The 144,179-nt window shown below is 40.6% G+C and overlaps 4 protein-coding genes across 4 annotated transcripts in view; 3 read left to right on the forward strand and 1 right to left on the reverse strand.

Annotated features, from left to right (window-relative positions):
• The window catches only part of LOC128652321 (repetitive organellar protein-like), a 294,662-nt gene extending 290,538 nt beyond the window's left edge, over positions 1–4,124 (forward strand). The window contains exon 20 of the mRNA XM_053705258.1: positions 4,075–4,124. Within this exon, the coding sequence (XP_053561233.1) occupies positions 4,075–4,094 (20 nt within the window). The 3' untranslated portion in view covers positions 4,095–4,124. The remainder of the gene's footprint in view (positions 1–4,074) is intronic.
• Positions 4,125–25,593: 21,469 nt separating this feature from the next.
• Positions 25,594–56,840, reverse strand: JKAMP (JNK1/MAPK8 associated membrane protein). The gene is made up of 7 exons (XM_053697305.1): positions 56,698–56,840; positions 46,632–46,717; positions 42,581–42,735; positions 41,798–42,004; positions 35,158–35,339; positions 27,737–27,813; positions 25,594–25,992 (listed from the first exon to the last, which is right to left on the reverse strand). Exons 1-7 carry the CDS (start codon positions 56,762–56,764, stop codon positions 25,774–25,776), a joined length of 993 nt encoding a protein of 330 aa, XP_053553280.1. The 5' UTR covers positions 56,765–56,840; the 3' UTR covers positions 25,594–25,773.
• A 215-nt stretch (positions 56,841–57,055) lies between these two features.
• On the forward strand, positions 57,056–108,781 carry L3HYPDH (trans-L-3-hydroxyproline dehydratase). The gene is made up of 5 exons (XM_053697306.1): positions 57,056–57,564; positions 74,182–74,351; positions 74,560–74,682; positions 77,093–77,230; positions 100,813–108,781. The coding sequence occupies exons 1-5, from the start codon at positions 57,072–57,074 to the stop codon at positions 100,936–100,938; spliced, it is 1,050 nt and encodes a 349-aa protein (XP_053553281.1). The 5' UTR covers positions 57,056–57,071; the 3' UTR covers positions 100,939–108,781.
• An 18,609-nt stretch (positions 108,782–127,390) lies between these two features.
• GPR135 (G protein-coupled receptor 135) lies at positions 127,391–130,031 on the forward strand. The gene has a single exon (XM_053689144.1). The coding sequence runs from the start codon at positions 127,495–127,497 to the stop codon at positions 128,767–128,769; it is 1,275 nt and encodes a 424-aa protein (XP_053545119.1). The 5' UTR covers positions 127,391–127,494; the 3' UTR covers positions 128,770–130,031.
• Positions 130,032–144,179: the final 14,148 nt, after the last annotated feature.

A 144,179-nucleotide genomic window follows, 5' to 3' on the forward strand; every position in this document is an offset into this window, starting at 1 on the left:
CTGTCTTTGGTCCGGTTTACCAGTCGGACAACATCACCTTAGTGGCTTACATCAACCACCAGGGAGGGACATGGCGTTCCTTAGCTATGAAGGAGGTGATTCACATTCTGCAGTGGACGGAAGGCCACAATTGTCTTCTATCTCCCATCCACATTCCAGGAGTGGACAACTGGGAGGCGGATTTTCTAAACAGACAGACCTTTCATCCCAGGGAGTGGGCTCTCCATCCGGAAGTGTTCTTTCAGATAACCCTCAAGTGGGGGGTTCCAGAGTTGGATTTGATGGCATCCCGCCAAAACATCAAGGTTCCAAAGTACGGTTCAAGGTCAAGAGATCCTCAGGCCGTTCTGATAGATGCTCTAGTGGTTTTCTCTGGCATATCTGTTTCCTCCGCTTGATCTCCTTCCACAAGTCATTGCTCGTATGAAACAGGAGAGTGCATCGGTGATCCTAATAGCTCCTGCATGGCCTCGCAGGATCTGGTTTGTGGACCTAGTAAGCATGTCATCTCTTCTACTTCAGGGTTCTTTCCTCCATCCAAACCTAGATTCTCTGAAGCTGACTGCTTGGAGATTGAAAACCTAATTCTGTCTAGACATGGTTTTTCTGAAGCAGTCATTGAAACTATGATTCAGGCTCGAAAACCAGTTCCTTGCAAGATTTACCATAAGATATGGCGTAAATAACTTTATTAGTTCAAATCTAAGGGGTTTTCCTGGAGCCGGGTGAGGATTCCCCGGATTTTGTCTTTTCTTCAGAAAGGCCTGGAGAAGGGCTTATCCTTCAGTACCCCAAAGGGTCAGATTTCTGCATTATCTATCCTTTTGCACAAATGTCTGGCAGACTTACCAGATGGTCAGGCCTTTGTACAGGCCCTGGTTAGAATCAGGCCTGTATTTAAGCCTGTTGCTCACCTGTGAAGCCTTAATTTAGTTTTTAAAGTTTTGCAGCAGGCTCTGTATGAGCCGATGCATGTTGTTGATATAAAATTGTTAACCTGGAAGGTTTTGTTTCTTGTTGCTATTTCTTCCACTCACAGAGTGTCTGAGCTTTTTGCTCTGCAGTGCGATTCCCCGTACCTTATTTTTCATGCTGATAAGGCGGTCCTTCGTACTAAATTGGGATTTCTCCCTAAGGTGGTGTCGGATCGAAACATTAATCAGGAAATTGTTGTTCCTTCTTTTTGTCCTAATCCTTCTTCTCAAAAGGAACGTCTTTTGCATAACTTGGATGTTGTGCGGGCTCTAAAATTTTACTTACAAGCTATAAAGATTTTCGGCAATCTTCTGCCCTGTTTGTTGTTTTTTCTGGAAAGCGTAAGGGTCAGAAGGCCACTTGTACTTCTCTGTCTCTCTGGTTGAGAAGTTTGATTCATTTGGCTTATGAGACTGCTGGACAGCAGCCTCCTGAGAGAATTACGGCTCATTCCACTAGAGATGTCTCCTCCTCTTGGGCTTTCAAAACTGAAGCTTCTGTGGAACAGATTTACAAGGTGGCAACATGGTCCTCTCTGCATACTTTTTCCAAATGCTACAAATTTGATACTTTTGCCTCGGCCGAGGCTTCCTTTGGGAGAAAGGTTCTTCAAGCGGTGGTGCCTTCTGTTTAGGTCCTCCTGCCTTTTTCTCCCTCCCTGTTCATTCGGTGTCCTCTAGCTTGGGTATTGGTTCCCACTAGTAATTGGAATGACGTTGTGGACTCTCCATGTCTTAGGAAAGAAAACAAAATGTATGCTTACCTGATAAATTTCTTTCTTTCTGGACATGGAGAGTCCACGACCCTGCCCTCTTTTTTTAATTATCATTTGGCAGTTTTTTTGAGTAAACCTCAGGCACCATTTTCACCCTTGTGTTTCTTTCTTTTCCATTTCCTTCGGCTGAATGACTGGGGGTTATGGGTAAGGGAAGTTACACTTAACAGCTTTGCTGGGGTGCTCTTTGCCTCCTCCTGCTGGCCAGGAGTTGAATATCTCACTAGTAATTGGAATTACGTTGTGGACTCTCAGGTAAGCATAAATGTTATTATTGTTATACTGTGTGCAGGTAGACAGACATTTATTGTTATACTGTGTGCAGGTAGACAGACATTTATTGTTATACTGTGTGCAGGTAGACAGACATTTATTGTTAAAAACATAATTTATGCTTACCTGATAAATTTATTTCTCTTGTAGTGTATCCAGTCCACGGATCATCCATTACTTGTGGGATATTCTCCTTCCCAACAGGAAGTTGCAAGAGGATCACCCACAGCAAAGCTGCTATATAGCTCCTCCCCTCACTGCCATATCCAGTCATTCGACCGAAACAAGCCGAGAAAGGAGAAACCATAGGGTGCAGTGGTGACTGTAGTTTAATTAAAATTTAGACCTGCCTTAAAAGGACAGGGCGGGCAGTGGACTGGATACACTACAAGAGAAATAAATTTATCAGGTAAGCATAAATTATGTTTTCTCTTGTTAAGTGTATCCAGTCCACGGACCATCCATTACTTGTGGGATACCAATACCAAAGCTAAAGTACACGGATGATGGGAGGGACAAGGCAGGAACTTAAACGGAAGGAACCACTGCCTGTAGAACCTTTCTCCCAAAAACAGCCTCCGAAGAAGCGAAAGTATCAAATTTGTAAAATTTGGAAAAAGTATGAAGCGAAGACCAAGTTGCAGCCTTGCAAATCTGTTCAACAGAGGCCTCATTTTTAAAGGCCCAGGTGGAAGCCACAGCTCTAGTAGAATGAGCTGTAATCCTTTCAGGAGGCTGCTGTCCAGCAGTCTCATAGGCTAAACGGATTATACTCCGAAGCCAAAAAGAAAGAGAGGTTGCCGAGGCCTTCTGACCTCTCCTCTGTCCAGAGTAAACAACAAACAGGTTAGATGTTTGGCGAAAATCTTTAGTAGCCTGTAAGTAAAACTTCAAGGCACGGACTACGTCTAGATTATGCAAAAGACGTTCCTTCTTTGAAGAAGGATTAGGACATAATGATGGAACAACAATCTCTTGATTGATTGAAGTTAAAAAACTAACTATAATACACCACTCTCCTCTTACTACGTCCATCTTTGTTGAGAGTTGCAAGAGAATGACTGGATATGGCAGTGAGGGGAGGAGCTATATAGCAGCTCTGCTGTGGGTGATCCTCTTGCAACTTCCTGTTGGGAAGGAGAATATCCCACAAGTAATGGATGATCCGTGGACTGGATACACTTAACAAGAGAAATTTGCTGCCTTCACTATCTGATTTGTTTAACAAAAGAAAAAGAAAAAGGTTTTTCCGTTAGCTAATGATAAATATTTGTAGCTGCTAAAATAAGCTAACAGCAAAAAAACAACAACTTTCAAACCAAATCAACTGACAAAGACATGACACATTTAACTGCAGCTAAGCTTATGGAAGCTCATAATATATTATCAATAAATACTACAGACTATATTTATACAACATGGTGCTTCTGCATCTGTGTGAAGTAACAAAAACTTACTCCAAAAGCTTTTGTATGGAATGTTTAATAAACACCAACATGATGTATTAGACCAATAAAATATGCTTTTAAATTATTAAAATAACAAAACAAGTCTTTTGGGGGTATTGGGAATCAAAGAAAAAGTGTAAATCAAGAAAAACTACAATGCACTTGGTTTATTGCATTATAAAATGTTATTGCAACAATAAATAGATGACGCATTTGAAAACAGAATTCAGTATATCTGCAACAAAATAAAGGTTATGACATATTTAATGCTCAGCACTCTAGAAAAATAGGACATGCAGTCTCAAAGAATTACATACATTCTGGGAGATTTTGCAGCAAATATTTACATATATATAGATTTACATCATGTCAGGATTCCATATAATACTGAAGAAAAACTGTCTGTTAAAGAACGTCCGTTATATCCCCCCCCCCCAAACCAAAGGATAAATAAAACTATGTGCAGGGTCAGCACACCTAGATCATGCTGCCTGGAATGGTGCAGGCTATGAGCAGCTCAGAGTACAAATGTAGATCATTAACACTTTGTAGCCCTGTTAGTGTTTTTTTGTGCCGCTAATGACCGCTGCCTTCTTCCAACAGTATCCGTGATGGGTCTGTAAATTTGGCGGTTAGTAGGTAGAAGAGAGCAGGTCCTGGTACTAGAGCCAGAAGAGGCAAGTCCTGATCAAATTTATCTGCTCTTGAGATGGAGATGATGCCATATGCATGAAGCAACCAGTGGCTAAACAGAACGACCAGACGTTTTTTCCTTACACGTAGATCCTTGAAAGACTGAGAAAAAATGAAGAAATACCAGAACTGTAAGCAACTAAGAAAGTCTTAAATTAAGAAATACGTTTAGATAACTAAAAATGTAAAAATGTGAGACATCAAAACATAAATATTGATTACCAAATAGGATTCACTTATATTAAAACCACTAAGTGTTCTTTTCTAGCTGCTACTATTAGTTGTTTAAATGTAAATTTTCTATAGAACTGGACTGTAAAGGCAAGAATTCATATTGGTTTGGGTTCCAGTCTTTTTACCAAATACCCAAGTAAATCCTAGAAATAAGTGTGTGGTTTTTTTAAATGTATTTATTTTTGTTTCAAGACTATTCACATCTCTGATTTGAGGTTTTGATATATCAGGGATTTAATTTTTTTTTTTTTTTTTGCTCTCAACAAAATATTAAAACTTATAAGAAACAGAGGGATTGTATGATTTTCAAATAGGTTCTCACGAGGATTTTAAGTGATCTTCAGTAAAGTATAAGATTAATATAGAAAACAAACTGACAGATAATAGATTTGGTATTGATGAGGACTGCCCAATATATTTGAACAAGTTAAACAATATAATGAAATTATTAAATTATTATTTTTTTATTGAACATTTATATATTTAACATTTTGAAAACTATTAATTTGAATCAGAAATGATTAAAAAGATTGAATTTAATAAGTTTAATAGTGTGATTTGAGTTATATTTTTTACCTTATTATTTTTTTATTAAAGGGACACTAAAACCAATTTTTTTCTTTCACGATTCTAATAGAGCAGCAATTTTAAGCAACTTCCTAACTCCTTTTTTTTATTATTTTTTTTAAATATTTTATTGGTGAAGTACATACTTTCATACAAAAAAAACATAATGTTCATCCTTATACATGATTATAAATGTAACATTTGAAAGATCATCTCTTATGAAATTAAATATGACAGAAAAGAAATAGTCTTTTATCTACAGTCAGCTTTCATATTCTGCCTTCTCGTACTTCACAATTTTTTATACTTTTTGTGGGAAAAAAGAAAAACAAATAACCAAACAAAAACAAGACAAGACAAATAGACAAAAATAACAAATAAATAAACAAACAAACAAACAAAGGGAAGAGAAAGAGCAAAGAGAAAAAAAAAAAAGAATATTATTAGACGATACGACATACCGGACCCCTACTACACCCCTGGAACCCCCTCTCTACCCTACTGACAATAATCTACTTCCTTGATTTAATCCTCTATCCACTGTTGTGGGAGAATCTCTCCCGCAATCAGTGACAAGAACGCTGTGGAGTTTGTTAGAGGGGCAATGAATTGCTTTTGTAATGCCAAAGGCCATTTTTGAATTAATCTTAACCATTTCGCGAAATATCTTTTGAGATATTTCTCTGATGATAAATTTTTATCATATAATTCTATCCTCATTTGCAATCTAATTGCACTTACAAATTCGGCTATACCCGGAGCGCTTACTGTCTTCCAATTCTTAAACACTAACATACGCGCCGCTAGGATGGCTGCATTGATCAGCTGTTGATCCCCGAAACATGTCTGATCATGGCACAAAAAGAATATCTTTCTGGGCGTAAGTTCGCAGTTTTGCTACAAATGCCTATTCAACCAGAAGTTGATTTTCCCCCAGAATTGTTTAATTTTAGGGCATGACCATAAGCAGTGCAACATATCTGCCTTGTCAGCACAACATTTAAAGCACCCAAATCTCGGTTCATTGCGCACCCATTTATTCATTCTTTCTGGTGTTAGATAAAAATTATTTAATAATTTCATATGAGCTTCCCTCCAACCTATCTTGGTTGTAGTTGCCTCACATAGACTTATACTTTTCTTTATGTCTGATTCTTGTAAATTAGTAAAATATCTATGAAAGGTCTCTTTAATTCTGGATAAATGTTTATCCCCCAATTTGGAGTACAAGGCCTCATACCAAAAAGTGACTGATCTAACACCAGCTTTATATAGTTTGAGACCTGACTCTATCTCATGTAGGTTCCAGTCTTGTGTACCTGGACATGCTAATGATGTTATAAAACTTCTAGCCTGAAGGTAGGCAAAAAAATTATTTGAAGGAAGATTATGTTTATCTGATATCACACTATACATTTGTATTATATTACTATCTGTTCTGAGAAGCTGCGAAAAATATGTTATACCTTTAGTATGCCATTCTTTAAATACCGCATTATAGATACCTGGGGAAAATGCGGGGGTCCCGATAATGGGTAAAAATCGGGATTTCTGAAAATCTTCTCCCATCATCCCGCAGTATTTCTGCCAGGCTAATATGATATTTGAAAATGTGATTAATTGTTTAACATTAGAGGGTAGTTTGGCATATACATGATGCAAAACTGACTTTAAACTAAAAGGTGCAATTAAATCAGACTCAATGTCAAAATATGTGACATACTGTGCTTCAGTCAACCAGTCTACACCATATCTAGCCAGCGTGACCCAATTATAGTATCTTAGATTTGGTAACGCCATACCACCATACTTTTTAGGTATAGACAGTTTCTCAGTTGACAAGCGTGGTTTCTTTTTGCCCCAGATAAATGATGCACATGCTCGATTATATAAAACTATGTCTCTTTTGAGAATAACCAGGGGTAGATTTTGTAATAGAAATAAGATCCGAGGGAACAGGATTGTCTTAATCAACATACTTTTTCCTGAGAGTGAAAGATAAAGTATATTCCATTTTTGGAATTCAGCCTCTAGGTTCGCAAACATCTTGGTATAATTAAGGCCATACCAGTCCCCTGGATCTCTTCCTATAGATATCCCGAGATAATTTATCTTATCCACCTCCCTAAAAGGGTGAAGATTATAGCTATGCCTGTTTTTATTGATCCATAAGATCTCAGATTTCTGAGCATTGATCTTGTATCCAGTGAACTTACTGAAATGCATAATTATCTCCATACTTTTTGGAATATTTATGCTAGAGTTTTTAATAAAGAGCATAATGTCATCTGCGTATAATGATACAACTATATTCTGCTTGCCCAGCATAATACCCTCCATTTCTTCCCTAAGAAGTACAGCCAGTGGTTCAAGTGCGATGTTAAAAAGTAGGGGGGATAGCGGGCACCCCTGCCTAGTTCCTCTCTGCAATGTTATATATGGCGAGAGTTCCCCATTAACTAGGAGTTATGACCTGGGTTCCTTATATATTAGTTTAATTGTATCCACGAAGTTACCCTGGAATCCAAAATGTGCGAGAGAAGTAAGCATGTGATCCCATATAATGGAATCAAACGCCTTTTCTGCGTCTATCGTTATCAAGGCCAAATCTAATAAAGGGTGTACGCCAATTCTATGAATTTTGTTGTAATAATAGTCAAGTAATGTGAGGACTCTACGCATATTTTTTGCTGGATTCCTGGCAGGCATAAAACCTGTCTGGTCCGGACTGATTAGATCTCCGATAACCTTTTTGAGTCTATTAGCTATGATGGCCATGAGTATTTTATAATCTTGATTAAGAAGGGATATGGGTCTATATGAACCCATATCCTCTGGGGGTTTCCCTTTCTTATATATTAACGAAACTATTGAATCAGTAAAATATGATTGCTTATCATTCTGTATATAATAATTATTGAATAAACTGCCTAACGTTTCTGCCAATTCTGATTTCATTATTTTATAACATTCTGCAGAGAGTCCATCCGGACCTGGAGCTTTCCCTGCTTTAATCTTCTCTATGGCCGTAACTATATCTGCTGTGGTTATTTCTGAGTTTAGTTTGTCCAATGCGTCTTTAGTAATTTTTGGTAATTTAACTTTCTCACTCTCCTCTTACTACGTCCATCTTTGTTGAGAGTTGCAAGAGAATGACTGGATATGGCAGTGAGGGGAGGAGCTATATAGCAGCTCTGCTGTGGGTGATCCTCTTGCAACTTCCTGTTGGGAAGGAGAATATCCCACAAGTAATGGATGATCCGTGGACTGGATACACTTAACAAGAGAAATTTGCTGCCTTCACTATCTGATTTGTTTAACAAAAGAAAAAGGTTTTTCCGTTAGCTAATGATAAATATTTGTAGCTGCTAAAATAAGCTAACAGCAAAAAAACAACAACTTTCAAACCAAATCAACTGACAAAGACATGACACATTTAACTGCAGCTAAGCTTATGGAAGCTCATAATATATTATCAATAAATACTACAGACTATATTTATACAACATGGTGCTTCTGCATCTATGTGAAGTAACAAAAACTTACTCCAAAAGCTTTTGTATGGAATGTTTAATAAACACCAACATGATGTATTAGACCAATAAAATATGCTTTTAAATTATTAAAATAACAAAACAAGTCTTTTGGGGGTATTGGGAATCAAAGAAAAAGTGTAAATCAAGAAAAACTACAATGCACTTGGTTTATTGCATTATAAAATGTTATTGCAACAATAAATAGATGACGCATTTGAAAACAGAATTCAGTATATCTGCAACAAAATAAAGGTTATGACATATTTAATGCTCAGCACTCTAGAAAAATAGGACATGCAGTCTCAAAGAATTACATACATTCTGGGAGATTTTGCAGCAAATATTTACATATATATAGATTTACATCATGTCAGGATTCCATATAATACTGAAGAAAAACTGTCTGTTGAAGAACGTCCGTTATATCCCCCCCAAACCAAAGGATAAATAAAACTATGTGCAGGGTCAGCACACCTAGATCATGCTGCCTGGAATGGTGCAGGCTATGAGCAGCTCAGAGTACAAATGTAGATCATTAACACTTTGTAGCCGTTAGTGTTTTTTTGTGCCGCTAATGACCGCTGCCTTCTTCCAACCGTATCCGTGATGGGTCTGTAAATTTGGCGGTTAGTAGGTAGAAGAGAGCAGGTCCTGGTACTAGAGCCAGAAGAGGCAAGTCCTGATCAAATTTATCTGCTCTTGAGATGGAGATGATGCCATATGCATGAAGCAACCAGTGGCTAAACAGAACGACCAGACGTTTTTTCCTTACACGTAGATCCTTGAAAGACTGAGAAAAAATGAAGAAATACCAGAACTGTAAGCAACTAAGAAAGTCTTAAATTAAGAAATACGTTTAGATAACTAAAAATGTAAAAATGTGAGACATCAAAACATAAATTTCTCCAACATAGGTGTGTCCGGTCCACGGCGTCATCCTTACTTGTGGGATATTCTCTTCCCCAACAGGAAATGGCAAAGAGCCCAGCAAAGCTGGTCACATGATCCCTCCTAGGCTCCGCCTACCCCAGTCATTCTCTTTGCCGTTGTACAGGCAACATCTCCACGGAGATGGCTTAGAGTTTTTTAGTGTTTAACTGTAGTTTTTATTATTCAATCAAGAGTTTGTTATTTTGAAATAGTGCTGGTATGTACTATTTACTCAGAAACAGAAAAGAGATGAAGATTTCTGTTTGTATGAGGAAAATGATTTTAGCAACCGTCACTAAAATCCATGGCTGTTCCACACAGGACTGTTGAGAGCAATTAACTTCAGTTGGGGGAACAGTGTGCAGTCTCTTGCTGCTTGAGGTATGACACATTCTAACAAGACGATGTAATGCTGGAAGCTGTCATTTTCCCTATGGGATCCGGTAAGCCATGTTTATTACGATCGTAAATAAGGGCTTCACAAGGGCTTATTAAAACTGTAGACTTTTTTTGGGCTAAATCGATTCATTATTAACACATATTTAGCCTTGAGGAATCATTTTATCTGGGTATTTTGATATAATAATATCGGCAGGCACTGGTTTAGACACCTTATTCTTTAGGGGCTTTCCCAAAGCATAAGCAGAGCCTCATTTTCGCGCCGGTGTTGCGCACTTGTTTTTGAGAGGCATGGCATGCAGTCGCATGTGAGAGGAGCTCTGATACTTAGAAAAGACTTTCTGAAGGCGTCATTTGGTATCGTATTCCCCTTTGGGCTTGGTTGGGTCTCAGCAAAGCAGATACCAGGGACTGTAAAGGGGTTAAAGTTCAAAACGGCTCCGGTTCCGTTATTTTAAGGGTTAAAGCTTCCAAATTTGGTGTGCAATACTTTTAAGGCTTTAAGACACTGTGGTGAAAATTTGGTGAATTTTGAACAATTCCTTCATGTTTTTCGCAATTGCAGTAATAAAGTGTGTTCAGTTTAAAATTTAAAGTGACAGTAACGGTTTTATTTTAAAACGTTTTTTGTACTTTGTTATCAAGTTTATGCCTGTTTAACATGTCTGAACTACCAGATAGACTGTGTTCTGAATGTGGGGAAGCCAGGATTCCTATTCATTTAAATAAATGTGATTTATGTGATAATGACAATGATGCCCAAGATGATTCCTCAAGTGAGGGGAGTAAGCATGGTACTGCATCATTCCCTCCTTCGTCTACACGAGTCTTGCCCACTCAGGAGGCCCCTAGTACATCTAGCGCGCCAATACTCCTTACTATGCAACAATTAACGGCTGTAATGGATAATTCTGTCAAAAACATTTTAGCCAAAATGAACACTTATCAGCGTAAGCGCGGCTGCTCTGTTTTAGATACTGAAGAGCATGACGACGCTGATAATAATATTTCTGAAGGGCCCCTAACCCAGTCTGATGGGGCCAGGGAGGTTTTGTCTGAGGGAGAAATTACTGATTCAGGGAACATTTCTCAACAGGCTGAACCTGATGTGATTGCATTTAAATTTAAGTTGGAACATCTCCGCATTCTGCTTAAGGAGGTATTATCCACTCTGGATGATTGTGACAAGTTGGTCATCCCAGAGAAACTTTGTAAAATGGACAAGTTCCTAGAGGTGCCGGGGCTCCCAGAAGCTTTTCCTATACCCAAGCGGGTGGCGGACATTGTTAATAAAGAATGGGAAAGGCCCGGTATTCCTTTCGTCCCTCCCCCCATATTTAAAAAATTGTTTCCTATGGTCGACCCCAGAAAGGACTTATGGCAGACAGCCCCCAAGGTCGAGGGAGCGGTTTCCACTTTAAACAAACGCACCACTATACCCATAGAGGATAGTTGTGCTTTCAAAGATCCTATGGATAAAAAATTAGAAGGTTTGCTTAAAAAAAAAATGTTTGTTCAGCAAGGTTACCTTCTACAACCAATTTCATGCATTGTCCCTGTCGCTACAGCCGCATGTTTCTGGTTCGATGATCTGATAAGAGCGGTCGATAGTGATTCTCCTCCTTTGGAGGAGATTATGGACAGAATCAATGCTCTCAAATTGGCTAATTCTTTCACCCTAGACGCCACTTTGCAATTGGCTAGGTTAGCGGCTAAGAATTCTGGGTTTGCTATTGTGGCGCGCAGAGCGCTTTGGTTGAAATCTTGGTCGGCTGATGCGTCTTCCAAGAACAAGCTACTTAACATTCCTTTCAAGGGGAAAACGCTGTTTGGCCCTGACTTGAAAGAGATTATCTCTGATATCACTGGGGGTAAGGGCCACGCCCTTCCTCAGGATCGGCCTTTCAAGGCAAAAAATAAACCTAATTTTCGTCCCTTTCGTAGAAACGGACCAGCCCAAGGTGCTACGTCCTCTAAGCAAGAGGGTAATACTTCTCAAGCCAAGCCAGCTTGGAGACCAATGCGAGGCTGGAACAAGGGAAAGCAGGCCAAGAAACCTGCCACTGCTACCAAGACAGCATGAAATGTTGGCCCCCGATCCGGGACCGGATCTGGTGGGGGGCAGACTCTCTCTCTTCGCTCAGGCTTGGGCAAGAGATGTTCTGGATCCTTGGGCGCTAGAAATAGTCTCCCAAGGTTATCTTCTGGAATTCAAGGGACTTCCCCCAAGGGGGAGGTTCCACAGGTCTCAGTTGTCTTCAGACCACATAAAAAGACAGGCATTCTTACATTGTGTAGAAGACCTGTTAAAAATGGGAGTGATTCATCCTGTTCCATTAAGAGAACAAGGGATGGGGTTCTACTCCAATCTGTTCATAGTTCCCAAAAAAGAGGGAACGTTCAGACCAATCTTAGATCTCAAGATCTTAAACAAGTTTCTCAAGGTTCCATCGTTCAAGATGGAAACCATTCGAACTATTCTTCCTTCCATCCAGGAAGGTCAATTCATGACCACGGTGGATTTAAAGGATGCGTATCTACATATTCCTATCCACAAGGAACATCATCGGTTCCTAAGGTTCGCATTCCTGGACAAACATTACCAGTTCGTGGCGCTTCCTTTCGGATTAGCCACTGCTCCAAGGATTTTCACAAAGGTACTAGGGTCCCTTCTAGCTGTGCTAAGACCAAGGGGCATTGCTGTAGTACCTTACTTGGACGACATTCTGATTCAAGCGTCGTCCCTTCCTCAAGCAAAGGCTCACACGGACATTGTCCTGGCCTTTCTCAGATCTCACGGATGGAAAGTGAACGTGGAAAAGAGTTCTCTATCCCCGTTAACAAGGGTTCCCTTCTTGGGAACAATAATAGACTCCTTAGAAATGAGGATTTTTCTGACAGAGGCCAGAAAAACAAAGCTTCTAGACTCTTGTCGGATACTTCATTCCGTTCCTCTTCCTTCCATAGCTCAGTGCATGGAAGTGATCGGGTTGATGGTAGCGGCAATGGACATAGTTCCTTTTGCGCGCATTCATCTAAGACCATTACAACTGTGCATGCTCAGTCAGTGGAATGGGGACTATACAGACTTGTCTCCGAAGATACAAGTAAATCAGAGGACCAGAGACTCACTCCGTTGGTGGCTGTCCCTGGACAACCTGTCACAAGGGATGACATTCCGCAGACCAGAGTGGGTCATTGTCACGACCGACGCCAGTCTGATGGGCTGGGGCGCGGTCTGGGGATCCCTGAAAGCTCAGGGTCTTTGGTCTCGGGAAGAATCTCTTCTACCGATAAATATTCTGGAACTGAGAGCGATATTCAATGCTCTCAAGGCTTGGCCTCAGCTAGCGAGGGCCAAGTTCATACGGTTTCAATCAGACAACATGACAACTGTTGCGTACATCAACCATCAGGGGGGAACAAGGAGTTCCCTAGCGATGGAAGAAGTGACCAAAATCATTCTATGGGCGGAGTCTCACTCCTGCCACCTGTCTGCTATCCACATCCCAGGAGTGGAAAATTGGGAAGCGGATTTTCTGAGTCGTCAGACATTGCATCCGGGGGAGTGGGAACTCCATCCGGAAATCTTTGCCCAAGTCACTCAGCTGTGGGGCATTCCAGACATGGATCTGATGGCCTCTCGTCAGAACTTCAAAGTTCCTTGCTACGGGTCCAGATCCAGGGATCCCAAGGCGGCTCTAGTGGATGCACTAGTAGCACCTTGGACCTTCAAACTAGCTTATGTGTTCCCGCCGTTTCCTCTCATCCCCAGGCTGGTAGCCAGGATCAATCAGGAGAGGGCGTCGGTGATCTTGATAGCTCCTGCGTGGCCACGCAGGACTTGGTATGCAGATCTGGTGAATATGTCATCGGCTCCACCTTGGAAGCTACCTTTGAGACGAGACCTTCTTGTTCAGGGTCCGTTCGAACATCCGAATCTGGTTTCACTCCAGCTGACTGCTTGGAGATTGAACGCTTGATTTTATCGAAGCGAGGGTTCTCAGATTCTGTTATTGATACTCTTGTTCAGGCCAGAAAGCCTGTAACTAGAAAGATTTACCACAAAATTTGGAAAAAATATATCTGTTGGTGTGAATCTAAAGGATTCTCTTGGGACAAGGTTAAGATTCCTAGGATTCTATCCTTCCTTCAAGAAGGATTGGAAAAAGGATTATCTGCAAGTTCCCTGAAGGGACAGATTTCTGCCTTGTCGGTGTTACTTCACAAAAAACTGGCTGCTGTGCCAGATGTTCAAGCCTTTGTTCAGGCTCTGGTTAGAATTAAGCCTGTTTACAAACCTTTGACTCCTCCTTGGAGTCTCAATTTAGTTCTTTCAGTTCTTCAGGGGGTTCCGTTTGAACCCTTGCATTCCGTTGATATTAAGTTATTATCTTGGAAAGTTTTGTTTTTAGTTGCAATTTCTTCTGCTAGAAGAGTTTCAGAATTATCTGCTCTGCAGTGTTCTCCTCCTTATCTGGTGTTCCATGCAGATAAGGTGGTTTTACGTACTAAACCTGGTTTTCTTCCAAAAGTTGTTTCTAACAAAAACATTAACCAGGAGATTATCGTACCTTCTCTGTGTCCGAAACCAGTTTCAAAGAAGGAACGTTTGTTGCACAATTTGGATGTTGTTCGCGCTCTAAAATTCTATTTAGATGCTACAAAGGATTTTAGACAAACATCTTCCTTGTTTGTTGTTTATTCTGGTAAAAGGAGAGGTCAAAAAGCAACTTCTACCTCTCTCTCTTTTTGGATTAAAAGCATCATCAGATTGGCTTACGAGACTGCCGGACGGCAGCCTCCCGAAAGAATCACAGCTCATTCCACTAGGGCTGTGGCTTCCACATGGGCCTTCAAGAACGAGGCTTCTGTTGATCAGATATGTAGGGCAGCGACTTGGTCTTCACTGCACACTTTTACCAAATTTTACAAGTTTGATACTTTTGCTTCTTCTGAGGCTATTTTTGGGAGAAAGGTTTTGCAAGCCGTGGTGCCTTCCATTTAGGTGACCTGATTTGCTCCCTCCCTTCATCCGTGTCCTAAAGCTTTGGTATTGGTTCCCACAAGTAAGGATGACGCCGTGGACCGGACACACCTATGTTGGAGAAAACAGAATTTATGTTTACCTGATAAATTACTTTCTCCAACGGTGTGTCCGGTCCACGGCCCGCCCTGTTTTTTTAATCAGGTCTGATAATTTATTTTCTTTAACTACAGTCACCACGGTACCATATGGTTTCTCCTATGCAAATATTCCTCCTTAACGTCGGTCGAATGACTGGGGTAGGCGGAGCCTAGGAGGGATCATGTGACCAGCTTTGCTGGGCTCTTTGCCATTTCCTGTTGGGGAAGAGAATATCCCACAAGTAAGGATGACGCCGTGGACCGGACACACCGTTGGAGAAAGTAATTTATCAGGTAAACATAAATTCTGTTATTGATTACCAAATAGGATTCACTTATATTAAAACCACTAAGTGTTCTTTTCTAGCTGCTACTATTAGTTGTTTAAATGTAAATTTTCTATAGAACTGGACTGTAAAGGCAAGAATTCATATTGGTTTGGGTTCCAGTCTTTTTACCAAATACCCAAGTAAATCCTAGAAATAAGCGTGTGGTTTTTTTAAATGTATTTATTTTTGTTTCAAGACTATTCACATCTCTGATTTGAGGTTTTGATATATCAGGGATTTCATTTTTTATTTTTTTTTGCTCTCAACAAAATATTAAAACTTATAAGAAACAGAGGGATTGTATGATTTTCAAATAGGTTCTCACGAGGATTTTAAGTGATCTTCAGTAAAGTATAAGATTAATATAGAAAACAAACTGACAGATAATAGATTTGGTATTGATGAGGACTGCCCAATATATTTGAACAAGTTAAACAATATAATGAAATTATTAAATTATTATTTTTTTATTGAACATTTATATATTTAACATTTTGAAAACTATTAATTTGAATCAGAAATGATTAAAAAGATTGAATTTAATAAGTTTAATAGTGTGATTTGAGTTATATTTTTTACCTTATTATTTTTTTATTAAAGGGACACTAAAACCAATTTTTTTCTTTCACGATTCTAATAGAGCAGCAATTTTAAGCAACTTCCTAACTCCTTTTTTTTATTATTTTTTTTAAATATTTTATTGGTGAAGTACATACTTTCATACAAAAAAAACATAATGTTCATCCTTATACATGATTATAAATGTAACATTTGAAAGATCATCTCTTATGAAATTAAATATGACAGAAAAGAAATAGTCTTTTATCTACAGTCAGCTTTCATATTCTGCCTTCTCGTACTTCACAATTTTTTATACTTTTTGTGGGAAAAAAGAAAAACAAATAACCAAACAAAAACAAGACAAGACAAATAGACAAAAATAACAAATAAATAAACAAACAAACAAACAAAGGGAAGAGAAAGAGCAAAGAGAAAAAAAAAAAAGAATATTATTAGACGATACGACATACCGGACCCCTACTACACCCCTGGAACCCCCTCTCTACCCTACTGACAATAATCTACTTCCTTGATTTAATCCTCTATCCACTGTTGTGGGAGAATCTCTCCCGCAATCAGTGACAAGAACGCTGTGGAGTTTGTTAGAGGGGCAATGAATTGCTTTTGTAATGCCAAAGGCCATTTTTGAATTAATCTTAACCATTTCGCGAAATATCTTTTGAGATATTTCTCTGATGATAAATTTTTATCATATAATTCTATCCTCATTTGCAATCTAATTGCACTTACAAATTCGGCTATACCCGGAGCGCTTACTGTCTTCCAATTCTTAAACACTAACATACGCGCCGCTAGGATGGCTGCATTGATCAGCTGTTGATCCCCGAAACATGTCTGATCATGGCACAAAAAGAATATCTTTCTGGGCGTAAGTTCGCAGTTTTGCTACAAATGCCTATTCAACCAGAAGTTGATTTTCCCCCAGAATTGTTTAATTTTAGGGCATGACCATAAGCAGTGCAACATATCTGCCTTGTCAGCACAACATTTAAAGCACCCAAATCTCGGTTCATTGCGCACCCATTTATTCATTCTTTCTGGTGTTAGATAAAAATTATTTAATAATTTCATATGAGCTTCCCTCCAACCTATCTTGGTTGTAGTTGCCTCACATAGACTTATACTTTTCTTTATGTCTGATTCTTGTAAATTAGTAAAATATCTATGAAAGGTCTCTTTAATTCTGGATAAATGTTTATCCCCCAATTTGGAGTACAAGGCCTCATACCAAAAAGTGACTGATCTAACACCAGCTTTATATAGTTTGAGACCTGACTCTATCTCATGTAGGTTCCAGTCTTGTGTACCTGGACATGCTAATGATGTTATAAAACTTCTAGCCTGAAGGTAGGCAAAAAAATTATTTGAAGGAAGATTATGTTTATCTGATATCACACTATACATTTGTATTATATTACTATCTGTTCTGAGAAGCTGCGAAAAATATGTTATACCTTTAGTATGCCATTCTTTAAATACCGCATTATAGATACCTGGGGAAAATGCGGGGGTCCCGATAATGGGTAAAAATCGGGATTTCTGAAAATCTTCTCCCATCATCCCGCAGTATTTCTGCCAGGCTAATATGATATTTGAAAATGTGATTAATTGTTTAACATTAGAGGGTAGTTTGGCATATACATGATGCAAAACTGACTTTAAACTAAAAGGTGCAATTAAATCAGACTCAATGTCAAAATATGTGACATACTGTGCTTCAGTCAACCAGTCTACACCATATCTAGCCAGCGTGACCCAATTATAGTATCTTAGATTTGGTAACGCCATACCACCATACTTTTTAGGTATAGACAGTTTCTCAGTTGACAAGCGTGGTTTCTTTTTGCCCCAGATAAATGATGCACATGCTCGATTATATAAAACTATGTCTCTTTTGAGAATAACCAGGGGTAGATTTTGTAATAGAAATAAGATCCGAGGGAACAGGATTGTCTTAATCAACATACTTTTTCCTGAGAGTGAAAGATAAAGTATATTCCATTTTTGGAATTCAGCCTCTAGGTTCGCAAACATCTTGGTATAATTAAGGCCATACCAGTCCCCTGGATCTCTTCCTATAGATATCCCGAGATAATTTATCTTATCCACCTCCCTAAAAGGGTGAAGATTATAGCTATGCCTGTTTTTATTGATCCATAAGATCTCAGATTTCTGAGCATTGATCTTGTATCCAGTGAACTTACTGAAATGCATAATTATCTCCATACTTTTTGGAATATTTATGCTAGAGTTTTTAATAAAGAGCATAATGTCATCTGCGTATAATGATACAACTATATTCTGCTTGCCCAGCATAATACCCTCCATTTCTTCCCTAAGAAGTACAGCCAGTGGTTCAAGCGCGATGTTAAAAAGTAGGGGGGATAGCGGGCACCCCTGCCTAGTTCCTCTCTGCAATGTTATATATGGCGAGAGTTCCCCATTAACTAGGAGTTATGACCTGGGTTCCTTATATATTAGTTTAATTGTATCCACGAAGTTACCCTGGAATCCAAAATGTGCGAGAGAAGTAAGCATGTGATCCCATATAATGGAATCAAACGCCTTTTCTGCGTCTATCGTTATCAAGGCCAAATCTAATAAAGGGTGTACGCCAATTCTATGAATTTTGTTGTAATAATAGTCAAGTAATGTGAGGACTCTACGCATATTTTTTGCTGGATTCCTGGCAGGCATAAAACCTGTCTGGTCCGGACTGATTAGATCTCCGATAACCTTTTTGAGTCTATTAGCTATGATGGCCATGAGTATTTTATAATCTTGATTAAGAAGGGATATGGGTCTATATGAACCCATATCCTCTGGGGGTTTCCCTTTCTTATATATTAACGAAACTATTGAATCAGTAAAATATGATTGCTTATCATTCTGTATATAATAATTATTGAATAAACTGCCTAACGTTTCTGCCAATTCTGATTTCATTATTTTATAACATTCTGCAGAGAGTCCATCCGGACCTGGAGCTTTCCCTGCTTTAATCTTCTCTATGGCCGTAACTATATCTGCTGTGGTTATTTCTGAGTTTAGTTTGTCCAATGCGTCTTTAGTAATTTTTGGTAATTTAACTTTCTCACTCTCCTCTTACTACGTCCATCTTTGTTGAGAGTTGCAAGAGAATGACTGGATATGGCAGTGAGGGGAGGAGCTATATAGCAGCTCTGCTGTGGGTGATCCTCTTGCAACTTCCTGTTGGGAAGGAGAATATCCCACAAGTAATGGATGATCCGTGGACTGGATACACTTAACAAGAGAAATTTGCTGCCTTCACTATCTGATTTGTTTAACAAAAGAAAAAGGTTTTTCCGTTAGCTAATGATAAATATTTGTAGCTGCTAAAATAAGCTAACAGCAAAAAAACAACAACTTTCAAACCAAATCAACTGACAAAGACATGACACATTTAACTGCAGCTAAGCTTATGGAAGCTCATAATATATTATCAATAAATACTACAGACTATATTTATACAACATGGTGCTTCTACATCTGTGTGAAGTAACAAAAACTTACTCCAAAAGCTTTTGTATGGAATGTTTAATAAACACCAACATGATGTATTAGACCAATAAAATATGCTTTTAAATTATTAAAATAACAAAACAAGTCTTTTGGGGGTATTGGGAATCAAAGAAAAAGTGTAAATCAAGAAAAACTACAATGCACTTGGTTTATTGCATTATAAAATGTTATTGCAACAATAAATAGATGACGCATTTGAAAACAGAATTCAGTATATCTGCAACAAAATAAAGGTTATGACATATTTAATGCTCAGCACTCTAGAAAAATAGGACATGCAGTCTCAAAGAATTACATACATTCTGGGAGATTTTGCAGCAAATATTTACATATATATAGATTTACATCATGTCAGGATTCCATATAATACTAGAGCTGCGCATCTTCACCTGTCTCACGATTCGATTCGATTACGATTATCATCGTAACGATTCGATACGATTCGATTCTACGATGCATCGCGATGCATCACGATTACTGCACTATTTCTGCCCAATTTTTAAATTTTTCAGAAAAAAAAATTCAAGAAGTCAAAGTATTGAAATAAACTCTTTTTTTATTTTATTAGCTCAAAAAAGGACACTCTTCCTGTGGCAAAGTCTGAACACAGCAGACAACAACAGTTTATAGAACAGTAAATACTAAATGGCAATTGTTGTATTGGTTTGGAAACAATATTATGGCATCAAACTGTAGTTACAGAGTACGTAGTGTAAAAAGTGCAGTGCTCACAGTGTACTTCTTCAGTAAAAGAAAATATTTAAATGTATATATTATATATTAGTAAGTAGTACACTATACACTTGTAAAGAAACATGAACAACAAATAAATGTCTAACCTATCTATGTTGGTTTTAATTTAATTTCTTTACTTACTTAGTAATAATAATATAATAGACATTAAATTAAAACCCAAATAGATAGGTTAAGCTTAAGTTACCACCATAATACCTTATTTGTGTGAAAATTGTCCTCAGAAAACAAAACATAAATCCCTTATAGGTACAAAATTACAGGTGCAGTCCACTGTGCCTTCATGACTGTCAATTTGTGGCAAACAAACATCACGTGAAGAATCTGGAACACAACACAAAAGCACAGAGTGTGCACACAACACACATGTGATTGTGACATATACAATTAGTTTACACAGTTACAGACTTACAATAGTACTAGAGACTGAGAGAGAGACATTTAAAACAAGTAGCATTGAACTGAACTACTATAACTACAGTTTCTTCTTGATGATTATATTATCTTTATGGGATCACAAATATAATTAGTTAGTTATTAGTTACTGTTAAAGCAGTACTACACACAACTGAATAGTGACTGAGTCTGTCACTGAACAGTACACAGCAGTCACACACAAACAAACAATACATAAAAAAGGACACAGACATCAAGGAGTAAATCATGGTGAAGAAAGGGTGGCACGCCACTCACCTGAGGTGTGTGTGCTTTATTTTTGTATTGTGCTGTTGTGTGTGGCACTGTGTGTGTGCTGTACTGTCTGTAGTGTACAGTATATTTGTGATCCAATAAAGATTTACTCAAGGTTTACTCAAGGCTTTTCCTTCCCCTATAGTGGGGTTTGGCTTCAGTCTCACTCTCTGCATAGTGCACTCATAGACAGTTAGACAGTCACACTCACTAGACACTCAGACACTAGAGACACAGTGGGACACACACACAAACAAAAACATTCAATGGCACCACAGTCAGCCACAGTCACACTCACACTCATAGACACTTAGACAGTGACACTGGGACAGACACACAATCACATACAAACAAAAAAATTCAAAGGCAGTTAATACACTCATCTCACACACACTCATAGAGAATGAGATACATACAAACTTTTCAAACTGGCACTCACTCACAGACACACTCACACACTCATAAAGAGACAGTTAGACACTGCAGTACACACATTGTTATTGTTAACTGGTTGGTTATATTCGGTTAACCCCTACAGATCTGCCTGGGAGTGGGTGGGATGGCATTTGGGATTGGGAATTGGGATCATAAACAAAAACATATGATATCTTTCTTAAAGGGTCTATTTAAAATAGACAATTTTTTAGTGTGAATGAATAATATTAATAATCCCTTATGCAGTGTGCACTATGCACTCACTGCATTGCAAACAATACAGGGGTGTGCTGTAACAATAGCACAACATCTACAAAACAGAGCACTTCCTGATTGGCAAACATCACAGTAACACTAGAAGTAGTAATAGACATTAAACAAGAAGTAGCATTGAACTACTAGATTTACTAACTTTGATTATCAATATCTTTATGGGATCACAAATATATTGTTACACAACACACACACAGTCACAGTCACACACAGTCAAACAATACCAAAAAAAACACACATAATAAAAAGAGTGAATCATGGTGAAGGGTGACACTGACTGACACGCACACATGAGGTGTGTGCAGTTGTGTGTTGTTTCTTTTGTATTGTGTGTGTGTGTGTGTGACTGTGACAGAGTGACGTGGTCGGTCGTGTCGTGTAGTGTACTAGTATATTTTGTGATCCAACAAAGATTTACTCAAGGTTTTAAGCTTCATTTTTCAAAAAGCTATAAGCTATATAACAGTAACAAATATAAAATAACTTAACAGTAGTCTGCACTGGGCAGTGGGGCACACAGCACTTTCTTCTGGATGTGCCAAAAAACATTAAATATTAATATTATAAACCTGAATCACTACTCAGAATTATGGAATATGTAGGTTTTTCTGTAAGAACACTAGTTGATCCACATGCTCTGGTTTGAGGGTGCTTCTTTTAGCCGTTACCACATCTCCTGCAGTGGAGAAAACCCGCTCTGCAGACACGCTTGTACCTGGGATACACAAGTATCGCTTTGACAAATGAGAGAGGAGGGGAAATATGACCTCATGTACATGCCACCATTTCAAAGGGTCTTCAGTGAGAGGCAGAGATGGGGCTTTACAATATTTCTCTATTTCCTCTTCAGCCTTGGCATAGGGGGTCTTGGGTTCTATTGTACCTTCAGTGTCAGTGAAAGACTGTCCCAGCAAAGTCATGAGAAGCGATGTGGACTTTCTTTTGGGAGGAGAAGGGTTATCCTCCTCGATGGCTGATTCTTCTTCCAGAGTTTCTTTTCCCTCAGGCAGTGGCACTTCATCCACGTTTGTCCTCCTAGATGTAACTGTACTAGTACACTCAATCTGTGTTTGAACAAAAGAATAGAAAAAATAGCATTCATTATTACCTCGAGCAGCCAGCCAGCTAATGCTATGTGTGTGCTCAGAGAGACAGTAATGCATAAATAAATGCATACAACAGCTCACATCTATTCAAGAAACATGATGCAATTAAAATTACCTCCAAGGATGCAGCCTCCTCAGTCACTCCTCTGTATATCTCCAATCTCTCCTCCTCTGTGAGAATAAAAGGCAGTCCCTTAAAACGAGGATCCAGGGCAGAGGCTGTATAAAGTATCTTCTTCTCTGCCTCACTGCTGTACCTCTTCAGGAGATCTGTTTTGATGGCATTCTTGATCTCATGGATCATGGGTGTGTCTCCCATGGTGTCTGTCATGTTCTGGAGCAGTTGTGCATTTAGAGGGGCAATGAGAGAAACAGTTGGATTGCGCTCTTCTGACATCAGTGTGGTTGCATCTTTCATTGGCTTTAATGCACTCACAGCATCCTCTGCATTTGACACATCTGTTTCGTTGAGAGTGCAGAGATCTGACTCACTTTTTCTGACTTCTGGAGACAACAATGTGGCACAGATTGCAGGTTGCTGTTCTAGGAACCTCTCGACCATGTCATATGAGCTGTTCCACCTTGTTGTCACATCAGTTATTAGCTTATGATTCTTCAGGCCAAGACATTTCTGTTTTTCTTTCAGACAGTGGTTTGCTGTAGTGCTGCGGTGAAAAAATGTTGATATTCGTCGCACTCTGCCTAAAAGCCTGGAGAGCGTGGCCACTTTCAGCGCCCGCTGGGATGCGAGATTCAGTGTATGGGCGAAGCATTTTACATGAGGGAATTTTCCAACTTGAGCAGCAACAATCATGTTCGAAGCATTGTCGGTCACAAGCACTACAGATTTATCGGACAGCTGCCATTCTTCCACGACACGAGACAGTAGCTCCGCCAGATGAGAACCCGTGTGAGACTCATAAACTGCTCTCGTTTGCAGCACATGCGACAAGATCTTCCAGTCCTTGCTAATGTAATGTGCAGTTACTGTTACATAAGACTCCGTCGTGACTGAAGTCCATGAATCACACGTTAGTGCGACTCGACTGGCTTGGCTCATTGATGCAATTACCTGAGCTTTTGTTTCTTGGTAGAGTGCAGGTATAACGTTTTCTGTTAAGTGATTGCGTGACGGGATCTTATAACGTGGCTCTAGTGTCTTCAACAGGTTGCGAAACCCAAGGTTTTCCACAACAGAGTAAGGCCGTAGGTCCTTCGCTATGAAAGTTGCCACAGCTTTGGTTATTCTCTTCCCTTTTTCAGAGTTGGGTGGCAAAGTTGACAGCATTGCATCAATTCTTGGCTGATGAGCTTCAGCTAGTCTTGTTATTTCCTTGGCAGTGGCACTGGCGACAGCGGCAGGGGTTAGCATCTCAGAGTGAAAACGTCTAACGTGATTTCTCAAGTTAGTAGTATTCCCTAGGTATTTAATTTTTGTGTGACAGGCTTTACAAACCGCGTGTGTCTTGTCCAATTCGTGCTTTCCAGTATGTTCATAAAATCCAAAATGTGCCCAGATGCTTGCTTTTAAAATGCTAGGTGCATTTTTTATCTCTCTATCTTTTTTGTCTCCCTCTGTCATTTTAGCATGACATGTACATATGTGACGGATGATGTTGTTGTCAACGTCAAACTCTGTCAGTGTTAAAAAAAAAAGAAAATACACTAAGTTCCAGTTGTCAAAATGTCAAGCCGCAAATGTAAAATCAACAAGTACTAGTAACTTCAACTACTTTGCCAATGCCATACATTTTGCGAACATAAATTTTAAAACAAATTGCATTGTGATAATTGCAGGGGACATCACTCACTCACTGACACAGTTACTGTAATATATTACACACTTAAAGGTGCAAAAACCCAAACATTTACTTTCATGATTCAGATAGAGAATACAATTTTAAATAAACATCATAACTAACTCTTCTATTATTTAATTTGCTTCATACTTCTCAGATATCGTTTGTTGATGACATATTAGCAATGCATTGCACAGCACACACATTACTTACTATAAGTATATAATACTTTGTGCACAAGGAGGAGGCTATGCATTTCAACAAAGGATAAGCAAATTATATAATAGGGAAAGTTGTTTAAAATTGCATGCACTTTCTTGAATTAATATATTATTAAAATATTAGAACTTCAGACCAGGCCATCCATCCATGTGAAAAACATGTAGATAATAGATACAGATTAGACTAATAGAGACATTATTAGACAATAATAGTATACTATATTTATTTATAATACATTTTTTATATATGCAATATTATTCAATAATGCAGCAATTAATTATGCAGCAGCCTGAGCCTCAGTCAGCTCAGCATACTACGTTAAGTAAATAAGGCAAGTATTTAATTGTTACCCCTTATTGTGTAATAAATGTGATTGTGTACCCCTTATTGATTTGCTCTTACCTATTGGCAAGTAGTAGGCAGTTGAGGCAATAGGCAGGCATGGCAATGGCAATTATGGCATGGCATTGGCAAAATGTACAACGTTTTGGTAACTATTAACTAAACAAACAGTTAGTTAGTCTAATTCTCACCATAGGTCTCCTCCTCTGTCTCCCACAAAATAAAAATGAGCCCGCCGTGTAGCTGTAGTATACCGCCGTGTACCATCATCAATCTCAGGCAACAAACTCCTGCTTTGCTGCTTTGCTCCTACTGCGTAACTTCGGCACTTCAAGAGACCGCCCATGAGCGCCCATGTTGCTTTATTGGGTGACGTGACGTCAGTGACGTCAAAACGATGTACCGCGCACTTTCGCGCACTTTCTTTTACGTTTCCTGGAGGCTGGTCACGTGGGTAACGTTAATCGATTATCGCGTCTCAGCGCATCGATGCAGAATCGTTTCATGCCGCATCGCGATGCATCGTCAAAACGATTATTTTTGACAGGCCTATATAATACTGAAGAAAAACTGTCTGTTGAAGAACGTCCGTTATATCCCCCCCAAACCAAAGGATAAATAAAACTATGTGCAGGGTCAGCACACCTAGATCATGCTGCCTGGAATGGTGCAGGCTATGAGCAGCTCAGAGTACAAATGTAGATCATTAACACTTTGTAGCCGTTAGTGTTTTTTTGTGCCGCTAATGACCGCTGCCTTCTTCCAACCGTATCCGTGATGGGTCTGTAAATTTGGCGGTTAGTAGGTAGAAGAGAGCAGGTCCTGGTACTAGAGCCAGAAGAGGCAAGTCCTGATCAAATTTATCTGCTCTTGAGATGGAGATGATGCCATATGCATGAAGCAACCAGTGGCTGAACAGAACAACCAGACGTTTTTTCCTTACACGTAGATCCTTGAAAGACTGAGAAAAAATGAAGAAATACCAGAACTGTAAGCAACTAAGAAAGTCTTAAATTAAGAAATACGTTTAGATAACTAAAAATGTAAAAATGTGAGACATCAAAACATAAATATTGATTACCAAATAGGATTCACTTATATTAAAACCACTAAGTGTTCTTTTCTAGCTGCTACTATTAGTTGTTTAAATGTAAATTTTCTATAGAACTGGACTGTAAAGGCAAGAATTCATATTGGTTTGGGTTCCAGTCTTTTTACCAAATACCCAAGTAAATCCTAGAAATAAGTGTGTGGTTTTTTTAAATGTATTTATTTTTGTTTCAAGACTATTCACATCTCTGATTTGAGGTTTTGATATATCAGGGATTTAATTTTTTATTTTTTTTTGCTCTGAACAAAATATTAAAACTTCTAAGAAACAGAGGGATTGTATGATTTTCAAATAGGTTCTCACGAGGATTTTAAGTGATCTTCAGTAAAGTATAAGATTAATATAGAAAACAAACTGACAGATAATAGATTTGGTATTGATGAGGACTGCCCAATATATTTGAACAAGTTAAACAATATAATGAAATTATTAAATTATTATTTTTTTATTGAACATTTATATATTTAACATTTTGAAAACTATTAATTTGAATCAGAAATTATTAAAATGATTGAATTTAATAAGTTTAATAGTGTGATTTGAGTTATATTTTTTACCTTATTATTTTTTTATTAAAGGGACACTAAAACCAATTTTTTTCTTTCACGATTCTAATAGAGCAGCAATTTTAAGCAACTTCCTAACTCCTATTATCAATGTTTCTTCGTTCTCTTGCAATCTTTATTTTAAAAGCAGGAATGTAAAGCTTAGGAGCCAGCCCATTTTAGGTTCAGCACCCTGGATAGTGATTGCTTATTGGTAACTACATTCAGCCAACCAATAAGCAATCGTAACCCAGGTTCTGAACCAAAAAATGGGAAGGCCCCTGAGCTTTACATTCCTGCTTTTTAAATAAAGATAGCAAAAGAACAAAGAAACATTGATAATAGGAGTAAATTAGAAAGTTGCTTAAAGGGACATTATACACTCTTTTTTTTCCATAAATGTTTTGTAGATGATCTATTTATATAGCCCATAAAGTTTTTGTTTTTTTAATTAAATGTATAGTTTTGCTTATTTTTAAATAACATTGCTCTGATTTTCATACCCCTAACCAAGCCCCAAAGTTTTAGGAGAATACCGACGTATACCTACTCCAGCTTGCTCCTGTTTGTGTAAAGGGTCTTTTCATATGCAAAGGAAGGGGGAGGGGAGGAGTGTCTGCTATTTCCCACTTGCAGTGGGTGTTCCAGCTAACCTTTTAAACAGAGCTAAACTGAGAGCTTCTAAGTAAGTTTTTAAACTGTTTTATACTGGATTTTTATATCAGTATCTGTGCATCTTATTCTTTATAGTAGCGTCTATTACATGCAGTTATATGAAAATGAGTGTATACTGTCCCTTTAAGCTGCTCTATCTGAATCATTAAAGAAAAACATTTGGATTTAGTATCCCTTTAACATGTAAGCAAATGCAAAAACTTTCAAGTTGAAAACCCCCATGAATGATTTTTACCAACTGACTAGAATACCAATGAAGAATGAGGCCATGTGTAGGTTGTTTACATTGGTTGAATGCATTTGAAAGGGTTGACAAATGTATTGGAATGAGTTTGAATTAAATACAATATATGATTACACCCGGATTCTCTTACCTCTATCTCAGAAGCAGACATATAAACAGCCAGGGTGATTAGGGATAATACCAGAATTATATAAGGGAAGGCATAATCTATAAGAAGAAAAAGACAATTTCAACCTGAGAAAGTCAATCCTGCTATAGTTTATTTTCTAAAAGTATAATATTTTTTCATGCTTACCACTTTTGTGGCCTATAATTACATTTCTTTCATAATTGAATCAGAGAATATAATTTTAAACAACTTTCCCAGTAACATCTATTAGCTAATTTGCATCATTATTTTTATATCCTTTGTTGAAAAGCATACCTAGGTAGACTCAGGAGCAGCAATGCACTACTGGGAGGTAGCTGCTGATTGGTGGCCGCACTTATATGCCTTTTGTCAATGGCTCACATGCTATGATCAGCTAGCTCCCAGTAGTGATTTGCTGCTCCTTTAACAAAGGATACCAATAGAATAAAGCAAATTTAAAAATAGAAGTAAATTGTGAGGTTGTTTAAAGGAACATTAATCACTTTGGTAATATAAAATGATAAATCGTATCTATATATATATATATATATATATATATATATATATATATATATATATATATATATATATATATATATATAAAAATGCAATATACGTTCATTATTTATTTTGTCCCCATTTCCTGTAATTCCATTCTGAAATTGTGAGCTTTTCAGTTCCTGTTAGAAATGCAAGTGCAGAACACTGTTATATCCCACACAGTCATTGGCTGCACACTCTTGTGACCTATTTATAACTGTTTTTAATTGGCCGCAGCAGAGAAGGTAACCTAAGTTACAACATGGCAGCTCCCATTGTTTTTATAGGCACTTATTACACTTATTTTGTCAATATTTGAACAACTAATGAAACTTTAAAAAAATACTTCTACATGTTATACTCAGACTAATCTTTTCTTTGAATGCATCATTTTGTCTAGCATTTATATAGAGTTTTATGTCCCTGTATGATTTATCCTGAATAATAAACAAAAAACAAATGTTGGTTTTAATTTCCATATATTCAAAAAATTGTCCCGTGTAAACAAGAAGTTATGTCACTGGCTGCTCCCATTTGATACAGAATGTATTCAGTCTTATTCAAGGTGTTTTCTGGGGTATTTTGATGTTGGTACTAAATTTAAATCAGTATCTGAATCAAAACATTATTAAAAATGCTCCTCATCTTGTGTTTCAGAACATTAGTTTTGCAATTTTAGAGTCAAATTAACAAACGAAGAATAAGATATGTTTACTTTTGTTACTAAAAGCACAACGCATCTTTGGCATATTCAAATATTTTTCTCTTCTATTCAGTTACAGAAACTTCTGGTCGTGGCTCTTCCCATCATCTCATAAAGAAAACACCAGTGCCTGCGAAATCCTAACATCTGGAGCCGTGCCAGAGATGCATAAGCACCAGTGTTCCCTCTTTTTAAACTGCTTGCCTTAATGTAGCCACCAATCAGCAAGCGCTACCCAGGGTGCTGAACCAAAAATGGTCTCCTAAGCTTTACATTTCTGCTTTTAAAAATAAAGATACCAAGAGAATGAAGAAAAATTTAGAATATGAGTAAATTAGTAAGTTGCTTAAAATTGCATGATCTATCTGAATCACAAAAAAACCCCACAAAATTTATGCTTACCTGATAAATGTATTTCTGGAGAGTCCACAACGTCATTCCAATTACTAGTAGGACATTCAACTGCTGAGGAGGCAAAGACCACCCAGCAAAGCTGTTAAGTGTAAATTCCCTTACCCATAATCCCCAGTCATTTAGCCGAAGGAAAATGGAAAAAGAAGAAACACAAAAGGTATAGAGGTGACTGAGGTTTACTCAAAAGCTGCCGAATTATAATTTAAAAAAAAAGAGAGCGGGGTTGTGGACTCTCCATGCCTGAAAATAAATAAAATGTATCAGGTAAGCATACATTTTGTTTTCTTTCTTTCCTATGGCATGGAGAGTCCACAGCGTCATTCCAATTACTAGTGGGAAACAATACTAAAGCTAGAGTACACGGAATTAAAAGGGAGGGAGAACAAGGCAGGAGGACCTAAACCGAAGGCACCACAGCTTGAAGAACCTTTCTCCCAAAAGAGGCCTCAGTTGAAGCAAAAGTATAAAATTTGTAGAATTTGGAAAAAGTATGTAGAGAGGACCATGTTGCCGCCTTGCAAATCTGTTCCACAGAAGCTTTATTTTTGAAAGCCCAAAATGAGGAGACAGCTCTAGTGGAATGAGCCATAATTCTCTCAGAAGGCTGCTGTGCAGCTGTCTCATAAGCAAAAGAAATCATACTTCTTAACCAGAGGTGAAGAAAAAGAACACCCTGGGAAAGGGGTAGTAGAAGTGGCATTCTGACCCTTAAGCTTTCCAGAGAAAACCACAAACAGGACAGAAGATTGGCCGAAAATCTTTAGTAGCTTGTAGGTAAAATTTTAAAGCATGCACAACATCCAGGTTATGCAAAAGACGTTCCTTATGAGTAGAAGGATTAGGACAAAAAGAAGGAACAACAATTTCCTGATTAATGTTTCGATTCAACACCACCTTAGGGAGAAACCCCAATTTAGTATGAAGGACCGCTTTATCTGCATGAAAAATAAAGGTATGGGGAATCACACTGCAGAGCTGAAAGCTCAGAAACTCTGCGAGCGGATGAAATAGCAAGGAGAAACAAAACCTTCCAAGATAACAATTTTATATCAGCAACATGCATCAGCTCAAACGGAGCCTGCTGCAAAACTTAAGAACCAGGTTAAGACTCCAAGGAGGAGCAACAGGTTTGAACACAGGCCTGATTCTGACCAGGGCCTGAACAAAAGCTTGAACACTTGGTAAATCTGCCAGACATTTGTGCAAAAGAATAGACAGTGAATAAATCTGACCCTTCAGAGTACTGACTGACTAACCTTTCTCCAGGCCATCCTGAAGAAAAGATAAAATTCGGGTAATCCTCACTGACTCCAGGAGAAACCCTTAGCTTTGCACCAAAAAAGGTATTTACGCCATACCTTATGGTAAATCTTGCAAGTAACAGATTTACGAGCCTGAAGCATAGTATCAATGACCGCTTCCGAAAAACCACATCTAGACAGGACTAAGCATTCAATCTCCAAGCAGTCAGCTTCAGAGAATCTAGATTTGGATGGAGGAATGGACCCTGAATTAGAAGGTCCTTCCTCAGAGGTAACCTTAAAGGTGGAAGAGATGACATCTTCACCAGATCCGCGAATCAGATCCTGCGAGGCCAGGCAGAAGCTATTAAAATCACAGATGCTCTCTCTTGTTTGATACGAGCAATGACTCGTGGAAGGAGAGCAAACGGAGGAAACAGGTATGCCGGAATCACCAGAGCATCTATCAGAGCGGCCTGAGGATCTCTTGACCTTGATCCGTACTTTAGAAGCTTGGCTTTTTAACGAGACGCCATCAGATCCAACTCCGGAATCCCCCACCTGAGGGTTATCCTTGAGAACACTTCTGGATGGAGAGCCCACTCCACGGGATGAAAAGTCTGTCTGCTCAGAAAATCCGCCTCCCAATTGTCCACTCCTGGAATGTGGATAGCAGATAGGAGACAATCGTGAGCTTCTGCCCACTGCTGAATGCGAGTCACCTCCTTCATGGCCAAGGAACTCAGAGTTCCTCCCTGGTGGTTGATGTAAGCCACTGAGGTGATGTTGTCCGACTAGAATCTGATAAACCGGACTAAGGATAATTGAGGCCAAGCTGTCAAGGCATTGAAGATTGCTCTCAACTCCAAGATGTTTATGGGAAGTGAAGACTCTTCCTGAGACCACAGGAACTGAGCTTTTAGAGAACCCCAAACAGCTCCCCAGCCTAACAAGCTGGCTAACGTAGTCACAATGACCCAGGAAGGTCTCAGGAAGCAAGTGCCCTGAGACAGATGTTCCTATGAAATCCACCACGAGAGAGAGTCTCTTGTTAGGGGATCCAGATTTATCCTCTGCGATAAATCTGAATGGTCTCCATTCCATTGACTGACCATGCAAAGCCACAGCGGTCGCAGATGGAACTGAGCAAAAGAAATGATGTCCATGGAAGCCACCATCAGACCAATCACCTCCATGCATTGAGCCACTGATGGACGAATAGCAGACTGGAGAGAAAGGCAAGAAACAAGAAGTTTGGATTTTCTGACATCCGTCAGGAAAATCTTCATGGACAGGGAATCTATGATTGTCCCTAGGACGCACACTCTTGTAGCTGGAACTAGAGAACTATTTTCCAGATTCACTTTCCACCCGTGGGAACATAGAAAAGACAACATCTCTGTATGAGATTTTGCTAGTTGAAAAGATGACACCTGAACCAAGATGTCGTCTAGATAAGGCGCCACAGAAATTCCCTGGGATCTGATCACTGCCAATAGAGTTCCTAGAACCTTTGTGAATATTCTGGGAGCTGTGGCAAGACAAAATGGAAGTGCAACAAACTAGAAAATAATGATGATCCCTGAGAATGGGAACGTGTAAATACACGTCCTTCAGGTCTATAGTCACCATGAACTGACCTTCTTGAACCAATGGAAGAATGGAACGAATAGTTTCCATCTTGAAGGATGGAACCCCGAGGAATTTGTTGAGACACTTTAGGTCTAGGATGGGACGGAAAGTTCCCTCTCGCACATCTTCCATTGACAAAGGCAAAGAGAATGACTGGGGATTATGGGTAAGGGAAGTTACACTTAACAGCTTTGCTGGGGTGCTCTTTGCCTCCTCCTGCTGGCCAGGAGTTGAATATCCCACTAGTTATTGGAATGACGTTGTGGATTCGCCATGCCATAGGAAAGAAATTGGGTTTCATCTCTTTTAATTTACAAAATAGCTTTTAAAGTGATAGTAAACTTTCCCCTTTGTATAAACAGATCTGAAATGATAGTGATATTTTAGATGGAGTTTAATTCATCAGTTGTAATAAAGATGCGCTTTAACGTACTTTTTAATATAGCGATGAAACTAAAATACCCTATGCTCCGGTCGCCCACTTCAAACGTTTTTTCTTTTTTGTGAGCTGTTCTCCAATTGTTGCTATAGCTACAAAAAAAATGGTGCGAGTATGTATGGTTCAAACCGGTAGCTCACAAAAAAAAAGCTTCTGAAGTGGGCTGCCGGAGCGCAGGGTAATTGAATTTCCGTGCTACATTAAAAAGTAAATTAAAGCACATCTTCATTACAACTGATGAATTAAACTCTAAAATACCGCTAACATTACAGGTCTGTTTATACAAAGGGGAAACTTTACCATCACTTTCAGTCTTACACCAAATGTTTCTGCATCATAGCAGTCTATGCTGATAATGATGTTGGATAGTTTATATCAATAAAACCCAAAAATGTTGCATAAAAACAAAAACAACAACCTCCCCACACAATCGTTCAAAAACCGTCCTGCAGGTGTGTGCGTTAATACATATTCTCTGTCTGTTTCATCAAAACGTGCAATATTAATGTTACACAAATGTGAATCTTTGTAAGTCCAAAGGTAATGCACAATGTTGCTTGTAAAGCGCTTCATCCACCTGCAAAAGTTCACAAAGATTGGTTCAGTAGATTTGGCTGTTTAGAAATGTTATATTCCTATTCAAAAACTTTGAGTTTGACTTGTATAAAACTAAACTTATTTCATTCAAATTATTCATCTTTTTAAAAATTAAAAGTGTGTGACAAAACAGGATTTAATATGTTTTATACAGTTGTATGCAAAAATGTAGGCACCCCTGACAATTTCCATGATTTTCATTTATAAATAACTGGGCGTTTGGATCAGCAATTTTATTTTGATCTATCAAATAACTGAAGGACACAGTAATATTTCAGTAGTTAAATTAGGTTTATTGGATTAACAGAAAATGTGTAATATGCATCAAAATTAAATTAGGTGCATAAATTTGGGCACCCCAACAGAAATATCGCAATAATATTTAGTAGAGCCTCCTTTAGCAGAAATAACAGCCTCTAGACGCTCCCTATAGCCTGTGATGAGTGTCTGGATTCTGGATGAAGGTATTTTGGACCATTCCTCCTTGCAATACATCTCCAGTTCAGTTAGGTTTGATGGTTGCCGAGCATGGACAGCCCGCTTCAAATCACCCCACAGATTTTTAATGATATTCAGGTCTGGGGACTGGGATAGCAATTCCAGAACATTGTACTTGTTCCTCTGCATAAATGACAGAGTAGATTTTGAGCAGTGTTTTGGGTCGTTGTCTTGTTGAAATATCCAACTCCGGCGTGACTTCAACTTTGTGACTGATTCCTCAACATTATTCTCAAGTATCTGCTAATATTGAGTGGAATCCATGAGACCCTCAACTTTAACAAGATTCCCAGTACCGGCACTTGCCACACAGCCCACAGCATGATGGAACATCCACCAAATTTTACTGTGGCTAGCAAGTGTTTGTCTTGGAGCGCTGTGTTCTTTTGCCGCCATGCATAACGCCCCTTGTTATGACCAAATAACTCAATCTTTGTTTCATCAGTCCACAGCACCTTCTTCCAAAATGAAGCTGGCATGTCCAAATGTGCGTTTGCATACCTCAAGCGACTCTGTTTGTGGTGTGTGTGCAGAAAAGGCTTCTTCCGCATAACTCTCCCATACGCTGAATTGTTGAACGATGCACAGTGACACCATCTGCAGCAAGATGATGTTGTAGGTCTTTGGGCTGTTTTTGACCGTTCTAACCATCCTTTGCCTCTCTGATATTTTACTTCTGGCCTTAACAAGAACTGTCTTCCATTTCCTCACTATGTTCCTCACAGTGGACACTGACAGCTTAAATCTCTGCAATAGCTTTTTGTAGCCTTCCCCTAAACCATAATGTTGAACAATCTTTGCTTTCAGGTCATTTAAGAGTTGTTTTGAGGCCTCCATGTTGCCACTCTTCAGAGGCGAGTCAAAGAGAACAACAACTTGCAATTGGCCACCTTAAATACCTTTTCTCATGATTGGATGCACCTGTCTATGAAGTTCAAGGCTTAATGGGCTCACCAAACCAATTGTGTGTTCCAATTAATCAGTGCTAGGTAGTTACAGGTATTCAAATCAACAAAATGACAATGGTGCCCAAACTTATGCACCTGTCTAATTTCGTTTTGATGCATATTGCACATTTTCTGTTAAATCCAATAAACCTCATTTCACTACTGAAATATTATTGTGTCCTTCAGTTATTTGATAGATAAAAATGAAATTGCTGATCCAAACACCCAATTATTTATAAATGAAAATCATGGAGATTGTCAGGGGTGCCTAAACTTTTGCATACGACTGTACATTTGTAGAGTACCAATTCATTTGTTTATTAAGCATTGCATTATATTAAGATTAAAAAATGAAACAAGGAAATATATTTGTTCAGTTATGTTATAATCACATGTCCATTGCAACTTACAAAGCAGACCACCTCCGACAGCCTGGGTCACAGTTAGAATAGGAAAGAAATACAGAGCTGCGTAGATGCTTTTAAACCGGTCTGTTTTCCCCAGGCCACATGCAATCTTCTTAATCAAGAGAGGTCTGAGGATCATCATTAGTACCAAGGCAAAGGCGTAGTATATAAAGACAATAGTGTACCTGCGAATAGATAAACATATCCTGTTGTGAGAGACCAATCCATTTGTAACGCAAGCGCATCATTATAATGTGATTTCTCTTGTTAAGTGTATCCAGTCCACGGATCATCCATTACTTATGGGATATTCTCCTCCCCAACAGGACGTTGCAAGAGGATCACCCACAGCAGAGCTGTTATATAGCTCCTCCCCTCACTGTCATATCCAGTCATTCTCTTGCAACTCTCAACAAAGATGGATGTAGTAAGAGGAGTGTGGTGTATTATAGTTAGTTTTTAACTTCAATCAAAAGTTTGTTATTTTAAAATGGTACCGGAGTGTACTGTTTTATCAAAGGCAGCATTAGAAGAAGAATCTGCCTGTGATTTCTATGATCTTAGCAGAAGTAACTAAGATCCATTGCTGTTCTCACATATTCTGAGGAGTGAGGTAACTTCAGAGAGGGAATGGCGTGCAGGTTTTCCTGCAATAAGGTATGTGCAGTAAACATATTTCTAGGGATGGAACTTGCTAGAAAAATGCTGCTGATACCGGATTAATGTAAGTTAAGCCTAAATGCAGTGATTTAATAGCGACTGGTATCAGGCTTATTAACAGAGATACATACTCTTATAAAAGTGTAATATAAAACATTTGCTGGCATGTTAATCGTTTTTATATATTTTTGGTGACAAAACTTATTGGGGCCTAGTTTTTTCTCCACATGGCTGGCTTGAATTTTGCCTAGAAACAGTTTCCTGAGGTTTTCCACTGTTATAATATGAGTGGGAGGGACCTATTTTAGCGCTTTTCTGCGCAGCTAAAATTACAGACAGAGACATTCAGCTTCCTTCTGCTTGATACAGGACATCTCTGAAGGGCTCTAAAGGCTTCAAAAGTCGTGTTTGAGGAGGGTAACAACCACAGTAGACTGTGGCGGTTGTTGTGACTGTGTTTAAAAACGTTTTTTTGTCATTTATTATTCCGTTTTTGGTATTAAGGGGTTAATCATCCATTTGCAAGTGGGTGCAATGCTCTGCTAACTTGTTACATACACTGTAAAAATTTCGTTAGTGTAACTGCCTTTTCTCACTGTTATTTCAAATTTTGCAAAATTTGTTTCTCTTAAAGGCACAGTAACGTTTTTTATATTGCTTGTTAACTTGGTTTAAAGTGTTTTCCAAGCTTGCTAGTCCCATTGCTAGTCTGTACAAACATGTCTGACACAGAGGAAACTACTTGTTCATTATGTTTAAAAGCCATGGTGGAGCCCCATAGGAGAATGTGTACTAAATGTATTGATTTCACCTTAAACAGTAAAAATCAGTCTTTATCTATAAAAGAATTGTCACCAGAGGGGTCTGTCGAGGGGGAAGTTATGCCGACTAACTCTCCCCACGTGTCGGACCCTTCGCCTCCCGCTCGAGGGATGCACGCTAATATGGCGCCAAGTACATCAGGGATGCCCATAGCGATTACTTTGCAGGACATGGCTGCAATCATGAATAATACCCTGTCACAGGTATTAGCCAGATTCCTGAAATAAGAGGCAAGCGCGATAGCTCTGGGGTTAGACGAGATACAGAGCGCGTAGATGCTGTAAGAGCCATGTCTGATACTGCGTCACAATATGCAGAACCTGAGGACGGAGAGCTTCAGTCTGTGGGTGACGTCTCTGAATCGGGGACACCTGATTCAGAGATTTCTAATTTTAAATTTAAGCTTGAGAACCTCCGTACATTGCTTGGGGAGGTATTAGCTGCTCTGAACGACTGTGACACAATTGCAGTGCCAGAGAAATTGTGTAGGCTGGATAAGTACTATGCAGTGCCGGCGAGCACTGATGTTTTTCCAATACCTAAAAGGCTTACAGAAATCATTAGTAAGGAGTGGGATAGACCCGGTGTACCCTTTTCCCCACCTCCTATATTTAGAAAAATGTTTCCAATAGATGCCACTACACGGGACTTATGGCAGACAGTCCCTAAGGTGGAGGGAGCAGTTTCTACTTTAGCAAAGCGTACCACTATCCCTGTCGAGGACAGTTGTGCTTTTTCATATCCAATGGATAAAAAATTAGAGGGTTACCTTAAGAAAATGTTTATTCAACAAGGTTTTATTTTACAGCCCCTTGCATGCATTGCGCCTGTCACTGCTGAGGCGGCGTTCTGGTTTGAGGACCTGGAAGAGGCCATCCATACAGCTCCATTGACTGAAATTATTGACAAGCTTAGAACACTTAAGCTAGCTAACTCTTTTATTTCTGATGCCGTTGTTCATTTGACTAAACTAACGGCTAAAAATTCCGGATTCGCCATCCAGGCACGCAGGGCGCTATGGCTTAAATCCTGGTCAGCTGATGTGACTTCGAAGTCTAAATTACTCAACATTCCTTTCAAGGGGCAGACCTTATTCGGGCCTGGTTTGAAGGAAATTATTGCTGACATTACTGGAGGTAAGGGTCATACCCTTCCTCAGGACAGGGCCAAATCAAAGGCCAAACAGTCTAATTTTAGTGCCTTTCGAAACTTCAAGGCAGGTGCAACATCAACTCACTCTACCTCAAGACAAGAGGGAACTTTTGCTCAATCTAAGCAGGCCTGGAAACCTACACAGGCCTGGAACAAGGGCAAGCAGGCCAGAAAGCCTGCTGCTGCCTCCGAGACAGCATGAAGGAGCGGCCCCCTATCCGACAACGGATCTAGTATGGGGCAGACTCTCTCTCTTCGCCCAGGCGTGGGCAAGAGATGTTCAGGATCCCTGGGCGTTGGAGATCATATCTCAGGGATATCTTCTGGACTTCAAAGCTTCTCCCCCACAAGGGAGATTTCACCTTTCAAGATTATCTGCGAACCAGATAAAGAAAGAGGCATTTCTAAGCTGCGTGCAAGACCTCCTTGTAATGGGAGTGATCCATCCAGTTCCGCGGACGGAGCAAGGACAGGGATTTTATTCAAATCTGTTTGTGGTTCCCAAAAAAGAGGGAACCTTCAGACCAATTTTGGATTTAAAGATCCTAAACAAATTCCTCAGAGTTCCATCATTCAAGATGGAAACTATTCAAACCATCCTACCCATGATCCATGAGGGTCAGTTCATGACCACAGTGGACTTAAAGGATGCTTACCTTCACATTCCGATTCACAAGAATCATCATCGGTTCCTGAGGTTTGCCTTTCTAGACAGGCATTACCAGTTTGTAGCTCTCCCATTCGGGTTGGCTACAGCCCCAAGAATTTTTACAAAGGTTCTGGGCTCACTCCTGGCGGTTCTAGGGCCGCGAGGCATAGCGGTGGCTCCCTATCTAGACGACATCCTGATACAGGCGTCAAGCTTTCAAATTGCCAAGTCTCATACAGAGATAGTCCTGGCATTTCTGAGGTCGCATGGGTGGAAAGTGAACGAAGAAAAGAGTTCTCTATCCCCTCTCACAAGGGTTTCCTTCCTAGGGACTCTGATAGATTCTATAGAAATGAAAATTTACGGAGTCCAGGTTATCAAAACTTGTAAATGCTTGCCGTGTTCTTCACTCCATTCCGCGCCCCACGGTGGCTCAGTGCATGGAAGCAATCGGCTTAATGGTGGCGGCGATGGACATAGTGCCATTTGCGCGCCTGCATCTCAGACCGCTGCAATTATGCATGCTCAGCCAGTGGAATGGGGATTACAAAGATTTGTCCCCTCTACTAAATCTGGACCAGGAAACCAGAGCTTCTCTTCTCTGGTGGTTATCTCGGATCCATCTGTCCAAAGGTATGACCTTTCGCAGGCCAGATTGGACCATTGTAACAACAGACGCCAGCCTTCTAGGTTGGGGTGCAGTCTGGAACTCCCTGAAGGCTCAGGGCTCATGGACTCAGGAGGAGAAACTCCTTCCAATAAATATTCTGGAGTTAAGAGCAATATTCAATGCTCTTCTGGCTTGGCCTCAGTTAGCAAAACTGAGGTTCATCAGATTTCAGTCGGACAACATCACGACTGTGGCTTACATCAACCATCAAGGGGGGACCAGGAGTTCCCTAGCGATGTCAGAAGTCTCCAAGATAATTCGCTGGGCAGAGACTCCCTCTTGCCACCTGTCAGCAATCCATATCCCAGGGGTAGAGAACTGGGAGGCGGATTTTCTAAGTCGTCAGACTTTTCATCCGGGGGAGTGGGAACTCCATCCGGAGGTGTTTGCTCAATTGGTTCTCCGTTGGGGCAAACCAGAACTGGATCTCATGGCGTCTCGCCAGAACACCAAGCTTCCTTGTTACGGATCCAGGTCCAGGGACCCAGAAGCGGCACTGATAGATGCTCTAGCAGCGCCTTGGTTCTTCAACCTGGCTTATGTGTTTCCACCGTTTCCTCTGCTCCCTCGTCTGATTGCCAAAATCAGACAGGAGAGAGCTTCAGGGATAATGACAGCGCCTGCGTGGCCACGCAGGACCTGGTATGCAGACCTAGTGGACATGTCATCCTTTCCACCATGGACTCTGCCTCTGAGACAAGACCTTCTAATACAAGGTCCTTTCAATAATCCGAATCTACTTTCTCTGAGACTGACTGCATGGAGATTGAACGCTTGATCCTATCAAAGCGTGGCTTCTTCAAGTCAGTAATTGATACCTTAATACAGGCGCGAAAGCCTGTCACCAGGAAAATTTACCACAAGATATGGCGTAAATATCTTCATTGGTGTGAATCCAAGAATTACTCATGGAGTAGGGTTAGGATTCCTAGAATATTGTCCTTTCTCCAAGAGGGTTTGGATAAAGCATTATCAGCTAGTTCCTTAAAGGGACAGATTTCTGCTCTGTCTATTCTTTTACACAAGCGTCTGGCAGACGTTCCAGACGTTCAGGCATTTTGTCAGGCTTTAGTTAGAATTAAGCCTGTGTTTAAACCTGTTGCTCCCCCATGGAGCTTAAACTTAGTTCTTAAAGTTCTTCAAGGAGTTCCGTTTGAAACCCTTCATTCTATTGATATCAAACTTCTATCATGGAAAGTTCTTTTTCTGATGGCTATTTCCTCGGCTCGAAGAGTCTCGGAGTTATCTGCCTTATATTGTGATTCTCCTTATCTGATCTTTCATTCAGATAAAGTAGTTCTGCGTACAAATCCTGGGTTTTTACCTAAGGTGGTTTCTAACAAGAATATCAATCAAGAGATTGTTGTTCCGTCATTATGCCCTAATCCTTCATCAAAGAAGGAACATCTTTTGCATAATCTAGACGTAGTCCGTGCATTGAAGTTTTACTTGCAGGCTACTAAAGATTTTCGTCAAACATCTAACCTGTTTGTTGTTTACTCTGGACAGAGGAGAGGTCAAAAGGCCTCGGCAACCTCTCTGTCTTTTTGGCTTCGGAGTATAATCCGTTTAGCGTATGAGACTGCTGGACAGCAGCCCCCTGAAAGAATTACAGCTCATTCTACTAGAGCTGTGGCTTCCACCTGGGCCTTTAAAAATGAGGCCTCTGTTGAACAGATTTGCAAGGCTGCAACTTGGTCTTTGCTTCATACCTTTTCAAAATTTTACAAATTTGATACTTTTGCTTCTTCGGAGGCTGTTTTTGGGAGAAAGGTTCTTCAGGCAGTGGTTCCTTCCGTTTGAGTTCCTGCCTTGTCCCTCCCATCATCCGTGTACTTTAGCTTTGGTATTGGTATCCCATAAGTAATGGATGATCCGTGGACTGGATACACTTAACAAGAGAAAACATAATTTATGCTTACCTGATAAATGTATTTCTCTTGTAGTGTATCCGGTCCACGGCCCGCCCTGTCCTTTTAAGGCAGGTCTAAATTTTAATCAAATTTCAGTCACCACTGCACCCTATGGTTTCTCCTTTCTCGGTTTGTTTCGGTCGAATGACTGGATATGACAGTGAGGGGAGGAGCTATATAACAGCTCTGCTGTGGGTGATCCTCTTGCAACGTCCTGTTGGGGAGGAGAATATCCCATAAGTAATGGATGATTCGTGGACTGGATACACTACAAGAGAAATAAATTTATCAGGTAAGCATAAATTATGTTTTCAATGTACCGAGCATACTGCGATATCTCACCAATATCCCTAGGGATTAATCTGTCATTTTGAATGCTCATAATTTTCCCTTTACAACGCTCTAAAACTAAATTTAAATGACATCAGCTTCATTGTTGTTAACATTTCATATTCCAAAACACAAAATATAAATTAAAACTATAAAAATTTTGTTGTAGGAAAAGGCATCAAGCAAAGAAAATCTGCTCAGTTACATAGCAAATACTTGTCTTCATTCACAATAAGGCAAATCCTACGAACAGTGGTCAGTGCCAGCTCGGTGTCAGCTATTACCCCTCATTAATCAAACTTAAATAAAGGCAAAGTACTCAAAGTGCAGTTTTTAAATCAATTAATTATTTTAAGTTACATTGAAGAAATGTGCTTTTTACATTGCTTGATTCCCTTTAATAAAGATACGTTCACTATATAGATATCACAGACATGTAATACTCACAGCGGATACACTGCTTCCTGTGTACAGTGCAGAGTAGTGACATAGTCTGGGCTCGGATTATAAAGCATCGTATACCAGTCAGACAGCATCTTTACTCTGCAGGAATGGATGTGCAGATATCCGACAGGTTCGCTCACAAGTAACGTGATGAGCACAGCTACAGTGCATTCTACCAAAGCCGTTACATGTTGGAAAAGTGCGCTGGAACTGAAAGTGGAACAGAAATCTGTTAATAGTTTGTACAAAGCAAAAAGTAGTTACAGAATAAAATAGACTCAGAGAAATATGCACAATAAGAGACCAAATAATAGAAGAATGACATATTAATGAGGAGTAGCAAATGCTGAAACTTACATTTTTGCTGTAAATCAGGTATATGTATGTATATACAAACAAATGATATGTATGTATGCATGCATATATATATATATATATATATATATATATATATATATATATATATATATATATATATATATATATATATATATATATATATATATATATACACACACACACACATACATACATATATACACACACACACACATACATACATATATACACACACACACACACATACACACATATATATATATATATATATATATATATACACACTCACATACATACACATACACACGCGCGCACACATACACACACACACACACGTACATATACAGACAGACAGTACAACAAGCTTCCCAGGCATTTTAGCCAGCAGCACTGGCGCAAGTGTTTAGGTGAAATGAAAGCATTCAGGAGCTGATGAAAGCGATTTACCTCTTTTTTCCAGAATACCATTCAATGAAGAACCAATGTAAGATCAGCGGCAGCATGGCCATAAATCCCAGATATAGCCAGTCATAAAGCTCAGGATACTCCATGCACTGGCGACAGATTTTAGCTTCATCTGACCTCTGACCTCTTGGGCACACCTTAAAGAAATGAGCAATCAGATTAGCACAGGAGCTGCCCATGCAGAGCTTGTGTAGTCACTAACAACAAGCTACCTACTGAGTGATTACAGCTCACACGGCTATTGCAGCAAATCCAGGACTTTGGGTACAAACGTGATAATGTCTATATTATATGTAACTCTAATCTAACTTTTTATTATTTTAAAAAATGCTGTTGTAATGCAAAATTAAAATGTTCTAGTTCACAAATTATCCTTAGGATCACATAGGTAACTGTTATATATAAAAAGTTCTACAAAAGAGCTTGGATTCAGGGCATAGCCAGTGAGCCAATCAGGACCAGCATACACAGATAGCTACCAATCACCAGTCACATACTGGTCAGGACAAGCTCAGCATGGCGACTGCTACAGGAGCATAACTATGTGTTCACCTCTTTGCATGGGTTAAACACATATCATATGACTAAAATCCTCCCTTTGCCTACTGCATATGGTTATGCAGCTGTACTGTAAATTAATACAGAATGCTAAGGAGCGGCAACTGAACAATAAATACTCAGAGTTTTTAGGAACACAAGGGCCACTGCAAAGCTTCAGTTTCTTTAGTGATAGAAAGAACACTAATGCTTTCATATCTCTATGCAGAACCAGCCCTAATAGGTCAGAACTAGAGCTTGTAGTGTTGTGAGAGCTGGTGGTGTTGTTGTGAGAGCTGGTGGTGTTGTTGTGAGAGCTGGTGGTGTTGTTGTGAGAGCTGGTGGTGTTGTTGTGAGAGCTGGTGGTGTTGTTGTGAGAGCTGGTGGTGTTGTTGTGAGAGCTGGTGGTGTTGTTGTGAGAGCTGGTGGTGTTGTTGTGAGAGCTGGTGGTGTTGTTGTGAGAGCTGGTGGTGTTGTTGTGAGAGCTGGTGGTGTTGTTGTGAGAGCTGGTGGTGTTGTTGTGAGAGCTGGTGGTGTTGTTGTGAGAGCTGGTGGTGTTGTTGTGAGAGCTGGTGGTGTTGTTGTGAGAGCTGGTGGTGTTGTTGTGAGAGCTGGTGGTGTTGTTGTGAGAGCTGGTGGTGTTGTTGTGAGAGCTGGTGGTGTTGTTGTGAGAGCTGGTGGTGTTGTTGTGAGAGCTGGTGGTGTTGTTGTGAGAGCTTGTGGTGTTGTTGTGAGAGCTTGTGGTGTTGTTGTGAAAGCTTGTGGTGTTGTGAGAGCTGGTGGTGTTGTTGTGAGAGCTTGTGATGTTGTGAGAGCTGGTGGTGTTGTGAGAGCTGGTGGTGTTGTGAGAGCTGGTGGTGTTGTGAGAGCTGGTGGTGTTGTGAGAGCTGGTGGTGTTGTTGTTGTGAGAGCTGGTGGTGTTGTTGTGAGAGCTGGTGGTGTTGTTGTGAGAGCTGGTGTTGTTGTTGTTGTTGTGAGAGCTGGTGGTGTTGTTGTTGTGAGAGCTTGTGGTGTTGTTGTTGTGAGAGCTTGTGGTGTTGTTGTTGTGAGAGCTTGTGTTGTTTACAGGGAGACCGTCTGACCCCCACGTTACTGACAGCCCCAGCTATCTCTCCCCCTGTGTCATGTTATTGGGCAAGAGACTTCACAGGCAGTATTAGAGGGAGGACTTAGCCAATGTTGGATTTGTATTTAAAGGGACATAATACTCATATGCTAAATCACTTGAAACTGATGCAGTATAACTGTAAAAAGCTGACAGGAAATTATCACCTGAGCATCACTATGTAAAAAAGGAAGATATTTTACCTCACAATCTCCTCAGCTCAGCAGAGTAAGTTCTGTGTAAAAAGTTATACTCAGCTGCAGGCAGCTGCAGGTAAAAATAAAAAAAATGAAGAAATGAACAGCAGCCAATCAGCATCATCAGTGCTGAGGTCATGAACTCTTACTGTGATCTCATGAGATTTGACTTAACTCTCATGAGATTTCATAGTAAGCTTCCTTTACCTGATTGGTGAAATAATATGAGAGTGCACGATGCTCATCCCTTCAGATGTCCCAGGACAGACACACTAAAATGCTGCTTAGAAATCCTTTACAATGGGAGGTGGCTACTGAGGAACTTTTGAGGTAAAATATCTTTCTTTTTTACATAGAGATGTTCAGGAGATATTTTCTAGTCAGCTTTTTTGCATCACTTTCAAGTGTTTAAACATTTGGGTATTATGGCCCTTTAACAGCTGTGAGGCCTAGAAAGGATACAGCTGCACTAGGCTAAATTTTATGTGTGGCTGCTCAAGGCTGGCGAAGTTTGGGGCACCCACTGGTGTCTTGGAGGCTATATACCGGAACGTAAGGTGCCAGTGGCTCCCTGGTGCCTGGGTAAGTCAAGCTCTGAGCTAAGGAGTTAAAGGGACACTAAACCCAATTTTTTTCTTTCATGATTCAGATAGAGCATGCAATGCAAACCTTTCTAATTTACTCCTATTATCATTTTTTCTTCGTTCTCTTGCTATCTTTATTTGAAAAAGAAGGCATCTAAGCTATTTTTGGTTCAGACACTGGACAGCACTTGTTTATTGGTGGATGAATGTATCCACCAATCAGCAAGAACAACCCAGGTTGTTCACCAAAAATGGGCCGGCATCTAAACTTACATTCTTGTTTTTTAAATAAAGATACCAAGAGAATTTGATAATATGAGTAAATTAGAAAGTTGCTTAAAAGTGCATGCTCTATCTGAATCACCAAAGAAAAAATTTGGGTCCAGTGTCCCTTTAATAATAACTAAACATTCTTAAAGGGGCAGTATACACCAATTTTCATATAAGTGTATGAAATAGACACTAGTATAAAACATAATATGCACAGATACTGAAATAAAAATCCAGTTTAAAACAATTTAAAGACTTAGTTAAAAGATCCCAGTTTAGCTCTGTTGATGAGGTTAAGCAGGGACACCCACTGAAGGGGGCTAAGAGCAGACCCTCCCCCTGAATATCAAAAGACCCATTATACAAACAGAAGCAGTCTGAAGTCTGTATACATCAGTATACATTTAAGACTGTGGGGTTTGGTTAGTAGTCTGAAAATCAGCACAATGTTATTTAAAAATAAGCAAAACTATACATTTTTACAAAAACACCCCAAGATAGGCTTTATAAATGGATCATCTACAGAACATTTATGCAAAGAAAAATCTAGTGTACAATGTCCTTTTAAAAATACCTATCTGTACGGTACTAAAAGTATGTACAAAAGTCTGAAGGTAGTAAAATATAGCCAGCAAGGACCCTGAGAACACCAAGCTCAATATATCATAAGCAATTGGCATAATATATAAGCACTGCTATATTAACGTAAGTGTTCTCGGGCTCCTTGGTTGCTATTAGTGCTACTTTATAACACACATGGACTATCTAAGCTCCTAAATGAAGATGCTGAATCTTACCAACCTGTATGGCACAAGTATCTTACGCTTGGTATTGCCATCTGCCACCAAACACATAATACAAAGAACAGTTACATTCTCATTTGATGCTTTATTTTAATCCATGTTGTTCTGTGGAAAGCTTGTGAAAATGTTTATTTATATAAAGATCTACCCAATCCAGTCAGAGGAAACTCAGATGTTATAAAGTTCTTACTGTATCTTGGGGCAGCCTAATGGATCCAAACTAAAAGACTGGAATACCATTAGTAAGTAAGCCACAAATAGCGGAGATGAGAATAATACATTTAAGCACTATTTCTTCTAAATTCTAATCTACAACATTGTGTCATAAACCAAAGAATAAAACACACACACAATATGCCTGTGATTCAGACCTGGGAAATATATTTAACTCTATAACCGCTAGAGATAATACAGCGTATATTTGTAGGCTCCAACCATTTGATGGCTCTGTGTTCACTGTCAAATAAGTATAAATATCACTGTTATAAGAACCTATAACTTAATTATAACAGATATTATAAAATGCAGATATCTCACCCCACAATCTCCATAGATTTCAGTCCCATTAAATGCAAGAATGGATTTTCCACAGTAAAGTCCAAAACATGATTTTTGTTTGTCCACTGTTGAAAAAAGACAGTCAGGTATTAAATGAATGTAAACACAACATTATATCAGTGCACCTGATAAACATAGGAGGCCCGTGAGCGTATTCATTTACACATTTAATGCAATCGGATTCCCTTCACACGGCATACAGCTGCTTTCATGCCACACAAGATCATGAACCATAATCTTGAGGCTGGAACGTCACTTGCACCATAAATATTGTAAAGCAAGATGCCAGGTTAGTGGCAATATTGTGGTACTCAGGTCAGCATTAGGGTCACGAATTGTAAGTAAAACAGTGTGTCACAGTGTTAACTGCAGTGAGTGTTACAGTGTCACATTGTATAATTGTTACAAAGAGTGTCACATTATATATGTGTCATACATTTTTATATAACAGTGTATATGTGTCACAGTAAATACATACAGTTGTATGCAAAAGTTTAGGCACCCCTGACAATTTCCATGATTTTCATTTATAAATAATTGGGTGTTTGGATCAGCAATTTCATTTTGATCTATCAAATAACTGAAGGACGCAGTAATATTTCAGTAGTCAAATGAGGTTTATTGGATTAACAGAAAATGTGCAATATGCATCAAAACAAAATTAGACAGGTGCATAAATTTGGGCACCCTTGTCATTTTGTTGATTTGAATACCTGTAACTACCTAGCACTGATTATTTGGAACACACAGTTGGTTTGGTGAGCCTATTAAGCCTTGAACTTCATAGACAAATGCATCCAATCATGAGAAAGGGTATTTAAGGTGGCCAATTGCAAGTCGTCGTTCTCTTTGACTCTCCTCTGAAGAGTAGCAAAATGGGGGTCTCAAAACAACTCTCAAATTACCTGAAAACAACTCTCAAATGACCTGAAAACAAAGATTGTTCAACATTATGGTTTAGTGGAAGGCTACAAAAAGCTATTGCAGAGATTTAAACTGTCAGTGTACACTGTGAGGAACATAGTGAGGAAATGGGAGACCACAGGCACAGTTCTTGTTAAGGCCAGAAGTGGCAGGCCAAGTAAAATATCGGAGAGGCAAAGGATGGTGAAAACGGTCAAAAATAGCCCACAGACAAACTCCAAAGACCTACAACATCATCTTGCTGCAGATGGTGTCACTGTGCATCGTTCAACAATTCAGCGCACTTTGCTCAAGGAGAAGCTGTATGGGAGAGTGATGAGGAAAAAGCCTTTTCTGCACACACGCCACAAACAGAGTTGCTTGAGGTATGCAAACGCACATTTGGACAAGCCAGTTTCATTTTGGAAGAAGGTGCTGTGGACTGATGAAACAAAGATTGAGTTTTTTGGTCATAACAAGGGGTGTTATGCATGGCGGCAAAAGAAGACACCGTTCCAAGACAAACACTTGCTACCTACTGTCAAATTTGGTGGATGTTCCATCATGCTGTGGGGCTGTGGGGCTAGTGCCGGTACTGGGAATCTTGTTAAAATTGGGGGTTGCATGGATTCCACTCAATATCTGCAGATACTTGAGAATAATGTTGAGGAATCAGTCACAAAGTTGAGTTACGCCGGGGCTGGATATTTCAACGAGACAACGACTCAAAACACTGCTCAAAATCTACTCTGACATTTATGCAGAGGAACAAATACAATGTTCTGGAATGGCCATCCCAGTTCCCAGACCTGAATATCATTGAAAATCTGTGGGGTGATTTGAAGCGGGCTGTCCATGCTCGGCAACCATCAAACCTAACTGAACTGGAGATGTTTTGCAAGGAGGAATGGTCCAAAATACCTTCATCCAGAATCCAGACACTCATTACAGGCTATAGGAAGCATCTAGAGGCTGTTATTTCTGCTAAAGGAGGCTCTACTAAATATTGATGCAATATTTCTGTTGGGGTGCCCAAACTAATGCACCTGTCTAATTTTGTTTTGATGCATATTGCACGTTTTCTGTTAATCCAATAAATCTGATTTCACTACTGAAATATTATTGTGTCCTTCAGTTATTTGATGGATCAAAATTAAATTGCTGATTCAAATACCCAATTATTTATAAATGAAAATCATGTTAATTGTCAGGGGTGCCTGAACTTTTGCATACAACTGTATAACATATATGTCACAAGTCTGTGTGTCTGACATTGCATGTGTGTCACACTATAGTATAGTGTAAGTGTACAGCTGTGTGTGTGTCTGACAGTGTATGTGTGTCACACTATAGTATAGTGTAAGTGTACAGCTGTGTGTGTGTGTCTGACAGTGTATGTGTGTCACACTATAGTATAGCCCCAGTGTAAGTGTACAGCTGTGTGTGTCTGACAGTGTATGTGTGTCACACTATAGTATAGCCCCAGTGTAAAGGTGTGTGTGTCTGACATTGCATGTGTGTCACACTATAGTATAGTGTAAGTGTACAGCTGTGTGTGTGTCTGACAGTGTATGTGTGTCACACTATAGTATAGCCCCAGTGTAAGTGTACAAGTGTGTGTGTCTGACAGTGTATGTGTGTCACACTATAGTATAGCCCCAGTGTAAAGGTGTGTGTTTCTGACAGTGTATGTGTGTCACACTATAGTATAGTCACAGTGTAAGTGTACAGGTGTGTGTGTCTGACAGTGCATATGTGTCACACTATAGTATAGCCCCAGTGTAAGTGTACAGGTGTGTGTGTCACACTATAGTATAGCTTGCATACAAAGAGAGAAGCGCTCTACCAGGAACGAACAACTGCTCAGTGGCTTGTTCTATGGCGATTTACCACCCGGAAGCAGCCTCTTTTAGACCAGTGTGCTTTTCACAGAAGAAAACTTTCCTGAAGTAGATCAGTATGATCCTGCCAAGTAAGGTCAGTCCAGCCCCGAAATACCAGGTGATTCTCCTCTGAACAAGGAACATGACAACCCCAGACGATCGTTTCGGCCTCCTATGGGCCTCGTCAGTGAGGTGCAGCCACATTCCTCTAAGCACACTGGGCAAGGAGTCCACGTCTGGTTTCCCCCATCACCCATAGGGAGACTTCCCCAGGGTCATAATAATTTGCATACAAAGAGAGAAGCGCTATACCAGGAACGAACAACAGCTCAGTGGCTTGTTCTATGGCGATTTACCACCCGGAAGCAGCCTCTTTTAGACCAGTGTGCTTTTCACAGAAGAAAACTTTCCTGAAGTATATCAGTCTGATCCTGCCAAGTAAAGTCAGTCCAGCCCCGAAATACCAGGCAATTCTCCTCTGAACAAGGAATATGACAACCCCAGACGATCGTTTCGGCCTCCTATGGGCCTCGTCAGTGAGGTGCAGCCACATTCCTCTAAGCACACTGGGCAAGGAGTCCACGTCTGGTTTCCCCCATCACCCATAGGGAGACTTCCCCAGGGTCATAATAATTTGCATACAAAGAGAGAAGCGCCCTACCAGGAACGAACAACAGCTCAGTGGCTTGTTCTATGGCGATTTACCACCCGGAAGCAGCCTCTTTTAGACCAGTGTGCTTTTCACAGAAGAAAACTTTCCAGAAGTATATCAGTCTGATCCTGCCAAGTAAGGTCAGTCCAGCCCCGAAATACCAGGCAATTCTCCTCTGAACAAGGAACATGACAACCCCAGACGATCGTTTCGGCCTCCTATGGGCCTCGTCAGTGAGGTGCAGCCACATTCCTCTAAGCACACTGGGCAAGGAGTCCACGTCTGGTTTCCCCCATCACCCATAGGGAGACTTCCCCAGGGTCATAATAATTTGCATACAAAGAGAGAAGCGCTCTACCAGGAACGAACAACAGCTCAGTGGCTTGTTCTATGGCGATTTACCACCCGGAAGCAGCCTCTTTTAGACCAGTGTGCTTTTCACAGAAGAAAACTTTCCTGAAGTATATCAGTCTGATCCTGCCAAGTAAGGTCAGTCCAGCCCCGAAATACCAGGCAATTCTCCTCTGAACAAGGAACATGACAACCCCAGACGATCGTTTCGTCTGGGGTTGCTTTGTTCCTTGTTCAGAGAGGAATTGCCTGGTATTTCGGTGCTGGACTGACTGTAATAGGCGGGATCAGACTGATATACTACAGGAAAGTTCTACTCTGTGAAAAGCATTGCTGGGCTAAAAGAAGTTGCACCCAGGTGGTAAATCGCCATAGAACAGGCTAACAATGGTATTGAGCTGGTTGTTCGTTCCTGTGAGTGCATTTCTCTCTGTGTGTATTTAGTCACACTATAGTATAGCCCCAGTGTAAGTGTACAAGTGTGTGTGTCTGACAGTGTATGTGTGTCACACTATAGTATAGCCCCAGTGTAAAGGTGTGTGTGTCTGACAGTGTATGTGTGTCACACTATAGTATAGCCCCAGTGTAAAGGTGTGTGTGTCTGACAGTGTATGTGTGTCACACTATAGTATAGCCCCAGTGTAAAGGTGTGTGTGTCTGACAGTGTATGTGTGTCACACTATAGTATAGCCCCAGTGTAAGTGTACAAGTGTGTGTGTGTCTGACAGTGTATGTGTGTCACACTATAGTATAGCCCCAGTGTAAAGGTGTGTGTGTCTGACAGTGTATGTGTGTCACACTATAGTATAGCCCCAGTGTAAAGGTGTGTGTGTCTGACAGTGTATGTGTGTCACACTATAGTATAGCCCCAGTGTAAGTGTACAGCTGTGTGTGTGTCTGACAGTGTATGTGTGTCACACTATAGTATAGCCCCAGTGTAAGTGTACAGGTGTGTGTGTGTGTGTCACACTAAAGTATAGCCCCAGTGTAAGTGTACAGCTGTGTGTGTCTGACAGTGCATATGTGTCACACTATAGTATAGCCCCAGTGTAAGTGTACAGGTGTGTGTGTCACACTATAGTATAGCTTGCATACAAAGAGAGAAGCGCTCTACCAGGAACGAACAACTGCTCAGTGGCTTGTTCTATGGCGATTTACCACCCGGAAGCAGCCTCTTTTAGACCAGTGTGCTTTTCACAGAAGAAAACTTTCCTGAAGTAGATCAGTATGATCCTGCCAAGTAAGGTCAGTCCAGCCCCGAAATACCAGGTGATTCTCCTCTGAACAAGGAACATGACAACCCCAGACGATCGTTTCGGCCTCCTATGGGCCTCGTCAGTGAGGTGCAGCCACATTCCTCTAAGCACACTGGGCAAGGAGTCCACGTCTGGTTTCCCCCATCACCCATAGGGAGACTTCCCCAGGGTCATAATAATTTGCATACAAAGAGAGAAGCGCTATACCAGGAACGAACAACAGCTCAGTGGCTTGTTCTATGGCGATTTACCACCCGGAAGCAGCCTCTTTTAGACCAGTGTGCTTTTCACAGAAGAAAACTTTCCTGAAGTATATCAGTCTGATCCTGCCAAGTAAAGTCAGTCCAGCCCCGAAATACCAGGCAATTCTCCTCTGAACAAGGAATATGACAACCCCAGACGATCGTTTCGGCCTCCTATGGGCCTCGTCAGTGAGGTGCAGCCACATTCCTCTAAGCACACTGGGCAAGGAGTCCACGTCTGGTTTCCCCCATCACCCATAGGGAGACTTCCCCAGGGTCATAATAATTTGCATACAAAGAGAGAAGCGCTCTACCAGGAACGAACAACAGCTCAGTTGCTTGTTCTATGGCGATTTACCACCCGGAAGGAGCCTCTTTTAGACCAGTGTGCTTTTCACAGAAGAAAACTTTCCTGAAGTATATCAGTCTGATCCTGCCAAGTAAGGTCAGTCCAGCCCCGAAATACCAGGCAATTCTCCTCTGAACAAGGAACATGACAACCCCAGACGATCGTTTCGGCCTCCTATGGGCCTCGTCAGTGAGGTGCAGCCACATTCCTCTAAGCACACTGGGCAAGGAGTCCACGTCTGGTTTCCCCCATCACCCATAGGGAGACTTCCCCAGGGTCATAATAATTTGCATACAAAGAGAGAAGCGCCCTACCAGGAACGAACAACAGCTCAGTGGCTTGTTCTATGGCGATTTACCACCCGGAAGCAGCCTCTTTTAGACCAGTGTGCTTTTCACAGAAGAAAACTTTCCTGAAGTATATCAGTCTGATCCTGCCAAGTAAGGTCAGTCCAGCCCCGAAATACCAGGCAATTCTCCTCTGAACAAGGAACATGACAACCCCAGACGATCGTTTCGTCTGGGGTTGCTTTGTTCCTTGTTCAGAGAGGAATTGCCTGGTATTTCGGTGCTGGACTGACTGTAATAGGCGGGATCAGACTGATATACTACAGGAAAGTTCTACTCTGTGAAAAGCATTGCTGGGCTAAAAGAAGTTGCACCCAGGTGGTAAATCGCCATAGAACAGGCTAACAATGGTATTGAGCTGGTTGTTCGTTCCTGTGAGTGCATTTCTCTCTGTGTGTATTTAGTCACACTATAGTATAGCCCCAGTGTAAGTGTACAAGTGTGTGTGTCTGACAGTGTATGTGTGTCACACTATAGTATAGCCCCAGTGTAAAGGTGTGTGTGTCTGACAGTGTATGTGTGTCACACTATAGTATAGCCCCAGTGTAAAGGTGTGTGTGTCTGACAGTGTATGTGTGTCACACTATAGTATAGCCCCAGTGTAAGTGTACAAGTGTGTGTGTGTCTGACAGTGTATGTGTGTCACACTATAGTATAGCCCCAGTGTAAAGGTGTGTGTGTCTGACAGTGTATGTGTGTCACACTATAGTATAGCCCCAGTGTAAGTGTACAGCTGTGTGTGTGTCTGACAGTGTATGTGTGTCACACTATAGTATAGCCCCAGTGTAAGTGTACAGGTGTGTGTGTGTGTGTCACACTAAAGTATAGCCCCAGTGTAAGTGTACAGCTGTGTGTGTCTGACAGTGTATGTGTGTCACACTAAAGTATAGCCCCAGTGTAAGTGTACAGCTGTGTGTGTCTGAAAGTGTATGTGTGTCACACTATAGTATAGCCCCAGTGTAAAGGTGTGTTTGTCTGACAGTGTATGTGTGTCCCACTATAGTATAGCCCCAGTGTAAGTGTACAGGTGTGTGTGCCTGACCGTGTATGTGTGTCACACTATAGTATAGCCTCAGTGTAAGTGTACATCTGTGTGTGTGTCTGACAGTGTATGTGTGTCACACTATAGTATAGCCCCAGTGTAAGTGTACAGGTGTGTGTGTGTCTGACCGTGTATGTGTGTCACACTATAGTATAGCCCCAGTGTAAGTGTAAAGGTGTGTGTGTCTGACAGTGTATGTGTGTCACACTATAGTATAGCCCCAGTGTAAGTGTAAAGCTGTGTGTGTCTGACAGTGTATGTGTGTCACACTATAGTATAGCCCCAGTGTAAGTGTACAGGTGTGTGTGTCTGACAGTGTATGTGTGTCACACTATAGTATAGCCCCAGTGTAAAGGTGTGTGTGTCTGACAGTGTATGTGTGTCACACTATAGTATAGCCCCAGTGTAAAGGTGTGTGTGTCTGACAGTGTATGTGTGTCACACTATAGTATAGCCCCAGTGTAAAGGTGTGTGTGTCTGACAGTGTATGTGTGTCACACTATAGTATATTCACAGTGTAAGTGTACAGGTGTGTGTGTCTGACAGTGTATGTGTGTCAGACTATAGTATAGTCACAGTGTAAGTGTACAGGTGTGTGTCTGACAGTGTATGTGTGTCACACTATAGTAAAGCCCCAGTGTAAAGGTGTGTGTGTCTGACAGTGTATGTGTGTCACACTATAGTATAGCCCCAGTGTAAAGGTGTGTGTGTCTGACAGTGTATGTGTGTCACACTATAGTATAGCCCCAGTGTAAAGGTGTGTGTGTCTGACAGTGTATGTGTCACACTATAGTATATTCACAGTGTAAGTGTACAGGTGTGTGTGTGTCTGACAGTGTATGTGTGTCACACTATAGTATAGTCCCAGTGTACAGGTGTGTGTGTCTAACAGTGTATGTGTGTCACACTATAGTATAGTCCCAGTGTACATGTGTGTGTGTGTCTAACAGTGTATGTGTGTCACACTATAGTATATTCACAGTGTAAGTGTACAGGTGTGTGTGTCTGACAGTGTATGTGTGTCACACTATAGTATATTCCCAGTGTACAGGTGTGTGTGTCTAACAGTGTATGTGTGTCACACTATAGTATAGTCCCAGTGTACAGGTGTGTGTGTCTAACAGTGTATGTGTGTCACACTATAGTATAGCCCCAGTGTAAAGGTGTGTGTGTCTGACAGTGTATGTGTGTCACACTATAGTATATTCACAGTGTAAGTGCACAGGTGTGTGTGTCTGACAGTGTATGTGTGTCACACTATAGTATAGCCCCAGTGTAAGTGTACAAGTGTGTGTGTGTGTGTCTAACAGTGTATGTGTGTCACACTATAGTATAGCCCCAGTGTAAAGGTGTGTGTGTCTGACAGTGTATGTGTGTCACACTATAGTATATTCACAGTGTAAGTGTACAGGTGTGTGTGTCTGACAGTGTATGTGTGTCACACTATAGTATAGCCCCAGTGTAAAGGTGTGTGTGTCTGACAGTGTATGTGTGTCACACTATAGTATAGCCCCAGTGTAAGTGTACAGGTGTGTGTGTCTGACAGTGTATGTGTGTCACACTATAGTATAGTCCCAGTGTACAGGTGTGTGTGTCTAACAGTGTATGTGTGTCACACTATAGTATAGTCACAGTGTAAGTGTACATGTGTGTGTCTGACAGTGTATGTGTGTCACACTATAGTATAGCCCCAGTGTAAGTGTACAGGTGTGTGTGTCTGACAGTGTATGTGTGTCACACTATAGTATAGTCCCAGTGTACAGGTGTGTGTGTCTAACAGTGTATGTGTGTCACACTATAGTATAGTCACAGTGTAAGTGTACATGTGTGTGTCTGACAGTGTATGTGTGTCACACTATAGTATAGCCCCAGTGTAAGTGTACAGGTGTGTGTGTCTGACAGTGTATGTGTGTCACACTATAGTATAGTCCCAGTGTACAGGTGTGTGTGTCTAACAGTGTATGTGTGTCACACTATAGTATAGCCCCAGTGTAAAGGTGTGTGTGTCTGACAGTGTATGTGTGTCACACTATAGTATATTCACAGTGTAAGTGCACAGGTGTGTGTGTCTGACAGTGTATGTGTGTCACACTATAGTATAGCCCCAGTGTAAGTGTACAAGTGTGTGTGTGTCTAACAGTGTATGTGTGTCACACTATAGTATAGCCCCAGTGTAAAGGTGTGTGTGTCTGACAGTGTATGTGTGTCACACTATAGTATATTCACAGTGTAAGTGTACAGGTGTGTGTGTCTGACAGTGTATGTGTGTCACACTATAGTATAGCCCCAGTGTAAAGGTGTGTGTGTCTGACAGTGTATGTGTGTCACACTATAGTATAGCCCCAGTGTAAGTGTACAGGTGTGTGTGTCTGACAGTGTATGTGTGTCACACTATAGTATAGTCCCAGTGTACAGGTGTGTGTGTCTAACAGTGTATGTGTGTCACACTATAGTATAGTCACAGTGTAAGTGTACATGTGTGTGTCTGACAGTGTATGTGTGTCACACTATAGTATAGCCCCAGTGTAAGTGTACAAGTGTGTGTGTCTGACAGTGTATGTGTGTCACACTATAGTATAGTCCCAGTGTACAGGTGTGTGTGTCTAACAGTGTATGTGTGTCACACTATAGTATAGTCACAGTGTAAGTGTACATGTGTGTGTCTGACAGTGTATGTGTGTCACACTATAGTATAGTCACAGTGTAAGTGTACATGTGTGTGTCTGACAGTGTATGTGTGTCACACTATAGTATAGTCACAGTGTAAGTGTACATGTGTGTGTCTGACAGTGTATGTGTGTCACACTATAGTATAGCCCCAGTGTAAGTGTACAGCTGTGTGTATTGTCTCTCAAACTTAGTAAACCTGAGACATTCTGTACAGTTTGTGTTATCCCCAGCAGCCTGTTCACTACAGCTCACTTATATCCATTCATAAGGAACAGAATAATATGCAAATAAAGATACAGTCTCACGTACATATTACTACAGAACATTATTTGTAATGTAATCGCACTTACCCATCATGCCCCTGTCACACTGTCTCAGACATAGCAAGTATTTCCGTATGCAGATCATGTGATACATACACGTTAAGCGGCGTTTTAGCCATAGAAAGCATGATCCACCATGTTTGTTTAGGGCAAAACAATATGATCAGCCTTTCACTTAAAGGGGGAACTGCGGAGCATACTATAGTTCTATAATTAAAAAATAAACATATAAGAAAGCCGACGTGTTTGTCAGACCCAGGGATGTGCTCAGTAAAATAGCAAGCATAAGATTGTCAGTTATGTCCAATAACGAAGTGGCTTATGTCTTATGTGACGATTTACGCACGGTGACGTAGAACGCAGTATTGGCGGAAGTACCCATCTGTGTGCCCGTTGTAGCTATGGCAGAGCCCGTGCCCCGATTACCTCCACATGACGGGCCTGTGATCACCGTGGTGGATATGCACTGCGGCGGGGAGCCGGTGCGGATCGTCCAAAGCGGTGCTCCTGTTCCTCAGGGCCGCACTCTGCTGGAAAAGCGCCGGTGGGTCCGGGAACACATGGACTGGCTGCGGAAGGTGCTGATGCTGGAGCCCCGCGGGCACCGGGACATGTACGGGGCGCTGCTGGTGCCCAGCGAGGAGGAGTCGGCGCATCTGGGAGTGCTGTTCATGCACAACGAAGGCTACAGCACCATGTGCGGTCATGCGGTGCTCGCGCTCGGGAAGTACGCTCTGGATTACGGCTACCTGGGTGAGGCGGCTGGGTCCGAGGTGCCCATGAATATACACTGCCCCTGCGGTCTGGTGCGCGCCTGGGTCACCTGCGGAGCCGACCGGGAACGGCGCGGTGCTGTCAGATTCCACAGTGTCCCGGCGTTCTGCTTTATGACAGGTAACGTGTACTTACCGTGTATATATACAGTAAGTGTGAGGAACCACAGTGTGACAGGTAACGTGTACTTACCGTGTATATATACAGTAATATGGGAGGCACCACAGTGTGACAGGTAACGTGTACTTACCGTGTATATATACAGTAAGTGTGAGGCACCACAGTGTGACAGGTAACGTGTACTTACCGTGTGTATATACAGTAAGTGTGAGGCACCACAGTGTGACAGGTAACGTGTACTTACCGTGTGTATATACAGTAATATGTGAGGCACCACAGTGTGACAGGTAACGCGTACTTACCGTGTGTATATACAGTAATATGGGAGGCACCACAGTGTGACAGGTAACGTGTACTTACCGTGTGTATATACAGTAAGTGTGAGGTACCACAGTGTGACAGGTAACGTGTACTTACCGTGTGTATATACAGTAAGTGTGAGGCACCACAGTGTGACAGGTAACGTGTACTTACCGTGTGTATATACAGTAAGTGTGAGGTACCACAGTGTGACAGGTAACGTGTACTTACCGTGTGTATATACAGTAAGTGTGAGGTACCACAGTGTGACAGGTAACGTGTACTTACCGTGTGTATATACAGTAAGTGTGAGGCACCACAGTGTGACAGGTAACGTGTACTTACCGTGTGTATATACAGTAATATGTGAGGCACCACAGTGTGACAGGTAACGTGTACTTACCGTGTGTATATACAGTAAGTGTGAGGTACCACAGTGTGACAGGTAACGTGTACTTACCGTGTGTATATACAGTAAGTGTGAGGTACCATAGTGTGACAGGTAACGTGTACTTACCGTGTGTGTATATACAGTAAGTGTGAGGTACCATAGTGTGACAGGTAACGTGTACTTACCGTGTGTATATACAGTAAGTGTGAGGCACCACAGTGTGACAGGTAACGTGTACTTACCGTGTGTGTATATACAGTAAGTGTGAGGTACCATAGTGTGACAGGTAACGTGTACTTACCGTGTGTATATACAGTAAGTGTGAGGCACCACAGTGTGACAGGTAACGTGTACTTACCGTGTGTATATACAGTAAGTGTGAGGCACCACAGTGTGACAGGTAACGTGTACTTACCGTGTGTATATACAGTAAGTGTGAGGTACCACAGTGTGACAGGTAACGTGTACTTACCGTGTGTATATACAGTAAGTGTGAGGTACCACAGTGTGACAGGTAACGTGTACTTACCGTGTGTATATACAGTAAGTGTGAGGTACCACAGTGTGACAGGTAACGTGTACTTACCGTGTGTATATACAGTAAGTGTGAGGCACCACAGTGTGACAGGTAACGTGTACTTACCGTGTGTATATACAGTAAGTGTGAGGCACCACAGTGTGACAGGTAACGTGTACTTACCGTGTGTATATACAGTAAGTGTGAGGTACCACAGTGTGACAGGTAACGTGTACTTACCGTGTGTATATACAGTAAGTGTGAGGCACCACAGTGTGACAGGTAACGTGTACTTACCGTGTGTATATACAGTAAGTGTGAGGCACCACAGTGTGACAGGTAACGTGTACTTACCGTGTGTATATACAGTAAGTGTGAGGCACCACAGTGTGACAGGTAACGTGTACTTACCGTGTGTATATACAGTAAGTGTGAGGCACCACAGTGTGACAGGTAACGTGTACTTACCGTGTGTATATACAGTAAGTGTGAGGCACCACAGTGTGACAGGTAATGTGTACTTACCGTGTGTATATACAGTAAGTGTGAGGAACCACAGTGTGACAGGTAACGTGTACTTACCGTGTGTATATACAGTAAGTGTGAGGTACCACAGTGTGACAGGTAACGTGTACTTACCGTGTGTATATACAGTAATATGTGAGGTACCACAGTGTGACAGGTAACGTGTACTTACCGTGTGTATATACAGTAAGTGTGAGGTACCACAGTGTGACAGGTAACGTGTACTTACCGTGTGTATATACAGTAAGTGTGAGGTACCACAGTGTGACAGGTAACGTGTACTTACCGTGTATATATACAGTAATATGGGAGGCACCACAGTGTGACAGGTAACGTGTACTTACCGTGTGTATATACAGTAAGTGTGAGGTACCACAGTGTGACAGGTAACGTGTACTTACCGTGTGTATATACAGTAAGTGTGAGGTACCACAGTGTGACAGGTAACGTGTACTTACCGTGTATATATACAGTAATATGGGAGGCACCACAGTGTGACAGGTAACGTGTACTTACCGTGTGTATATACAGTAATATGGGAGGCGCCACAGTGTGACAGGTAATGTGTACTTACCGTGTGTATATACAGTAATGTGTGAGGCGCCACAGTGTGACAGGTAACGTGTACTTACCGTGTGTATATACAGTAAGTGTGAGGTACCATAGTGTGACAGGTAACGTGTATTTACCGTGTGTATATACATCAGTAATGTGTGAGGTACCACAGTGTGACAGGTAACGTGTACTTACCGTGTGTATATACAGTAAGTGTGAGGTACCATAGTGTGACAGGTAACGTGTATTTACCGTGTGTATATACATCAGTAATGTGTGAGGTACCACAGTGTGACAGGTAACGTGTACTTACCGTGTGTATATACAGTAAGTGTGAGGCACCACAGTGTGACAGGTAACGTGTACTTACCGTGTATATATACAGTAAGTGTGAGGCACCACAGTGTGACAGGTAACGTGTACTTACCGTGTGTATATACAGTAATATGGGAGGCACCACAGTGTGACAGGTAACGTGTACTTACCGTGTGTATATACAGTAATATGGGAGGCACCACAGTGTGACAGGTAACGTGTACTTACCGTGTGTATATACAGTAAGTGTGAGGTACCACAGTGTGACAGGTAACGTGTACTTACCGTGTGTGTATATACAGTAAGTGTGAGGTACCATAGTGTGACAGGTAACGTGTACTTACCGTGTGTATATACAGTAAGTGTGAGGCACCACAGTGTGACAGGTAACGTGTATTTACCGTGTGTATATACAGTAAGTGTGAGGCACCACAGTGTGACAGGTAACGTGTACTTACCGTGTGTATATACAGTAAGTGTGAGGTACCACAGTGTGACAGGTAACGTGTACTTACCGTGTGTATATACAGTAAGTGTGAGGCACCACAGTGTGACAGGTAACGTGTACTTACCGTGTGTATATACAGTAATGTGTGAGGTACCACAGTGTGACAGGTAACGTGTACTTACCGTGTGTATATACAGTAATGTGTGAGGCGCCACAGTGTGACAGGTAACGTGTACTTACCGTGTGTATATACAGTAATGTGTGAGGCACCACAGTGTGACAGGTAACGTGTACTTACCGTGTATATATACAGTAATATGGGAGGCACCACAGTGTGACAGGTAACGTGTACTTACCGTGTGTATATACAGTAATATGGGAGGCACCACAGTGTGACAGGTAACGTGTACTTACCGTGTGTGTATATACAGTAAGTGTGAGGTACCATAGTGTGACAGGTAACGTGTACTTACCGTGTGTATATACAGTAAGTGTGAGGCACCACAGTGTGACAGGTAACGTGTACTTACCGTGTGTGTATATACAGTAAGTGTGAGGTACCACAGTGTGACAGGTAACGTGTACTTACCGTGTGTGTATATACAGTAAGTGTGAGGTACCATAGTGTGACAGGTAACGTGTACTTACCGTGTGTATATACATCAGTAAGTGTGAGGCACCACAGTGTGACAGGTAATGTGTACTTACCGTGTGTATATACAGTAAGTGTGAGGCACCACAGTGTGACAGGTAACGTGTACTTACCGTGTGTGTATATACAGTAAGTGTGAGGTACCATAGTGTGACAGGTAACGTGTACTTACCGTGTGTATATACAGTAAGTGTGAGGCACCACAGTGTGACAGGTAACGTGTACTTACCGTGTGTATATACAGTAATATGTGAGGCACCACAGTGTGACAGGTAACGTGTACTTACCGTGTGTATATACAGTAAGTGTGAGGTACCATAGTGTGACAGGTAACGTGTACTTACCGTGTGTATATACATCAGTAAGTGTGAGGCACCACAGTGTGCCGGTGTTCTGCGTTATTACAGGTAACGCGTACTTACTGGGTGTATATACAGTAAGTGTGAGGTACCACAGTGTGCCGGTGTTCTGCGTTATTACAGGTAACGCGTACTTACTGGGTGTATATACAGTAAGTGTGAGGTACCACAGTGTGCCGGCATTCTGCGTTGTAACAGGTAACGTGTACTTACCGTGTGTATATACAGTAAGTGTGAGGTACCATAGTGTGACAGGTAATGTGTACTTACCGTGTGTATATACAGTAAGTGTGAGGTACCATAGTGTGACAGGTAACGCGTACTTACCGTGTGTATATACAGTAAGTGTGAGGCACCACAGTGTGACAGGTAACGTGTACTTACCGTGTGTATATACAGTAAGTGTGAGGCACCACAGTGTGACAGGTAATGTGTACTTACCGTGTGTATATACAGTAAGTGTGAGGCACCACAGTGTGACAGGTAACGTGTACTTACCGTGTGTATATACAGTAAGTGTGAGGTACCACAGTGTGACAGGTAACGTGTACTTACCGTGTGTATATACAGTAATATGTGAGGCACCACAGTGTGACAGGTAACGTGTACTTACCGTGTGTATATACAGTAAGTGTGAGGTACCACAGTGTGACAGGTAATGTGTACTTACCGTGTGTATATACAGTAAGTGTGAGGCACCACAGTGTGACAGGTAACGTGTACTTACCGTGTGTATATACAGTAAGTGTGAGGCACCACAGTGTGACAGGTAACGTGTACTTACCGTGTGTATATACAGTAATATGTGAGGCACCACAGTGTGACAGGTAACGTGTACTTACCGTGTGTATATACAGTAATATGTGAGGCACCACAGTGTGACAGGTAACGCGTACTTACCGTGTGTATATACAGTAATATGTGAGGCACCACAGTGTGACAGGTAACGTGTACTTACCGTGTGTATATACAGTAATATGTGAGGCACCACAGTGTGACAGGTAATGTGTACTTACCGTGTGTATATACAGTAAGTGTGAGGTACCACAGTGTACCGGCATTCTGCGTTGTAACAGGTAACGTGTACTTACCGTGTGTATATACAGTAAGTGTGAGGCACCACAGTGTGACAGGTAACGTGTACTTACCGTGTGTGTATATACAGTAAGTGTGAGGTACCACAGTGTGACAGGTAACGTGTACTTACCGTGTGTGTATATACAGTAAGTGTGAGGTACCATAGTGTGACAGGTAACGTGTACTTACCGTGTGTATATACAGTAAGTGTGAGGCACCACAGTGTGACAGGCAACGTGTACTTACCGTGTGTATATACAGTAATGTGTGAGGCGCCACAGTGTGACAGGTAACGTGTACTTACCGTGTGTATATACAGTAAGTGTGAGGCACCACAGTGTGACAGGTAATGTGTACTTACCGTGTGTATATACAGTAATATGTGAGGCACCACAGTGTGACATGTAACGTGTACTTACCGTGTGTATATACAGTAAGTGTAAGGCACCACAGTGTGACAGGTAACGTGTACTTACCGTGTGTATATACATTAGTAATGTGTGAGGCACCACAGTGTGACAGGTAACGTGTACTTACCGTGTGTATATACAGTAATATGTGAGGCACCACAGTGTGACAGGTAATGTGTACTTACCGTGTGTATATACATCAGTAAGTGTGAGGTACCACAGTGTGACAGGTAACGTGTACTTACCGTGTGTATATACAGTAAGTGTGAGGCACCACAGTGTGACAGGTAATGTGTACTTACCGTGTGTATATACCGTAAGTGTGAGGTACCACAGTGTGACAGGTAACGTGTACTTACCGTGTATATATACAGTAATATGGGAGGCACCACAGTGTGACAGGTAACGTGTACTTACCGTGTGTATATACAGTAATATGGGAGGCACCACAGTGTGACAGGTAACGTGTACTTACCGTGTGTATATACAGTAAGTGTGAGGTACCACAGTGTGACAGGTAACGTGTACTTACCGTGTGTGTATATACAGTAAGTGTGAGGTACCATAGTGTGACAGGTAACGTGTACTTACCGTGTGTATATACAGTAAGTGTGAGGTACCACAGTGTGACAGGTAACGTGTACTTACCGTGTGTATATACAGTAAGTGTGAGGTACCATAGTGTGACAGGTAACGTGTACTTACCGTGTGTATATACAGTAAGTGTGAGGCACCACAGTGTGACAGGTAATGTGTACTTACCGTGTGTATATACAGTAAGTGTGAGGCACCACAGTGTGACAGGTAATGTGTACTTACCGTGTGTATATACCGTAAGTGTGAGGTACCACAGTGTGACAGGTAACGTGTACTTACCGTGTGTATATACAGTAAGTGTGAGGCACCACAGTGTGACAGGTAACGTGTACTTACCGTGTATATATACAGTAATATGGGAGGCACCACAGTGTGACAGGTAATGTGTACTTACCGTGTGTATATACAGTAAGTGTGAGGCACCACAGTGTGACAGGTAATGTGTACTTACCGTGTGTATATACAGTAAGTGTGAGGTACCACAGTGTGACAGGTAATGTGTACTTACCGTGTGTATATACAGTAAGTGTGAGGCACCACAGTGTGACAGGTAATGTGTACTTACCGTGTGTATATACAGTAATGTGTGAGGTACCACAGTGTGACAGGTAACGTGTACTTACCGTGTGTGTATATACAGTAAGTGTGAGGTACCATAGTGTGACAGGTAACGTGTATTTACCGTGTGTATATACATCAGTAATGTGTGAGGTACCACAGTGTGACAGGTAACGTGTACTTACCGTGTGTATATACATCAGTAAGTGTGAGGCACCACAGTGTGACAGGTAATGTGTACTTACCGTGTGTATATACAGTAAGTGTGAGGTACCACAGTGTGCCGGCATTCTGCGTTGTAACAGGTAACGTGTACATACCGTGTGTATATACAGTAAGTGTGAGGCACCACAGTGTGACAGGTAACGTGTACTTACCGTGTGTGTATATACAGTAAGTGTGAGGTACCATAGTGTGACAGGTAACGTGTACTTACCGTGTGTATATACAGTAAGTGTGAGGCACCACAGTGTGACAGGTAACGTGTACTTACCGTGTGTATATACAGTAATATGTGAGGCACCACAGTGTGACAGGTAACGTGTACTTACCGTGTGTATATACAGTAAGTGTGAGGTACCATAGTGTGACAGGTAACGTGTACTTACCGTGTGTATATACATCAGTAAGTGTGAGGCACCACAGTGTGACAGGTAACGGTGTTCTGCGTTATTACAGGTAACGCGTACTTACTGGGTGTATATACAGTAAGTGTGAGGTACCACAGTGTGCCGGTGTTATGCGTTATTACAGGTAACGCGTACTTACTGGGTGTATATACAGTAAGTGTGAGGTACCACAGTGTGCCGGTGTTCTGCGTTATTACAGGTAACGCGTACTTACTGGGTGTATATACAGTAAGTGTGAGGTACCACAGTGTGCCGGCATTCTGCGTTGTAACAGGTAACGTGTACTTACCGTGTGTATATACAGTAAGTGTGAGGTACCATAGTGTGACAGGTAATGTGTACTTACCGTGTGTATATACAGTAAGTGTGAGGTACCATAGTGTGACAGGTAACGCGTACTTACCGTGTGTATATACAGTAAGTGTGAGGCACCACAGTGTGACAGGTAACGTGTACTTACCGTGTGTATATACAGTAAGTGTGAGGTACCACAGTGTGACAGGTAATGTGTACTTACCGTGTGTATATACAGTAAGTGTGAGGCACCACAGTGTGACAGGTAACGTGTACTTACCGTGTGTATATACAGTAAGTGTGAGGCACCACAGTGTGACAGGTAATGTGTACTTACCGTGTGTATATACAGTAAGTGTGAGGCACCACAGTGTGACAGGTAATGTGTACTTACCGTGTGTATATACAGTAAGTGTGAGGTACCATAGTGTGACAGGTAACGCGTACTTGCCGTGTGTATATACAGTAAGTGTGAGGCACCACAGTGTGACAGGTAACGTGTACTTACCGTGTGTATATACAGTAAGTGTGAGGTACCACAGTGTGACAGGTAATGTGTACTTACCGTGTGTATATACAGTAAGTGTGAGGTACCACAGTGTGACAGGTAACATGTACTTACCGTGTGTATATACAGTAAGTGTGAGGTACCACAGTGTGACAGGTAACGTGTACTTACCGTGTGTATATACAGTAATATGTGAGGTACCACAGTGTGACAGGTAACGTGTACTTACCGTGTGTATATACAGTAATATGTGAGGCACCACAGTGTGACAGGTAACGTGTACTTACCGTGTGTATATACAGTAAGTGTGAGGCACCACAGTGTGACAGGTAACGTGTACTTACCGTGTGTATATACAGTAAGTGTGAGGCACCACAGTGTGACAGGTAACGTGTACTTACCGTGTGTATATACAGTAAGTGTGAGGTACCACAGTGTGGCAGGTAACGTGTACTTACCGTGTGTATATACATCAGTAAGTGTGAGGCACCACAGTGTGACAGGTAACGTGTACTTACCATGTTTATATACAGTAATGTGTGAGGCACCACAGTGTGACAGGTAATGTGTACTTACCGTGTGTATATACATCAGTAAGTGTGAAGCACCACAGTGTGACAGGTAACGTGTACTTACCGTGTGTATATACAGTAAGTGTGAGGCGCCACAGTGTGACGGGTAACGTGCACTTACCGTTTGTTTATACAGTGTGAGGCACCACAGTGTGACAGGTAACGTGTACTTACCGTGTGTTTATACATCAGTAAGTGTGAGGTACCACAGTGTGACAGGTAACGTGTACTTACCGTGTGTATATACAGTAAGTGTGAGGCACCACAGTGTGACAGGTAATGTGTACTTACCATGTTTATATACAGTAAGTGTGAGGCACCACAGTGTGACAGGTAATGTGTACTTACCGTGTGTATATACAGTAATATGTGAGGTACCACAGTGTGACAGGTAACGTGTACTTACCGTGTGTTTATACATCAGTAAGTGTGAGGTACCACAGTGTGACAGGTAATGTGTACTTACCGTGTGTATATACAGTAAGTGTGAGGTACCACAGTGTGACAGGTAACGTGTACTTACCGTGTGTATATACAGTAATGTGTGAGGCACCACAGTGTGACAGGTAATGTGTACTTACCGTGTGTATGTACAGTAAGTGTGAGGTACCACAGTGTGCCGATGTTCTGGTAAGAGGGGGAACCATGTCACTTCCTGTGACGTTACATCAGCTGTTTCACAAATTTTTGACCTAATGCGTATGCGTGCCAGCGTCATCACATACCTTGCGCATACGTCGCTGTTAAAATATCTAGAACCCTTTCTAGATCGCATGCGTGGGATTTTGTATCACAAATGGTGCGCTCATGGAAAGCTGTTTATTCGGCTCCTCTGCAATATTCGGAACTACTCCCATTACTACCACTACTCTAAAGCTGAGTCTCCGTGTTCGTGCATGACAAACAGCCACGCGGTGTTTGTTTAAACATTTGTTTCAGCAGTAAATCTATTGGTTGATTAACAAAGAGAACAATGAATTGGAGACGTATGAAACACAATGACATTGGATCAGCAGAAGAAGCAGTGGCGATAGCCGAGTGGCTGTTTGTCATGCACGAGCACGGAGACACAACTTTAGAGTAGTTGCAGTGGGGAGCGGAGTTCCGAATATTTTCCATGAGTGCACCATTTGTGATACAAAATCCCATGCATGCGCTCTAGAAAGGGTTCCTGAATTTCACAGCTATAAATATTTTACCAGAAATGTATGCGCCAGGTATGTGATGACGCTGGCACGCATGTGCATTAGGTCCAAAATTTGTGAAACAGCTGATGTAACGTCACAGGAAGTGACATGGTTCGCTGTTTTCCAAAGTTCGCCCTCTTACCAGAACACTGGCATTCTGCGTTATTACAGGTAACGCATACTTACTGGGTGTATATACAGTAAGTGTGAGGTACCACAGTGTGCCGGTGTTCTGCGTTATTACAGGTAACGCGTACTTACTGGGTGTATATACAGTAAGTGTGAGGTACCACAGTGTGCCGGCATTCTGCGTTATTACAGGTAACGAGTACTTACTGGGTGTATATACAGTAAGTGTGAGGTACCACAGTGTGCCGGCATTCTGCATTGTAACAGGTAACGTGTACTTACCGGGTATATATACAGTAAGTGTGAGGTACCACAGTGTGACAGGTAACGTGTATTTACCGTGTGTATATACAGTTAGTGTGAGGTACCACAGTGTGCCGGCATTCTGCTTTATGACAGGTAACGTGCACTTACCATGTGTACTTACTGTGTATGTACAGTAATTGTGAGGTACCACAGTGTGCCTCTCTGCAAGACTTTCTACACTGCCCCACTCGTGGGGCATGCAGAGATAGCGAGATCTCGCTTCTTTTAGTGAGATTGCGGCAGAGAGGCCCAGAACAGCAGCAGCCAGGTCCGCGACTGTCTTGTGCAGTACTGTGAATGACTGCGGTGCTGGTTAAAGCCAGGTATGTTTGTCTCTCACAGTCTCTACTGTGCATGACTGCGTCGCACAAACATACCATACCATATAGGATATAACGAGATGAAATTTAATAGTATATACAGCTTTTTATGTATACTGAAAATGAAATAAGAATGTAATTTCTCCTACATTGGTGTATCCGGTCCACGGCTTCATCCTTACTTGTGGGATATTCTCAATCCCTACAGGAAGTGGCAAAGAGAGCACACAGCAGAGCTGTCCATATAGCTCCCCTCAGGCTCCGCCCCCCCAGTCATTCTCTTTGCCGCTCTAACAAGTAGCATCTCCACGGGAGGGTAAAGAGTTTGTGGTGTTAGATTTGTAGTTTTTATTTCTTCTATCAAAAGGTAAAAGCCGCAGTAGAGGCTGTGGCATTGTGCTGTAGTGTTTTTAACCGGTTAACTGCTGTTCTTAGCTCCGGTTTGGGCATTGGTCTGAAAATTTGTGTGCAATCTTTTCAAAGCATTAAGACAATGTGGTGAAAATTTCATTAAAATCGGATGTTTATTTGATGGCTATTTGATGTTTTAGTAATAAAGTGTGCACTTTTATAATTTAAAGACACAGTAACATTTTTTTCAAAAATTATTTTTTATTGCATTGTAGTGCTGTCTAAGGAGACCCTTCAGATAGCCTTTGTTCTGTATGTTTAAAGGCCAAGGCGGTGCCCCCATTAAATGTATGTGTGAAGTGTGCTATAGCGTCCAAACAGCTTAAGGACCGTACAGTCACGCTTAAAGATGTAGCCCAAGATGATTCTTTAGCTGAAGGTAGTGAGGATAGTCTGCTATCCTCTCCTTCTGTGTCACCACCAGCTATGCCCGCGCAGGGAGTGATACACCCAGTTCCAACAGCAGAACAAGGACTGGGTTTTTACTCAAACCTGTTTGTAGTTCCCAAAAAGGAAGGAACTTTCAGGCCAATCCTGGATTTAAAAATCCTAAACAAATTCCTCAGAGTTCCATCATTCAAAATGGAAACCATTCGGACAATTTTACCAATGATCCAGGAGGGTCAATATATGACTACCGTGGACTTAAAGGATGCGTACCTGCATATTCCTATCCACAAAGATCACCATCAGTTCCTGAGGTTCGCCTTTCTGGACAAGCATTACCAATTCGTAGCCCTTCCCTTCGGATTGGCCACTGCTCCCAGAATTTTCACAAAGGTGCTAGGGTCCCTTCTAGCGGTGCTAAGACCAAGGGGCATTGCAGTAGCACCTTACCTAGACGACATCTTAATACAAGCGTCGTCCTTTCACAAAGCAAAGGCTCATACAGACATTGTTCTAGCCTTTCTAAGGTCTCACGGGTGGAAGGTGAACATAGAAAAGAGTTCTCTGTCCCTGTTCACAAGGGTTCCCTTCCTGGGAACAATAATAGACTCAGTAGAAATGAAGCTCTTTCTGACGGAGGTCAGGAAGTTAAAACTTTTGAACACTTGTCGAGTTCTTCATGCCATTCCTCAACCCTCCGTAGCTCAGTGCATGGAGGTAATAGGACTAATGGTTGCGGCAATGGACGCAGTTCCTTTTGCTCGAATTAATTTAAGACCACTGCAACTGTGCATGCTCGAACAGTGGAATGGGGATACAAATGGACCAGAAAACCAGAGACTCACTCCTCTGGTGGTTGTCTCAGGATCACCTGTCTCAGGGAATGAGTTTCCGAAGACCGGAGTGGATCATTGTCACGACCGACACCAGCCTCTTAGGCTGGGGTGCGGTCTGGGAGTCCCTGAAAGCTCAGGGTCTATGGTCTCGGGAAGAATCTCTTCTCTCGATCAACATTTTGGAATTGAGAGCGATATTCAATGCGCTCCAGGCCTGGCCTCAACTAGCGGAGGCCAAATTCATCAGATTTCAGTCGGACAACATGACGACTGTAGCGTACATCAATCATCAGGGAGGAACAAAGAGTTCCCTGGCGATGAGAGAGGTATCCAAGATCATCAAATGGGCAGAGGATCACTCCTGCCATCTATCAGCAATTCACATCCCAGGAGTGGACAACTGGGAAGCGGATTATCTGAGTCGTCAGACTTTCCATCCGGGGGAGTGGGAACTTCACCCGGAGGTTTTTGCCTAGTTAACTCAACTATGGGGCCTTCCAGATCTGGATCTGATGGCGTCACGTCAGAACTCCATAGTTCCACGTTACGGGTCCAGGTCCAGGGATCCCAAGGCGACATTGGTAGATGCCTTAGTGGCGCCTTGGTCGTTCAATCTAGCTTATGTCTTTCCACCGGTTCCTCTTCTCCCCCGGCTAGTAGCCAGGATCAAACAGGAGAAGGCTTTGGTAATTCTGATAGCTCCTGCGTGGCCACGCAGGACTTGGTATGCAGACCTGGTGAATATGTCATCGATTCCACCATGGAAGCTACCTTTGAGGCAGGACCTTCTAATCCAAGGTCCATTCAAACATCCAAACCTAGTTTCTCTGCAACTGACTGCTTGGAGATTGAACGCTTGATTCTAGCTAAGCGTGGGTTTTCGGAATCAGTTATAGATACTCTGATCCAGGCTAGAAAGCCTGTCACCAGGAAAATTTACCATAAGATATGGCGGAAATATCTTTGCTGGTGCGAATCCAAGGGTTACTCATGGAGTAAGATTAGGATTCCAAGGTTACTATCTTTTCTCCAAGAAGGATTGGAGAAAGGTCTGTCAGCTAGTTCCTTAAAAGGACAGATATCTGCTCTGTCTGTTTTGTTACACAAGCGTCTGGCAGCCGTGCCAGATGTTCAGGCGTTTGTACAGGCTTTAGTCAGAATCGAGCCTGTCTACAGACCTGTGGCTCCTCCATGGAGTCTAAATTTAGTTCTTTCAGTTCTTCAAGGGGTTCCGTTTGAACCTCTACATTCCATAGATATTAAGTTACTATCTTGGAAAGTTTTTTGTTTTTGGTAGTTATTTCTTCTGCTAGAAGAGTTTCTGAATTGTCTGCTTTGCAGTGTAATTCACCATATCTGGTGTTCCATACAGATAAGGTCTTTTTACGTACCAAACCTGGTTTTCTTCCAAAAGTGGTTTCCAATAAGAATATTAACCAGGAAATAGTTGTTCCTTCTCTGTGTCCTAATCCAGTTTCTAACAAGGAACGTCTGTTACACAATCTTGATGTGGTTCGTGTTTTGAAGTTTTATCTAAAAGCAACTAAAGACTTCAGACAAACATCGTCCTTGTTTGTCGTCTATTCTGGCAAGAGGAGAGGTCAAAAAGCGGCTGCGACCTCTCTGTCTTTCTGGCTGTAAAGCATCATCCGATTGACTTATGAGACTGCTGGAAGGCAGCCTCCCGAACGAATTACAGCTCACTCTACTAGAGCTGTGGCTTCCACATGGGAATTCAAGAATGAGGCTTCTGTTGAACAGATCTGTAAGGCAGCGACTTGGTCTTCACTGCATACATTTGCCAAATTGTACAAATTCGATACTTTTGCTTCTTCGGAGGCTGTTTTTGGGAGAAAGGTTTTGCAAGCAGTGGTGCCTTCCGTTTAGGTTACCTGACTTGTTCCCTCCCTTCATCCGTGTCCTAAAGCTTTGGTATTGGTTCCCACAAGGATGAAGCCGTGGACCGGATACACCAATGTAGGAGAAAACAGAATTTATGTTTACCTGATAAATTTCTTTCTCCTACGGTGTATCCGGTCCACGGCCCACCCTGGCATTTGGTCAGGTTTAAATTTATTTTTGTAAACTACAGTCACCACTGCACCCTATGGTTCTCCTTTTTCTCCTAACCGTCGGTCGAATGACTGGGGGGGCGGAGCCTGAGGGGAGCTATATGGACAGCTCTGCTGTGTGCTCTCTTTGCCCCTTCCTGTAGGGATTGAGAATATCCCACAAGTAAGGATGAAGCCGTGGACCGGATACACCGTAGGAGAAAGAAATTTATCAGGTAAACATAAATTCTGTTATTTCTTTCAGAATTCTATTTATTTCATTTATACACAAGAATCTAGTGACATAAACTCAGCACAGGCTGAAGTCTGGTGCACTAAAATCAAGATTAGATTCCAATTAACCCCTTAAAGGGATAATAAACCCACTTTTTTTTTCATGATTCAGATGGAGCATGCAGTTGTAAGCCACTTTATAATTTACTCCTATTATCAATTTCTCTTTGTTCTATTTCTATCTATCTATCTTGTTCTATTTCTATCTATCGCTTGCTGTTTGCATATATATATATATATATATATATATATATATATATATATATATATATATATATATATATATATATATATATAATTTTTTTTTTACCTCTCTGATTACCTTGCATCTAAGCCTCTGCAGACTGCCCCTTATTTCAGTTCTTTTGACAGACTTGGATTTTAGCCAACTAGTGCTGACTCATAATTAACTCTATGGGTGTGAGCAAAATGTTAAATATTACACACATGAACTAGCACTATCTAGCTGTGGAAAAAACGGTCAAAATGCACTGAGATAAGAAGCAGTGACCTATAAGGGATTAGAATTTAGCATATAAGCATACCTAGGTTTAGCTTTCAACAAAGAATACCAAAAGAACAAAGCAAATTTGATGTTAAAAGTACAGTATATTGAAAAGTTGCTTAAAATTGCATACTCTATCTGAATGATGAAAGTTTAATTTTGACTTGACTGTCCCTTTTGCCTTTGACATAAATTACAGTGCTTTGTCAGCTATACACATACATACATAATATGGCAGTGGACTACACTCAGAATGCCCTTGGTGCATTTCCCATAGGAAGCTTTATTAGAGTATACTGGGTGCATAAGCAGTGACGCAGGCAGCTAACCCCAGAGCAAAATTGGTGTAATCCCCACTAGAAATGTATTATAAATATACAAACAAATCGGCAGCTTGCTCACTGATAAAAAAAAAAAACACTAAAATGGATCTCCTTGCCTAGTGTGCTTAGACAGTGCTTGATGAATATGTTCAAAAATTAGGAGCCAATAAGGATATTTAGGAGCCAGGCATATTTTTTAGGAGCCAGACTGTTGGAGATATATATATATATATATATATATATATATATATATATATATATATATATATATATATATATATATATATATATATATATATATATATATATATATATATATATATATATATATATAATATTAACCCAAATAGTTAGGAGCCAGGGGTAAAATTCTAGGAGCCAGTGGCTCCCAGGCTCCTGGATTTGTCGAGCCCTGGCTTAGAGGAATATGGCTGCACCTCACTGACGAGGCCCACAGAAGGCAAAACGATCATCTGGGGTTGTCATGTTCCTTGTTCAGTGGAGAATTGCCTGGTATTTCGTGGCTGGACTGACCTTACTCTGTGGGATCAGACTGATATACTTCAGGAAAGTTTTCCTCTGTGAAAAGCACAACTGGGCTAAAAGAGGCTGCTCCTAGGTTGTAACTCACCATAGAACAAGTCACTGAGCTGTTGTTTGTTCCTGGTAGAGTCTCTCTCTCTTTCTCTCTCTCTCTCTTTGTCTCTCTCACTCTTTTTTTTTTTTTTTTTCTCTTTTTTTTTTTTCTCTCTCTCTTTTTTTTCTCTCTCATAAAAATCTAGCATACAATGTCCCTTTAAGTTATCACAGATCTGGCCCGTTAGCGGTACTTGAGAGCTGGAGCTGAGAAACACTGCTCCAGAGGGTAAATGTCCCTAGTTCCATCATCTCCCTGGTGGTTGTTAGAAACCTGTAGTGCATATCTGCTCCTTCAACAAATGATACCAAGAGAATGAAACAAATTAGATAAAAGAAGTAAATTAGAAAGTTGTTTAAAATTGTATTCTCTATATGAATCATGAAATATTTTTTGGGGGTTTCATGTCCATTTAAGCAAAGGAAGGTAGGTCTTTGCATGTTAAAATGGAGTGGGCTCTGTATTCAATTAAAAATATAAATGTTAATGCACTGAATGTGCCTTATGGTATTTTGTGCTCCCAGATGTTACTGTCGATGTCCCCGGACTTGGCAAAGTAGTAGTGGACATTGCCTATGGCGGAGCATTTTATTCCTTTGTTAGTGCGGAGAGATTTGGGCTGGATGTTTGCACCTCACGTACCAGGGATCTTGTAGATGTAGCAGCTGCTGTGACAGAGTCTGTGAAAGCCCAGGTAGAGTCAGAAATTTATGTAAAAATACATTTATTATCACCTCCTCCTCTGTCGTACTAAACCTCTTCCAACTCGCAGAATGCACTAATACAAGAATGCTGCATGCACTGGCACTAGTGAAAGGAAATCCGGTAACACTGCTAATACATACTAGATAACTCTCTTCCTCATAATAAGGATTTATGCAATGAGTATTATTTTTCCATAGGTTAAACTGCATCACCCAGACAGCGCAGATCTCGCTTTTTTATACGGCACCATACTGACTGATGGGAAAGATGCTTATAGCGAGGAGCCAACTGCCAATGTCTGTGTATTTGCTGATTCCCAGGTACCAATTTTTACTTTTAATTTATTTATATAATTTTTATTCAATTTTACATATATTTCCAGAGAAGAAAAACAATACATTTAATAACACAATATATGGCATCCTGTTATTAATTTATACAAAACATTGCTGTTTATATATTATAATATTTCTACTTAAACCTTCTTTAAATTCCCATAACATTTGGGAAAATGAAGAATAAAAAAAAAATGACCAAAGCCAAAATTCATATTCAAAACTATATTCTCCATCTAATATTAATTCTTCAACGTATTTAGATTTTTAGGAGGAGCAATTAATTGAGTCAGTGCCTATTTTGGGAGTGATTGTATTATCCCATCACATTTTTAAAAAGGATTGTATCCACTTTACTGACCTATAATATTGTTCTGTTGTCAAAAGGGTTAGCATCTTCTTGACAAATAGAGCTTTATTAAAGTGAATGTAAATTTTGATGAATCAGTGCCCGGTTTTTAATAATCCTATTAAAAACATGGGCACTTTCATTCATCAAAATTTAAATTTCACTGCTTTGTTTAAAATACTTACCTTTTCTTTCTGCAAGCAGCTCCAGTGCTTCCTCCGCCTGTCACAAGCCTCTGCCGACGTCAGAAATGACGATTACGGCCTTCCACCAATCACTGCGTTGCTTTAGGCAATGGTTCCCCGGGGGGGGGGAGCCGTGATTGGAGGATGCCGGAATCGTCATTCTTGAAGTAAGAAGAGGCTTGCGACGGGCTGGAGAGGCGCTGGAGCGGCTTGCAGAAAGAAAAGGTGAGTATTTTAACAAAAGCAGTGTAATTTAAAAGTTTGATGAATTAAAGTGCCCCTTTTTTTAATAGGATTATTAAAAACCGGGCACTCATTCCTCAAACTATACATTCCCTTTAAGAGGCTTCCGAGATTTCCAAAAGCTTAAAATAATGTTGCGACCTATCAAAGTAGAAAGATTATTCAGGGTGTATTATCTTGTTGCTTAATTAGACTAAATTATCTGCCCCTGGTCAAACATAAGTCTATACCAGACTGCAATGTTGTGTTCCTTGCTTTGTATGCCAATATGTGGGGATCTGATGAGGTCCATATTATAACCTGTTCTTGTATAAGATCAAGCAGGAGGTGAGTGATCTGTAATTCCCAGGTACCAATTTCTGTTTAGATTTTCACTAGGATTCTGATATAGGCAAACAAGAGCGGTACTGGACTTATTGTATAGAAAAGTTTATTTTCCCTGCTAGAGCTGGCCACAAACCACAAATTCATACATTTTTATTGTGTGTGTGTTTTAAAGGGACATGAAACAACTTTCTAATTTACTTTTATTATCTCATTTGTTTTGTTCTCTTGATATCCTTTGTTGAAAAAGATCACTAGGGAGACTATTTGGTGACTGCACATATGCCTCATCGTATTCGCTCACCCAGTGCATTCAGCTAGCTCCCAGTAGTGCATTGCTACTTTTTCAACAAAGGAAACCAAGAGAATGAAGCAAATTATATAATAGAAGTCAATTGGAAAGTTGTTTAAAATTGTAGTCTCTATCTGAATCATGAAAGGAAATATTTGGGTTTCATGTCTCTTTTTTAATGAATGTATTACGTAAGTTAAAACAATGACCGTTAAGGGACAATTAAACTCCCATGATTCAGATAGAGCATGCTATTTTTTAACAACTTTCCAGTTTGAAAACTGAAGTTTTAATATTTCCAGTATAGGTGGTCATTTCTGCTGGCAAAAGCAGCTATTTCACATGAATTATTGCACTCCAGCAGGTAAAATGGATCAATGGTAATAAATCAAACGGGAGGCAATTTTACATTCCAGTGTCCCTTTAATTTCTGCACCTCTGCTTTAAAGGCAACATGATTAAGGGCAGATAGACCGACACGTCGTGCTTTTTGTTTGTGATGTCCCAATAAATAAGAATTGAACATTTCTTGTGTGCTGCTACCTGTTTGTATTTTTGCCTCTGCTTTAAAGGGTCGTGAAACTTAAAAAAAATTTCTTTCATGATTCAGAGTATGTGCAATTTTGAACAACTTTCCAATTTACTTCTATTATCTAATTTGTTTTATTCGATTGGTAGCCTTTGTTTAAATGTTTACGTAGGTAGGCTCGGGGACTGGTAATTGGTGAATGCACATTCATGCCTCATGTTATTGGCTTACACATGTGCATTGCTGTTTCTTTAACAAAGGAAACAAATTATATAATAGAGATAAATTAGAAAGTTGATTACAATTGTATTCTCTATCTGAACAATGAGAGAATTTTTTTTAGGTTTAATGTCCCTTTAAAGCAGAGGTGCAGAAATTAAAGGGGTTTATGTTCCTTTAAGGGCAAGTGATATGCAAATGATGTCTGATCTATCCAGAGCCTAAATCAAGCTTTAGCATCCTTCTCCTCATAGGTTGATCGCAGCCCTACTGGGTCAGGTGTGACTGCACGCATCGCTTTACAGTATCACAAGGGACAAATACAGCTACAGCAGACTAGGAATTTCAAGAGTGGCGCCACAGGTTCAATCTTTACTGGAAAAGCAGTTAAGGTACGGTTTGCAATTTGTATGCTTGTTCCCAACATATTGTGTGTCCATATTGTGCACTACAAATAAATAATTATCTTATGTAACAAATGTGTAAAGAATAATCATAAAATACAAAAATAAAATCCATGATAGAAAAACAGTTATATGCCAGTAACAGTACAATAATACCACCACGCAACGGTACAATAATACCACCACGCAACGGTACAATAATACCACCACGCAACGGTACAATAATACCACCACGCAACGGTACAATAATACCACCACGCAACGGTACAATAATACCACCACGCAACGGTACAATAATACCACCACGCAACGGTACAATAATACCACCACGCAACGGTACAATAATACCACCACGCAAATGTGCCACAACACCACCACGCAACAGTACAAAAACACCACCACGCAACGGTACTAGAGCTGCAACAACTAATCTATAATCGATTATGAAAATAGTTGTCAACGAATCTCATAATTGATTAGTTGGTTTGCAATTAGTTGGTCTGTGCTCAGCACCAGCTGCTTCACTCCAATGAACTCCTGCACATGGTATTTTGTTTTATGGTTATGTCCTTAGCCTAAAGAACGTCTACAGAAATTTACTATTCACTTTTTCAGGACAGTATAAGTTTCTTTTTAAGTTTACAACTACCCCTGGCTTATGTGCAGCCCCAGTTTGTATTGTTTATATTAAATCAGGTGATTTGCGACTATGCTTTTCATGATATAGCGCCAAACTTATTTACACCTAGCCCTAGATTGATGGGATTTATTTGAATTGATGTGCACTATTATCTGTTTGCACAATTATTAGCGAATCGCTTGCTATTGCTGATTATATGTACTGTATAAATAAATGTGTAAGGCTTTGTCCTGTGATTGATATATAGTCCTTAGCGCTTTTTACTTTTTTACGTTTTTTTTTTTTTTTTTTAATCAATTGTAATTTGTAACTTCTAGAATTATATATGTTGTTTTAAGAGCAGACTAGATATTTTCTCCCTAACGTTTAAAGCTGGTTATTTACCCCTGCATATAGATATTTTTATGTTAGAATGAAGTCAAGGCCCCTTGCATTGGTGGAGAGTTAACAAAGATAAACATCCCACTTTTGGCATCTCAACCATCTCAACCACCTGATGATATAGGAAAAAATTATTATTATTATTTTTTTAGTTGATTAATCGATTATGAAAATAGTTGCAGCCCTAAACAGTACAATAACGGCAGACACAAGAGTATCACCCCCAAGGCAAAACACTGTGCAAGTTCTTATTGCAGAAACTGAAGGATCTCTGCAGAAAGAACGGCAGTGGCACTGTTCCATTCTATTTCAATGTAAATATTTGCTACGTTCCTCTCTTTTGAATTTCCTACCACTTCCTGAACTTCAGTGCGGTACAGGATAACCGCACATTGCAGAAAAGATAAATCAGGGCTTAACAAATGTATTCTAGGAGTATAGGAGCCGACCAAAATACTTAGCAGATAGATTGTTTTTGTTTTTTTGTTCTTTAATAAAATACTGGAGATCAAGAAAAATAGAATAAAGATTAAAGTATTAGAGAAGAAAAAGGATTCCTTAGCCAGCACATCTCATATAATACTCCATAAAATAATATCAGGCTTAAGCGCATCCAGTAATCAAAAGGAACCTGACAAACACCAAAAAATCAGAATGCACTAGATCAATCACAATGAAGTGAACCATTTATTGGCTATATAAATATGACTATAACAACCACAATATTTATAAATACATGAACCATGGCCATGGTAATAAAATTCAACAGCAGGAGTTGTTTATCTAGGTCACCCCCTCTATTTTTAAGATCTATCAGTTCTAAACCCATCACTTTCAGAGATGTTGCCAAGCTATTATGATGAGTATAAAAGTGTCTGGCTACGCTGCTGTCCTTTAAGTTTTTGTTTTTAATATCTCTTTTATGTTCTTTAATTCTATCACGGAGCTCTCTATAGGTTTTACCTATATAAGACATGGGGCACGAACAGGATATCATATATATTACTCCTGCACTACGACATGTAATATGTCCTTTGATTTTATGTTTATTGTTATGCCGATTAACAATACTGTCATTTTTCTGTAAATTTTTACATACGCTGCATCTGCCACAAATAAAATTACCACCTTTTTCTTTGTGTGCAGATAGCCACGTTCCTTTTGGTTTTATCTGTTGGAAATGGCTGTGTACAAGTTTATCTTTTAAATTTGGGGCTCTCCTTGGGGTCATGATTGGTCTCTCACCTACTATTTCCCTTATAACTGAATCAGTGTGTAATACCTCCCAGTGCTTATTTAGGATAGCTCTGATGTCTTCCCACTTGTTATTATAAGTAGTTATAAATCTTATTTCATTTTTTTCTGCACTTGGCTCCTGGTTATCATTATATAAGGTTTCATCACGTGTTTTTCTATAGGTTTTTGAATAACTCTTTTTCAGTTGTTTTAAAGGATATCCTCTTTCTGTTAGTCTTACTTTCAAATCATCAGCATGAATCTTAAAAGATTCATCAGTGGAGCAGTTGCGTTTACATCGTATGTATTGGCCATATGGAATGCCTTTTATCACAGAATTTATATGATGGCTATCAGCTTTTAGTATGGTATTGGCTGAAGTTTCTTTTCTGTATACTTCTGTCTGTAGCACACCATTCCTGGCTGTGATAAGCAAATCCAGGAATGTTATGCTGGTGGTACTATAAGTATATGTGAATTTTAGATTCAAGTTGTTTATATTCAGTTTTTCAATAAACCCCTTTAAGTCATCTTCCGTACCATTCCACAGGACCAACACATCGTCAATGAAACAAACCCACAATTTTAGATTGTCTTCATATTGGGATGCTATGTCAAGCATGCAATCGGTCTCCCATTTACCTAAATATAGGCATGCATATGATGGGGCACAACTGGCTCCCATCGCCGTCCCTAAAGTTTGACAATAGAATTTCTCATCAAAGATGAAATAATTATTGTTTAGGACAAAGTCTCTGTTCAAGATAGTATTGGCAAGCTTCTAATCCCTGCTTGTGAGGGATTGAAGAATATAAAGATTCTACATCGATAGCTACCAAAATGGTGTTATCCTCTATTGTTAAGCTATCAAGTTTTTTTCAGAGCATCCCCTGTGTCTTTTATATATGAGGGTAGGGTTTCCAGAAAGGGCTGTATGCTTTAGTCTATGTATTTGGATACATTCTCACCCAGGCTACCCTGTCCCGAAACAATCGGCCTACCTGGTGGTGGGTTTTTATTTTTATGAAGTTTTGGTATTGTATAGAATGTTGCTATTCTTGGGTTCTTAACACTGTATGGGGCTTGACACTGGGAGAGACAGCTGGACATTTTAGATGTTATTAACATGAAAGTCAGTAAGGCTACAAGTTTTATTTAAACTTTATAAGGGGACCACATGGCTTGTTTTCAAACTGCTTCCCATGCGGTTAATCAGACTCTTAGGACGACGTCCATGATGGGCGGGGCCTATTTCACACGCTCAGACATGCAGTTTACTCTGACTGAGAAGGCAGTAGGCATTAGCTCCGGTGGGGCCTAAACTTGTGTTCTGTTCACCGGATCGTTGTCGAGTCATTTTGCAGAGGTGCAGGGGTCTTTTTTTTTTTTTTTTTTCACTTTAAAAGACATTTGATAGCAAAAAATATATTTTGAGGTTAAATTCACCCTTTGCTTATAGGGTGCAATAATTTTTGGCCCAATTGAATCTGTATATTTAATTGTGTAGCGTTATTTAACATTTTAAGCAGTTTAGGAAAAAATTGGCGCTTTTTTATTTCTTAAAGGCGCAGTACACATTTTTCTAAAAATTGTTGAAATCAATAAATAAGGTGTTCTACGACTATTGCGGTTATTACTAGTCTGTTCAACATGTCTGACATTGAGGAAACTAATTGCTCTATGTGTTTAGAAGCCATTGGGGAACCCCCCCTTTCTTTGTGTACCTCTTGTACTGGAAGGGCCTTACAATGTAAGAAGCATATTTTAGGTCATGAAAGTGTACCTAAGGATGATTCTCAGTCTGAAGAGAATTAAGATATGCCATCCAATCCTCCCCAAGTGTCACAACCTTTAACGCCCACACAAGCGACGCCAAGTACCTCTAGTGCGTCTAATTCTTTCACTCTGCAGGATATGGCTGCAGTTATGTCAACTACCCTTACAGAGGTATTATCTAAATTACCAGTGTTACAGGGTAAACGCAGTAGGTCAGGTATTAATGTGCATACCGAATCCTCTGATGCTTTATTGGATTTTTCCGATGTACCCTCACAGGGCTCTGAGTTGGGGGTCAGGGAATTGTTGTCTGAGGGAGAACTTTCAGACTCAGGAAATATGTTACCTCAGACAGATTCGGACGTCATGTCTTTTAAATTTAAGCTTGAACACCTCCGCCTGTTACTTCGGGAGGTTTTAACGACTCTGGATGATTGTGACTCTATTGTGATACCACCAGAGAAATTGTGTAAAATGGACAAATATCTAGAGGTTCCTACTTACACTGATGTCTTTCCAGTTCCTAAAAGAATTTCGTAAATTATAAAAAAAGGAATGGGACAGACCAGGTATACCGTTCTCTCCTCCTCCTAATTTCAAGAAAATGTATCTCATATCAGACACCATTCGGGACTCTTGGCAGTCGGTCCCTAAGGTGGAGGGAGCTATTTCTACCCTGGCTAAGCGTACAACTATACCTATTGAGGACAGTTGTGCTTTCAAAGACCCTATGGATAAGAAGTTAGAGGGTCTTCTAAAGAAATTATTTATTCATCAGGGTTTTCTTTTACAACCTACAGCTTGCATTGTTCCAGTTACTACTGCAGCAGCTTTTTGGTTTGATGCTCTAGAAGAGTCTCTGAAGGTTGAGACCCCTTTAGAGGACATTTTGGATAGAATTAAGGCTCTCAAGCTAGCTAATTCTTTTATTACAGATGCCGCCTTTCAAATTGCTAAATTGGCGACGAAAAATGCAGGATTTGCCGTTGTAGAGCGTTATGGCTAAAATTGTGGTCTGCTGATGTGTCATCAAAATCTAAGCTCTTAGCGATTCCTTTCAAGGGTAAGACCCTATTCGGGCCTGAGTTGAAGGAAATCATTTCTGACATTACTGGAGGTAAAGGTCACGCCCTACCTCAGGATAAGTCTGTTAAGATGAGGGGTAAACAAAATAATTTTCGTTCTTTTCGAAATTTTAAGGGAGTACCCTCTGCTTCCTCTTTTGCTCAATCCAAGTCAGTCTGGAGACCCAACCAGGCTTGGAATAAAGGTAAACAATCCAAGAAGCCCGCTCCTGCTACAAAGACAGCATGAAGGGGCGGCCCCTGATCCAGGACTGGATCTAGTAGGGGGTAGACTTTCTTTCTTTGCCCAGGCTTGGGCAAGAGATGTTCAGGACCCCTGGGAATTGGAAATCATGACCCACAGGTATCAACTGGAATTCAAGGATTTTCTCCCAAGAGGGAGATTTCTTCTTTCACGATTGTCTGTAGACCAGATAAAAAGAGAGGCGTTCTTACGCTGTGTAAAAGACCTCTCTACTATGGGAGTAATTCGTCCCGTTCCAAGACTGGAACAGGGACAGGGGTTTTACTCAAATCTTTTCGTGGTTCCCAAAAAAGAGGGAACTTTCAGACCCATTTTAGATCTCAAGTGTCTAAACAAGTTTCTCAGAGTCCCATCATTCAAGATGGAGACTATCTGAACAATTTTACCAATGATCCAAGAGGGTCAATATATGACTACCGTGGACTTGAAGGATGCATACCTTCATATCCCTATTCACAAGGATCATCATCAGTTCCTAAGGTTTGCCTTCCTAGACAAACATTTTCAGTTCGTGGCTCTTCCCTTCGGGTTGGCCACAGCACCCAGGATCTTCACAAAGGTTCTAGGGTCCCTTCTGGCGGTTCTCAGACCGCGGGGCATAGCAGTGGCGCCTTATCTGGAGGATATTTTGATTCAGGCGTCTGACGAAATCTCATACAGACACAGTGTTGTCCTTTCTGAGAACTCACGGTTGGAAGGTGAACCTAGAAAAGAGTTCACTAGTTCCAAGGACAAGGGTTCCCTTCTTGGGAACTCTGATAGACTCGGTAGACATGAAAATATTTCTGACGAAGATCAGAAAATCAAAAATTCTAAATACTTGCCGAGCACTTCAGTCCATTCCTCGGCAATCAGTGGCTCAGTGTATGGAGGTAATTGGATTAATGGTAGCGGCAATGGACATCCATTTTGTTTGCTCGCTTTCATCTCAGACCACTGTAGCTGTGCATGCTCGGACAGTGGAATGGGGACTATGAATTTATCTCCTCAGATAAATCTGGATCAAGAGACCAGAGACTCTCTTCTTTGGTGGTTGTCGCTGGATCATCTGTCCTAGGGGACGTGTTTCCGCAGACCCTCGTGGGTGATAGTGACAACGGACGCCAGTCTACTGAGCTGGGGTGCAGTCTGGAATTCCCTGAAGGCTCAGGGTGTTTGGACTCAGGTGGAGTCTCTACTTCCAATCAATATTCTGGAATTGAGAGCAATATTCAATGCGCTTCACGCATGGCCTCAGTTGGCTTCGGCCAAATTCATCAGATTCCATTCGGACAATATCACGACTGTGGCTTATATCAATCATCAGGGGGGAACGAGGAGTTCCTTAGCGATGATAGAAGTATCCAAGATAATCCGATGGGCGGAGGCCCACTCTTGTTATCTGTCGGCAATCTACATCCCAGGAGTAGAGAACTGGGAAGCGGATTTTCTAAGTTGACAGACTTTTTATCCGGGGGAGTGGGAACTCCACCCGGAGGTGTTTGCCTCACTGATTCTCCAATGGGGCAGGCCGGAATTGGATCTGATGGCATCTCCACAGAATGCCAAGCTTCCAAGATACGGATCCAGGTTGAGGGATCCCCAGGCCGAACTGATAGATGCCTTGGCAGTCCCTTGGTCGTTCAGCCTAGCTTATGTGTTTCCACCGTTTCCTCTCCTTCCACGCGTGATCAAACAGGAGAGAGCTTCGGTAATCCTGATCGCGCCTGCATGGCCACGCATGACTTTGTATGCGGATCTAGTGGACATGTCCTCTCTGCCACCCGGGAAACTTCCTTTGAGACAGGACCTTCTCATTCAAGGATCTTTCCAACATCCAAATCTAAATTCTCTGCAGCTGACTGCTTGGAGATTGAACGCTTGATTTTATCTAAGCAGGGATTCTCAGATTCGGGCATCGATACTTTGATACAGGCACGTAAGCCTGTCACTAGAAAAATCTATCATAAGATTTGGTGTAAATATCTTTATTGGTGTGAATCCAAGGGCTACTCATGGAGTAAAGTTAGGATTCCCAGGATTCTGTCTTTTCTCCAAGAAGGATTGGAGAAAGGGTTATCAGCGAGTTCCTTAAAGGGACAGATTTCTGCTTTGTCAATTTTGCTTCACAAACATTTGGCAGATGTTCAGTCTTTTTGTCAGGCTCTAACCACAATTAAGCCTGTATTTAGACCAATTACTCCTCCCTGGAGTTTGAATTTAGTTCTTAGAGTTCTTCAAGGGGTTCCGTTTGAACCCATGCATTCCATAGATATTAAATTGTTATCTTGGAAAGTTTTTTGTTTTTGGTTGCTATTTCTTCTGCTCGTAGAGTTTCTGAGCTTTCAGCGTTACAATGTGATTCGCCTTATCTTATATTTCATTCTGATAAGGTGGTTTTGCGTACCAAACCTGGATTTCTTCCTAAGGTTGTTTCAAATAAGAATATTAATCAGGAAATTGTTGTTCCTTCCTTGTGTCCTAATCCTTCTTCTAAGAAGGAGCGTCTGTTACATAACCTGGACGTGGTCCGTGCCTTGAAGTTTTACTTACCAGGCAACCAAGGATTTCCGTCAATCATCTTCATTATTCCTTGTTTATTTTGGAAAGCGTAGGGGTCAGAAAGCTACGGCTACCTCTTTCTTTTTGGCTAAGGAGTATCATCCGCCTGGCATATGAGACTGCTGGACAGCAGCCTCCTGAAAGAATTTCGGCTCATTCTACTAGGGCTGTGGCTTCCACATGGGCCTTTAAAAATGATGCTTCTGTTGAACAGATTTGCAAGACTGCGACTTGGTCGTCTACTTTTTCCAAATTTTTACAAATTTGATACTTTTGCTTCTTCTGAGGCTGATTTTGGGAGAAAGATTCTTCAAGCAGTGGTGCCTTCCGTTTAGGTCTCTGTCTTGTCCCTCCCTTTTCATCCGTGTCCTGTAGCTTTGGTATTGTATCCCACAAGTAAGGATGAAATCCGTGGACTCGTCGTATCTTGTAGAAAAAAGGAAATTTATGCTTACCTGATAAATTGATTTCTTCTACGATACGACGAGTCCACGGCCCTCCCTGTCATTTTTCAGACGGATTATATTTTATTTTTTGCAACTTCAGTCACCTCTGCACCTTTAGCTTTTCCTTTCTCTTCCTAAACCTTTGGTCGAATGACTGGGGGTGGAGGGAAGGGAGGAGCTATATATACAGCTCTGCTGTGGTGCTCTTTGCCACTTCCTGTTAGCAGGAGGTTAATATCCCACAAGTAAGGATGAAATCCGTGGACTCGTCGTATCGTAGAAGAAATCAATTTATCAAGTAAGCAGAAATTTCCTTTTTGTTTCCACAGGCCATTGTGAGGGTGAGATGCCTTGCTGCCAGGCAGACTTCTAAGGTAGGTGCTAAGTTTTATTTTCTGGAGTTATACAGGTTTGGTATATTCATGGATAAATTACAGGTGGGATGTACACCAGGGCTTACAATGGCAACCAGGTGTGTACTTGACTACCATCACTAGTGCGACGGCAGATTGGTTTGATGCGTTGTCTGATGCTACTAATTCAGAAACTTCCCTGGATAAACTCCGGGACGGGATAAAAGCTTTCAAATTGGCTAATTCCTTTATTTCAAATTCTTCCCTTCAACTTATCAAAATAGGTTGCTCTGTTCCAGCTCACAGAGCTTTATGGTTAGAGCCTTGTTCTACGGATATATGCTCTAAGTTTAAGCTTTTAGTTATTCCTTACAAGGAGAGGAACCTGTTGGGACCTGGCTTGATGGAAGTAATCTCTTTTGAAAATTTAAAGATTTAAAAAAAAAAAAAAAAAAATCATAGCCTGCTGTTGAATCAAAGACAGCATGAAGGACATGGTCCTGATCCGGGATCGAATCTTGTAAAGGGCAGATTTTCTGTCTTCGCTCAGGCTTGGGTTTGAGATCAAAAACTTTCCTCCCAGAGGCAGGTTTTTTCTGTTTTCAAGATTATCTGTAAATCAGACAAAAGGAGAGGCATTCTTGCACTGTGTAGGAAACCTCTCAGACCTGGGAGTGCTTGTTCCAGTTTGGGAACCATAATAGTTTCCATATCAATGAAGTTTTTTCTGACCGAAGTCAGGAAATCAAAGATTATCGATACTTGTATAGTCCTTCAGTCCACTCCTCGGCGTTCAGTGCATGGAGGTAATCTGGCTGATGGGGGCGGCATTGGACATCATTCAGTTTGTTCAGTTCCATCTCAGACCTTTGCAGTTACACATGCTCAGGCTGTGGAATGGAGATTATACAGACTTGTTTCCTCAAATAACCCTGGAGCAGGAGACAAGGGATTCACTTCAATGGTGGTTGTCCCTGGAACATCTATCCGGTGGAACATGCTTTCGCAGACCATCTTGGGTGATTGTGACAGCAGATGCCAGCCTTCTAGGGTGGGGAGCTGTCTGGGGTCCTCTGAAGGCTCAGGGAGTGTGGACTCCGGCGGAATCTGTTCTTCCTATAAACATCCTGGAACTGAGAGCGATCTTCAATGCACTTCTGGCCTGGCCTCAATTGGCTTCGGCCCAGTTCATCAGATTCCAGACGGACAACATAACGACAGTGGTTTACATCAATCATCAAGGAGGAATGAGGATTTGCTTAGCGATGACCGAGGTAGCCAAGATAATCTTGTGGGCGGAGGCTCATTCTTGTCATCTGTCAGTGATCCATATCCCAGGGGTGGACAACTGGGAGGCGGACTTTCTGAGCAGACAGATTTTTCATCCAGGAGAGTGGGAACTCCATCCGGAAGTGTTTTCCAACCTGATTCTCAAATGGGGTTGGCCAGAGTTTGATCTCATGGCATCTTGTCAGAATGCCAAGTTCCCGAGATACGGGTCGAGGTCCAGGGATCCCCAGGCAGAACTGATAGATACTCTGGCGGTTCCTTGGTTCTTCAATTTTGCATACCTTTTTCCTCCGTTTGCGCTTCTTCCTCGAGTCATTGTCAGAATCAAACTGGAGAGGGCATCAGTGATCCTCATTGCTCTTCCGTGGCCTCGCAGGATTTGGTATGCAGATCTGGTGGACATGTTCCTGCCACCTTGGAGGCTTCCGTTGAGGAAGGACCTTCTCATTCAAGGGCCCTTCCTTCACCCAAATCTAGTTTCTCTGAAGAGGACTGCTTGGAGATTGAACGCTTAATCCTCTCCAAGCGGGGGGTTTTCTGATTCGGTCATAGAGACCATGATCTAGGTTCGTAAATCTGTGACTAAAAAGATTTACCATAAGATATGGCGTAAATATCTTTATTGGTTTGAATTCAAGGGCTACTCATGGAGTAGAGTTAGGATTCCCAGTATTTTGTCTTTTCTCCAAGAAAGATTGGAGAATGGTTTATCGGCAAGTTTCCTTAAGGGTCAGATCTCTGCTTTATCTATTTTGTTGCACAAACGTCTGGCTGATGTCCCAGACGTTCAATTCTTTTGTCAGGCTTTGGTTAGAACCAGGCCTGTGTTTAAACCAATTACTCATCCATGGAGTCTGGATTTAGTTCTCAAAGTTCTTCAAGGGGTTCCGTTTGAGCCTATACATTCCTTAGATATTAAGTTGTTATCTTGGAAAGTTTTATTTCTTGTTGCCATTTCTTCAGCTCGAAGAGTGTCTGAACTTTCGGCATTACAATACAATTCTCCTTATCTTATTTTTCATTCAGATAAGGTAGTTTTACGTACTAACCTAGGGTTACTTCCTAAGGTTGTTTCAAGCAGGGACATTAACCAAGAGATTGTTGTTCCTTCCCTGTGTCCTAATCCTCCTTCTCAAAAGGAACCTCTTTTGCACAATTTGGACGTGGTCCGTGCTTTGAAATTTTATTTACAAGCGACTAAGGATTTTCGTAAGTCGTCTTCTTTGTTTGTCGTTTTCTCTGAAAAACGTAAGGGTCAGAAAGCTACGGCTACCTCTCCTTCTTTTTGGCTGAAGAGTATTATCTGTTTTGCATATGAGACTGCTGGACAGCAGCCTCCTGAAAGAGTTACGGCTCATTCCACTAGGGCTGTTGCTTCCTCATGGGTATTCAAAAATGAAGCTTCTGTAGAACAGATTTGCAAGGCTGCAACTTGGTCCTCTCTTCACACATTTTCTAAATTTTACAAATTCGATACTTTGGCCTCGGCTGAGGCTGTTTTTGGGAGAAAGGTTCTTCAAGTAGTGGTGCCTTCCGTTTAGGTTCCCTGTCTTGTCCCTCCCTTATCATCCGTGTACTCTAGCTTTGGTATTGTATCCCACAAGTAAGGATGAAAGCTATGGACTCATCATGTCTTTAAAAAGAAAATTTATGCTTACCTGATAAATTTTATTTCTTTTTAGACACGATGAGTCCACGGCCCGCCCTGTTCTCTGAGCCAGGTTATTAATTTTTGTAAACTTCGGACACCTCTGCACCTTGACTTTTCCTTTCTCTTCCTAACTTCGGTCAAATGACTGGAGTGGGAGGGAAGGGAGGAGGTATATATAGCAGCTCTGCTGTGGTGCTCTTTGCCTCCTCCTGCTTACCAGGAGGTGAATATCCCACAAGTAAGGATGAAATCCGTAGACTCATCGTGTCTAAAAAGAAATAAATTTATCAAGTAAGCATAAATTTTCTTTCTTTTTTTAATTGGGTGTGTATTATATTTGTTGTTCCAGTGTTTGTTTGTTTTTTAAGATCTCTTTACTGGAATCAACTCTGAGGTTGTAATAAATAAATACATAATATACAGTATGTGTGTGTATATGTATGTGTGTATATATATATATATATATATTTTTTTTTTTTTTTTTTGCATAATTAGAGCAAATAAAAAAATCCCACACTTTTATTGAAAGTAACACACTAAAATTGGACAAAAATATCTTAAAACAATAATATGCTACACAATAATTTTACCAAGAAAAAAAAAAAACAGGCAAACAATAATGCCATTTTCGGCCAAAATGTTTCTGCGACCAAAATTTTGGTGCATCCCTACTTAAAACAATTATAAATATCAATATACTGTATTATTCTTCATTTAGTTCTATGTAACAGAGTCATATTTAACAGTTTTTTTTTTTTTTACTAATTATCCAAATAAAGTATAGTCCTAGAAAACTCATTATATGCAGAACAGTAAGTCAAGTAATAAACTTAAACAGCAGCTCTAGGCTAGCATCAAATTTGAAACATGCTACACAATAATTTTACCGAAAATAACAGGTTAAAAAAAGGAAAACCGAAATATCCAAAAATGCCATTTTCGGCCGAAACCTGCGGCCGAAATTTCGGTGCATCCCTAATATATATATATATATATATATATATATATATATATATATATATATATATATATATATATATATATATATATATATATATATATATATATATAATGGTAAGGTAAGTGCTTTCCAGCAAATGATATATAAGAGTTTTAAATAAAAAATATATATATATATAAACCCACATATATAAAATGAATTAAATATGTACAAAATCCTAAAAAGAAAAAGTCATAGTTAAAAGTTACTGCAAGTAACTAAAAAGTCTAAAAACTCGAATACTGGGACGATTGAGCAGTTCATATGGATCCCAAAAACTTCTTCAGACTTCCAATTCCCCTAAGGGTGTGCACTTACTTGAATTGACCTCAATCAGTATGAGGTAAGTAGAGACGTAATCATATATCACAACATCCGCTGTCTGCATAAGCCTCTTTGTATGGAATACTGGACCCCCTTAATGATATGGAGTATTTGCGGTTAAAAACTTTCAGATCCTCTTTCCATAGAGTAGGGTAGAACTTCAATGTGGTGCCATAGAATGCAAAGAAAAAAGGAAACACTAATAGTGCATTAACCCTTTTATTAATTAAAATACAGAACACCAGTAGATGAAACCTACTCACAAGAATGACCTCAATATATGAGGTAAAGATACAGCATATAAATCCAAACACAGGCAAATATTGGCAGCTTGAAGTGATACTAAGCAGTGAAACCTTACGCGTTTCGAAGGTGTATACGACTTGCGTCTACCTTCTTCGTCAGAGGTGAGTGTTTGCTATAGCGCCTGCGCGTCTTTTACAGACGTCAGGCGTGATTACGTCAGGCGGGCGGATGGCTTAGTTTCCATAGCGATCGGGAGTAAACAGGAAGTAATTCTAAGTGTGTATGTCAGATGTATAAAAAATCATCACTACCGGACTTTAACAGTACGATACATCTGAGCTGGGAGGTATTTTATCTTAAATCGCAATTCAAATATCAATATATAGATAATCAACTAAGATAATAGATATGTCTATTTAGAAAATAAGACATCCGACCCCTAAAATCATTTGTATAACAGTAAGTGCATTTAAAATCTCAATAGTTTAAAAACCCTATCATATAAAAAATTCAATAAAAAATAGAGAGTATACTTAAACAAATGTATAAGTTCATATGTCATTACAATGAATACTTAATAATACAGAAATAGTATATAAATAGAAAAATTAAAATTCACATAATAAAAATATATACATATATATATACATACATAATATATATCCACATACATATATACACTTTTCTTTCCTAAAAGAGAACATTTCTTCATAAAAAATCCCTGCTAAAATGCCTGAATAGCAGAGGTATTAGAAATATATAAAATTAATAGTGGTATACATGGGGGATCAATGGAGGGAATAGGAATACAAATACACTTTATATATATTATTAATTTAAAAGTAAACTATAGATGTCAAAGCCTACAAGAAAGCAGCAATGTCATAAAAAATCCTTACTAAAGTGCCTAAATAGCAGAGGTATAAAAAGTATATATTTAATAGGGATGTACACGGAGGATAAATGGAGGGAATAAAAATACAAATACACTTTATATATATATATATATTGTATAAAGGTAAACTATAGGTGTCAAAAATTACAAGAAAGCAGCAATGTCAATATCCTTATTTAGACCATATGGCACCATAGTGTTAAATTGGTGAATCCAATAGGTCTCTCTCTGTCTGAGGAGGCGTTCCCTATCTCCCCCTCTCTCAGATGTTTTCACCAATTCCAGAATGGTACCTCTGAGACATTTGGGGTCTTGCTCATGAACCACCCTGTAGTGTTCAGAGAGGTTGTGAGATTTCAGGCCCTCTTTGATATTGGTTATATGCTCATACATTCTCTTTTTAAAGGGGCGTGTCGTGCGACCTATGTACTGGAGGTCACAGCTACATTGAATCAGGTATACTACATATTCTGTTTTACAGTTACATAGTGTCTGTATATCACATTGTTTACCATTTGTTGTGGAAGACACCTGCTAAGTGGGTCTATTGCCATTATATGCATGTTCACAGGCGCAACAATTCAATCTGTTGCATTTATAGACCCCCTTCGCGCCCCCCCCTCATTGAGCAACGTTTTCTTTGTTTGGGTTTTCCTTAATTGGCTTGGTGCCAAAATATTTTTTAAATTTTGATTCTTTCTAAAGATAAAACCTGGTCTCTTATCTAGAACTCCCTTTAGAATTTTATCTTTTTGGAGAATGTGCCAATGTTTGAGAATTATATTTTTAATACCCACTGATCCTTCATTAAATGTGGTGATGAAATTCATTTGTTTTGTTTCTCCCTTTGCTTTGTTTGATGTGGTTTTTGCAATCGTACCTTTTATTAAATCTGTATTTTTAAGATCTTTTACTTTTTTATAGGCTGCTTCTATATTTCTTTCTCCATATCCTTTCTCTTTAAATTTCTTTTTTAGAGAAACAGCTTCTTTTTCAAAATCTGTTTGACGGGAACAATTTCTTTTAATCCTTAGAAATTGGCCATAGGGAACGTTTTTTATCCAGCTAGGATGGTGATTGCTTGTAGCATGGATAAAACCATTGCTGTCCGTATCCTTTCTGTATAGTTTTGTTGCTATTTTACCTCCTTCTTGGAACAGAACCAAATCCAAAAATTCTATTTCAGTATCATTGAATTTTTCTGTGAATTTAAGGTTAACATCATTATCTTTTATGAAAAGGAAAAATTCAGATAGGGTATCAACCCCCCCTTTCTAAATAAATATGATGTCATCAATAAAACGGGACCAAGATACTATGTTGTCCCTAAAGGGGTTGTTGTTCCAGATACATCTCTGTTCCAGATACATCTCTCTTCCCATAGACCCATATACAGGTTAGCGTAGCTGGGGGCAAATTTAGTCCCCATAGCTGTACCGCTAACCTGTATATAGTATTCATTTTCAAACATGAAATAGTTTTGTTCCAAAATAAATTTTATTGATTCAACAATAAACATTTGATTTTTATCTGGGAGGTTGGTTAACTTTTTTAACCAATATTCAATTGACTGTATACCCAAAATATGGGGAATATTTGTGTAAAGGGCCGTCACATCAACCGTAACCCATAAATATTCTTCCTTCCATTCGATTCCAGTTAATTTATTGATGGTGTTGGGGGTATCTCTAATGTAAGACTTCATAGATGGTACCAGAGGTTGTAGGAAATGATCAACATATTCTGATAGTGAGGATGTCAAAGAGTTAATCCCAGCGACTATCGGTCTACCTGGTGGATTAATGTCGCTCTTGTGTATTTTGGGAAGGTGGTAGAAAACTGCTACCAACGGATCATTATTGATCAGAAATTTGAATTCATCCTCGTTTAGAACTCCATGAAATTTAGCGGTATCCAATAGGTCATTATATTTTCTAACAAAGATATTAGTAGGGTTATTTGGGAGTTTTTTATAGGTAGTTGAATCATTAAGGAGCCTTTTGGCTTCCTTAATGTAATCTGCCCTATTTTGTATTACAACTCCCCCACCCTTATCCGCTTCCCTAATGACAATGTCCAAATCTTCTTTAAGTTTTTTTATTTCTAATTTGTCCCTGGTGCTAGTGTTGTCCTTCTTGATTTTATAGTTCTTACAATACTCATAGAAATCCTGAGTGACTAGGCTTTCAAACACTGGAATACAGTTGCCTTTAGAGTGTATAGGATAGAACAATGATGTTGGATAGAAATTAGAATTTTTGTTCGTTATCAATCTCTCATCATGTTGTTCTTCCATATTTATGTATTCTACCCCGGTTTAATTATTTAGATTCACCAGTAGTTCTATTGTCTCCATATCTGCTTCTGTAAGAGAAGTACGATTTGTATTATGTGTGTTATTTTGATTTTCAGCTTTATTTTTCTCAAAATGTCTGCTCAGAGTAAGCTTACGGATACATTTATGTAGATCAATGAACAAAGTGAAAGTGTTCGGTCCCTTAGTAGGGGCAAATGAGAGACCCTTTTTCAAGATTCCCATTATATTGTCATTGAAAGTTTTATCCGAAAGATTGAATATTTTTGCACTATTGTCTAATGGTTCCAATTTGTTTTTTGTTTTTTTGTTATGTTTGTTTCGAATCCGTTTTCCTCCTCTACATCCCCTGTACTTCTTTCTATTTGTCTTTTTTTTGGATTTTGTTTTCTCCATTGTGGGGTAACGTCCCTTTTTAACCTTAAATTTGGGGCATTTATTTTTGTGCGGTTCCCTAAAAAAACCTGGCTACTGGAATAATTAGTTTTAATGTTTCCCCTGTCCCCCCCCCTCATTATTATATGAGTATGTTCGATTATGTTGATATGGTGAGGATACTACTGTATTTTTCCTATAATGTGGATTTCCATTTCCATTGTGCTGGTAGTAACCTTTGTTTCTTTGTCTGTAATTTCCCCTATATGAATCTCTTCTTACATTGTAGGCATTTTCTCTCCTACCATTGTAATCCTGGTTATGTAAGGTATTTCTTGTATCTCTTTGTTCCCTATTGCTTTGACTTTGGACCCTATTCCCTGTTTTTGGGGGTTTTGTTTAAAGTTCTTATTCATATTTTTATTTTTGTTGTTATTATTATTATTATTGTTTGGACCCTCATTGTTCCTATTCATATTGCTTCTAATTTTTCCCTCACTGTCAAAATTAGGGGAATATAAGTCCAACCATTCCATACTATTTGTTCTGTCCCTGGGGGTATTAACTTGATCCTCCCACACCTCAGGGTATACAGTTTCGGTTTTGTCCTCCTCATTCGTATCCCTATCCTCATTACTTTTTTCTGTATTGAATTTCTCATTATAATCCCTCATAAATTTTCTCATTTTGTTATATTCCACTTTCGCTTCAAAAGTGGCAATCCGAGACTTATTGGAATCATCCAATTCTCTATAGTAAACATCTCCCTTAAATGCATTGAGTCTTGCTCTAATGTCCTCTATCTCTGTGGTCAGATTGTCTCATTTCTTTTGTCTATATCTAATTAAAATACTAATCATTTTAAAAGATGCCTCTTCTAAAGCTGAGTCCCATTCAGTAAGTAGTTCTACTTCTGATTGGTCCATAATTGAATTCTTTTCCAATCTCAAACCCTTTGGCACTATTTGGTATTTTACATACCTTTCCAAGTTAGTACAATCATACCAATTGAGTAGTTGTTTTCTGGTCAATTTATCTAATTTTTCAAAAAGATGTTTGGGATTAGTAATTCCTAAATTATCCATTAGTATTTGTGGCTCAGTACTAATAGAAAGTTTCTTTATCTTATTCTTGGCATCAAAATATCCCCCATATTCTAGTTCTTGTGGAGTAGCCATATTAGAAAAGAAAGGAAGAAAAGAGAGAATAAATAACCCTAATCTATTCAATTGTTCAAAGGGTAAGTTAGTATAAAAAATATATTGAACTAAATATAAACTTAGGCAAATAAAATTCAAATAATCCTAGAGCAGCTATACTCAGAAAAGAGAAACAACAAAGTATGCAAGTAGAATCCCAGACATATACAATATATCTAAGGAAGCTCTAGGTCCACCAGCGCTCCAGATGAGGGTTATATAAAATGATCCTCAAAAATGACAATAAATACAATAGTTTAATATTGAATATGCTTAAAGACTGCAGCTAACCTAAATCGAAGGGGGACTCTCTGTATCCCCCCTCTAAAAATAGAAATGGAAATAGAATGTTAAGGTAAGCGCTTTCCAGCAAATGATATATGAGTTTTAAATAAAAATATATATATATATAAACCCACATATATAAAATGAATTAAATATGTACAAAATCCTAAAAAGAAAAAGTCATAGTTAAAAGTTACTGCAAGTAACTAAAAAGTCTAAAAGCTCGAATACTGGGACGATTGAGCAGTTCATATGGATCCCAAAAACTTCTTCAGACTTCCAATTCCCCTAAGGGTGTGCACTTACTTGAATTGACCTCAATCAGTATGAGGTAAGTAGAGACGTAATCATATATCACAACATCCGCTGTCTGCATAAGCCTCTTTGTATGGAATACTGGACCCCCTTAATGATATGGAGTATTTGCGGTTAAAAACTTTCAGATCCTCTTTCCATAGAGTAGGGTAGAACTTCAATGTGGTGCCATAGAATGCAAAGAAAAAAGGAAACACTAATAGTGCATTAACCTTTTTATTAATTAAAATACAGAACACCAGTAGATGAAACCTACTCACAAGAATGACCTCAATATATGAGGTAAAGATACAGCATATATATAATCACATAAAGAAAACCCAGCACTCACAGCTAAGATTTAAAATCTGGCCAAATGGGATAAGCTCAGGCACCACGTCAAGGTCCTTTCCAACACCTGAGTCCCTAACACAGCCACACAATGCAGGCTCTCAAAGCCAGACAAACTGGGAACAAGGGAGGGGTGCACAGGTATATGTAATCACCCAGGTATTTGTAATCGCCCCCTTCCGTGTTTTGTATGTTGCTGGGTGATTACATATACCTGTGCACCCCTCCCTTTCAACCACAACCATCTCTAGGTTTTAAAGAGAATGCTCCGAAAAAGAGAAAATATCCAATGAGCGGCAGTTGTGTGGACGACAATGCTTTGTTGATGTCAGAGGAGAATGGTCAGACTGGTTTGAGATGATAGAAAGGCAACAGTAACTCAAATAACCACTCGTTACAACCAAGGTATACAGAATACCATCTCTGAACACACAGCACATCAAACCTTGAAGCAAATGGGCTACAGCAGCAGAAGACCACACCGGGTGTCGGCTAAGAACAGGAAACTGAGGCTACAATTTGCACAGGCTCACCAAAGTTGGACAATAGAAGATTTGAAAAATGCTGCCTGGTTTGATGAGTCTCGATTTCGGCTGCGGCATTCAGATGGTAGGGTCAGAATTTGGCGTAAACATGAAAGCATGGATCCATCCTGCTTTGTATCAACAGTTCAGACTGGTGGTGGTGGTGTAATGGTGTGGGGGATATTTTCTTGGCATGCTTTGGGCCCCTTAGTACCAATTGAGCATTGTTTAAACGCCACAGCCTACCTAAGTATTGTTGCTGACCCTGTCCATCCCTTTATGACTTCAGTGTACCCATCTTCTAATGGCTACTCCCAGCAGGATAATGCACCATGTCACAAAGCTCAGATCACCTCAAACTGGTTTCTTGAACATGAGAATGAGTTCACTGTACTACAATGGTCTCCACAGTCACCAGATCTCAATCCAATAGAGCACCTTTGGGATGTGGTGGAATGGGAGATCTGCAGCAACTGTGTGATGCTATCATGTCAATATGGACCAAAAGCTCTGAGGAATGTCAGTATATGGCCGGGTTATAATACAATTTATTTAATAATTATTCTTTAAAATAACCCCCAATTAAAATGCATATACGAAACAAAATCAATATTTATTCCTAAGTTCTTTACGATAAGTTAAAGTTATAAACACATTGAATTATATCTATAGAAACCAGATTATGAATCAAATGATACCATTTATGCTGTTATAATATTCTATACAAAGATCATAAAAATATACCTTTACAATTTACTGTATTCACAATAATCGCATTAAAATACCACAATAAAATATTAGAATCTTCTGTTACTAACCAATAATTCTAGTTCAGTGCCCAATATGGATTACCAACTTACTTTGCTTAATTATGCTCTTTTAAATTGACCAGCTGTAATCTATTTCCTTAGAATGCCTTTGATTTAAATATTATATATACTTCAGTTTCTTATACTTTACCCAAATAACCAAATCAATGTTTCAGCTTCCAGAGTTTCTCCAATAAGTCCAATTTCACCTCATAAATTAAGAGGTATTTTTGCAAGATGGATGAAAATTAGGCCCCAATTTGCTTTAGAGAAACTGGATTCCAAGGCAACAGTTTGTCAGTCAAAAACTCAGCAGCAAAGAACAAGCCCTTTTTTTTTCTCTCTTGCTTAGGGTTATATCACCTGATATACCCCACCCCTTTTTATTCTAATCATTGGTGAAGTTGGAAACACCCCACAGAAGCTTGTCTTGTGATAGGCCCCTTGAGCTGAACATCTCTTGGTTATTTGGGAGACTCCTCCCTGAGTAGCCATTTATCGTTTGACTGCGATACCATCTCTGATCTATAGGTGGCAGCAGACAACCAGAAATGCAGTTTTACCATCAAATATTGCTGCAGTTTAACTATAAAAAACTGTTTATCAAATACTTTAATTTCCAGTATCAATCACTTACAATTTTAATATAGATGGGACCCATATAGTGCCATTTTTTCTAATTAGTTTAATATGAAACATGAGTATTTTATTTATCATATTTTATAAGCTGCCTTAAAAGTTGCATTTTTTGAGGGACTAGTAGTATCAATCAATGAAATATGTGTCTAATCTGACTTATTCTGTATATCAGATCATTTGATATACTGGCACATATTTCATTTCCTAGTCACATCTTATATCATAAATATACATGAGTATTATAGTTATTTATTAATACATGTCTCAACCGTGTTTAAAACATGGGCCCAAGATCTATGATGCATCTATATGTCAACTTATAGCATCTTATTTAGAAATCTCATCTTAACATCAGTTCTTTCTTGTAATTTTCATTTAGATTTCTGGAAAATAAAGAAAAATGTGTTTATCTTGAAATAAATGGGTAATATTTATATATGCCAGTGCAGTTATTGTTCCATACAGCAGACATTTACATTTAATATTATACAAACGGACAATTTCATATCCATTTATTCATACCTATTATTTAATAGTCTGAGGCACATATTTAATGTTTGTAAACTATATATATATATATATATATATATATATATATATATATATATATATATATATATATATGATTTGTCCAAACTTTGTATCCTTAAGATGTCTATGTTTTCAAGGAACACATGTTTTAAAAAAAACTTTCTTTTGTCTGGGCAGGATGCGTATGTAGCTCCGCAAGGGACAATTTACTCCCAGATCCACATCCCTTGAGAATGGTTGTATATTCCATTATCCTTACCGACTGGTTTTTCAGATAGGAAAAATTATTTACACAGGCCTCCTTTGAAATGGATAATTGGGACAGGAACTTTAACTTCACACCTTAGGCAGGAAACGTTTGAAAGCAATTCCTTTGTTCTTGAAATCTGTGCTTCAGAACGAGAGGGGTTTTTTTTACAAACAGTTTCACAAATAAAGTGAGTTTTTGTTCTTATCATAAATCTATGTGCAGATAAATATAAATATAATTACATATATATATATTATTTAATAATACTCAGATATCCTGACAGGAATGTTTCCAACACCTTGTTAAATCCTATGCCACGAAGAATTAAAGGACCAGTCAGCACAGTAGATTTGCATAATCAACAAATGCAAGATAACAAGACAATGCAATAGCACTTAGTCTGGACTTCAAATGAGTAGTAGATTTTTTTTTTTTCTGACAATTTTAAAATGTATGTCTTTTTCCACTCCCCCTGTACCATGTGACAGCTATCAGCCAATCACAAATGCATACACACTTATTCTTGCACATGCTCAGTGGGAACTGGTGACTCAAAAAGTTTAAATATTAAAAGACTGTGCACATTTAGTTAATGGAAGTAAATTGGAAAGTTGTTTAAAATGGCATGCTCTATCTGAATAATGAAAGTTTAATTTTGATTGAGTGTCCCTTTAAGGCAGCTCTGAAGGCAAAAGGGGGTCCAACCTGGTACTAGCAAGGTGTACCTAATAAAATGGCCTGTGTGTGTATTTCTGTTCGTTCTATATTGAGCTTACCAAATCCATATCAGGGTTTCCTACACTGAGCTTGTGAAATGTTGTTATAATTTTGATATAGGAATTGGATTTATGTACAATTTTGTCTCTCTCTTCTCTCTCGCTCTCTCTCTCGCTCTCTTCTCTTTTCTCTCTCTCTCTCTCTCTCTCTCTCTCTCTCTCTCTCTCTCTCTCTCTCTCTCTCCTTTTTCTCTCTCTCTCCTTTTTCTCTCTCTCTCCTTTTTCTCTCTCTCTCTCTCTCTCCTTTTTTTCTCGCTCTCTCTCTAGTTTACTTCAGCTATCTATTTTGCTTCCTTCTCTTGGTATCCTTTGCTGAAAAGTATACTTGGGTAGGCTCATAAGCAAGGATACACTAGTGGCAGTTAGCTGGTGATTGGTAGCTACACATATAAGCCTCTTTTCATTGGCTTACTAGATATGTTCAGCTAGCTCCCAGTAGTACATTACTGCTCCTTCAACAAAGAATACCAAGAGAATTAAGCAAATTTGATAATAGAAGTAAATTGGAAAGTTGTTTCAAATTATATGCTCTGTCATGAAAAAAATAAAAAATGTGGGGTTTCTTGTCGCTTTAAACCACTTTACATACATTAAAGGGACAGTAAACCCCACATTTTTCTTTCATGATGATCTTTTCATTCAGATACAAAATGCAATTTTAAACGACATTCTAATGTACGTCTATTATCTAATTGGCTTTATTCTTTAGATATCCTTTGTTGAAGAAATAGCAATATACATGGATGAGCCAATCACATGAGGCATCTATGTGAAGCCACCAATCAGCAGCTACTGAGCCTATCTAGATATGCTTTTACGCAAAGGATATCAAGAGAATGATGCAAATTAGATAATAGAAGTAAATTAGAAAGTTGTTTAAAATAGCATTCTCTTTCAAAGCCATGAAAGAAAAAATGTAGATTTCATGTCCCTTTAAACACATTGTTTCCATTAACTGATTAATTTCTAACAAATTAGGGGATTTTATTATGTTGGTAATATCCGACTTAAATAGAAACTTCCTAAAACCCTGACACTCGGATATGATGCAAAGTGATACGTTACACTTTATTTATCTATATATTTTATTGTTCTCTTGTTTTTACGAAATTTAGGAAACCACGTGCGGAGATTTCAAGGCTGTAATTGTGGAAGTTTCTGGTCACGCATATTATACTGGTACCTCAAGCTTTGTTCTGGAAAATGAAGACCCCCTAAAAAATGGATTTCTTCTTAAATAACTCAGTGTTATTTATTGTAAGCACCTATGACACAAATGGTTAAAAATGTAAAGGGACATTAAACACCATGAGATTTTCCAATATACTTGTATTATTAAAAAAAAAATTGTCCCCTTTTCTTGTAATTTTACTCCGAAAAGTGTGGGTTTACCAAATACATTTAGAAGTGGATGTCCAGTCTCCAGACTTAAACACTGTGTTATATCCCACACCGTCATTGGTTGCTCACTTTAATGACTCCTAATTATCCCTAATTGGCCTCTGCAGAGAATGAAATCTAGGTTACAACATGGTGTTGCCTATTGCTTTGTGAACACTAAAACTTTACACTTATTTTTTCAATATTTAAATAACATTTATTTTAAAAAAATATCTGCATATTATTTTATCTCTTTTATACTGAATATATCAAAATCCCCTAATTGCCCCCAAAATAAATAATATTGTATTTTATTTTATTTTTTATTTAAAAAAAAAAAAGTAGCTTTTTTTTTTTTTTTTTTTTTTTATATATATATATAAAAAAAAAATGCGCAAAGCAGTTTTTAGGGGTTAAAGTTAACAGGTGTGGGGTGTTAGAAAAAAAAAACGGCACTGAAAAGTGCCTTTACATTGCGGTCTATGGGGCACTATGTGTTTCCTATAAATATATATATATATACACATACACCTCAAAATTTCCACTCGCCTACGAGCCATTGGCGAGTAGAAATTGAACTGTGACGAGTAGATATCCTAGTCAGGGTAATGTACTTAAAACATTAATTTAGGGGGGGCGGAGCCTGAAGCCGAAGTGACTGGTCATGTTTTAGTGGAGCTCCTGACTTCATTATGCCTAATATGGGATTTACTACAAAAATTTTGATGTAAAAGTCATAAGATCTGTCCTACAGTACCCTCAAGAAACTACATGAAGCAAGATACCGCAACTTAGCAGTTAATTTCAAGCTTATCTACTCTACCTACGTGCGGCAGATGGGCCACGTGGTTGCTGTCTTTCCAGAGATCTATAATCCTATACAGTGACTCTCAAGCCATTAAGACAGCCAATAATGCCTCCTACTCTAAGATCTGCTGCCGCAATTGATACCTGGGAAGCTGAACTGCACAATGTCTTGCATCGCCATTCTCTCAGAATGGAGACACTGCTTTACCAGACCCTGGGTCTCGCTGGGTTCAGGCCCTCAAACATTGTGGACAGCGCTGAAATAAGAGTTGGTGAGAGTGAGACTGCTGTTCCTGCGCAGGATTTGTTTCTGCCTGCTTCACTTTTACCTGAAGTGACTTGTGAGTATAGCACTTTGAATATGGAAGGGAGACAGTCAGCCGTAGATGGTCCGCATCGTGTGGAGATAGGACCAATTCCCTTTACTGATTGTGACATGTGGCTGAGTTGCACCGGAGCAGATCTAAAGGTCCCTTCAATATCGATCAGTGAGCTGACTTCTGAGAATGCGGTGGGAACTGACCTGAATACAGGCTCCATTTCTGCTGACCATGTTATCCTGGCTGAGACAGGACATGCTCCCGCAATATTTTGGTGGCTAAACATAGTGGAAGGGCCTCAGCTTGTAGAAGTGTCTTTGCTGCTCTCTCTCTCTTTGCTGCCTACGGTTGGTGTGGGGTAATGGGACAGATTATTTCATAGGAGGACAATGAGGAGAACGATCTTATCTGTGTCCCTTCAACTGATCCTGTTTGAAGAGCAAGGACTCTGAGACTTTACTTTTATTTTATGTTTGGTGTGAAAAGTCAACAATACTCATTGGGGAACTATTTAGCTGCAACTTGTTTAATACATATTGATGTTTTTACTCCCTATTCATTCTAATTCCTACTAGGAACATATGTGCTTCAATATTACCAATATCTTTACTTTTGAATATTACGCAGATGTAGCCAATCCTATTATGTGTTCCAAACGATCTGCATACCAATGCTTTGTTTCTTATATTACTTATGTGCCCACTGCCTAGCATACTTTTGCATGTTACACTATAGGACCGATTGAATTGCTCTCAATTTATTCAGGAAGAGGGGGAGAATGTGTATTAATAAGGGCATGGCAGAAATCGGACTTACAACAGTGATTGTCCACCTATGTGACCTGGCTAAATATGACAACTGTCCCCTGAAGGCTTTTCTCATATATATATACACAGTTGATCCACATTGTTAAGCTCCTTTGACCTCAATAATTTGAGTCATTTGTATAAAAATGCACCGCACTGCAGAATTTAGATTTAAAAGTATATTTTCTGTTGAAAGATGCAATTACCATTTTCTACCACCGGAGGGGAGTAGAGGTTTAATTATGCTCTATGCATGGCACATTTTGTACACGCTTGGCTTCCTGTATTGCTTGGGTCTGCTCCAATATTCCTGGTTATACATTTATTGTGCTGCCCTCTACAGACACTCTACTTCTCTATATGCAGCTCACAACTAGACACAGTTAGAGATGAGTCTGCTGGCATTTACATTGCGATTGTGTGTTAGAGGATGGGTCAGAAAACTCCTATATCCACAGTGAGTGTTTTATTTTGGCTCTATTTCACAATGTATACACACTAATAATATATGTTGCATGTTATGGCTCTCTTATACTAAGGGTCTAACACTAGGTTTATCTCATACTCAACTCTATAGCCTGGGACATCCCACTCCCTTAATGTATGATATTTATGCTGTGGGACTTCAATGTTAATTTAACTTGCTGTTTGCCTTTTCCATATAGCTTGCTGAGTGTTAATATAATAGTGGCTGCGGACATCTTGACTTTATGCCTCACCTGGGGGCTAGTCGGGAGCCTCAGGAGAGACATCTACATAAGTGTCCGGGAAACAGCTGTCCTAGTAGCTACCTTACAATTGTATTGATCTTGGGTCACTGATATGAGGCCTCTAATGATAATGACAAGCCATTTTTTGTGTCTGTCCTGGCTGGGGGTTAGAGGGGGCCCCTGGCAGGGACAATTGCAATTTACTACTGTGCTTATGTGTATCATTATTATCTCATTATTGTTCAAGACTATCCTTTCATAATTTGTGTTTTTCCTTCTGGACCAGTGGCCAGGGCCTTGAGGGAGTACACATAAAGGAAGCTTAAAACCTTGAAGGTGGCAACCTAAGATCAATTGATATAAACTCTTCTTATACAGCGAGATGAAGTGCTATGAGGGGACCTGAATTTCATTAACACAGGTATCCTGTTTTGATGTATTGTCTATGAGATAACTTACTCCCATAGGATATATGCAAGCCTTAACTACTCAATCTGGTGAGGATGTGCAACAAGACCCCATAGCATGATAGGAGGGTTTTCAGTCCTGCAGGTGACTAGTTTCATGTAACCCAAAGGAGTCTAGGACCCGTTATATTATATTATATCATATTATACCATAAAGAAAGTTATGAGATCTATATTAAGCCCAGACCACGCAACACTTAATTTAATTTATTATATTGTGCAATGGCTAATCGCCTCTATGTTTACTTACAGTAGATATTTTGTGCACGTTCACCTCCCACCCCCCCCCCCCACCCCCACATACAGAGCCCACTCCAGGGCTCAAATTAGGCGAACTATTTTCGCCGCAAACCCTATGATATCACAGAAGTATAAGCTTCCTCATTGACTAGACCTAACTTGTGTGTTCCTTGGATGGGGAATTATGGTTCCATAATGCTATTCATGTATGTGCTTAAGGGAACATTTATCTCATGTTTTCCCTTTCCAGGGTGCTCATAGGCCCTATTAATTGCATCCTTTCAGTATGTGTGTTGATCTATTTCGGACCTGCGTGTCCAAATACCTTGTTTGTACCTATTAGAGCAGGGGACCTGCGTGTCCCCAATTGTTACTTATGTTTTAAAACCAAATAAAAAGCTACTATAAAAAAAACCCATTAATTTAAAGGAATATTGTGGGGAAATTAAAAAAAAAAAGCTCTGTACCTACAGAACAGTTATTTTTTAATCAATAACTCCCTTAAAGGGATAATGTATTCAGGCAAGCAGCTGATAAATGTTATGGTAACACCCTGGTTGCCAGGTTATCAATATAACACACAAATATATAGGTATGTTGACCTATAATTATATATACATCAATAAAACAAGTGTCAATTCATATCTACATGATATTCATAAATGGTGACAAGAGTGAAACAGAGAAAAAAAATAGTGTATAGATATATCAATATATGCATATAACTGAGAATATTGGTTGATATATATCAGCATACTAATAAAGTCAGCACATAAAATTCAGCTCATAATATTCATTTATAACACTCATAGTACATACACTTATTTTAGGGTATCGCTATGTCAAACAAGCAGACTGCAGCTACATTGGATCAGGGTTAACTAACACCCCAGTACGGTCTGCACAAACCGCAACAAGATTAATCATTATTTGAACCGCCTCAGTGAGTTTAAAATATGACGGGGAATTGTCTGTATGGCGTAAACAAGAAAACCCAAACACATGCGTAATTGCATATTAATGTACCTCTGCAGCAGTACTGCTTACTACCCGTACGTCTCCAGGCAGCCACTTGAGTGTGTTAGAACAGGCGCGGATAAGAAAGATCCGACGTCTGCGACGCTCTGTGTCAGTCAGCATGGCTAATTTGCATAGCTTGTTGACGCAGGCGGCTGGGCGTGAGTTACGTGTGGCTGTAGTAGTCTCAGGGCTGTTTTTTCCTGTGTCTCTTAGGATTTGAGAGAAACGAGTCTTGCAATGTGTTTAGGGTATAATAACCCTGTAGGGTAATAGACCATAGTGTTACCGTCAGCGTAGGTCCAATCAGTTCAGCCTATTAAAATGTAAACATAAGGGACAAAGTATATCCTATATGTTATGTGCAGTGCACCAACATGGCAATAGAGTATTTATCTGTTATTGAAGCATCTATGCTAAATGGGTCATTGAGCGCTCAAAGATGTAATGAGGGGCTATTAATTGAGTCATCTAGGGAGTGGGATCTTTGTCCTGGCTTGTCCCTGGGAACACTCATTACCTCTGATACTGGAGGATCAGGGATAGGTGTAGAGCATACAGCACAAAGTGTATCAAATACATCTTAATCATATCATAAGTTCTAAAACAGACCATTACTTCTATATCATCCTACCCATCATGTGTGCATCTCAATTTATGTAGTTCAATATATGTATGTGTGTGTGTGTGTGTGTGTATGTATGTATATATATATATATATATATATATATATATATGTATGTGTGTGTGTGTATATATATATATATATATATATATATATATATATATATATATATATATATATATATACACGTATATGTACCCACATGATATACAAACTGATAACTTTTGTCTGTTTTATTTAGTAATCAGCATATGAGCCTTGTGCCTGAATGTGGATTATCTCATACAGTAGGACCTCAAGTGGCTCATTATCATTGGTCCCCTGTTACAAGTGGCAATCAAGATCTGGAATAGATAGTGTATTCGGTAGTTATCCAGGGGTTTACAAGGTAAAATCACAATGTACAGTTCATCAACCTCGTGGTTATAGTACAAAAGTTATGTCCCAAATATGTGGTGGTTCAATTGTATCCAAGGGGGTACCCTAATCCAACGCTCTGGGGTTATGGCAAGACCTTCCTAATATACAATCAGAGTGTGGGTGTACAAAATAACCTCTTATATGTGCATTAATGCTTTAAACTGGCCCAACCTAGTGAACGTCCCACTATCGCATGTGACCCTCACTGGTCCAGGAACCCAGAGCATAATATGACATCAGGTATATCTTGGTCACTCACCCATTCTACAGTGATTAAAGGAAGCAGTGCCAATCATTAGACATATTCAGGCCTCTTGGGTGTAGGGTACCCAGTCGGTGAATCAATCTTGATTCCATCTGGAGAAGTGTTCTGTCACGGTCCCCTCCCCGTTTTTAAGGGGGGGGCCCAACATGGTCGATAATGATAAACCTTAGTTCTGTAACTTTGGCCTGTAGGAAATGTCTTGCTACTAGTTCGTCGGACACTCCCTTATCCAGGGCACTCCGAATTGCTGAGCAGTGATTGGCCATCCTTAGCCGTGCGTTGTCGGTCGTCTTTCCGACGTAATACTGTTCACAGCAACAGTTGAGCAAATAAATCAGGTGGCTTGTCGGGCATGTGATGAAATGTCTTATGGAATATTTCTGAGTAGTGTGGGGGTTCCGGAAGATCTTACATGGAATCATACCATTACAGGTAGTGCAACCCATGCATCTATAGCACCCAGTTTTCTTGGTCTTGAGCCATTGTTGTTTCTTGTAGCAATGTTGTGGATCAGTAGACGTCAATCTGTCTCTCAAACTTCTTCCGCATTTGTATCCCATAATTGGGGGGTCCATTTGGCCAAAAGGGAAATATTTTATCCGTTCCAAGGATCTTCCATCTGTTTCTTATGGACTCGGTTAGTATCTTCTTCCCTTTGTTATAGGTGGTGGTAAAAACCATCCTGGCTTTCTTTTTGTCACCTGGTTGAGTATCCTGTCGTCCCTTTTGGGATGTGACCTCCTGTCTCACCTCCTCTATGAGGTCGGTTCTATAGCCCCGTTGTAGAAAACTATTGGTCATCATGTCCAGCTGAAGTTCTCGGTTTGTTTTTTCAGTGTTGTTCCTCGTCACCCTGATCATTTGGGATTTTATTATTGCCTTATGGGTATGTGGAGGGTGGTTGCTTGAAGCCTCCAGTAACGAATTTCGATCAGTTAGTTTAATGTATAGGGTTGTGAAAAGTTTATCTTGTTTCTTATAAACCCTTAGGTCAAGAATGTCAATGTGGTCCTTATCATACTTGAGTTCAAACTTGATTGGTGACTCTTGATTGTTGAGTTGTGTCACCCAGTTGGTTAGTGTTTCCCCAGATCCATGCCATATGAAGAAGACATCGTCTATGTATCTCTTGTAGTATTTAACCATTCCGTGGTTGTCTATGTCCATAATGTCACGCTCATAGTGCTCCATATAGAGATTAGCATAGGACGGGCCATGTTTGACCCCATGGCCGTCCCCATGAGTTGTTGGTAAAAAGTGTTCTCAAATCTGAAATAGTTCAGTTTTAGACATTTTTCCAAGATATCCAAAATGAAAGATCGGTGGGCTTATATAAGGGAAACGGGCTAGTGCTGAGGCAATAGCCTCCAAGCCACCAGAGTGTGGAATAACAGTTTATAAGCTCCTCACGTCCATTGTTACCAATAAGTCATCTTTATTGATCACTTCCACAGAGTTCAGCATAGTGATAAGGTCACCCGAATCCCTAATGTATGTGTGTGTATATATGTATATATGTGTGTATGTATGTATATGTGTGTATATATATATATATATATATATATATATATATATATATATATATATATATATATATATATAATTGTTAATATGTGTATATACACATATAAACACAAATATATATTCAAACTATTCTGGCCAACGCTGCGCGACTTACCCCCTTTGCTGCGCTAGGTTCTCAGCCTTGTCTCACGGCATGAGAACGAGGCTACCATTTGAGCCTATGGAAGCAAGCTCTCGTGAGCGCTAAGCTTCCCTGCAATGCCGTTGTGTTCACATTGTGCTCAACTTGTAATACCAGCGAACAGTTCACGAAAGGAATATTTTGCGCTCCACTTTTAATCTAGCCCTTAGTGTTTTATGTCACTTTAATATTTTGTGTACGCAGCTGTGAAAAAATTATACCAGCAATTTCTACAGAATATAATTTACATTAATACAAAGAGGTAGTGATTTTGTAAAATTGATTGTGAATGTGTAACCAATAAAATACGTTTAAGACCTTGTGATTTAAATTTTTCATTGTTTGCTAAAATGGTGTCAATATATGCACAGATTTTATCTAATACCTTACAGACCAATTTCTGGGACTTCAAATCCCACAATCCTCTGCTGAAAAATGATACTACTGAGGGAAAAGTACCTTTTTTTTTGTCAACACATAATTCCATAAATCCCCTGTTCTTGCTAAGCCTTTCAGCTACTATACCAGTTATCAAGGATTACCATTCATTTCTGTGTGGGAGCGGAGCAGGTGAGTCAGATAACTGAGCCTGCTGGATGTCGGCAGATGACATCACCCGGAAGCGCCGAGCACACACGCTGTTTGCGGCCACAGTGGTAGAAAAATTGATAATAGGAGTAAATTAGAAAGTTGCTTAAAATTGCATGCCCTATCTGAATCACGAAAGAAAAACTTTGGGTTCCGTGTCCCTTTTAAGGGTAGGAGTGGCCAAGCAGCACGGTCCCCGCTGGTCCCGGCGATGTGCCTTTCAAAGTGGTGAGTTGGACATATAAGCTCTGCATTTATTTGCCCAATATCTCCTGTTAGTCCTGTGGTAAATAAGGATATACTGATGATGTTTTCACACAGATAAGAGTGAGTTCGAACTGTGCTATATATCTAAAAATCTACACTCAGGATGCTCACAAAATTAGCATAAAGTTACCTGAAAATACAGAGTTTAAAACTGAACAGTCAGACCAACATAACTTATACTTGCATGGTAGTTTTTTTTATTTGTTTTTGTTTTTTTAATTTTTAACTAGTTTAGATATAATTATATTCTTTATTTACTCTAGAAGTATATGAAGTACAACCCCCATTCTGAAAAATTTGGGACAGTATGGAAAATGCAAAAAACAAACAAAAAAGTCATTTGAAAATTCAATTCACCCTGTACTATATTGAAAACACATTATTAACACATTATTTGATGTGAATTTAATATAGTTTTGAAAATATACAATTATTTCAAATCTGACAACTGCAACACACTCCAGGGGCAATTTAGGACTAAGAAGGTGATGTGAAACCTGTCTCCGATTGAGAATGTGTTACGCATTATGAAGCACAAAAGGAGGCAATGAAGGCCCCGTACTGTTGCGCAGCTGAAGACATGCATAATGGGGGAAAATTCTGCTAGCTAAACTTAACCAATTGGTGTCTTCAGTGCCCAAACGCTTAATAAGTGTTATTAAAAGAAAAGACCGTGGTAAACAGTCGACACTACCAACATTTTTGGAACGTGTTGCAGTCATCAGATTTGAAATGAGTCTATATTTTCAAAAATACATTAAATTCACAAAGTAAAAGATCAAATAATGTGTTTTTAATATATTACAGGTTGAACTTTTTTTTTTTTTTTTTTTCCATACTGTCCCAACATTTTAGTAATTGGGGTTGTAACGGACAATAGAAATATTTAAATTGTCTTGTTTTCTTCCCTTTCTTTTTGTTTTCACTGTGCATAGCAGAAAGCTTTTACTTGAAAACTATTCCACAGGGAATATTATACTGTGAAAAAAGTGTGTTAATTATTATTAAAGGGATACGAAACCCAAGATTTGTCTTTCATGATTCAGATAGAGCATGAGATTTTAAACAACTTTCTAATTTCCTACTATTTTTCAAAGTATCTTCGTTCTTTTGGTATCTTTTGTTGAAAAAGGGACAAAAGCTTGCATGTGTCTGGAGCACTATATGGCAGCAGTTTTGCAAAAATGTTATTCATTTGCAAGACCACTAGATGACAGCACTGTTTTCTGCCATGTGGTGCTCTAGACACCTACCTAGGTATCTCTTCAACAAATATATCACTAAGAGGGAAAGCCCAATAAACTGTGTGCACCAGAAAAAGTGCAGAGTTATCAAATAATTAGGGATATGAAAAAAATCAATCTCCAAACGTACTCTTTACAAATAAACAGTGTTAGAAAATGAGTTCAGAAAAAAATTATTAAAACCTCCCAATAATAAGTCAATAAGAAGTCCAATATAAGATCAGGAGAAGATGCTGCTTCCTCTTCAATCAAACTTCTCCCATGCAGGAAAAGAGTGTCATCTATAGGGTAAAACAGGAAGGAGGGCACTCCAGTGGTGAAATAAGTTTCCTTTAGAAATGGCCAAATATGAAATAAAACTATATACTCACAAACGTGTGCACTCAATGGTGCAATAAAGGCAGGCTGAACCATCTGAGCTGTCCAGCAGACTCACATTCAGGTCTCTACAGTGTCAACTTTAGCCGTTGTGGCAGGTTAGGTATAACTCTGGTATCCACAAGAATAGTGCTGACTTTCAAATTGGGGCCGAACAACAGGCTGCAAAAGAGAGGAGACAAAAGCGCGTCCACCCCCAGATCACTCTCAAGATTTGAATAAAAACAAAGGTGTTTATTAAAATTCACTAGTTAACAATGCATTTCTCAGTTATACAACTGTTTCTTCAGGTGAAGTAGAAACATAATACGAAAATACTTGAATACCTACGAAGTTGCTGTGCACTTCCTTCCACTGCGCATGAACTAAGAGACTCAGCTGCGATTGGTTAGGTACATCCTGCGATCGATTCGTCTCTCGCTTTGATTGACACTATCCATATGCAATCTCGATAGCTTACTCGAATTCCGTCTGATCGTATGTCAAGTATATTTAAATTAGCCATGTGTTAACGTGACTTTCATATTATACAGCGCATCATTAGGAGGACCCCAAATATCAAATTTGATACAAATTATATTTTTGATGCATATTGGTTGATGATTAAAGGGCCATAATACCCAAATCTTGAAACACTTGAAAGTGATGCAGCATAGCTGTAAAAAGCTGACTATAAAATATCACCTGAACATCTCTATGTAAAAAAAAAAAGATATTTTACCTCAAAAGTTTCTCAGTAGCCACATCCCATTGTAAAGGATTTCTAAGCAGCATATTAGTATGTCTGTCCCGGGACAGCCGAAGGGATGAGCCTCGTACACTCTCATGTTATTTCCCTATTCAGTTTAAAGGAAGTTTACTATGAAATCTCATGAGAGTTAAGTTAAATCTCATGAGATCACAGTAAAAGAGTTCATGACCTCAGCACTGCTGATTGGCTGCTGTTCATTTCTTTTTTTTCTTTTTTTTTACCTGCAGCTGAATATAACTTTTTACAAAGAACTTACTCTGCTGAGCTGAGGAAGTTGTGAGGTAAAATATCTTCCTTTTTTTTACATAGAGATGCTCAGGTGATATTTTCCTGTCAGCTTTTTACAATTATACTGCATCAGTTTCAAGTTATTTAGCATATGAGTATTATGTCCCTTTAAGTGAATACTTAATCGTGCTCCAACCTTTGCAGCTGGCTCGAAAACAAAGGACTAATCTATAAAATACATCCTAAATCCATATCGGATGATAAATATCCTCCCATATGGGAACAAATATCTAGGTATATAAAAATTCAATGGGTCTAGATATTGAATACTACATAAAAATAAAATAATTTTTAAAATAAAACCAATAAAAATATATTATATACAGACTCATTTGGATTAGAACGAATAATCCTCAATAATAAGTGTGTAGATATCAATAGGACCTGCCCCCTTTGCATACAATTTTTTTGTATCTGTTAATATTCTTCTTTATAGTAGTGTCTATTACATGCATTTATATGAAAATTGGTGTTTACTGTCCCTTTTAAACTGAGCACTTTTAAAACCTAGATTAAATGGGGTTAAATTAATTATGTTGATTAGTTTGGCCTTGGCAAACAGGTCATGTACATTTTGTATTTAGAAAAAAAATAATCTATTCTCTCTTAAATAATTCTGTCTCAGTTTTGCCCCTATGACGTGATGATGTCACTGTGCAACTTTATTTAAACTTAATAATGTTAATAATAATAATAATGTTAAGTATAGGAAAAGGGGACATGCTGCTTAGAAGCCTGTATCTCAGGTATCTAAGCAGCTGCAGACCCCCAAGACCCACCGTTGGAAAGGTACTCATCTAACCAACAGTGTAAGTATTGGGGATCTGGAAAAAGAAAGTAAAATATAAATAAATACAAAAAATCAAGTTTGTAGATTAAATCAGAAGAGATATTGTGTGGTATGGAAAACATATTTATTATATTTAGTGCAACATATATTAATCCAAATAAAAATGCAATTGTAAAAAGGTATCAGATAAATGATAAACCCGGGGGGGGTTCGTCCCGTCCTCATTCGGTATTTATTCCAATGGAGTATATATATAAAATTAACATTTTTGTGGCTTCTTGCTAACTCCTGGTACCAAAGCAGTTAAATTAGCGTAGCATTAAATACAGTAGAATTGCATAATCAACAAGTGCATAATAAAAAGACAATGCAACAAAACTCTGAATTTTAAATGAGCATTATCATTTTTCTGACAAATGTTATAAATGTATTTCAATTTGCTGGTCCCCTGTAATATGTGACAACTGTTAGCCAATCACAGATTCATATAAGTATGCAATGTGAAACCTTGCACATGCTCAGTAGGAGCTGGTGCCTCTGAAAGTGTGTGTATAGAAAGATGTGAACAATTTGATAATGGAAGTAAACTGAAAAGTCTCTTAAAACAGTGTGCTCTATCTGAATCATTAAAGTTTAACTTCGACTTTAGTGCCCCTATCTCTCTGGACAGACATGCCTCTTTCTCAGCTCTCTAGAAGGGACAGACGCACACCTTCCTCAGCTCTCTAGAAGGGACAGATGCACACCTTCCTCAGCTCTTTAGAAGGGACAGACGCACACCTTCCTCAGCTCTCTAGAAGGGATAAACACTTCTTCTTTAGCTCTCCAGGAGGGACAGACACACACCTAATCCTCAGCTCTCTAGAAGGGACAGACTCGCACCTACCTCAGCTTTCTAGAAGGTACAGGCGCACGCCTTCCTCAGCTCTCTAGAAGGGACAGGCGCACACCTTCCTCAGCTCTAGAAGTGACAGACACACCTTTTCCTCAGCTCTCCAGGAGGGACAGACGCACACCTTCCTCAGCACTCGAGAGCATGGACAGGCGCACACCTTCCTCAGCTCTCTAGAAGGGACAGGCACACACCTTCCTCAGCTCTCTAGAAGGGACAGACATATAACTTTCCTTCATTCAGCTTCTCAGAAGCAATAAATTATCCTCTCCCTCAGCTTACTTGTTGAAACAGAGACACATCCCCCTCAGCTTTCCAGAAGATACAGGTACACCTATCCCTCAGCTTTCCAGAATATACAGGTACACCTCTCCCTCAGCTATTCTAAAGATACAGGTACACATTTCCCTCAGCTTTCCTAAAGATACAGGTACACCTTTCTCTCAGCTTTCCTGAAGATACAGGTACACCTTTCCCTCAGCTTTCCTGAAGATACAGGTACAGCTTTCCTAATGATACAGGTACACCTTTCCCTCAGATTTCATAAAAATGCAGGTACACCTTTCCCTCAGCTTTCCTGAAGATGTAAGTACACCTTTCCTGAAGAAGCAGGTACAGCTTTCCTGAAGATGCAGGTACACCTCTCTCTCGGCTTTCTTGAGGATGCAGGTAGACCTCTCCCTCAGTTTTCAAGAACTTAGTTACACCTTTCCCTCAGCTTTCCTGAGGATACAGGTACACCTCTACCTCAGCTTTCTTGAGGATACAGGTACACCTCTACCTCCGCTTTCCTGAGGATACAGGTACACCTCTACCTCAGCTTTCCTGAGGATACAGGTACACCTCTACCTCAGCTTTCCTGAGGATACAGGTACACCTCTACCTCAGCTTTCCTAAAGATACAGGTACAGCTCTCCCTCAGCTTTCCTGAAGATGCAGGTACACCTCTCCTTCAGTTTTCCTGAAGATACACCTCCCCCTCAGCTTTCCTGAAGATACACCTCCCCCCATAGCTTTCCTGAAGATGCAGGTACACCTCTCCCCCAGCTTTCCTGAAGATGCAGGTACACCTCTCCGACAGCTTTCCTAAAGATGCAGGTACACCTCTCCCCCAGCTTCCCTGAATATACAGGTACAGCTCTTCCTCAGCGTTCCTGAAGATGCAGGTACACCTCTTCCTCAGCTTTCCTGAAGTTAAAGTTACACCTCTCCCTCAGCTTTCCTGAAGATACAGGTACAGCTTTCCTGAAGATGCAGGTACACCTCTCCCTCAGCTTTCCTGAAGATACAGGTACACCTCTCCCCCTGCTTTCCTGAAGATGCAGGTACACCTCTCCCCCAGCTTTCCTGAAGATACAGGTAACCTCTCCCCCAGCTTTCCTGAAGATACAGGTAACCTCTCCCCCAGCTTTCCTGAAGATACAGGTAACCTCTCCCCCAGCTTTCCTAAAGATACAGGTACACCTCTCCCCAGCTTTCCTGAAGATGCAGGTACACCTCTCCCTCAGCTTTCCTGAAGATGCAGGTACACCTCTCCCTCAGATTTCCTGATGATACAGGTACACCTCTCCCCCAGCTTTCCTGAAGATGCAGGTACACCTCTTCCTCAGCTTTCCTGAAGATACAGGTACAGCTTTCCTGAAGATACAGGTACAGCTTTCCTGAAGATGCAGGTACACCTCTCCCTCAGCTTTCCTGAAGATACAGGTACAACTCTCCCCCAGCTTTCCTGAAGATGCAGGTACACCTCTCCCCCAGCTTTCCTGAAGATACAGGTAACCTCTCCCCCAGCTTTCCTAAAGATACAGGTACACCTCTCCCCAGCTTTCCTAAAGATACAGGTACACCTCTCCCCCAGCTTTCCTGAAGATGCAGGTACACCTCTCCCTCAGCTTTCCTGAAGATGCAGGTTCACCTCTCCCTCAGCTTTCCTAAAGATGCAGGTACACCTCTCCCTCAGCTTTCCTGAAGATACAGGTACAGCTTTCCTGAAGATGCAGGTACACCTTTCCTGAAGATGCAGGTACACCTCTCCCTCAGCTTTCCTGAAGATACAGGTACACCTCTCCCCCAGCTTTCCTGAAGATGCAGGTACACCTCTCCCCCAGCTTTCCTGAAGATACAGGTAACCTCTCCCCCAGCTTTCCTAAAGATACAGGTACACCTCTTCCTCAGCTTTCCTGAAGTTAAAGTTACACCTCTCCCTCAGCTTTCCTGAAGATACAGGTACACCTCTTCCTCAGCTTTCCTGAAGATGCAGGTACACCTCTCCCCCAGCTTTCCTGAAGATACAGGTAACCTCTCCCCCAGCTTTCCTAAAGATGCAGGTACACCTCTTCCTCAGCTTTCCTGAAGATACAGGTAACCTCTCCCCCAGCTTTCCTAAAGATGCAGGTACACCTCTCCCCCAGCTTTCCTGAAGATGCAGGTACATCTCTCCCCCAGCTTTCCTGAGGATACAGGTACACCTCTCCCCAGCTTTCCTAAAGATGCAGGTACACCTCTTCCTCAGCTTTCCTGAAGATACAGGTAACCTCTCCCCCAGCTTTCCTAAAGATACAGGTACACCTCTCCCCAGCTTTCCTAAAGATGCAGGTACACCTCTTCCTCAGCTTTCCTGAGGATACAGGTACACCTGTTCCTCAGCTTTCCTGAGGATACAGGTACACCTGTTCCTCAGCTTTCCTGAGGATACAGGTACACCTGTTCCTCAGCTTTCCTGAGGATACAGGTACACCTCTCCCTCAGCTTTTCTGAAGATACAGGTACGCCTCTCCCTCAGCTTTCCTGAAGATGCAGGTACACCTCTCCCCCAGCTTTCCTGAAGATGCAGGTACACCTCTCCCTCAGCTTTCCTGAAGATGCAGGTTCACCTCTCCCTCAGCTTTCCTGAAGATGCAGGTACACCTCTCCCTCAGATTTCCTGATGATACAGGTACAGCTTTCCTGAAGATACAGGTACACCTCTCCCCCAGCTTTCCTAAAGATACAGGTACACCTCTCCCTCAGCTTTCAAGAACTTAGTTACACCTTTCCCTCAGCTTTCCTGAGGATACAGGTACAGCTCTCCCTCAGCTTTCCTGAAGATGCAGGTACACCTCTCCTTCAGTTTTCCTGAAGATACACCTCCCCCTCAGCTTTCCTGAAGATACACCTCCCCCCATACCTTTCCTGAAGATGCAGGTACACCTCTCCCCCAGCTTTCCTGAAGATGCAGGTACACCTCTCCGACAGCTTTCCTAAAGATGCAGGTACACCTCTCCCCCAGCTTCCCTGAATATACAGGTATAGCTCTTCCTCAGCGTTCCTGAAGATGCAGGTACACCTCTCCCTCAGCTTTCCTGAAGTTAAAGTTACACCTCTCCCTCAGCTTTCCTGAAGATACAGGTACAGCTTTCCTGAAGATGCAGGTACACCTCTCCCTCAGCTTTCCTGAAGATACAGGTACACCTCTCCCCCTGCTTTCCTGAAGATGCAGGTACACCTCTCCCCCAGCTTTCCTGAAGATACAGGTAACCTCTCCCCCAGCTTTCCTGAAGATACAGGTAACCTCTCCCCCAGCTTTCCTGAAGATACAGGTAACCTCTCCCCCAGCTTTCCTAAAGATACAGGTACACCTCTCCCCAGCTTTCCTGAAGATGCAGGTACACCTCTCCCTCAGCTTTCCTGAAGATGCAGGTACACCTCTCCCTCAGATTTCCTGATGATACAGGTACACCTCTCCCCCAGCTTTCCTGAAGATGCAGGTACACCTCTTCCTCAGCTTTCCTGAAGATACAGGTACAGCTTTCCTGAAGATACAGGTACAGCTTTCCTGAAGATGCAGGTACACCTCTCCCTCAGCTTTCCTGAAGATACAGGTACAACTCTCCCCCAGCTTTCCTGAAGATGCAGGTACACCTCTCCCCCAGCTTTCCTGAAGATACAGGTAACCTCTCCCCCAGCTTTCCTAAAGATACAGGTACACCTCTCCCCAGCTTTCCTAAAGATACAGGTACACCTCTCCCCAGCTTTCCTGAAGATGCAGGTACACCTCTCCCCCAGCTTTCCTGAAGATGCAGGTACACCTCTCCCTCAGCTTTCCTGAAGATGCAGGTTCACCTCTCCCTCAGCTTTCCTAAAGATGCAGGTACACCTCTCCCTCAGCTTTCCTGAAGATACAGGTACAGCTTTCCTGAAGATGCAGGTACACCTTTCCTGAAGATGCAGGTACACCTCTCCCTCAGCTTTCCTGAAGATACAGGTACACCTCTCCCCCAGCTTTCCTGAAGATACAGGTACAGCTTTCCTGAAGATGCAGGTACACCTTTCCTGAAGATGCAGGTACACCTCTCCCTCAGCTTTCCTGAAGATACAGGTACACCTCTCCCCCAGCTTTCCTGAAGATGCAGGTACACCTCTCCCCCAGATTTCCTGAAGATACAGGTAACCTCTCCCCCAGCTTTCCTAAAGATGCAGGTACACCTCTTCCTCAGCTTTCCTGAAGATACAGGTAACCTCTCCCCCAGCTTTCCTAAAGATGCAGGTACACCTCTCCCCCAGCTTTCCTGAAGATGCAGGTACATCTCTCCCCCAGCTTTCCTGAGGATACAGGTACACCTCTCCCCAGCTTTCCTAAAGATGCAGGTACACCTCTTCCTCAGCTTTCCTGAAGATACAGGTAACCTCTCCCCCAGCTTTCCTAAAGATACAGGTACACCTCTCCCCAGCTTTCCTAAAGATGCAGGTACACCTCTTCCTCAGCTTTCCTGAGGATACAGGTACACCTGTTCCTCAGCTTTCCTGAGGATACAGGTACACCTGTTCCTCAGCTTTCCTGAGGATACAGGTACACCTGTTCCTCAGCTTTCCTGAGGATACAGGTACACCTCTCCCTCAGCTTTTCTGAAGATACAGGTACGCCTCTCCCTCAGCTTTCCTGAAGATGCAGGTACACCTCTCCCCCAGCTTTCCTGAAGATGCAGGTACACCTCTCCCTCAGCTTTCCTGAAGATGCAGGTTCACCTCTCCCTCAGCTTTCCTGAAGATGCAGGTACACCTCTCCCTCAGATTTCCTGATGATACAGGTACAGCTTTCCTGAAGATACAGGTACACCTCTCCCCCAGCTTTCCTAAAGATACAGGTACACCTCTCCCTCAGCTTTCAAGAACTTAGTTACACCTTTCCCTCAGCTTTCCTGAGGATACAGGTACAGCTCTCCCTCAGCTTTCCTGAAGATGCAGGTACACCTCTCCTTCAGTTTTCCTGAAGATACACCTCCCCCTCAGCTTTCCTGAAGATACACCTCCCCCCATACCTTTCCTGAAGATGCAGGTACACCTCTCCCCCAGCTTTCCTGAAGATGCAGGTACACCTCTCCGACAGCTTTCCTAAAGATGCAGGTACACCTCTCCCCCAGCTTCCCTGAATATACAGGTATAGCTCTTCCTCAGCGTTCCTGAAGATGCAGGTACACCTCTCCCTCAGCTTTCCTGAAGTTAAAGTTACACCTCTCCCTCAGCTTTCCTGAAGATACAGGTACAGCTTTCCTGAAGATGCAGGTACACCTCTCCCTCAGCTTTCCTGAAGATACAGGTACACCTCTCCCCCAGCTTTCCTGAAGATGCAGGTACACCTCTCCCCCAGCTTTCCTGAAGATGCAGGTACACCTCTCCCTCAGCTTTCCTGAAGATGCAGGTTCACCTCTCCCTCAGCTTTCCTGAAGATGCAGGTACACCTCTCCCTCAGATTTCCTGATGATACAGGTACAGCTTTCCTGAAGATGCAGGTACACCTCTCCCCCAGCTTTCCTGAAGATGCAGGTACACCTCTCCGACAGCTTTCCTAAAGATGCAGGTACACCTCTCCGACAGCTTTCCTAAAGATGCAGGTACACCTCTCCCCCAGCTTCCCTGAAGATACAGGTACAGCTCTTCCTCAGCGTTCCTGAAGATACAGGTGCACCTCTCCCTCATCTTTACTGAAGTTACAGTTACACCTCTCAGCTTTCCTGGCTGAAGATACAAGTACACCTCTCCCCCAGCTTTCCTGAGGATACAGGTACACCTCTCCCTCAGCTTTTCTGAAGATACAGGTACGCCTCTCCCTCAGCTTTCCTGAAGATGCAGGTACACCTCTCCCCCAGCTTTCCTGAAGATGCAGGTACACCTCTCCCTCAGCTTTCCTGAAGATGCAGGTTCACCTCTCCCTCAGCTTTCCTGAAGATGCAGGTACACCTCTCCCTCAGATTTCCTGATGATACAGGTACAGCTTTCCTGAAGATACAGGTACACCTCTCCCCCAGCTTTCCTAAAGATACAGGTACACCTCTCCCTCAGCTTTCAAGAACTTAGTTACACCTTTCCCTCAGCTTTCCTGAGGATACAGGTACAGCTCTCCCTCAGATTTCCTGAAGATGCAGGTACACCTCTCCTTCAGTTTTCCTGAAGATACACCTCCCCCTCAGCTTTCCTGAAGATACACCTCCCCCCATAGCTTTCCTGAAGATGCAGGTACACCTCTCCCCCAGCTTTCCTGAAGATGCAGGTACACCTCTCCCCCAGCTTTCCTGAAGATGCAGGTACACCTCTCCGACAGCTTTCCTAAAGATGCAGGTACACCTCTCCCCCAGCTTTCCTGAAGATGCAGGTACACCTTTCCTGAAGATGCAGGTACACCTCTCCCTCAGCTTTCCTGAAGATACAGGTACACCTCTTCCTCACCTTTCCTGAAGATACAGGTGCACCTCTCCCTCATCTTTACTGAAGTTACAGTTACACCTCTCAGCTTTCCTGGCTGAAGATACAAGTACACCTCTCCCCCAGCTTTCCTGAAGATACAGGTACACCTCTCCCCCAGCTTTCCTGAAGATGCAGGTACACCTCTTCCTCAGCTTTCCTGAAGTTAAAGTTACACCTCTCCCTCAGCTTTCCTGAAGATACAGGTACAGCTTTCCTGAAGATACAGGTACAGCTTTCCTGAAGATACAGTTACAGCTTTCCTGAAGATGCAGGTACACCTCTCCCTTAGCTTTCCTGAAGATACAGGTACACCTCTCCCCCAGCTTTCCTGAAAATGCAGGTACACCTCTCCCCCAGCTTTCCTGAAGATGCAGGTACACCTCTCCCTCAGCTTTCCTGAAGATGCAGGTTCACCTCTCTCTCAGCTTTCCTGGAGATGCAGGTACACCTCTCCCTCAGATTTCCTGATGATACAGGTACAGCTTTCCTGAAGATGCAGGTACACCTCTCCCCCAGCTTTCCTGAAGATGCAGGTACACCTCTCCCCCAGCTTTCCTGAAGATACAGGTACACCTCTCCCTCAGCTTTCAAGAACTTAGTTACACCTTTCCCTCAGCTTTCCTGAGGATACAGGTACAGCTCTCCCTCAGCTTTCCTGAAGATGCAGGTACACCTCTCCCTCAGATTTCCTGAAGATGCAGGTACAGCTCTCCCTCAGCTTTCCTGAAGATGCAGGTACACCTCTCCCTCAGATTTCCTGAAGATGCAGGTACATCACTCCCTCAGCTTTCTTGAAGATACAGGTACACCTTTCCTTCAGTTTTCCTGAAGATACACCTCCCCCTCAGCTTTCCTGAAGATGCACCTCCCCCATAGCTCCAATAAAGATGCAGGTACACCTCTCCCCCAGCTTTCCTGAAGATGCAGGTACACCTCTTCGACAGCTTTCCTAAAGATGCAGGTACACCTCTCCCCCAGCTTTCCTGAAGATGCAGGTACACCTCTCCGACAGCTTTCCTAAAGATGCAGGTACACCTCTCCCCCAGCTTCCCTGAAGATACAGGTACAGCTCTTCCTCAGCGTTCCTGAAGATACAGGTGCACCTCTCCCTCATCTTTACTGAAGTTACAGTTACACCTCTCAGCTTTCCTGCCTGAAGATACAAGTACACCTCTCCCCCAGCTTTCTTGAAGATACAGGTACACCTCTCCCCCAGCTTTCTTGAAGATACAGGTACACCTCTCCCCCAGCTTTCCTGAAGATGCAGGTACACCTCTTCCTCAGCTTTCCTGAAGATACAGGTACAGCTTTCCTGAAGATGCAGGTACACCTTTCCTGAAGATGCAGGTACACCTCTCCCTCAGCTTTCCTGAAGATACAGGTACACCTCTCCCCCAGCTTTCCTGAAGATGCAGGTACACCTCTCCCCCAGCTTTCCTGAAGATACAGGTAACCTCTCCCCCAGTTTTCCTAAAGATACAGGTACACCTCTCCCCCAGCTTTCCTGAAGATGCAGGTACACCTCTCCCCCAGCTTTCCTGAAGATGCAGGTACACCTCTCCCTCAGCTTTCCTGAAGATGCAGGTTCACCTCTCCCTCAGCTTTCCTGAAGATGCAGGTACACCTCTCCCTCAGCTTTCCTGAAGATACAGGTACAGCTTTCCTGAAGATACAGGTACAGCTTTCCTGAAGATGCAGGTACACCTTTCCTGAAGATGCAGGTACACCTCTCCCTCAGCTTTCCTGAAGATACAGGTACACCTCTCCCCCAGCTTTCCTGAAGATGCAGGTACACCTCTCCCCCAGCTTTCCTGAAGATACAGGTAACCTCTCCCCCAGCTTTCCTAAAGATACAGGTACACCTCTCCCCAGCTTTCCTGAAGATGCAGGTACACCTCTCCCCCAGCTTTCCTGAAGATGCAGGTACACCTCTCCCTCAGCTTTCCTGAAGATGCAGGTTCACCTCTCCCTCAGCTTTCCTGAAGATGCAGGTACACCTCTCCCTCAGATTTCCTGATGATACAGGTACAGCTTTCCTGAAGATGCAGGTACACCTCTCCCCCAGCTTTCCTGAAGATGCAGGTACACCTCTCCGACAGCTTTCCTAAAGATGCAGGTACACCTCTCCCACAGCTTTCCTAAAGATGCAGGTACACCTCTCCCCCAGCTTCCCTGAAGATGCAGGTACATCTCTTCCTCAGCGTTCCTGAAGATACAGGTGAATCTCTCCCTCATCTTTACTGAAGTTACAGTTACACCTCTCAGCTTTCCTGCCTGAAGATACAAGTACACCTCTCCCCCAGCTTTCTTGAAGATACAGGTACACCTCTCCCCCAGCTTTCCTGAAGATGCAGGTACACCTCTTCCTCAGCTTTCCTGAAGTTAAAGTTACACCTCTCCCTCAGCTTTCCTGAAGATACAGGTACAGCTTTCCTGAAGATGCAGGTACACCTCTCCCTCAGCTTTCCTGAAGATACATGTACACCTCTCCCCCAGCTTTCCTGAAGATACAGGTAACCTCTCCCCCAGCTTTCTTAAAGATACAGGTACACCTCTCCCCAGCTTTCCTGAAGATGCAGGTACACCTCTCCCCCAGCTTTCCTGAAGATGCAGATACACCTCTCCCTCAGCTTTCCTGAAGATGCAGGTTCACCTCTCCCTCAGCTTTCCTGAAGATGCAGGTACACCTCTTCCTCAGCTTTCCTGATGATACAGGTACAGCTTTCCTGACAATGCAGATACACCTCTCCCCCAGCTTTCCTGAAGATACAGGTACACCTCTCCCCCAGCTTTCCTAAAGATGCAGGTACACCTCTCCCTCAGCTTTCAAGAACTTAGTTACACCTTTCCCTCAGCTTTCCTGAGGATACAGGTACACCTCTCCCTCAGCTTTTCTGAAGATGCAGGTACACCTCTCCCTCAGATTTCCTGATAATACAGGTACAGCTTTCCTGAAGATGCAGATACACCTCTCCCCCAGCTTTCCTGAAGATACAGGTACACCTCTCCCCCAGCTTTCCTGAAGATACAGGTACACCTCTCCCCCAGCTTTCCTAAAGATGCAGGTACACCTCTCCCTCAGCTTTCAAGAACTTAGTTACACCTTTCCCTCAGCTTTCCTGAAGATGCAGGTACAGCTCTCCCTCAGATTTCCTGAAGATGCAGGTACACCTCTCCCTCAGATTTCCTGAAGATGCAGGTACATCACTCCCTCAGCTTTCTTGAAGATACAGGTACACCTTTCCTTCAGTTTTCCTGAAGATACACCTCCCCCTCAGCTTTCCTGAAGATGCACCTCCCCCATAGCTTGAATGAAGATGCAGGTACACCTCTCCCCCAGCTTTCCTGAAGATGCAGGTACACCTCTCCGACAGCTTTCCTAAAGATGCAGGTACACCTCTCCCCCAGCTTCCCTGAAGATACAGGTACAGCTCTTCCTCAGCGTTCCTGAAGATACAGGTGCACTTTCCTCATCTTTACTGAAGTTACAGTTACACCTCTCAGCCTCCTGCCTGAAGATACAAGTACACCTCTCCCCCAGCTTTCCTGAAGATACAGGTACACCTCTCCCCAGCTTTCCTGAGGATGCAGGTACACCTCTCCCTCAGCTTTCCTGAAGATACAGGTACAGCTTTCCTGAAGATGCAGGTACACCTCTCCCTCAGCATTCCTGAAGATACAGGTACACCTCTCCCCCAGCTTTCCTGAAGATGCAGGTACACCTCTCCCCCAGCTTTCCTGAAGATACAGGTAACCTCTCCCCCAGCTTTCCTAAAGATACAGGTACACCTCTCCCCAGCTTTCCTGAAGATGCAGGTACATCTCTCCCCCAGCTTTCCTGAAGATGCAGGTACACCTCTCCCTCAGCTTTCCTGAAGATGCAGGTTCACCTCTCCCTCAGCTTTCCTGAAGATGCAGGTACACCTCTCCCTCAGCTTTCCTGATGATACAGGTACAGCTTTCCTGAAGATGCAGATACACCTCTCCCCCAGCTTTCCTGAAGATACAGGTACACCTCTCCCCCAGCTTTCCTAAAGATGCAGGTACACCTCTCCCTCAGCTTTCAAGAACTTAGTTACACCTTTCCCTCAGCTTTCCTGAGGATACAGGTACACCTCTTCCTCAGCTTTTCTGAAGATACAGGTACGCCTCTCCCTCAGCTTTCCTGAAGATGCAGGTACACCTCTCCCCCAGCTTTCCTGAAGATGCAGGTACACCTCTCCCTCAGCTGTCCTGAAGATGCAGGTTCACCTCTCCCCCAGCTTTCCTGAAGATGCAGGTACACCTCTCCCTCAGCTGTCCTGAAGATACAGGTACACATTTCCTTCAGTTTTCCTTAAGATGCACCTCCCCCATAGCTTGAATGAAGATGCAGGTACACCTCTCCCCCAGCTTTCCTGAAGAAGCAGGTACACCTATTCGCCAGCTTTCCTGAAGATGCAGGTACACCTCTCCCCCAGCTTTCCTGAAGATGCAGGTACACCTCTTCGCCAGCTTTCCTGAAGATGCAGGTACACCTCTCCCCCAGCTTTCCTGAAGATACAGGTACAGCTCTTCCTCAGCTTTCCTGAAGATACAGGTACGCCTCCCCCTCAGCTTTCCTGAAGATACAGGTACAGCTCTCCCTCAGCTTTCCTGAAGATGCAGGTACACCTCTCCCTCAGCTTTCCTGAAGATGCAGCTACATCACTCCCTCAGCTTTCTTGAAGATACAGGTACACCTTTCCTTCAGTTTTCCTGAAGATACATCTCCCTCTCAGCTTTCCTGAAGATGCACCTCCCCCATAGCTTTCCTGAAGATGCAGGTACACCTCTCCCCCAGCTTTCCTAAAAATGCAGGTACACCTCTCCGACAGCGTTCCTGAAGATGCAGGTACACCTCTCCCCCAGCTTTCTTGAAGATATAGGTACAGCTCTTCCTCAGCGTTCCTGAAGATACAGGTACACCTCTCCCTCATCTTTACTAAAGTTACAGTTACACCTCTCAGCTTTCCTGCCTGAAGATACAGGTACACCTCTCCCCCAGCTTTCCTAAAGATGCAGGTACACCTCTCCCTCAGCTTTCCTGAAGATACAGGTACACCTCTTCCCCAGCTTTCCTGAAGATGCAGGTACACCTCTTCCTCAGCTTTCCTGAAGATACAGGTACAGCTTTCCTAAAGATGCAGGTACACCTCTCCCCCAGCTTTCCTGAAGATACAGGTACACTTCTTCCCCAGGTTTCCTAAAGATGCAGGTACACCTCTCCCTCAGCTTTCCTGAAGATACAGGTACAGCTTTCCTGAAGATGCAGGTATACCTCTCCCTCAGCTTTCCTGAAGATACAGGTACACCTCTTACCCAGCTTTCCTGAAGATGCAGGTACAGCTCTCCTACAGCTTTCCTGAAGATGCAGGTACAGCTCTCCCTCGGCTTTCCTAAAGATGCAGGTATAGCTCTCCCTCGGCTTTCCTAAAGATACAGGTACACCTGTCCCTCAGCTTTCCTGAAGATGCAGGTGCACCTCTTCGCCAGCTTTCCTGAAGATGCAGGTTCACCTCTCCCCCAGCTTTCCTGAAGATACAGGTACAGCTCTTCCTCAGCTTTTCTGAAGATACAGGTACGCCTCTCCCTCAGCTTTCCTGGAGATACAGGTACAGCTCTCCCTCAGCTTTCCTGAAGATATAGGTACACCTCTCCCTCATCTTTACTGAAGTTACAGTTACACCTCTCCGCTTTCCTGCCTGAAGATACAGGTACACCTCTCCCCAGCTTTCCTGTAGATACAGGTACACCTCTCCCACAGCTTTCCTGGAGATACAGGTACAACTCTCCCTCAGCTTTCTTGAAGATACAGGTACACCTCTCCCTCAGCTTTCCTGAAGATACAGGTACAGCTCTTCCTCAGCTTTCTTGAAGATACGGGTACACCTCTCCCTCAGCTTTCCTGAAGATACAGGTACAACTCTCCCTCAGCTTTCCTGGAGATACAGGTACAGCTCTTCCTCAGCTTTCCTAAAGATGCAGGTACAGCTCTTCTTCAGCTTTCTTGAAGATACAGGTACACATCTCCCTCATCTTTCCTGAAGATACAGGTGCACCTCTCCCCCAGCTTTCCTGAAGATACAGGTACACATCTCCCTCATCTTTCCTGAAGACACAGGTACACCTCTCCCTCAGCTTTCCTGGAGATGCAGGTACAGCTCTACCTCAGCTTTCCTGAAGATACAGGTACAGCTCTCCCTCAGCTTTCCTGAAGATACAGGTATACCTCTCCCTCAGCTTTCCTGGAGATGCAGGTACAGCTCTCCCTCAGCTTTCCTGAAGATACAGGTACACCTCTCCCTCAGCTTTCCTGAAGATACAGGTACACCTCTCCCTCAGCTTTCCTGAAGATACAGGTACACATCTCCCTCATCTTTCCTGAAGACACAGGTATACCTCTCCCTCAGCTTTCCTGAAGACACAGGTACACATCTCCCTCATCTTTCCTGAAGACACAGGTATACCTCTCCCTCAGCTTTCCTGAAGACACAGGTACACATCTCCCTCAGCTTTCCTGAAGACACAGGTACACATCTCCCTCAGCTTTCCTGAAGACACAGGTACACATCTCCCTCAGCTTTCCTGGAGATACAGGTACAGCTCTCCCTCAGCTTTCCTGGAGATGCAGGTACAGCTCTCCCTCAGCTTTCCTGGAGATGCAGGTACAGCTCCCCCTCAGCTTTCCTGAAGATACAGGTACGCATCTCCCTCAGCTTTCCTGAAGATGACAGACACATTTCCTTAATTTAGCGTGACAGAAGGAATAAAGGAGTCTGTACCAGTAGCTGTGCTTTATAGGGAGTATAGAGGACAGCTCCTGCTAAGGTTTCCTGTATGGAGAGCTGTTTCCCATACAACAGCAGAAATACCAGTGCTCCTCTCTTCGGTCATTTCCTTGTAGCGACGGGTCCTTCGGAAGCAGTTTCCAAGCAAGGATTCCAATTGCTTCCCTTAGAGGCTGCAGCCGTTACCCCGGTAACCGATGACATCACGCGCGCTCCTGCGTTCTCCCAGTACCTGCTAGCTTCTCGGGCCGGGGGAGCAGTGAGTCCTCCTCCCGGTGCAGCTGCCGCCCGCGGGATGCCTCCCCCTGATGGAGCCTCCGCTGCTGCACCTCTCCCTGCTCACCAATCTGACGGCGGCCCGACACGGAGCGAGCACGTTCAGCCCCAGCTCCCCGGCCCCCAGTCGAAGCCCCCCGGAGCCCGAGGCCAGCCCGCTGCTGCACGGGGTGTCGGTGGCTTGCCAGGCCCTGCTGCTCCTCGCCATCTTCCTGCTGTCCTGTCTGGGTAACTGCGCTGTGATCCTGGTGATAGCCAAGCACCGGCAGCTGCGCACGGTGACAAATGCCTTCATCTTGTCCCTGTCCCTCTCGGACTTCCTCACCGCGGTGCTCTGCCTGCCCTTCTCCTTCGTGCTCCTCTTCAGCCGCGGCGGAGCCTGGCTCTTCGGGGATCAGCTGTGCTTCGCCAACGGTTTCTTCAATTCGTGCTTTGGTATCGTGTCCACCCTGACCATGACCCTCATCTCGGTGGACCGGTACTACGCCATCGTGCGGCAGCCCCGGGAGAAGCTAGGCCGGGCACGCGCTGGTCAGCTGCTGGTAGGTGCATGGCTGGCAGCTCTGGGCTTCTCCTTCCCCTGGTACCTGCTGGCCAGGGAGCAGTGGGTGGTACACAAGCGTGGCTACTACCATTGCATGTATGTTTTTCACTCTAAAGGGTCCAGGCTGGGTGCTGCCTACAGTTCCTCACTCATCATCCTTTGTTACCTGCTGCCCTTTGCCCTTATGTGTTTCTGCCATTACAACATCTGCAAGGCTGTGAGGCTATCAGAGACCAGAGTGCGGCCAGTAACCACCTATGCGCATCTCCTTCGCTTCTACAGCGAGATGAGGACAGCCACCACTGTGCTAATCATGATTGTGTTCATCATCTGTTGCTGGGGCCCCTACTGTGTCATGGGGCTGCTGGCAGCGGCTGGAGACTATCCATTTACCCCGCTCATGGACACAGTGGCTATCTGGATGGCTTGGGCCAATGGAGCCATCAATCCACTCATTTACGCCATCCGTAACCCCAACATCTCAGTGCTTCTAGGACGCAACCGTGAAGAGGGCTACAGGACTAGGAATATTGCAGCTTACTTGTGTACTCAGGGTCAAAGTCGGACTGATCCCATCCATGACCGTTATGGAAACCGACATTGCCAGGGCAGCAGGGTGTCCGCTTCAAGCCCTGCCAACGGAGGGGACATTGCTATGTGGGCTTGCAAAAATCCTGCTGTACTCTTCTGTAAGGATGGACATACAGATACATTGTCAGAACCGTTGGGGGTCAAGTCAGAGACGGTAGATACCAGCTTGTGATTTGGCCAAGCAGGCGACTACATACTGTTCTTCATTGAGCCAATGTCCAGGGTTGAAGAATTCCTAACTGGTTAATGTCCAATCTGAAGTAACAGCTGTTTGCCACAAAAATCTCATCCTGGATTTACCAATGTAGGAGTAATGACTTCTCAACTTTCTCTATCTTTACCCACCTCTCTCGTTCTATTAGTAAAGACTACACAAGGCTGCAGAATTGTTAATGATTTTAAATATTTCATCCTTAATGTCCATTCCTGAGATTACACATCTGGGAGCCGCTTATTTGTACATAACCAAATCAAATGCCACAGAAGAGATCATCCAAAATTCCCTTTATGGTGAAAGTTTAAATCCTTAGCTTTACTGACTTCTGTCTGCCCTGAGATCAATAAGTGGTTCTGCATAGGCCTGCTGCTGGCCCCTAAGCGATTTCAGCAGTATCTCAATTCTTGTCCTCAGGGCACCCTGCCAGGACAGATGTTCAGGATTACCTTGGGTGAAAGTCGTTAACCATGATAACCATGGTTACTGATCAGCTGATTATTTCGCCTGTGTTGTAGTTCAAAAATCCTGAAAATCTGACCTGGAAGTGTGCCCTATGGCTTAAATTGAGAAACAATAATCTTCTTATGGCACTGTCTTAATATTTGTGCATGCACATCTGTTTTGTAGGTTTAATGTCATGTTTAGATGTCACCCAGCCTCCTATAGTAGGACTGCTGTCCATCCCTGAAGCAACCCTTTTGAGTACAGTTGTATTAAAAACTAGTTTTGTTAGTGTTCTTCTGTAAATCTTATGTTCAACTGAGGCTCTCAATCCTTAAACCATTCTCACCCAGACGTTCACTGTATTACCAATAGAACAAATATACTAATCACAGATTACCCAGTTTCATTGTATGACCAATATACCAATTACCCAGACTTTCACTGTATGACCAACAGGACAAATATTAATCACAGGTCACCCTGCTGTTCAGTGTATAACCAATATACCAATCACAGATAACCCAACCATTCAGTGTATGACCATTGTCCATTCCTTTGACCTTTTAGCTATAAGTTTTGAAACATCCATGTTGTCATTGTACGACCAACATGATATGAAGGACGCTTGATTGCCTGGTACTTGTAAAATATAGGACAGGGCCGCAATTAGAAAAGCCTTACAAACAATTATTACACTTAATTCTTTGGTATATGTAAATGTTGAAATAATTTATTGGCCTTATAAATGGGCAGTGAAAAAATATATGATTAATTAAAACATGCCAAATTAGAAAAAAGTAAAATGTTCAAATAGAATGATAAAGTGTTTTATGTAACTATGAGATATATATATATATCGGTTATCTTTTTTTTTTAAAGTTCTTATATTTTACCGTGGTTGCTGCTATTAGTTCATGTTGTAACTTTGTGTTTTAACCTCAGTATTGAAAATCTCATAATGCTTTAAATCAACAAAAAAGTTTATATTTTCTAATGTAACTTTTCAGTCTTATCTTTGTAAATGTGAAATACACTTGTACAGATACAAATGGGTTATATTTGGATAAAATCAGAATATTATATATACAGCCATATCTTTAATATGACACTGTGAAGAGTTTTGAAATATTAAGACTCGTTTTATTAGTATTTTCCTATTTAAAATTGTTTGATCCCAAAGGCTTTGTGCGAGAGGTTGTTGCACTTCTTGTAGCGGCATTTGCAAACAAAAAAGGTATTTTACGTAGCAAGATATATAGATATATAGGAATATATATTTAAAATTACACTGTATAACACTTTATTAAAAGTGAATATTGCATAGATGTGATTTTACATGTTTTCATCTACTTAACTGCAAAGGACACCATTGCACATATCTATGTATACATCTGTATCTATGTGTTTATTTGTGTATACAGTATATATATATGTCTGTAAATACATAAATACACATATAAATACATATGTACACACATACATATAGATGTCTAAATATGTATATATTTATATATGACTGTACACCTGAGATCTTATATCTTTGAACCCTTATAACTTTTTTGTACAATCATTTTTTAAATAACTTTAACTAAATAGTGTTATTATGAGTGTAACTGTACTCTGTAATGTATTTTTTATGTGTTTTGGGACACTTTTTGTTTTGCGAAACAGTTAACCAGAGCTCTGAGGTTGCACTATTCCCAAGCGCGTTACATTAAATTGCGCTCAAGCGATTGCGTTTACTTTCAACTTGTAATACGCATGCTACTTCCGATGCACGCAAACAGCCGCGATATCGCTCGCATGTAACAGTGCGCCACGCATAATCTGCCCCTTTGCTTGGTAAGAAAATATTCTTAAAGTATTGTTTATCTTCTGAAGATGTCACAGCCTTTTTTTTTCTAAATCTTTGTCATCTGTTATTTCGCTACATACGCTTTTGTAGATTTACTTTGAAGGTAAATAGGAATTTAACTAGATTTATGATGTTTAATTTGGATCTAGCAACTTAAAAAAATACTTTGTGCTTTTCTGGCTTGCAGTTGTGATAAATGTAAAGATATATAGATTTTTTTCCACATTTCTCTGGAGAACTAGAGCTCTGACAGAAGTTTATTTAATTAGCTTTTGTTAAAAAATAAATGGTAAAAATGAATCAACAGGTCTTTATTCTCTTTTTGTTTCCTAGCATTATTTCTGTATATGTTTTGTATTTAACACACTTTCAGAATAACACATATAAGAGTACATAAATGTACCTGCTGGTGGAGAGTTCACGATAATCAGCTTTAAAAAAATATATTTAAAGATGGTTGTCGAATTGGGCAAGCAATAATCAGTTTGTATTATAACGGTGAATTAAATTGTAATTATAGGACACGTTTATGTAGCCGTGTGCACTAACAAACTTTTGGTTACATTTTGTTTTAAAAGTTGCTTTTTTTTATTTATTTATTTATTTTGAGCAATTTTTATTGAAGTCATAAACAAGTGTAACATAAGAGATACGTCCCGAAACAATGTCAGATAAGGAGATATACAGTGCTATTACAGAGATATTGCCAAGTCCACTAATACAGGTTATACCTACCTACAATACATTTGTCAGATTAAAGAGTGGTACGCATAGGCAGTTATTATCAAAGTGATGAGGCCATATTTGGCTGGAGAAATGGAGGAGCAATGAGGTCAACTAGACAAAGGAAACATGTAGAAGGGACATTATGAACCCATTTATCTAAAGTGTTAGCAAGGAATTTGGGCTATCTATAGTGAGACTTCAGTTTTGTAATATAATAACATAGAAAGAATAAAAATGGTCCCCACATTGCCATAGAAAATATAGATTAGGTTATCTATTCGAGTAGGATTAGGGGGAGGTTGGCTTTATGGTTTTTGGGGAAGGGAAATTCAGAGAGAGCCGCTCTAAATAAGGGGAGGGCGGAGCTAGTTAGAATGTCAAACTAGTAAACACTTTTGGGCCTCTGAGCTTTCGAATACAATACAAGTAAGGATATCTCCTATTTATGCTATTAATAGAGGTGGAAAACTGAAATATGTTTTGGTTTCTTTCACAGTATAAGCACTAAGGCAACATATAATATACTAATTTAGTAATTCGTAGTTCGTGCCTATGTAAGATGCAATGAAGCCTAACACCGTAGGTTAGGTTGGGTAGCATGTACAGTTGATATTTACCTTTGCGGTATCTTTAGGGATATACTCGCAATGTTAAGATGTATTAGTAAATAGAATTGAGGGAGCTAATGTATCCTCAAACTGTACCTACATCTCTGTCCTGACCGCTGGCAGAGTGCAGGTAATAAAAGCAGAAAATAGGGCTCCCTCATATGTATATGCCGTAGATAGCTATGACTAGCCGAACAAAATATTTGGGTGGGCCAATGTTAAAACTGATCTAGGTAGAATAAACAGTTATACACATATACAGATATATGATGTAGTAGCAGTGGGTAAGGTTTTCCTCCATATAAATAAGGTTAGCACAGCGAGGACCATTCAGCAAATAGCAAGGGAGCAATACTAGCCTAGGACTGGAGATAGTAAATAACAGTGAGCATTTGTAACTAGCATGCCCATTTAACTAATTGCCCGGTAGTGTCAAGCAAGCTTGACAGTATGGGGTTAATATGCTCTAACTATTCTATGGAGAGTTTCGTTGATGGGAGTAAGATTACATATATAATAAATTTTCTGGCAAAAATAGATAAATAAACCTCATAAGAAAAGGAGGCTATGAATAAGGATACAGAATAGTCATGCCAGTATGTAAAATATAGACTCATGGTGGCAAGCTCAGCTATGGTGAGGTTAGATTATAGTCTCATTCAATGCTTGCATCTGTGGATAAACTGTTCAAAAGCATACACATTTAGATAGTCATCTAGTAAATATCGACAAGAGAGTCCAAAATTAGCCATCCCAATACATAGAGATAACAGTCAAAGGGGCACAATCGGTGACATAACTAATATGAACCCTGGTGACGTTAGTAACAGGCTTTGAGTAAGAATATATATCAACAAATAGAAAAACAAAAATGTGGTTGTGGCAGGATATTCAAAAGGATTAAAAGTTGTGATATCACCTAGGAGGTAAAGTCAAGGAGGTTCAATGTTAGTCTTCCCCGAGTCCAAAAGAGTGAGGCGGGTCTTCTCTGTGTTTAGTTATAGTAGGCTATGATGTCTGATTAGGGTTGCGTTAATTGGTATTATCTCTCATGGTCTGCCATGTAAGGCAATATATGCTTAGTTGAGGCTGAGTGTCATCGAAACCATTAAATTCACTCACACATAAGAGAGGCAATCATGGTACCATGATATGTGGGGGCAACCATATATTAACACTTACATAAAGCATATGTAGGAAAGCTCTAATGATGTGAAACCATAGTATATGAGTGGAGCATGACGTGATATGAAGCCTGCGGGCTGCTATAGGGGATTGCCGTGTATAACCTCACTATGATCAACTCTACTGGCACATAGAGGGGCAAAAATTACTGAATAGTATGGGAACTTAGGAGGTAAACAAGGGAGAGACTTACGTTTGGCAGATGCCCCATACTCTGGAATACTTTAGTGGACTAGTGGGCACATTGGTATTTGGGATCAGATATATGCAAATGAGCAGGTCACTGGTGTAATCTAACCCATAAACCTGCCAGAAGAGACAGAGAGGTTCAGAGGACTAATAAACAGTAATAGTAACATAATAGCGACTCAAACCTGATATCTACAACTTGGGGAAGAGAACTGAACAGTAGTAAACAGCACGTCTGTACAATGACTGATATGACAGGGATTCTGATTAAAATCACAATGTAATCCTATGAGATAATTAACATGGAACGTTAATAACAGGCTACAATTAAAAGTCGAAGGGTCTCATTATAAGGATGTTAACTTTGAGCATATAGCATCTTATCCAACTCCAGTCCTATCCGTGCTAGTCCCATTGATCAAAGGTAGGCCCATGCTGCGTAAGAGTTCCGTTAGGCGTGAATCTGGCAGAGAATATCCTGAGTTACTCGGACAGTACACCAGAATGTCGGGCGCTATATATCCAAGACCCGCCAAGAACGAGTCCATCTCCACATACCTAATCCAGGGAACAGAAGTAGGGTCAAATGGCTCTTTGCTGAGGGCCGGTTGCGACTTGGTGGGAGTCTCCCAATATACAGGCAAGTCCATTGTCATCCCAGTTAGGGCTCTTTGAGGGTGTTTAGAGGTGGATAGAACGGTGATGAGCATAGTATTTGGTTATTCCTCTGCTCTCTCCTTTTGTTCATTGGGCTGTAAAGCCGCTGCTGGCACTAGATCTCGATCAGCTGCGGTCTGGGCTATCGCAAAGCAGATATTTAGGACAGACTTCGGGTCTGTAGCATGTGATATCTCCTCATAATCTACTCTCTGTAGCAGCAGAGTTAGGTCCTCCAAATTGTGAGACATATGTTGTTCCAGCTTAGCTAGAAGGGAGTGTACAATCGAGTTAAATTCCTCCATAAGGAGGTCAGCCATGGTAGGTGTATATACCTCAGGGTTGTGGGGAGAAGTGACTCGTGTTAGGCAGCGTCTAAAATCTTGTCAGCCAATATCTGGGCCACAGTCTTTTGCGCACGTTTAATTGTATACAGTCACTGAAGTGCTAGAAACTCAGATGAATTTGTGCAGCATTCCCTTCACTCCAGCCTGTCCTGAGGTGACTAACAAGAGCTCATGCCATTAATGCTTATCTGACAGCAATTAGCGTGATGTTGGTCCACTACCGATTGCTGAATAGTGGTTGCGGCCTGTCTGAGTTCAGAGCGGCAGAAGGTACAGTCGCCACTGAATAGTAAGGTCAGCGGTTTTAATATTTTCTTGCTCTCTAGGTATACTCCATCCAGCAGGCCACCTTTGCTGTCTCTCTAGGCGAGGTGTGTGATTAAATCATGCCCATCTGTTTTGTAAGGTCCCGAAGCTCCGATGTTAAGCAGTCATTTTCATCGGCTGTTGGCTCCGCCCCCCTAAAAGTTGCTTTTAATAACAAATTTAGGACAACAGATTGTATGAGGCACCAGCTCCTACTGAGCATGTGCAAGTATATGAGTCTGTGATTGGCTGATGGCTGTCAGAAGCATTGTTGCACTTTCACAAGGATAAATCTGGTTATGAAAATGGCTGAATGAAGCTTGTGACCGCCATCTTTGGCATTTAGATTTGCCCGAAATAGCTGAATGCACATGTCTATTTCTCAATTCAGTGTCTCTCATGCTGTTGCTGGATGCCTGCATGTGAGGCCTCCAGCAATAGAGTGGTAACTCAAAAATGACAGTTACTGAATATTTAATCGCTGTGACAACCAGTTACAGCCACTGTATATGTTGAAAGCAGTTTACATACCAGTAAGCTGCAATGTATGTTGGTATCAGGCTCAGGGGCCAATCACTGGATGTCTCAGGAGTTACGCAGTCCAGTAATGCACAAAAAAAGTGACCCATAGTCATGTGACAATGACTTGTTTTGGCCCCTCCCCTTCTGTTCCAGTGAAAATATACAACAAAAAAGACCTACGACCAAGCTGACAAAGTATCTTCTGCCAAACTTCAAGTGTAGAGTGTCAGCTCACACAGCACCTTTGTATGTTCACCGTCCAGTACAAAGTGCCGATATGCTCTGAGCCTAAAGTGTAGATTATCTACTCACTCTACACATTGAGCAGTAGCTTGAAACATGGAGAGTGTTTGTTTCCTGTGTAAACACCTTGAGATTTTTATATAAAATGCTTAATTTAGGGCTGAAACAACGGATTGATAAAATCGATTTTCATTATCGATTAGTTGGTTATCAATTAGTTGTTTGTGCTGAGCCTCATACACTACTCTGCGCACACTGGTCGGCACTGCAGTGCCATCTTACATCACCCCCTTACACCTCCCCTCTCCCACAGCGTGCACACTGGTTTGCGCAGCTGCGCCACCTTATACTCCCACAGCGTGTACTGGTTCGCAGCAGCTGCGCCATCTTATTTATGGGGAACAAGTTGCTGTAGAGCTGACTTAGCTGTGCAGGACCCGGCTACTGTTAGGCAGGACAAAATAACACCAGACCAGTCAAAAAGTCTACTTTTCATTACCTTCTCGGTCCTGCCTCACAGTGCCAAGTACCCGGTCCTGCCTCACAGTGCCAAGTACACGGTCCTGCCTCACAGTGCCAAGTACCCGGTCCGGCCTCACAGTGCCAAGTACCCGGTCCTGCCTCACAGTGCCAAGTACCCGGTTCGGCCTCACAATGCCAAGTACCCGGTCCGGCCTCACAGTGCCAAGTACCCATTCCTGTGTCACAGTGCCAAGTACCCGTTCCTGTGTCACAGTGCCAAGTACCCAGTCCTGCACAGCTACATCAGGAAAACTGCACTGCAAAAAGTTGCCTAAAAAATACAACTTTAAAAGCATTTGTAAACATTCAGTTTGTTAGCAAACTCCACTATTTTGCAGTCCTGAGACCAGAGACAATCCTAAGTACTTTTATATTATTTCCTTTCATTAAAATGAGCTATGGCACTGTCATGATTGAGATAGGGCATGTAATTTTAGACTAGAATGTCCCTTTAATGGCACAAATATAGTCATAACAAATCCCAGTTTCTTTTGCTAAAAACTGAAATTAGAGGGACGTGCTCCTTCTGCCTGTGAAGCCGAGACGGGCTCTGAGTGGAGGCACGGGAGCATCTTCTGCTTCCTACTGTACAAAGCACTTGGGAGTGGGATAAATTTTTAAAATTACCTAAAAACTTATATATAATATATATCTACTCTTGCAAACGTACGATCTGAATGCAACAAGAATATTTACAAAATATATTTGTTACCAACAACCTCTTAACTAATATCTGTAGATCTATAATATTAACCAAACGTACTGTCTTATATTGTACAAGATACGACTGAGCTTACATTAGCACTCACAATTTTAGTTATATACCCCATTGGTGGTTCATCCCTATTCGTATAGCTTTCCTATATATCTTGCTGGGCTAGACTTAAGGAGTATACAGGTGATATTAAACGGACATACATGCCCTTATATTATCTCTATATTGATTCAAAATTTGATGGCTATAGTTTTAAATGTAAATGTTATCTAACATTACCCACATAGATACCTTCCTATTAGGTCTAAAGAATGTAACAGTAATGATCTTAAATTGCTCAACTGTGTATCAATAAAGAATAAATTTATAGCAGAGATTTAATTAAATGCTGCCATATCTACATTTTTGTTAAGACCATATGGGTTAAGGGTTTTCATTTTCCATATCCAGAAAGTTTCTCTCTGTCTGAGATCTAACAATCTATTTTTACCCCACTTGCGGATTATTTGTTCAATTGGAAAAATACTAAAAATATTTGTCTGTCCATCATGGCAACAAACCCCATGTCTAGAAACACTGTGTTTCATACATGCATTTTTCACATTTCTACTATGTTCACCCCATCTTTTTTTCAGGGGTCTTGTGGTTATCCCTATATATTGTAAGCCACACTTACACTCTAATAGGTTGATTACATAGGATGAATCACAAGAAAATCTAGTTTTAATCTCAAATTCCTCCTTTGTTGAAAAGGAAACAAATTTAGATTTTTCTTCTTTTGTAAAGGCACATAGACCACAATTGGCTCTGTTACATCTATAGAATCCTTTCTTGTCTGATAACCAGTTACTAGCCTTTGTATTTATCTTTTTTCCATATTTGTTCATCACCACTTTACTAGGAGCAAGACAATTTTTTAGAGTAGGTGCTCTTTTAAAAGTACATGTCAGACTTTTTTCTAAACATTCTTTTAATATTGGATCATTTAGTAAAATGTTCCAATGTTTGTAAACGATTCTCTTAATCTTGTCATAGTTCGATGTATATTTCGTTATGAATCTTAAATTATTATTTTTGTTAATGGTATTTAAATCCCTCACTTCACATGGACTTCTATCTTCCAGTATATTTTTGGTCTTTCCTTTTTCAAAAAATTCTGACCTCTCTTTGTTTCTTGCCTTTAAGAGACCTTCCTCAATTAAATCTTTGGGGTATTCTTTCTCTAGAAATCTATTTTTAAGGATATCAGCTTGTTCATCGAATACATTTAAATTTGTACAGTTTTTACGAATTCTGGCAAACTGGTTATATGGTATATTCTTTTTCCATGCACGATAATGGTTACTTTTAAAGTTTAAGTAGCTATTTGTGTCTACCGTCTTAAAATGGGTTTTTGTTAAAAGGTGACCCGCTTGATCCCAATATAGGATAAGATCTAAGAATTCTATTCTCTCCTCACTAATGTTATAGATGAAATTCAATCCCATATTATTCTCATTTAGCGATTTAATGATATTCAGGGCACTGTCTTTTGTCCCTTCCCAGATAAAAAATAAGATTGTCTATAAAACGGCCATAGAACCATAGGAAGAATTGTTCTTGATATACAAAATAGTTGTGTTTCAGAACAAACGAAATTGCCTCTAGTAAAAATAGTCTTTGCTGCATGGGTAAAAATTGATCTCTTTTCAGAAAATTATCCACTGCATCTAGACCTAGATTATGCTCTATATTAGAAGAGAGTGATGTTACATCACATGTAAACCAGAGTAAGTCTCGTCCCGCTTTTTTTATATTGGAAATCTTAGAAATCAGATTGGGAGTATCTTTGATATAAGAAGGTAAACCTTTAACCGTTTTTTTTTAGAAAATAGTCAACATATTCAGATAGATTGCTAGTCAATCTTCCTATACCCGAAATAATAGGTCTACCTGGTGGATTAACAGTGCTTTTATGGTCCTTGGGGAGATGGTAGTAGTATGCCAAATTAGGAGACAGAGGTATTAAATATTCCTTCTCTTTTTTTTGTCAATATCCCCTCTATAAATCCTTTATCTACCATTTTGGTTAGACTTGCAAGATATGTCTTGGTCGGGTTATATGTTAACTTTTTGTAATATTTTTGATCCAGCAAAATCCTGTCTGCTTCTTGTAGATAGTCTAACATATTTTGTATTACAACTCCTCCCCCTTTATCCGCCTGCCTGATCACTATATCTTCTTTTTTCGCTAGTCTTGATAGTGCTTTAATTTCATATATATTTAGATTAGATTTACTCACTTTCTTTTCTAAGGCACCAAAATCCTCCAAAACTAGATTTTGAAACAGAGCAATATATGGACTAGTAGTGTGTGTGCGTGTGTGGGGGGGGGGGGGGGGTTAAAGTTAGATCTTAACATTAAATTGGAATGAATATAGTCATCAAATAGAACATTACACAAATCCTAACTTTAACCCCCCCACTACTAGTCCATATATTGCTCTGTTTCAAAATCTAGTTTTGGAGGATTTTGGTGCCTTAGGAAAGAAAGTGAGTAAATCTAATCTAAATATATATGAAATTAAAGCACTATCAAGACTAGTGAAAAAAGAAGATATAGTGATCAGGCAGGCGGATAAAGGGGGAGGAGTTGTAATACAAAATATGTTAGACTATCTACAAGAAGCAGACAGGATTTTGCTGGATCAAAAATATTACAAAAAGTTAACATATAACCCGACCAAGACATATCTTGCAAGTCTAACCAAAATGGTAGATAAAGGATTTATAGAGTGGTTATTGACAAAAAAAGAGAAGGAATATTTAATACCTCTGTCTCCTAATTTGGCATACTACTACCATCTCCCCAAGGTCCATAAAAGCACTGTTAATCCACCAGGTAGACCCATTATTTCGGGTATAGGAAGCTTGACTAGCAATCTATCTGAATATGTTGACTATTTTCTAAAAAAAACGGTTAAAGGTTTACCCTCTTATATCAAAGATACTCCCGATCTGATTTCTAAGATTTCCAATATAAAAAAAGCGGGACGAGACTTACTCTGGTTTACATGTGATGTAACATCACTCTCTTCTAATATAGAGCATAATCTAGGTCTAGATGCAGTGGATAATTTTCTGAAAAGAGATCAATTTTTAGCCATGCAGCAAAGACTATTTTTACTAGAGGCAATTTCGTTTGTGCTGAAACACAACTATTTTGTATATCAAGAACAATTCTTCCTACAAATTAAAGGAACGGCCATGGGCACCAGATTTGCCCCCAGTTTTGCAAATTTATTTATGGGGCTATTTGAAGAGAATTACATCTATAATTCCCCCCTGGGGGCAGGTCTGGTGTTCTATGGCCGTTTTATAGACTATCTTATTTTATCTGGGAAGGGACAAAAGACAGTGCCCTGAATTTCATTAAATCGCTAAATGAGAATAATATGTGAATGAATTTCACCTATAACATTAGTGAGGAGCGAATAGAATTCTTAGATCTTGTCCTATATTGGGATCAAGCGGGTCACCTTTTAACAAAAACCCATTTTAAGACGGTAGACACAAATAGCTACTTAAACGTTAAAAGTAACCATTATCGTGCATGGAAAAAGAATATACCATATAACCAGTTTGCCAGAATTCGTAGAAACTGTACGAATTTAAATGTATTCGATGAACAAGCTGATATCCTTAAAAATAGATTTCTAGAGATAGAATACCCCAAAGATTTAATTGAGGAAGGTCTCTTAAAGGCAAGAAACAAAGAGAGGTCAGAATTTTTTGAAAAAGGAAAGACCAAAAATATACTGGAAGATAGAAGTCCATGTGAAGTGAGGGATTTAAATACCATTAACAAAAATAATAATTTAAGATTCATAACGAAATATACATCGAACTATGACAAGATTAAGAGAATCGTTTACAACCATTGGAACATTTTACTAAATGATCCAATATTAAAAGAATGTTTAGAAAAAAGTCCATGTACTTTTAAAAGAGCACCTACTCTAAAAAATCGTCTTGCTCCTAGTAAAGTGGTGATGAACAAATATGGATAAAAGATAAATACAAAGGCTAGTAACTGGTTATCAGACAAGAAAGGATTCTATAGATGTAACAGAGCCAATTGTGGTCTATGTGCCTTTACAAAAGGAGAAAAATCTAAATTTGTTTCCTTTTCAACAAAGGAGGAATTTGAGATTAAAACTAGATTTTCTTGTGATTCATCCTATGTAACCTACCTATTAGAGTGTAAGTGTGGCTTACAATATATAGGGATAACCTCAAGACCCCTGAAAAAAAAGATGGGGTGAACATAGTAGAAATGTGAAAAATGCATGGGGTTTGTTACCATGATGGACAGACAAATATTTTTAGTATTTTTCCAATTGAACAAATCGTCCACAAGTGGGGTAAAAATAGATTGTTAGATCTCAGACAGAGAGAAACTTTCTGGATATGGAAAGTGAAAACCCTTAACCCATATGGTCTTAACGAAAATGTAGATATGGCAGCATTTAATTAAATCTCTGCTATAAATTTATTCTTTATTGATACACAGTTGAGCAATTTAAGATCATTACTGTTACATTATATGTAGAAACTTTAGACCTAATTGGAAGGTATCTATGTGGGTAATGTTAGATAACATTTACATTTAAAACTATAGCCATCAAATTTTGAATCAATATAGAGATAATATAAGGGCATGTATGTCCGTTTAATATCACCTGTATACTCCTTAAGTCTAGCCCAGCAAGAAATATAGGAAAGCTATACGAATAGGGATGAACCACCAATGGGGTATAAAACTAGAATCGTGAGTGCTAATGTAAGCTCAGTCGTAACTTGTACAATATAAGACAGTACGTATGGTTAATATTATAGATATACAGATACTAATGAAGATTTATAGGATAGCTACAGAAATAGGGTTGAACCAACAATGGGGTATATAACTAAAATTGTGAGTGCTAATGTGAGCTCAGTCGTATCTTGTACAATATAAGACAGTACGTTTGGTTAATATTATAGATCTACAGATATTAGTTAAGAGGTTGTTGGTAACAAATATATTTTGCAAATATCCTTGTTGCATTCAGATCGTACGTTTGCAAGAGTAGATATATATTATATATAAGTTTTTAGGTAATTTTAAAAATTGTTTTTATTATTTCAATTATTATGTAAATGCATGTGGGAGTTGCAACCTATCTCAATGTTAAATTAGACTAAGTTCAGATATTCAATCATACTTATGGGGGGTAAACTACCGTAATTGATCCACAGATACATTATATATCTTCTATGATACAATTGTAGCCAATCTCATTCCAATGAGTGTTGCGCTATTATATATCCCCAAATAATTTGTGCTTTGAATGTTTGCAAGCACATATGTAACCTGAATTTGTGAATTAAGCCCATTGATATATATCAAGGAGTAAGAAGCTTATATTGGTTATATTACGGCTCCGTGTAAAATCGGAGTGAGAATACACACCTGCTTTTTGATTGGTGTTTCGATTAGAGGCAAGAACCAATCAGAATGGACTAGATACACACCCACACCGAGATTGGCCAAGTGCTCTCCCGCACGCATGTGCCCTTTACGGGTATAGACGCCAAGTTATACTATATTAAGCAGTGACTTTGTATAAGAGTATTCACCTGAGGAAGCGGTCTGTGAGACCGGGAAACGCGTTGTGATTTACTTGTTTTTAATAAACATTGTTTTTATCTTATACATTACGGCTCGAGTATAAGTCACTTTCTATTTACCTGGAGTATCCCGCTGCCGGTATATTTACACAAATCGGTGTAACCAGCACTAGAGGACTTTCTTTCTGGTGGTGAGAGCGGTAAAGGAAAGAGACCCAGAGATTCAGCGGACTGTGAACACACAGGGGTGCAGCTGCGGTTTAAGGATTGACAGGAGACACGTTTGATCAGCTACCTGGACAGCTGTGAATGCTCCAGAAGGCTCTTGTGGCACTTTTCAAGTGCTTGACATCTTGTAAGTATGCTTTGTTTAATGCGTGGGATTTGGCCTGTACACACTGATATACGCTATGTTGGCGCCTTCTTCTTTATCACCCTTCTTAAAGTAGTTGAAAGCTAAACCTAGGTAGGTCATATGCTAATTTTTAGCCCTTGAAGGCTGCCTCTTATCTGAATGCATTTTGACAGTTTTTCACTACTAGAGGACTTTAGTTCATGTGCGCCAAATAGATAACATTGTTCTCACGCACGTGGACTTACCTAGGAGTCAGCACTGATTGGCTAAAATGCAAGTCTGTCAACATAACTCAAATAATGGGGCAGTCTGCAGACAATCACTACGCACATTTAGTGGTTAGGGGTGCTTAGGAATTTCTGTTTGTCGCACAAATGTTTTTGAAATATACAATTTTATTACACAAACTGTTTTAGGCTTCAACACGCATGTTCACAAGTCTGTGAATGTAACTTATTCATCCTTAGCCCAGAGAATTACTGGAATAGCGCACTATGCCAGCAAGTTTTGTTCAGTTCAGAGGGGGGGTTAAAATTATTTTTTACAATTTTTTTAATTTTGCTAAGTAGTCTTAGTATTGTTATGCAAAACAGGGGAATGGGTAGTTGAGGGATTATCTTTATAAACAATAAATATTGGAGTAGACCATCCCTTAAGTCATTTAAAAAAAAAAAGACTTTTTTTATCCGATTAATAAAAAAAAAAGTACTTTGCAATATAAACAAGCAGAATGCACAAATATTGGAATACAATTAACCATGGAGACATTTTAAATTGGATTTATTGCTTTATATTTTTTAGTAAACATACATCTGTAATGTTATGGATCTAACTAGTCCAATTTTATTCCGATTAGAATGACTGTAATATTTATTGATACTTCATTTACGTGAATAGTTTTACAAATAGTTTAACCCACTCAGGGCTCTATAACTTAAAGGGACATTAAACCCCAAATTTTTCTTTCATGATACAGATAGAGAATACAATTTTTAAAAGGTTTCCAATTTTCTTCTATTATCAAATGTTTTTCATTATC

This window comes from Bombina bombina, chromosome 1, assembly GCF_027579735.1.
Source record: "Bombina bombina isolate aBomBom1 chromosome 1, aBomBom1.pri, whole genome shotgun sequence".
NCBI lineage: Eukaryota > Metazoa > Chordata > Amphibia > Anura > Bombinatoridae > Bombina > Bombina bombina.

Coding starts and splice junctions, on each gene's coding strand:
- JKAMP (XM_053697305.1), bottom strand. CDS start 56,764: ATGTATCACATGATCTGCATACGGAAATACTTGCTATGTCTGAGACAG. Junction 35,340..41,797: donor CAGGAAGCAGTGTATCCGCT/GTGAGTATTACA, acceptor ATCTATTCGCAG/GTACACTATTGTCTTTATAT. Junction 27,814..35,157: donor TGTCGGAGGTGGTCTGCTTT/GTAAGTTGCAAT, acceptor TTCTTCTTATAG/ATTATGCCTTCCCTTATATA.
- L3HYPDH (XM_053697306.1), top strand. CDS start 57,072: ATGGCAGAGCCCGTGCCCCGATTACCTCCACATGACGGGCCTGTGATC. Junction 57,565..74,181: donor GGCGTTCTGCTTTATGACAG/GTAACGTGTACT, acceptor TTGTGCTCCCAG/ATGTTACTGTCGATGTCCCC. Junction 77,231..100,812: donor TTACTGGAAAAGCAGTTAAG/GTACGGTTTGCA, acceptor TACGAAATTTAG/GAAACCACGTGCGGAGATTT.
- GPR135 (XM_053689144.1), top strand. CDS start 127,495: ATGGAGCCTCCGCTGCTGCACCTCTCCCTGCTCACCAATCTGACGGCG.